This window comes from Plectropomus leopardus, chromosome 11 (assembly GCF_026936395.1).
Source record: "Plectropomus leopardus strain MGB_pleo_1.0 chromosome 11, ASM2693639v1, whole genome shotgun sequence".
NCBI lineage: Eukaryota > Metazoa > Chordata > Actinopteri > Perciformes > Serranidae > Plectropomus > Plectropomus leopardus.
The window spans coordinates 10,147,303-10,291,481 of NC_142186.1; the positions used below are offsets into that span (position 1 = coordinate 10,147,303).

At 41.3% G+C, this 144,179-nt stretch overlaps 2 protein-coding genes and 2 long non-coding RNA genes across 6 annotated transcripts; 1 reads left to right on the forward strand and 3 right to left on the reverse strand.

The window, feature by feature from the left end:
• Positions 1 to 9,507: 9,507 nt before the first annotated feature.
• LOC148188203 (uncharacterized) lies at positions 9,508 to 47,771 on the reverse strand. Its single transcript, XR_015778052.1, has 4 exons — positions 47,536 to 47,771; positions 46,961 to 47,146; positions 15,391 to 15,464; positions 9,508 to 11,074 (listed from the first exon to the last, which is right to left on the reverse strand). It is a non-coding gene; the product is annotated as an uncharacterized LOC148188203 (long non-coding RNA).
• Positions 47,772 to 50,470: 2,699 nt separating this feature from the next.
• On the reverse strand, positions 50,471 to 53,619 carry LOC148188204 (uncharacterized). Of its 2 annotated transcripts, none has more exons than XR_015778054.1 (3): positions 53,248 to 53,619; positions 52,051 to 52,175; positions 50,471 to 51,263 (listed from the first exon to the last, which is right to left on the reverse strand). It is a non-coding gene; the product is annotated as an uncharacterized LOC148188204 (long non-coding RNA). The 2 variants fall into 2 exon arrangements; XR_015778055.1 differs by having other exon boundaries at positions 52,051 to 52,178.
• A 4,065-nt stretch (positions 53,620 to 57,684) lies between these two features.
• On the reverse strand, positions 57,685 to 98,776 carry LOC121946175 (teashirt homolog 1-like). Of its 2 annotated transcripts, none has more exons than XM_042490644.2 (3): positions 98,620 to 98,776; positions 96,066 to 96,610; positions 57,685 to 62,530 (listed from the first exon to the last, which is right to left on the reverse strand). In XM_042490644.2, the coding sequence occupies exons 2-3, from the start codon at positions 96,103 to 96,105 to the stop codon at positions 58,989 to 58,991; spliced, it is 3,582 nt and encodes a 1,193-aa protein (XP_042346578.2). In that variant the 5' UTR covers positions 96,106 to 96,610; positions 98,620 to 98,776; the 3' UTR covers positions 57,685 to 58,988. The 2 variants fall into 2 exon arrangements, with proteins under 2 accessions (XP_042346578.2, XP_042346577.2); XM_042490643.2 differs by lacking the exon at positions 98,620 to 98,776 and adding an exon at positions 96,811 to 97,148.
• Positions 97,206 to 102,034, forward strand: LOC121946176 (prostaglandin reductase-3-like). The gene is made up of 2 exons (XM_042490646.2): positions 97,206 to 98,435; positions 100,864 to 102,034. Exons 1-2 carry the CDS (start codon positions 98,149 to 98,151, stop codon positions 101,792 to 101,794), a joined length of 1,218 nt encoding a protein of 405 aa, XP_042346580.2. The 5' UTR covers positions 97,206 to 98,148; the 3' UTR covers positions 101,795 to 102,034.
• Positions 102,035 to 144,179: the final 42,145 nt, after the last annotated feature.

Genomic DNA, 144,179 nt, shown 5'->3' on the forward strand with positions numbered 1-144,179 from the left:
TTATTTTAACCAAACCCACAATCTTTTCCCTAAACCTAACCGATTTATTTTGGCACTTAAACATAACAAAAGTTAAACTGACACCTAACGGCCATATAATGGGCTGATAACAGCTTCTGAACCTACTAGTCGGTGTAGTGGGCCTCTTTTAACCAATATGTATGAAGCTGATAACCAGTGATAATGGCCATTTACTGCACTGATATCATTCAAAATGGTTGAGCCAAATATATATTGCCCTCCACAGAGCCATGCTGCTACGGCTAAAACATACACAGCTAATGTAGCTACATGTGATTTAGTTAGTTAGGTCAGATCTGGTTTCACACAGGCATGAATGTGGCACTGCCAGCAGACTAAATAATATAATCATATATTGTCACAAGAATTTGTAGATATGGAATGTTGACTCATTTAACAAATTTACTTCTTTTCTGGTTTAATTACTATGATTAATTTAGCTTAACAGTTTAATTGAACTGTAAAACTGTTAAGATTTGTTGCTATATAATGACTTGGCATTTTGTAGTGAACAATAGTGAGCTAAAACCTTGTCAATTGCTACACACAAAATCCTTGTCTACATATATAATCTTTATATGTATGTGTCAAAATAATTAATTGTATCAAACTGATGTCAGCTAGATTTGTAGGTCTATAAGGCAAAAACAGTAAAATGCTTTTGAAAATATGATGTTGTATGCTGTAAAGCCCTCAGAGACGAATTCAGATTTGTGATAATGGGCTTTAAGAATAAAACTGACTTGACTTGATCATTGTTTGCATAAAATACTATTAAGGAGATACGTTTCTTGCTAAAGGATTAACAGAAAGATGGACCTGATGAGGCACTGCACACACCACATCTAAAAGCCTTGTATTCCTCAAAATGAAACCAAAGACCTATTTATGAACTGAACTTTCTCTTTTCAAGATTTGAACTACTGAGCCCACCCAGGAATCATGCAAAAGCCCATATACACTAGAAAGGTCGGATGATGCAGAGTTGGTTTCAAATGAAGCAAACTGATTTTCAAAGTGGATTTATAAATATATAAAAATGCACATCACATGTTCATTTTGTAACGCTAACTGCTACATCCCTGATTTAGTGATCTGCTAATAGATTCAAATGCAAGAATCAGAAACATTATATAAAAAAAGCAACAGAAAGATCAAAGATAGCTGATAAAAAGCTATAACGTCTGATGCACGTACAGTATGCAGCCGGGAACTGGGAAAAACAAATTCAGACGTTTAACATCTCTCCGCTGATCCCAAATTTTCAAAACATCTCCGCTGTTTAACATGTTTAGCATTCCAACTTCAAAAAAATCCCGTAGCTCCTCTCATATTGGCCGCGAGGCTTCAAGCGAAAACCATATTGATCGCAAAGTGAGAGGACTTGCAGAAGATAAATAAAAGGGAAAAAGAAAGGAGATGAGAGAGGAGGATCAGGAGATATATATGGCAAGAGAACGAGAAAAAAAGAGAGGCATAGACAGGCCAAATAAACCAGGGGCAATATCTTCAGTATCTGGGGCTCTGTTCTGCAAGGAACACAAGGGGAGAGGGAGGGAGGAGAGGAGGAGGAGAAAAGAGGAGAAAAGAGGAGGAGAGCGAGAACATCTTAGAGAGTGTGTACAAAGAGAATGAAAACACACACACACCCGAAGGCTGGGGTCACAGTCAGAATGCTAGAGAGGTGCAGCGGAGCCGACGGCTACGCAGGAACACCTCGCTCTGCCTTTAATATACCCTGCCCACCCCACAGATTTCAAAACAGATAGTCAAAAACAAAAAAATCAACGCCCCCAAACACACATACACACCCGCCTGGCGCAAACACACACCCTCCACCATGTACATAAACTCTGCAGCCCCCATGCAGATGTGTAGTCTTGTTAGGTCGAGCTCAGAGGGTGGGAATGGGTGAATTCGACAATGGCAGCCTCTGGGGGATTGCAGAGTAGTCTCACACATACACTAAACACTCTCTCCACATCATGCCCTCCCTATCTTGATCTCTCTCTCACACACACACATACACACACAGGCAGAGGCAGAAGTGAAAGGTAAGCTTTTCTTATGGTTTCATGCATAATTCTGCCTCACAGCGCCAAACATTGTGATGAATTTTCACAAGGGATTTTATATTTTTTTGTTTTTGGTTGTGTGTGTTTTGAGGCCACGAGGTGCCGCGATGACAAGATAGTTAAGTTGGTTTGGGCAACAGCTTGTTTTCAATCAGGACATTTATGAGGGGTTGAATCATTTATGCGCCCGGCGTCCCGGGCGTATGACAGATCCCTTGGAAACACAAATTATCATGTTGACTTGCAACAAACACTGTGTAATTACATCATGGCCTGTCGAGAGGCATTAAGGAATCTTCTCCCTATCGCCAAAGTAATGAGACGCTAATGCAGCTACATATGACACAGTCATTGGCAGTTAAAAGATTCACCCAAACACGCTGCCACTGAATAATTATAAGATATCACAGTTTTATAGGTTATGATATTAGAGGGTCTCTAGCATGTCGGCTCAATTTCAATAAAGGGTTCAGTAATAGATTCACTATCAGGGACAAACGTCTCTGTGGCCTGCCGTTACATCTGGTGGATCCCCTGTGTATCAGACCTGCCTCTGATTTCATTTATACATTTCTATTCTTGGGAGAGGAATAAAAATGCCCCGACTTTAAGTCCCATTTGAAATCCAGCAGCTCCTGCCATGTAAAGGAGCCAGAAATGGGACAGTCCTCCTGCATGTGTTAGCACATCACTTGATCCATCAGGCATCTATCTATTCACAGAGGTCTCTTTAGGAGCAGACCGCTCAGGGCTGTTTGCCTTCCCAATGTACGTGCGAGAGAAATTGGGAGGGCCGTAGCCCTTAATGGTGCCCCCCCCCTCGCCCCCCCATCTCCCCCTTCTACCCAACCCCCGCCTCCTATCCTTAAATCTGCAGGGAATAAAGAGTGCTGTTAAACCAAACTGGAAGAGAAATGGTTTTGTTCAATGGGAAGCCGCCTCCATAAATTCCCACTTAATGCGGTGGAGGAAGGCTGAGGCAGAAACAGGTGATTTCGTCGCAGTGAGGGACGCCATTCATTACCTCTCAGCAGAGGAGAAGAGCAGGAGAAGAAAAGGCTGGGTACTGTAGATGGACAGATGGATGGACGAGCGGACGAACAGATTAAAGTTTTGGGTTAAAGAATATACTGTTTTTTTTTCATATTGCTCTTTATCAAAAAACAGATGATGGCAAGGGAGTGTGCTGCACCTCTGATTTGTTTGATATGATACTGCATGATTAAATTGTGACTGATTAATTAGATGCATCGTATACTATGATTAATATGATTTTGTCTATGAACTGCTTTTTTTCTGAATAAAAATAAATATTTCATTAGAATTCCCTATATAACTTAAATACCCCCCATACACCTTGACCACAATATATCTCTGTTGGAAACACACAAGTTTACACTTAAAAATTCTCTTCACAGTTGGTAAAACATATGACAAGTCATCAGTTACAATCTGACAACACTAGCAATGGTATCAGCATTCGAAAAATCTAAATAATGAGCCTTGACCGAAACACTAAGTATGTATGATAACAGCGGTCTAGAACCTATTTGGAGTCCCTGACTGTTGCCAAAGTGCTAAAAGTGATTTCTGTTCAATAATGTAATATCTGGGCAAATGGCCGGGGAAAGGAGATATTCTCCGAAGAGATGAGGCGAGGATAAGACGGGACGAGAGGCTCTGAAGGGTGAGATAAGTGAAGGGGGGGAGGAAAGGTGGGACAGGGATGTGGGGTGTTGGGGAAACAGTGGTACAGGGAAGAGAACTGGAGTTTGGAGTGAGCAGTAAGTGAGTTATATTTAAACCATTAGGCAGCTTATTCGCTCAGTACAAATGCAAATGAACCGGCATTATCATCACGGCCTCTTCCCTGGAAATCGACTCCCTCTGTAATACCTCGGCAGAAGTGGACCGGTCATGAACCCTCCTCCTCTGCAGCGCCAGCTAGCCCTCAAATGGCCTACATAGACAGCAAGACGCACACACACATGCACGCGCGCACATGCACACGGACACGCACACATGCAGCCAGTACCCCTCCTCTGCTAGGCACCCACCCAAATCAGAGATCAAAGGCTGGATTTGTAAAGCTAATGGCTGCTGCGCTGCAGCCAGGGACAGGGAATGAGGGAAGAGAGGAATAGAGGGAAAGAGGGCAAAACAGACAGCAACAGCGGAGGCAGAGTGACACAGACGCACGGAGGAAGAAAATGTCTTTGTATTTTTAACAAAATTACCAAACACAATGTGGAGTGCGAATGCCACGCTATTTAAAAATAAGGCGATATAGAATATAGTGGGAGGTATCTCCAAAACACCTAGACAAACGCCACACTGAGGCGTTCACACTTTAACTTTTGCTGGGTGCAGTTTTACTTTTAGGCAAAGCGATGAGAGACACGTCCACAGATGGTGACTATCTCTCGCTCATCACTGTGTGGGATTGTGGGATTGATGGTGTTGAAACAGACCTTTCTCTTTGTCTCACACATGGCGCAAGTGCTGCTGCTATTCCCACAGTGCAGTGAGAGGCCATTGAGATAAATGGCATGAATACAAGAAAAGGAGCGAAAAAAGAAGAAAGGGAAAGGAGGAAAAATGTGTCTTTGCCTCAAAAAAACAGCAATCTTAAGCATTCAGTCTGCCAGTTTGCATTGTCCCAACATTTATAATGCTTTAAGCCTGTCAGGAGTGCTCAGTCACTCCCACTCATTACAGTACGTTGAAATCCTCACTGTCACAAAGAAACAAAAAGCATTTTATCACGTGCAATGATTTGGTGATCACAGAAACATATTGAGGAGCATATTTCACATCTAAAAACTCCACAGCATGTATACCGGATCTCATATATTAACAGCTCAGCACTTGGCGTACTGTTTCCAGTTCGCTCAATTAGGAGCCATTTTGGTGGCGAGCGGCTCGCTGACAATGATGAGAGAGGAAAAGTAGCTCTTGCATACATTAGCAATGGAACCAGGCCAAAATGCTAGATTTCTCCTGATGACACTAACACTGTGACTTCATTATCACGACAATAAACAAGCGAAATGAGTAAAAATAAAAGTGTCAGAGCAGCAGAAACGTGCCGGGGGCTGGGTAGAGCCTGCTCTATGATGTCGATACCTTATTCGACGTGTTAATCGAGACAGCTGGTTATTCTCAATGGAGATCCTGTTTTTTGACAGTGAACAAACTGTATTTAAAGTATTTTCACACATTTTAACGTTACAAACAGCCTTGCATGTTTCCCTGCGATGAAGATAGCCTGTGAGTGTACTAACACCCCACCCTCTTCCTCCCCACCAGTCCCTGAGACTCCATCAGTCATCATGATGGGGCACTGAGGCCCCTCCATATCCCCGTGAGAGAGAGGATGAGGAAGAGGATGATGCAGAAGGATGAGGGCCAAAGCCAGAGCTCTTTGTCAGGTGACAAAAGCTTTCCAACACAACAATAGCTATCAGTCACTTCCCGAGCCTGTCGGATTATACGGATCACTATACGGCAGCGGTGGTATGTGTAGGTGTCTGGTTAAGTGGGTGCGGGGGGTGTTTTGGAGGTGTGCTGGGGGGTTGGGTATTGTAGGAAAAGACGGACATGGTTTCAACCTGCTCTGCTCCTCTTCTACACATTCAACATTCAGTCAGAGCAGCAGATCGTCACCTTTCTGCTTACATAACAGACATCTCCTAAAGCAGCAGGGAAAGTCGAGAGCTCAGATCTCAGGGTCAGACTGGTGCTGTTGTCTGGTTGTGTACAAGGATGGATTCTCGGTCGGTAGAAAAAGAAGGAAATACTCTAATAAAGTATTGGTGCACTTTTTTGTAAAACATTTTTTTGGCATTTAAGTCTTTATTGTGAAGTTGACATCATCAATATATCCTTACAGTCAAACTGTAATTGTTGCACTTTTACAGAACAGTGCAGTCTTGTCTCCTAGAAATTCTGTTTATATCGGCTTACAACTAATTTGAAACAGCATTTTGAGTGAAACACAATGCCGAACAAATTATTTGTCCTATTGATAGAAAGAGGAAGTAGTGCTCATTTACGCATCTGGCAAGTCACAAAAATTTTGACACTGAATGTATCAGCAAAATGTTCATTGACAATGTAGCTGTTTTCCACCTGTAGCCCATCTACTCAATTCCAGTTTTTTCACTGAATTATCATGTATACATTACCACTGTGGATCTGATAGTGTCTTCGCATGGGAGGGAAATTGGTGAAGGTCAATTGAAATGTATAATTAGCACCCAGGCCACACTGCACGTGAAGCAGCGTGTGACGGCAACCTTGCCAAACTGCTGCAACTTGAACGTTTGCAGTGTTCACACTGACAGCATCATTGCTGCGGCGCTGCTGCAGAGCTGCCTGCTGCTGAAACTACTGTATTTGCACAATCAAAAGCCAATACTCCACTAATTTTTAAAGCCATGCAAGCTACTGCATCATCAAACACAGTCCTGCAAACACTTCACACGTAAACACCTCGTGTTAACGACTGAGGGGATTCTGTCGATAGAAACGTTGTCAGAGGGCTTTTATTTTGAGATGGAAACATGAAAGGTTAATTAAAACAGATATATTTTTATTTCTCCATGTCTGTGACAGATGAAGAGATTGTCAAAGCTGTAGTAAAAGGTGGCATATTACCAATATAATTATCAAAACACCATTTTCACTATCTATTTTTACTGACAACTGCACACATCACGCGGAAATATAAACAGCAAGACTCTGTATCTCCAGATGTGCTGCAGCTGAGAAGCAGCTCAGCTGACCCTGAGCAGCGCTCACCTCAGCAGCGTGGCTGCTCTAACTTGTTAACATGGTCGCTGAAATAATGAACAACAGGTTCTGCCATGCAGACACATGCATCTGACAAGTTCGAGCATATGAGCATATAGGTGCAGAGAGGCCTGGTAAGCTTATTGCATAGCTACACTTTTATTGTGAGCTTTAAAACTCCCATGAATCTTTACTTAAGCAACAGTAACCCTTAGTTTGCCACTAAAACACACATATGTTTTACAAATCAATTAATCTTAAAACACAAGTATGGACAAGTATTACATGCCCATGAAAATATTTGCTCCATGACAGTTTAAACACACCATTAAACCTGCCCGGTGACCCAAAAAAATAAACATAAAAACATCTGATATTGTATGATTCAGCTAGTAAGACCACAACTCGGGCACACTTGTTGGAGCTCATTGAAAAATGCAAAGGAAATATTATGTGTACTCACTGTTCCTTTGACTCAGAAAGCTGTTGATAGTCTTTGCAAACCTCCTGTCCAGCGGTGATCTGTGGTGGAGAGACCCTTGCTCTGATCGGGTGAAAACAGCATGGCCTCCTCTGGCATGCAGCACCTCCTCTGCAGCAGCGTCCGACACACACTACCCGGAAATTCATAAAAAATAATTAAGCTCCCAGCCTTTAACCATGAATGTACTTATCCTCACACTTCTTAATGTCCATACTCACTCTGAAACTCAGTGACAAAAAGGGATTTCCCACATGCAGTCTCTCTCCTCCAAGCTAATCAGGGCGATGACCTATTAGCAACAACACACCTGGTTACACCTGATAGTCAAAATAATTACTCACTGCAAACAGCTCCACAACAACCTCCTCCTCCTCTTTAAAAGGTTACACGCTGATATAAACACTCCGGGTTTTTACTTGATAACAAACAGTATCATAACAATCTGTACTGAATTAAGAGCTAGCGCATAGCATCTTTCTTTACTTTGCATGTTTCTCGCATGGATGTATTATAAGGAAGTCTGGATACAGCCGTGGGGGCGGGGCCTCAGTGGTGCATGAAGCATAGAAAACTCTTTTTCCGGGTTTAGAAAAGTGTAAAATACCCGGATCTACTGGCCCATAGAGCATGCGTGGAAGTGATTAACGACAGCCGAACGCGGCCGAGTGTACCCGAGCGGCTCGCTCACTCAGATGACCCGAGTGCTCGAAGCGAACAGCGCCGGTGCACGAGCATTCTTCTCGTAGTAGCTTAGCTTATTAGCAACAGCAGCTAATCGGCGGTATAACGACAGCGCTGTCGGTTTTAATATTTACGTGATTATCAGATAATGGTATATTTATCTCTCTCTCTCTCTCTCTACACACACATATACATACAACTCATCGGGAAATCATAGCGTAATCACGATCGGATTAACAGAATTAACAGAATCGGAATGTGTTGTGCCCATAAAAAGGTAATAAAAGGTGGTGCTTGTAATATTGCCCCGTTTTATCACACAGCTCAACTTTAAGTAAATATTACGTTCAGTGCCTTTCAGTAACTGTCTCTAGTGCTCCGCGCTGCTCACTGATAACCGGTAGTTTGAATGCAGAGCGTAGACTGTATATACGGTCTCTGATACAGACACGGTAAGACGTCCATATTAACAGCTTTACAGCCAACAGCGTATGGATGTGTTGTAAAATGGTAAAAATGATAAATTGTGATTAAAAACTGATGATTTACAGCAAAAATATCCATTACTACGGCCGATACGAAGCCTGTGCTGTCAGAAACGCTTTGAGTTACATGCGCGTTCACGTGGTAGAGTCCCGCGGGTCTGATGCGTGTTCATTTTATGTCTGGAGAAATGTCCGAATTCCAAATTTGATTCGGAAAATAGCGCATTTTACGTCTCTAGGACTTAATTTTTTTTTAAATAACGGCTATAAAAAATGCGTTCTGAAAAGTCAACATGTCTCAAAAAAAATTATCCAGTGATTTAAGGAGGTCTCTTTCCCAATGTTAACAAACGGGGAAGTCTTTCTGGGCCAGTGTGCATCACGTGACGCTGTAGTTCCACTTTCGGCCACTATGTAAATAACTTATTATAACTTCCTTATAATACTTTCATGAAATTTTGCTTCAGAGGGTGGCGCACTTCCTGGGGGCTTGGTTTCTCGACTTCCTTATAGTCCCGCCTTCTCAAAGAACCCGTTAGGTTGATGTTCACCTCTGATTGGCACTGATTGGCTGACAACATATTGAAACCTTGCCAGTCAACCAATGAGACGTTCAAGGGCTCCACAAAACATAGGACATTTTAACATCTTACCAGCAGTTTTCCTGACCCACGTCGTCCAAAAATATGCCAAAAGAAGGCATTCCTGCATGGCAAAAAGATGTAAAGCAGAAGAGCAAATGTTTTATTCAAAATATTAACTTTTTACTGCAAATAGTTTTTTTCATGTTGACCCTTTGTAATCACCAACATTTTGATTAAAAAAACTGTAATTAATCACATATTTATTCTCAGTAACTGTAACTTATCACAACTACATTTTGTTGTAATCCAATTACTGTAACTAGTCACTCCCCAACATTGCTTGTTGTGACTACAGCATTATTTTTGTATCAGTGCCTTTTTTTTTTTTAAATTAACATTTAACCCCAAATCAAGATTTTTCCCTAAACTTCACCAAAATGTCTTTGTTGCCTAAATCTAAGAGAGGAGAATGGACATGAAACTGAGGTTTTGTTGTCAAGGTCCTGCACTTTGTACACCCTCCATCCCTCCAAACCACCTCCTTGTGAAGCCTAAACATGCAGTATATAAATTTAGTGTTTAGTTACCTTAAATAAATTTTGTCTGAATATTATCCAGGCCGTTGCTACAACAACGTTATGAATAAAGCAGTCTTGTTAAATTCAAACTTAATTTCTAGGACATAGAGTTGCACAGTATACTGTATGTCTGAAACAAGATGCTTATAATCTATTACAATTAAGAGTTCTGCATTTAAAACTGTACCAAAGTATACATACTGCAGTATTATTGGCAAATTATGCTTGTTTTTAAAAGTAAAAGTTCTCACTAAGTAGAAAAATGACACCCATGACTGTCATATTATTATATATTATCAAACTGGACCTTTACTAATGCATAAATGTTACTATAGTTCTATCATACTGTTGTATGTTGTCAAAGTGGAGCTAAATTTAACTTCATATACTAATTTTTAATCTATAACTATGCAACAAATTTTTATGTTTAAATTCATATTGTATCCAATTTTTTAAGTACAATATTTCCCTCTGAAATGTAGCGCAGTAGTTGAGTAAAAGTACTCTCTACTTTCCCCAGTGAACACAGCACACTATTTCTGTTCATATTGGTGCTTCTTCATCAGCAACACAAACCAATATTTGTTAACTCTTTGAAACCTGTGAAACCTAAGGTTTTATTTCTTTCAAAGACATGGGGAAAGGTAACAAGCAATTTAACAAGACATGGCCCAAAAATTAGCAAACAATATAGCAAAAAACATTATATGATGGGGTTTTTTTCAAGTAATTTTTAGGTTTTTTCCCCCCTTTTAACAATTTCTCGCAATTTCTTCCTTTTTCCCAATGTTTTTGAAAGAGATCAAACCAATTTCCTCAGGTTTCAAAGGGTCAAATAGCTTGTGAAAGGTGTCTGAATGCGGCACAAGAAAAATGGTTTCGATCCAGGTTTCAAAGGATTAACTAACCTGTTTTCATTGATAAAGATGGAGATTAAATGTTACAGTTAGCAGCTCATTTCCACTAACAAGTCGTGTAGTCCATGAAATCTATCTTCAGATATGTGTATTCAAATCAAATGCAAGTGGGTGTCTGAGTGAGTGTGTGTTTGTCTCAGAAATATTCAATCCGTGCTGGTGGTGGGTGAGGGAAGCATTGACAGTGACCTCCAGCTCCACTCTCTCTCAGGTCAGAGTTCAGGTTGAGGACGATGCTAAAGGATCCGACTGGAGGGAGCCTGAGAAAGGGGGTGGGCTCCCGGTAAAAAAAATCAATGCATGGCCGGTGGTGGGTCTCCTTCTCAATCAGCCACCATGACAGCTGCTCCAGATGGCCACTGGGTAAGTTGGCTGTCAGGCCATCAGTATCATCATTACCCATAAGGCCCAGCACGGTCAAAAGGTCAAGGGGTGGCCTCTGTAGATTTGTCAACCTGAAAACACCAGGGAAGCACCAAATATTTGTATCACTGTCAGCATGCGTGACATTTATCTATTTTATGTAAATGGCATATTATAATGCTCGCTGAACGCAAAACACACAAACTCCAAAGCAGTGGTGCAGAAAGGGATAATTCATCATGAGAAGTCAACACTTCACATTTCATTTCTTTGCAGAGTGGTTTAAAAGCTGGCATGGAGACAATTGCTGTGACATGTGTTTTCCTTCGTTTTTATACCATAGTTTATATCACGCTTGCAGGTCGGCCCTTCGAGGAATAATAATCTGAGGGCGTGTGGCTGATGGAGTGTCTGTGTGTCTTTGAACAGTAGATGACCCGCCTGAACTCAAAGCTAACACTGCCCTGATGAATCTGAGGCCACTGGGTCATGGTGGGGTCATGGGTCACAGAGAGGACTCTTGTCTGACCTTTAGCACCGTGTCTCTCTGATAACCTTGCTGTGGAATGAGAAAGCACAGTGTTAAGAGAAAGTTAAAGGGAGGCATTAGCTCATTTAGTCCTGAGTATTTTTAGTCATACTGCTTCAGTCCCTACCTACCTCCTCCTTAGCTCGGTTAGCCAGAGCTATATAATGTTAAAGTTATGTCAATAAAGTCCAAGGTGACTTTTGTAAGATAGGCTTATATACTTTAATTCCATGAGTCAGTGAAGAAGACTACTACCACTATCATATCTGTCTATTCAAATATGTGGCTGAAGTCATCAGCTGGTTAGCTTAGGTTAGCATACAGACTGGAAATATGATGTGGAAAAAAGTTCTCATCCCAACTTGCTATTTGTCATATGACTTACATGTCAAAATATGAAGCGCTACGTATCCTCCTGCATCACTTTTGAAAGTTCATGGACGGCATGTAAATTTACGCTTGCTACAATGCATTGCATCTTTCAAAAAGATCCATTTTCACAGAAAATGTATGGTTTCTGCCTATACAGTCTTTTTTAAAACAAACTTAAAATGCAGGTATGACACTTTGTTTTTAGGTTTACTTCTTTAGGTTTAGACAACAAAACTCAGTGGTAGGCTTGAGAAAAAAATAACATGGTTTGGCTTAGGTACAGTAGCTACTATCATAATATTGTAAAGTTACTCTATGTGACATAAGTCATGTAAAATACATCACCAGCTGCACATACAAGTTGTTATTAAAGTAACTCAAGCAGCTTTTGGTATCACATGGGATGCGAACAATGGGCTTCCAGGTGAAAGTCCAGTGTTTGTTTGACCCACTCACCTCCATATTCAACCACCCTATACAAACGTTGTCTCTCTTAATACTATGGTAGTTGCTGGTGGTGTCAAGTTCATATCATACTACCATGAAAGGCTCCTCTATGCGTTGGTTTTTAATGCCAGCAACACTGACAAAGCCGCAGTATTTGACAAGTTGGGAGTGAGAACAGGCTCAAAAAAGATGCTGTGGATTTACAAGGGACAAGCTGTTTCTCCCTTTCTCCAGTCTTCATACTAAGCTAACCTAATCAGCTGCTGAACCTATAGCTTTATGTTTTTGACTCTTAACTTTAACAAATATATACTATACTTACTGAAAAGAGCCACCTCTGTTTATTTGGACATACTGTTTCTCTTTATCTGGCTTAACTAGCAATCACCACCCACTAGCGTTGTAGTTTTACAGTAATCAACTGTATTACCAACAAAACCGTGATTGTTAGTGCAGTTCAGACACAGGTTCAGATATATCTGACACTAAGAACATAGAAATGTATGTCAAGGAATTAAAGTTCCAAGTTGAAGGATCTCTATGTCCTAGTGTATTAACATATCTATATTCTTCTGAAGCTGTAAAGTGATGCTTTTAATCAGTCAACATTCAGTTAAACTACAAGTTGCAATATTAAAAGGTAGAGTGAATGAAGGTAATGTAAGGCCACCTTTGACAGACAGCTATAATGATATATGTTTAGTTTGCTTTGCTGGCTTCCACTGATTAAACACAATGTGGGATCAACAGCATGTTTTTATGATTGCTGTCTGTTTACTGCCCTGCCTGGTCAAAGACTCAGAGTGTGTGCATGTAAACATTATGTGGTGTCTTTCACACACACACACACACACACACACACACACACGCACACACACACACACACACACACACACACACACACACACACAGGCTTGTATGGGAAAACAGCAGTCGTGTAGGAGGGAATGCAGTTGCAGTACGTCTGGTGAATCCACAGTCTGACACGACCCTCTAAACAACAGATGCAGTCACACACACTATGACAACAACACACACACACATACCCACTCTGACTAACAGAAGCATAAACACTCCCATACATCCACACATGCACAACATACATGCACTGTATGTGACCTCGCCCTGACAATGGCAACCACCTACGCTACAATCTGTGTGACAGAGGAAAAGAAAAAAAAAAGAAGAGATGCCCATTCTTCTTGAAATGATATTTCGTGGTGTTGCTGTGGTCTGTCGTTAAGTGATTGCAGTTAAAACTGTCAGAACTCTATCTCTTTTGAGCGAACAACGCAGACGCTGAAAAGCAAGTAAAAGTAAGTACTCAAAAGATGCGTTTAAAGTATGGATAGGTGAATTTTGAAATTCCAGGTGAAAAGAGGTGTCAAAGTACTTTATTTTACATGGTATTTTTGTTGACTTTATGCTACATTCCCTGTCTATTAGGAGCTCTATTTAATGGATTAAACATCAAAAATGAATTATATTCATAATACATTTTTAAGTTTATTTAGGAAGAGCAAATGTTGACAGCGGTCAAGTTAGGAAATAAAGGTGCAATGTTGATTTTTTTTTTTTGTTTTTGTTTTTGCAGATTTAGCCATCTGTAAGCTCTTATTTTAAAGGTCTGTAATTATGATTTACCATTATCTTTAATGCGTTACAATGAACAATTTGAACATCAAGGGATCATCTAAGTCAGTGGTTCCCAACTGCTGGGTCACGGTCCAAAAGTGGGTCGCAGGTCCATTCTGAGTGGACTGCAAGTGACTTGTGAACATGTCAAGTTTGTAACAAACACATTTTACTTTGAAGTACAATGAATTGCTGGCAAAAAGCTTTTATTTTGAAGTGCCATTTCTGTTTTAATCTTGCAGTGCAGTTTATTTCTTTGTGTTCTAATCTAACATGATATTTACATTTAATGAAATAAAACTGAATATGTGGTAATTTGTCTAATGTGTGGACCTTGAACAAACGACTAAGGAGAGATATGGACCCTGTGACTGGATTTCTTGGGAACCACTGGTTTATATGATACCTTCACTCCGCTGAAAAGCAAAATTCTGGGGGTAGCAATGAATACTTGCGTAAATACGATTAACAATGAAATTTGTCAAACTTTATGCTCCTAAAAATAGTACTTAAAAAATCTCAAATATCGCCAAATAACTGTATCTGTGTTGCAAAACTCATATTGTTCAAGTCCTGATCTTTTGAAGCCTTTTTCTTTTTAAAGGGGGTAGAAAACAACAAGAAAACCTAAAGGCTGTTGAACTACATTTGTCTCTCAGACAGCACCTACAGTCTGCTCTGCCAGCAAGGAAAACAAGGAAGGAGCAACCAGACGGAGGGGGGGCTGTTGTATTATCCTCCTCACAGGGGGGTGGGGGGATGCTCTGCCATGTTATTGAAATCTCCAAGTCCTGAAGCACTCTGCTGTACTTCTCATTAACCGGCGCAATGTTTGCCGGGGTGTCTCTTTCCTCTTTAATAATAAAACAACGCTCCCCTCTTTTCTGCCGACTTAAAGGATTTCCTAATTTAATCAACACGGGCAGGAACAATAACAACAAAAGCATCAACAATGGTAACATGGCCTCCGGTGTCTTGTCTGTACTTTTGCAGAGCTGAGAACCTGCCTGGATGTGGGGAAAAGTCATGTGTGTGTATGCTCGTGTTTGGGGCTTCTGCGTGTGGATGAAGCGGAGAAAAACTACAGAGAAGATGACATTTACTTCGGTCTGGATGTGCTAATAATGTGGCTGTCAGTCCATCAGTTGCTAACTGATTACCACAGGTGAAGAGTGTGTTTTCTGTGTTTGTCTGAGCACATGTTTACACTAAAGGGTGACACACAAACAGTCCGGCAAAGATACTCCTCAAAGTGAGCCTTGGTGACCATTGCTTGACCCCGATAGCACACCCCAGTCTCAGTGTACATAGGCAACCTGACCTGACTCTCACCCCGGATATCACTCCAGCACCCCTACACCCCTACACTCCCACACACACTCACACACACACACACACACACCAGTGTTTGTGGGCTCTACTGACCTCATGATCACCCTCTCATAGTCCAGCTGGCCTCTCTTTCACCCCATGACCTCTGGATCACCCCAGACAGCACCCTGAGAGAGACAGAAGGGCCGGGGTTTTAGGTGAAAGGCTACGGTCATCTTCCTCTCAGTGGGTGTCAATGATCCATTTCCCAACTCAGGACAGCTTAGAAACCAGAGATTACATATGTTATGTTATGTTGTTTACTACTACTATTTTCAGTGTAGTTGTATTGTTGTATTATTATTACCATTATTATACTGTTTTTTATTTTCTTTCTTTCTTTATCTTGTTTTATTGTTTTATTATAATGGTGATAATATTGATAATAATGATATCGTTGTTGTTGTTGTTGTTATTATATTTAATAATTATTATTGTTTTTCTTTCACTTATTTACTTTATTGTTTACTATTAATTTTAAATTTGTTTCTGTTGTGATGTAATGTTATGTTCTCTTGGACCTCAGGAAGACTAGCTTGTCACCTAGATGTCAGCTAATGGAGATTCAACCTCAACATTAGAACATGTGTATTTGTCTCCCCTAATAAAAACATTAGCAGAGGACTTTTATTTTGACAAAATTAAGAATTTGGTAAATGAAAAATTCACCATGTGGGAAATTAAGTATTTAATGCTCAAAATGTTCAAAATTTCCAATGTTGAAAAAAAAGGCTGGGCATTATGGAGGAAATCAAATGATATATTTGACCATGTACTGAAATATTGATATTTCAGCGTACTGTAGGGTAGGGGTGCTCTCACAAAATATTTACACAATGACACTTTTTGATTAATTATCAGCAATGCCCATAAAAGTGGTTGAAGGCAAATAATAGAGCAGCAAGAGCAGTCTTGTAAGTTCAGAAAATGACATCACATAATAATAAATCGCATAATAATAAAAATATCATATCAATGTATTGCCCAGCCCTACACCCTTGGTAGAATGCACCTTTTAAGTCTCCTGAATCTCATGCCTATTACAGCTCCAAACTTTGTATAGAATTGGTTAAAATGAGTAAAATAGTGTAGTGAAGTAGTTGTATCTAACCCTTTGAAACCTGGAGTGACATCACTTTTCTTGTGCCGCTTTTTCAAGCCTTTCACAAGTAATAAACTTCAATAATCTCAGCAAATTGGTGTGATTCTTTAAAAACATGGGGGAAAATGCAGTAAGCAACTTGATAAGAAATGTTCCATAAATTGCAAAAAAAAGCACATTTTGAAAATTATTAAAATGAAAATAATGTAAAGCTAAAGAAAGATTTCTAGAGATCATAATTATATATTTAAAATTATGTTACAGAATTAATATCATTTTTAACACTTCTTCCCAGTCCTGTTTGCCTTATCCGTGTGTTTTTTAACTTTTTTCTTTTTAGGTAATTTCCTTGTAATTTTCTTTAAAAATGTGCTCAGATTTCAAAGGGTTAATGGCTTTGGCTTATTTGCAGACATGCATCAGGAATAAAATTTCATGCTGAAGTCATCAGAGCCTTTTAGGAATTACTTTCAAAGTGCACTGTAATGCACAACAGGCTACTCGAACAGATACACTTTTCGTATAATGTTAAAACATATATTAATCATGTCCAGTTTGACTTCAAAGTTGCTCCCCATGAAATATTTAACCTCTACACTTTCACACATTGTGCTTGTTATGTTATCACACATTAGCTTATGATGCACCTTTATAGTCTTGTAGTGCCTTATTAGAGCCTTTTCTAGGCATGTTTCTTCTTGGAAATGAACCTTTCCTGACATGTTAGTGTTATTCCTGCCCAACCACTTAACTGGTCCAGACGACGTTCCTATGGGATTCCATTAGCAGTCTTGTACTATGGCTAACAGCAGATCTTCATGTTAAGAAAAATTGAACATGATTCTATGTTGTATTAGAGAAAATCTAATTTTGTCTGCCAGTCCAGTGTAACATGTTACATACAGTACAGGCATCCAGAGAAACATTGGGGGAAAGGTAGAATTTTGTGCACAATATGCAATAGCTCCATCATATTTGAAATGCAAACCGGCTCCTTTGGTGAGAGACTAGTGGGAGTTGGAGGTGCACTGCAATGGCTTCTGGGAGTAGAAAACAAACAGCGCTGTCAAAACAAATGCTTTAATGCCTGCGGAGGCTGTCCTGCACTCTGCAGTTAGCAAGACTGGTCCATACCAGCCGGCTTAATGGGCTAATATGGATGAGAGAATTTTTTCCTGGTGCTTTTGTAAGCTGAACTTTACATCAAAGACCCATGATTAATTACTGATAAGGGGTTAATAAAACATTAATGCTTTTTGTAATTAACTACGACTCTGAAATACAGTACAGCCCCCCCCCGTTGCCACCACTTCTCTCCTCACTCACCCCCAGCTATGTCTTGTCTTCATCTTTTTATGTCACATTCTGCTGCATCGTGCCATCTTGCATTTTTTTTCTTTTTTTTTCCGAGGTTGAAGTGAAATCATTAAAATAGAGTATAGGATGGGCCAGAAGGGAACAAACACAGCCCCAGATTTGTTTATCCTGCTCCAGAGGAGGACGGGGTGGCGGGTTTTTAATTAAGGGCTTTTGAATATTAATTTGGAAGGGTGATGGAGGCTCCAACAAGGTCAAGATAAAAAAACAAGAGCTTCATCACACTGACTTTTACAAGAACTGAGCCTCCAGAAAACAAAACACTCTCATTAATTGTCTTGCGCAGGCCAGTGAGAGGGTTCAGACAAAAAGTAACGTTGCATCATCAAAATGGGAATTCTCGCTGTTTTCTTCTACCTGAGTCAAGCACACAAATCCAAACAGTAAGTATTGAAATATAAACACTTGGGAGGTGAAGTAGTGTGCGCGTGGCCTCGGATTCTATCATCATGATTTTGCTGAATGAATGGCATCCAGTCTGAAATATGCACCGCAACATATAATCACACAAACAAGACATTTAATAATGTTGTTTTGATATGTGGTGCGGGAGTCATCTACCGTACTGCTTTCGCTGGCACCAAGAATGTTCTTGTATTATCAGCCCTCCCGCTGAAGTCCTAGTTTAAACTTTCATGTTTTCTTTCCTTAGCAAATATAAAGTCCTTACATGACTTTAAATATTGTTATTAAAGGGACAATCCACTGATTTTACAAATGGAAATTTAATTTACTCGTCATGAGAGGTACCACTCAGCCTGATAAAACAGTTGTATAATCTTTTCTGTGACTGAGACACTTTCCAAAATTTGAAAAAAAAAGAAAAATTAAATACAATATCAAGGCTTGAAGTTATAGATGCAGCAAGTACATTTAGATATACTGGCAGCAATGGAATTGAATATAGTAAGTATATATTTTTAATCACCGGGTAATAAGAACTGTAGTGTTTTTGATACCTTACAAAGCGACATTTCTATCTATATAAGGAACAGGCCCTCGTCTGTGGAGATTGCCATGTTGCACCACCATGTTTCTACAGGAGCCAACAACAACAAACCACTTGCTCTTAATAGAGCGTTCCAGTTTGGTTTTCTTGTTTTGTGTTTGTCTGGTGGCCACCGTAGTCAGAAGCCCCTGCATGACAAGCGGAACAGCATTGGAAATTTTTTTGAAAAAACTGGCTCAAGTCACTGGCTCAAATTGTTTGGGAGAGTAAGAAACCTCTGCAGTTAATTTTCTCATGGTTAAAACCTCTGGATCTTAATTTATCAGAGAAAAAATAATGAGCACACCGTAGGTTATTAGAGAAAAATTGTGAGAACAAATTAGCAGGCGCTGTCTGCAATATGCCGAACAATGTCAGGAAAAACATGTTGTAATGTGAAACTACCTCATTCTGTGTTTTTACTGATTTTTACTTCCAGTTAAAAGTTCCTGAACATCTGGATCAGAAATAAGGCCTGCACATATTTACTGGGGCTTGGCCAGTAGCCTGTCTCTGGCATGCCAAATAACATTGCTGAAACACTGAATTGTAACAAGTAACTGCTTTATTCATTTTTTTTACTGGTTTTAATCACCTAGTCTGTTTGTCTAGGAGAGGAAGAGACCTCTGCGAATAATTCGACTCCTGGTATAAACCTCCTGAACAATGAACACTGAAAAGAATTCTAACCGGGAGAAGTTTATCTCAGATAACAATCTGTTTTCCTTACCTCTAAATCTCCCTAAATCTTACACAGATTTAGGGAGTTAAAGATTACAGATTACTCAGTTAAAAATTCTTACGATGACATCCACTCCCTTTTTCCCCTTTAAAAATACAGAATCAGTGCCAAACTGTTTTTTGATATGAGTAGGGCGATGAGATTTTAGGCATGAAATAGTCAAATATAAATTGGTGGGTGGGGGGTGAGGGGGATCACATGCAGTAAGGGGCTACAGGTTGGAATTGAATCTGCGACCGCTGTGGCAAGGACATGGCCTACCAGGTGAACTGAACTGGGCGGCCCTTTCACATGTATATTCGAGGATTTCTGGGCAGGGCGAATTGCATTAGAAATAAGTAGAATTTACTGACTGCAGTACTCTATAGACATTTTCACAGTGTGGTTTTTGTTTCAAAAACGTGAGGAGGACCAATCGTTCCCAAGATACGATTGGTCTGAATAAGTTTCTAACCAATATGCTGCCCAATATAAAAAAAAAAACAAAAAAAACACTTGATGCGCACCAACATGCACACACACACACACACACGCACACACACACTAGACACAAATAGAAAGGTCACACACGTAGCACTCTCCATCTCCCAAACACACACATTCACCTATACACAGTGGATGAGACAGCGGGAATGTGTGGTTAATATTTAACAAACAGGAACAGAAATAGATGGGCTTGTGTGTTCAGAGCTGAATAGGTTTCAGCAGAGTGGCCTCTGTGGCGCATGAAACATTTAACACACTCCAAACAGTAAATCATAGGAAATAGAAAAGTAAAGTTTACATCGAGATAGACTTGTAAAAGAGCTGCCTCTGCACTGGATGAGGCATGTAGGTGGCCCTCCATTTTTTTCCCCCCTATCACTTGATTAAAAGCTGTTGGTACCCAAATGGATGTTGCTGTAATCAAAAACTGTATGTATATGTCACAAACAGGTTATGAATAGCATATTATCCAAAATTCCAGACTGTTGGGGTTATGGGTTAGGGTTATGAAAACATGTTTTGATGATAAATAATCTACACTTTTACATTAATGCAGAAAAAATACTAATATTTACTGCATATTATAGATTAAGGCAATCACCCACACTAATTCAAAGTGATCATATTACCAGGTTTACTGTATGTACAGATCACATTTCCTTAAAATGAACAACCATCTGGTGTATGAGTTTGTGAGCCTGTGTTGTTTTTGCTTTTCTCTGCTTTTTGGAGCCTGCACATGTGCTACCTGTGTGTATGATAAATCTGTTCTCCCTCATAATCTATGTGATTCAAAATGTGATATATGTGAGCGTGAACTTTGAATTATGACCCGCACGGTGGATCGTAAATCTCTCCTCCCAAACTCTCTCTGAGTATACACTCTTACACTCTTTGGTTTGGTCCACTCATAAATCTCTCCAAACTGGAGCGGAGGTACACTCTTTCTTTCTTTCCTTCTTTCCAACACTCTTTCTCACAGAAGTTGGAGACTTCGGATTAGACAAAACAACAGTGGAGAGGCCAGCTGACTTTTGTGAGTATGCATGTGAAAGCAACAGAAAGAAATGGTAGACTTTGAGAAGAGATAAATTTGATAGTTTGCTTTGAATTTTGAGGACCTTTTGCAATAGATATATCAAAAGAAACGTTCGGATTTATTAAGCTTTTGATTATAGATGACAGATAATAAAAATGTATATTTACAATTTCTGCAAATTTAGAAGGTTTTTGTTAAAATGAATAAATCACAAAAATTTATAAGCAACTAAAACTAAGGGGGGCTACAGTACTCCAGTTTGCGCACATAAAAGTAGGCATGGAATCCTAACTTGCTTTTGATCACACTTTCAACAATAACAGTTGTTTTGGCCAAAATCTCCCACAGCTCCCAGGCTGACCACTGGTTCAAGGACTGGAGCCTTGAGGGTGTTTTCCAGACGGTGTTTTCTCTCTCTGTCTCATTTGTGTCGCAGCCAAAGTAGATTTCAGGAGAATCACAGCATCAGCAGCCGCAGCCGGAGTGGTGAGAGGACAAAAGAGTCGTCTGCTATTGTTACCCTGGCTCTCAATAATTTGCAAGTTAGCATGAGGTGCGATATCACAAACAAACGCCCTCAAACAAAGAAAAAAAAATATTGCCATCTCGGCATCCTTCTGTCACCTGTGAAAAGAAGCACCTGTGATGCGCAGAAGCCGGTGCATGTTGGTAGTGCAATTGGACAGTGAGCATTCATCTGCTGCTTCTACAATATAGTCAGTGGATGTCAATCAAGATGAGTAATGGGTTGGATCGTTTTGTGACATCAAGGTGTAAATATGTTTATGAAATATGTTCAAAACAGCTTCTAAGATGCTTTTCGTTGAATTGTTAATGAAAGCTTTGCTTTGTTGGATAAGCTGTGGAATTGCACCAGACATATAATTTATCTTTCAGTTCTTGTCCTTAACATTAAACCAAAAAAATGTCACATATAAATTTTGATTTCACACACAGTACAACAAATAAATTAGTGGTACCTATTTGATCTTTTATGTAGGGTCCTGTACTTCACATTTAGAGCATTAATATAACAGCAAACCACTATTTGCTATGTACAGATATAGTGGAGAAATGATGTCATGAGCTGAGAAGGAAGTGAAGCTACCTCAGTGTGTGCTGTAATCCAAGCTTTTCTGATTTTTGCAGACCACTGTTAGCACTGTTTGTATTGTTAGCACCATTAGCTGCTAGCCAGTAGCTCAGCCACCTCCATGTTGAGAGCCATGTGCAGACAATCCCAGCTCAGACTCTGAATCATAACTACACTCTAAATGTCACATACAAGGTACAAGGTAACTTTATTGTCATTTTTCCCTCTTAAACTCCTTTGAAGTACAAGAGTGTGTAAATAGTGCATCACAAATAAAATTATTGCATTCAAAATCTTACTTACATATGTGCATTAAATATCAAAATGAAAGTATTTGATGCACAGATGAACAGCCCTAGCAACTGTTAAATATGATTTTACTGATTCCTACAGCATTCTACAATTGTGGCTAGTTGTCCAATTTAAACTACATTTTGTACTGTTGGGTAGTTTATTCTAAAGCATATGTCTTATTTTGATCCTGATGTTGCGTATGTAAACTATTAACCACCAACTTATTTCTATAGTGGCCAGATCAATGTAGTGGGGTATCAAGTACAAAGAATTCCTCGGAAATTAATTCTAGTAGAAGTAGAAAGTCACGTTAAAAATAAGCACTCAGGTAAAGTACCTCAAAAATGTACAGCAGTTGATCAAATGTATTTGATGCCATGTCACCATTACAAAAAAGGACTATATATAATAAGTGATCCCTCTACATATATGGTTAGGTGACGTTCAATTATCACAATAATCAAATAATAATATCTTGTTAGTCATCAGCAGTAGCAGTTCTCCACTTTGTCTCTAGAAATTCAGCCCTGGTGATTTTTTAAACCAGACGCAGCTTGCATTTAGTGAACTGATGCACCTGATATGCTTCATTATGATTGTCATTTCCACTTCTGCTCCTACTGGTGCCGCTGCAGCCGTTTTGCCGCCACTAACGGCGCTATATGGAGTAATTAGCATGAGTGTGTCGCGGTGGGTTTTACGGGACGCAGCATCGTCGCCTCCATTACGGCTGACATTCATCGCTCATCAGTCCACTCACAGATGATGATGATCAACATACGGCGCATCATCGCTGCTAATGAGATGCGCTTTGCTGATGAAAGCCATTCGTCGAAATTCAAGCGTAAAAAATAGAGAAAGAGAGACAGGGGGAAAAAAACACATACACAGGAAGGCGCATTCGGACAGCGCTCATCTTTCAATCTAATGGTGTTAACTAAGATTCATTAACCACCAGCCATCTTTGTCCTGCAGGAATCTTGGAAGAGTGTTTGTGTGTTTGTCTGCTCTCTGTTTCTCTACCACATACTCTCTGTCTTGTGTGGCATGTGGTCATATTGCATGTGAAATGTACTGTATTTGTATGAGTGGCCATGGGAATGAGTACCAAATTAATCTGTTTCAAAGGGAAGGTTCACTTCATGCCATTATCCATAGTAGAAACAAATTCACAAATGACTTGCTCCTGGAAATGTGGCCATGTGTATGTGTGTGTGTCATTGTGGGTGTGTGTGGGTGTTGTCTGTGCAGACGGGGTGCTCATCATCTCCTGGAAGGATTGATATGAACATTCTGTCACTCACGGGCAGCACAGATGGCTAATTTCCGGAAAAGAGCAGATTTGAGCCAGGTTTTAAAGGGAAAAAAAAATAGAAATGGCACTTTTTCAAAGTGTGTGTGTGTGTGTTTGGGGGAGAGAGCATCAGTGTGTGTGTGTGTGTGTGTGTTTGTGTGACTGCCTATAATGTAGCGGGGGTTCAGTCAGGCTTGACCACTGACAGATAAAAGCTTTGTGTTGTTGAGCTGCCAGCCCAACATGGCTGCCTGTCAGAGTGTGAGTGAGCAGTGTGTGTGTGTGTGTGTGTGTGTGTGTGTGTGTGTGTGTGTGTGTGTGTGTTTGTGTGTGTGTGTGTGCGCGCGCAGTGAAACCTCCAATGTGATCTAGGCGCCCACAGCTGTGGAGCTCTTCCAAAGTGCTAACATTTAGACAAACAAACCCTGCTCCACATCCATCGGAGGAAAAAAAAAAAGAGAGAAAGAAATCCAGATAACGTCACTTCAATACCCATTTAACACTCGCTCCTCTCGCCACCAAACATTGGCGAAGGCTTTGTGGAAGGACGAGGGAGAGGTTGTGACAGGATTATAGCGCTGTTTACTGTAAATAACCAATTTAATGACCGCTGGCAAGCTTCAGGCTACAGGCCAGAGGCTCAGAGAGAGAGAAACAGAAATACAAATACGAGTCATCTGGTTGACTCCCCATAAGGCGAATTTAGCGGAGGTACTTTGGAGGCGTGCTCATGTGATGCCACGAAACTTGGCCATGAAAAAAAATACTCCAACAAAAGTAGCACATTTACATAAGAGGAACCCTCCTCTTTAGTCAAATGTGTTTGAGCTGGAATCTGGGCGATCTGGTGCCGCCATAATCTCAAGAGAGACAAGCGGGACCAGAGGACTTCAGACAATATACTGTAGTTAAGGAGTAAGTGTGGGGTACACATTTATACTTTGATATGCACAGACTTGTGAAAAAGTGCTTATTTAAAAAGATAAACACACCATACATGTTACTGCATCAACACGTGTATAACTTCTTGTAGGCTCAATGTGGATGTGCATGTGCCAGCATGTATGCAAGTGTTTAAATTTGTGTACTCATCCTCCTTGTCTTAAATGGATAGACATGCTTATGTTTTGTGTGTGTGTGTGTGTGTGTGTGTGTGTGTGTGTGTGTGTGTGTGTGTGGCATGCGTTAGGCACATATCTCTGTATTCATCTGTGCTAAGCGGATGAGGGACCCGGTGAGCAACGCTAAAACATCCAGCTTCTTGTCCTTGCCCTTGTCAACATGGCGCCGTCCGTTATCCCTCACCTAGCAGACAAAGACACTTCTTACAGGAGGGATCATCAGTCGCCTTTGCAACTCTGCAGATTCACTCCATAAATCCTAATTATACCCCTCCCAAGTCCCCCCCATTTCCCTCCCTCTCCCGCTCCACAAATAAATGGTCAGAAAGTGTAAAACATCTGCTGCGTGGATCATCTCAGTGGCTGTGAAGGTAAATCATCCTCGTCTGTTTCTATTATAAAGGCAGGAGAGTCAAGGGACTTCAATCCGGCTGAATGTGAAGCATCACTTCACCGACTTGTTCCACCACGTCACTTGACTTTTCAGCCATTGAGGTTGTGAATTGTTGTCTGTTGCTGTATTTTTTTGTTTTTGACCACTTAAAGTGTTGCACTTTAGGTATTAGAAACACATTACAAGAGCAATGTGAAAACTCAGGGTATGATATAATGAGCGCAATATTGTTTTATGGGGCTTAGAAATGTAATGGGTTTTTCTGATGGATAGTAATTATGCCTGAAAACTTTTCAGTGCTTCTGTTTTCTATTACGCTGGATTACATTACATTTGATTTTACTACAGTATTAACGTTATGATTTATTTATGAAATTTTGGCACGTCATTCACTTGATTAACTATGCATTCCAAACAAAGAAATGCATTGAAATGATTTTAAATAACAATTAAAAAATTACAATATTATCAGTCTTGTTCATGTGTCTGGTACATTCGTGTTTACAAAATGTGACATATGTGAGCGTTTACACGTTACTGTCACCAATTGTCAATCAATACAACTATGTGAGCCAATTCAAAATTTCAACGTCTGTCTGAGCAAAGAAAAAAATGTGATATCCAAACTGTAAAAACCCTTTCAAATGTAAAATCTACAGTCTATATGTTTAACGGACAATCTGAAGTAGTTTTCCTTGGGGGTGTTCTTCAAATCCACTCGCAGCTTGACCTATTCCTTGCTGTATTGACCAGTAAACTAAGCTCATAAATAGGAATGGAGACCACTAGTGAGTAAAGCCATGCTACAATGTCAAAGCACCTGAGAGGTAGTCTGGGAAGATACTCTGGATCCTACACCGTAGATGGCAAAATCATCAACAAAGATAAGGCTGTTTGCTGACCTTGTAAAAAGCAGACTTATATACAACAATTCTGAGCTATGAATACTGCAGTGTGTTGATTGGTCAATAGACACTCTTGCTTGACAGTGCACAAACCCCAAACCTGCAATTTTTAAATATGTAATGGATTGCTACAGAGACTCTAAACAATCCAGCCTGTTCTTTTCTGAAAATGTTGTGCAACCTTGGTCCGTAGACAATCAGTGAGGTGCAGATGTTCCTCTTTATTATTGGTGAAGAGGAAATACAGCGTGAGCTGGATAAAGCAATGACGCTGCTCACCTACATAAAAGCACTGTTTCCAGTGGAAACTCAAATACAGACCTATGGTTTAGAAACATGTCTGTGCAGGTTACGTATAGTTCTAAGGTTACTATAGAAAGTGATGGTGGAAATTTGGCTATAGTACTGTTTTACAACACCACATAGAAAAATACTGAAGGGTAAGACACTCTTTGACCGCCGGACATGGTGAGGGGGTACATTATACTTTATCGAGACTGTCCATATATCATGTTGTTTGTACAAGCAGCAATTACGACTCATGTTAATTTGTTGTTCGGCAGTCACCTCTAATGGCTGCAATAACTGCAAAGGAGGAAGTCAGGTGACCAAGGAATGAAGAGTGACAAAGTCTGTTTAGGGCCAGAGAGAGGGGCGGTGGATGGGTTAAACAAATACAGGACTTTCTTTTGGGAGACCAAAGTTTGTGTCCTGTGTGAAACCAAAAGTCAACATGGAGCTATTTTAACAACCCAATGTAGTATGCAGTCATGGTTATTACATATTAGGTTGAATTCATTTGAACTTGAGCTCCGTCACTTTACAGAACAGAGAGTGGTTGCTTTACAGCACAAACCGGAAGAGGGAGCTGTTTTACCAGTACAAAGAGAGATTAGGTTAGATTTCTGACTTTCTGATGACACCAGATGGTGGGGGAAGTGAAAGGCTGATGGGAAAATATTTCCACAACATGTTTGTCCCCCTCATCATCTCCAAAAATACATTTGAGGGAACAAGAGAGAATGGATTTCAGCAAAACTGTGGATTTCAATTGAAAAACGCTGGCACCAGCAATACCACTGGCATGAGAAAGAGGCTATACCATTCACCCCTTTCAAAAATATGAAATGTGAGACCTTTAACTTCTACAACTACAGTAATTTATTTTTGTTAAATATTAAACAAGTGAACTCACCCGGCCCTGTTGCTATTGACAGTGCATTGTTGTTTACTTGTGTAAAAAAACAGATGGCCTTAACATATTTGATGTTGGGGGGAAAGGAGGGTGGCAGCGGGTTCATGCTAGTTTAGTTTTGTGTGTGTTTCTTGTGCAGGCGTCTGGTATTTTATTTGCCCTCGTCCTTTTCTGCCTGTCTCTTCTCCCCTTCTCCCTCTCTCTCTCGGCTCTCCTCAGCCTCCAGCCAGCCTCGCTGTAGACAGGAGGTCAGGCCATGCCACTCCGCTCTGCCTGCTATGAGCGCTGGGTCACCGAGCCAGATAACACCACCAACTGTTCAATATTTGAAGAAATCAAGCATTCTGTTTGTTTGAAATTTCACTATTTGTTCGCATTCTCTCCACCTCCCCTGATAAATCTTGCACTTTATGCAAAACAGTAGAGCAGTTCAAGGGTGGAAAGTAACAAATTAAGGCTTTGTGAAAGCTGTGAAGCTGTAGCTCTTTTGTATTCTTGTACTTTAAGATAAATGTATGTTTTGACTCCTGTACTTTACTACATTTCAAAACAAATCCATTGTGGAATATATATTTCACCGGATTAGAGACAGATCATGGTTGTGATAAATCAAGTGAGTTATTTCTAAACCAAGCTTCAAACTTTCTGTCCTCTTTTTCCTTCACATAGACCTGCAGTCATATTCAGACAAAAAAATTTTGAATCAAACCTAACTTTTTACTTTGACTACATTTTAAATTTGCCCCTGGACTTTACAGCAGTATGAGAATTTCAGTTTAGCAACGGTGCTTCCACTCAAGTGGGACATTTTGGCTCCTCTCTGTTGCTGCTTATCATGAATATTCAAAACTGTGTTGCATTCCAAGACTGAGACACCAAACATGCAGATCAGTGAGAAAATACACTCCACCACTGACAGGCTGCTAAAGCTCGTTTGAAACTCTGGCTAATGTGACTATACATTTCCCTTTTGGTCACCTATAGTGAATGAAAGCAACCAGTGGCAAAATAGAGGGTCACTGTTGTGTGTTGTGTAAAAACGTGCTGTTTAAAATGGGAGTGCTCTCATGTGCAGCTGAGCCACGCAGTTTCCTCCACAGTAAAAAGGTGATTTATTTAGTGTTTGGGGGGTGCTGTCAGGCCAAGCACGAGATTTCACAGGGTGTAATTTGATCTTAAATTGCTTGGCTACATACACTTTTCACAGCCAAGAAAGGGACACCCACATAGGTTTCTCAATAAAAGGATGGCAGACATGTCACTCCAACATAACGCAGACGTTGTACATATGCAAGTACAGCCTATACAAATATGCATGTTAACACATTGCTATATATGCCAACATGCCAGCATGAGGCGACACATACAGAGAAGTGATGTGGCTTCTACAGGGCCTGGTTTTTATCATGTGCAGAGAGTTATCAACTTTTCTGTCTCTTCTATTCATTTGATGAACCAGATTCTGTATGAAATGTAACAAATGTAAAGATAAAAAGTAAAATGTAATGCATTGAAAATAACATCAATTGATAGTTTAGCCTCTTGGGAGCCAAGATGACAACCTGTAAACATAGTACCGATCTCCTTTTACGTTAATGTGGTGCACTCTTCAGCACAGTTGCCTACAGTTTCTTTTGAAGTCGTTTTTCTGTTTCTTCACCTTCCTTTTAGCTCTGTTTTGTTCTCAATTACTCCATTAGATGCTATAAAAGCAGTGAGAATTAACCAAACTGTGAACCTGTTGGCAACCATGAGCTGAAAGATGCTATTATGTGCTAGTGGCTCTGCCAGACCATACTCATGCACAATGGTGCCTTAAGCAAAATCCTAACGCAGCATGCTAAAGTCCACACAAGGACAATGCTAACATGCTGATGTTTAGCAACTAATCTTTACCTTGTATTAGCGGGTTGCTTACGTTTGCTTATTAACACTAAACACAAACTACATTGGGATTTAACTCAACAACTGACAAATTCTGTTTTTGAAATAACAACCAATACTCAATCTCTCTATAGTGCCTTTCCAGTGAAGAAAACCTTTTGCAGTGCTCTCTAGGATGCCCTCCCAGAAGAGAAAAGTGCTCCAGTGCTCTCTAAGGTGGCCTTAACATTGAGAAACACAATGCACTACCATAAAGGCTTCCCTCTGTATTACAAAACTATCTGCGAGCTGGTGCCCTTTTTATTTTTCTGGCCCCTGTCCCTCAGACAGCCTGAATCTGCCACTAATTTTTTGTAGCCTATGTGAGCAGGGTTTACTCCTCACTGTCAGATGATCTCACACCATCTTCTATTTTGTCTTTCTGCACGGGTTCTCTCTGCCTGTCTTACTAACTCTCTCTTTCCATAATGTCCTCTCCAGACGCCAGTACACTTGAGGGGTTTAAGGTAATTGCACTCAGGGCTTCATCTTAGCGCTGCTCTCTCACATGTGGAATCATTATCCAGGCTAACAATTACAGCCTGCTCTAGTAATTGATCAGAAAACTGTCTCGAGGAGGTTAAAAGGTATTAAATATCACCACTTTCTTAATTTACTGCGCCTGTCAAATAAAAAAGAAGGCGAAAGAGGAGTGAAAATGAGAGTCCTCAGCCTTTTCCTTCTCTCAGCTTAAATAATGACCCCCAATTAGAGGTTTTCTCTGTTACTATGCACTGCTCTAATGCAGGTCTGTTGGCCCTGTGGCTAATTTTGTGTACACAGGGTCATGAAGATTTTAATTTATCGTCTTGGCATTGTAGACGTGCGTGTGTGTGGGCTTCCTTTTGTGCCTTTGCATATGCATCTGCGTGCACAGCATGTGTATGTGCAGGCATTTTTTTGTGTGTTTTCTCTTATTTTTCCACTTTACTTTCACCAAATCACCAATTCTAATGAGTTGCCACTGGCAATTATTGCCCACTTTAGCGCTGACCCTACAAGATGGGGGGGTCAGAGTGTGCTACTTTGTGCCTTTGTATGCATCAAAATGGGGAGGGAAAATTATCAAAATGTGCAAAAATAAACACAAGATGTTCATTGTGGCCTAAGTGGTCCATTATGTGCACAAATTTCCCTTTGTAGGCTATTATAGCACCCTTTGTACCTTTATTACAAAAAATTACTTGTTGGATGTTAAAGTTGGAATATAAAACATATCAGATTCTGCATAGAGATTAGTAATTTCTATTTTTATTTTTTCCACTTTCTTCATATAAGCTCATAGCCAATCAATGAATGATGTGCTTTTTACTTAGACGCGGTATCTGATCCCACAAATGTTCCTTTGTTGACATTAGGATGCCAAAAATGTCCAAATTCTGCAAGATTTTGTAATCTCTGAATCCTTTTATGGATATTTGGTTTTTCAAAATTGAAGTAAAAGACCACAAAGACACCTGAAAACAACTCCTTGCAAGTCTACTAATTCCTCTTTACCTCTATGAAACAAGCAGCCCCAACCAGTCCCTTACATCTCTCCCTGTTTCTCTCTCTCTCACAGTAAGGATAGCTGACAATGATAGGCAGCCAGGGTGAGGTGGAGGGGGTGATAGGAGGAAGACGAGGGAGGGATGGAGGGATAGAGGGTAACAGCAGGGGACAGCAGGGCTAGCAGGGTGAGCGACGCTTGGTGCCTCTCAAATCAGGTCCATTTTTTCATTAGCTCATATCCTTGCCAGGCTTTACAGCTGGCTGATCAGCAATCAGTGGCCGTTTGTTTCAATCAGGCAGCACCTCCACTGTTACAGACAGGGCCAGATTACCGAGAGAGGGAACAAGGGAGGGATGAAGAGGGGAGAGGAGGAAGAGGAAGGCGAGGGGAGGGGAAGGGAGGCAGTGGGGGGAGGATGTCTATACCTTGCCATCACAGAGATGAAAGGGGTGAAACAGGGGACATGCAAATACAAAATGTACAAAATGGAGAGCAAGGCAAATGTAAGGGTTTGAACAATGGAGTGAACTGTACTGGAAATGAGAAAATGCTCCCTGTTGCTGCAGAAACAATGGAGTGAGGCTAATTTTATTTCAGCGTTGCCACTTGTATGCTGGAAAAGTTAAGGGAGAAAAAAAAGGGAGAGATGAGTGATTGCTATACTGCAAAAGGTATCTCTCTCAACAACTTTTCAGTGAAGTCTTTATTTTTCGTACACCAAGTAAAAAGAATCTGTCACCGCAAGATAGAGACGAGAATACCTCTTGTTTTACCAGACTCCAGTGGAGAAATCTGCATATTACGCCCTGCTTCAAGATATTGTGGCACGTTTATAACACAAATCTTGTGACAGATGAAACTGCATGAGTAACAAAAGGTATTATCTTATCCAGTCTGTCCAAATTACCTTCTCATTTCGAGAAAAATAAGACTTTAAGATCAGATATGTGATTAAAAGACTTATTGAGAGTGAGGAGGGGTTTTTTTCCACAGTGAGGGGAAGTGTGAGGAAATAAAGAGAAATGAGAATGATATCTCTCTCATCCCTCTTCCAGTCACCCAGCCGGCCTCTCAGCCTCTCAGTGTTGAAAGGAGGGAGTGAAAAAAGATGAGAATGAGGGATGATTTAAGGGGGAAAGCCAGCACCGTGCCCAGGGAGGCCTTGTGCCTACTGAGCGTGCCCAATGAGTGGCGGAGACTGAGGCGTGTTGGATCTATAAGCAAAGTATTTATCCTGCCAGAGACCCTGAGAGATTAGCCTCCGCAATGGTGATTTATACCGACACACAGCCATCCTTTACCTTATACTACAGACTCTCTCTCTCTCTCTCTCTCTCTCTCTCTCTCTCTCTCTCTCTCTCTCGCTCTCTCTCTCTCTACCCCTTCATTCCCTGTGGATTGTGTCTGTCAGTGGGCCCTGATGCCCAGTTAGCCTCCAGCTATGATATTTGATCATAGTAACTACTGACTCTGTCACCTCCATTTCTTTTCTGTTCAGATACATTATATATAAGGCTGCTGAGACTTGGATGTATGGCGGATAGGGCAGGAATCATATGGAGATGGATTAAAACAAGTCTGATGAATAGAGCAGCTTCAGCGTCTGACACGTAGGATGCAGGTTTATTTAGCTGCTTGACAAGCTGGTTGTCTCTCTGTATAAACATGACAGTCTAGAATACATCACACTAATCAAATTCGTGAGATGTTATTAAATTGCAGTTATATAAAACTGAGACTAGTGTCAGTTACAGAGTAAAATGTGTGTGTGTGGGGATACAGGCGAACTTTGCTTTATTTGTGTTTCTAAGACAGATTCTGACCACTCCAACCTATCAGCTTTGATATAAATGTCCTCTACTTGATCAGGAAATGCTAAATAGGAATAGTTTGACATTTAGGACAGTTATGATGGTATGAATACATATTTTGAATAAACTGTGTGCCCTGTTAGTGTCAAGCTAACTGGCTTGCTAACTGACAGCGGACAAATTTGCCACTATGTGGAGTGACTGGGCCTTGGAAAAAAAAAAACTGGCATTGCTATATTTTTTCTTTTGGGATGAATACTGTAATATGAAATAATTCATGAGTTTTCACCAGATGACTGAATAGCGTTATTAGGAAAAAGGTGATCATTCTAGAATTAATGGTGTGATTTTGAGTGAGCGAAGTAAGTGCATCTGCATGTAAAAAATAAAAATAACAGCTGCAAAAACAACTTTATACTGTAAATATTTGTTACTGCGTGGGGTGATTAGGTATTTTAATACAATGGCCGACTCATCATGACACCATTTTATTTATATAATACTCCTCTATTAATCCAGGCTGATGTCAATGACCTAACATGTCATATTAAGCATGTTGCTTAGTTTAAAATACAGGGGCTCCCTTTTGTTGCTACACTCTTGTTGCTCGCTCTTGTTCAGGTTGTGGTTCACTGATAGCATGACATGCTTTGGCTTTTTATCAAACAGACTCCTATTGTAGTTAGCGTTAACGTTAGCGTTAATGTAACCTTTCTAGCCTTGCAGTTCAGAACCGTAGTAAAAGATCTCTGGTTTCTTGATGCTAACTCTCTTTAGCTTTAAACAGCTTCAAGCTGGTAACTAACTAAGTAGCTTTTAAAGCTGGGCAACTTGGAGTGAAGAGAGATGTTGTGATGTTGCACTAAAGAGGTTTACTTCTTCTGTGCTGCGACCACGAAACATGGCCCTTTTAACAGTCATCATACTGGAACCTGAGCTCATTAAGACACTTTCTGCTGACTACTGTAGTTTCGGAAAAGCGCTTCACTATGTTCACTTGTCGACCCAGTTCAGATACTTTACTACATACACTAGACCATGGATGTAAAAGAGAGCTGGATACCACATTGGAGGTGGGACCCCAAATTATGCAATTCAATGGCTCTTCTTGACTTTCCAGTTGTTATTGGACCACATGCACTAAATTCCGAGAGTGAAACAAGTTATTTTGCAGGGGTTGTGATACTCAAATAATGTATCCATGGATTTACAGACATCTCTTTCACCATGTATGTCTATGGGAAAAAGTCTTTTAGGCCATAAGGCATGATGTGACGATGTAGGCTTATCACACTGTTTGGCCACTGCAAAAACTAGCGAATGAAAAGTCTCACTTCCTATTGTAAACGCCACCAGACAAAGGGAAGAGTTGGCTGGTAAAATCAGTAATGGAAAGCAAGCACTATGTGAGTTTTCCCTTTTTCCTTTTGTATCAAGCAGCAAAAAAGTTGTAGCATTACGTGTTTGGGTCAGTTTGCCTAACTTGACATCGCACATATTCACATAGCAGTGTCAATGCTGACACAATATATCATGCAGCCCAAAAAACGAGAGTAAATGCATCACAACTATCAAATCAGTGCTGAGTGATTTGATATCCTTTAAAAAAAACAACAAAGTCAATGTCAACACTCTTATATTTAAACAATTGCATATCTGAGCATGGTCACACAGCATTAGACTTCTGTTGCGTGTAATAGCCACTGGGATGTGGTCAATCATATGAGCCTGTATTTGCCCCCAATGTAACCCCCCCCCCCATTCCCCCTGCGTTGCATCGCTTCTGTAATTGGCTGGGGCTCAGACAAATACACTGTGACAGCTAAAAGCAGCAGACAAGTTGGGACATTATGCTAATTATGAGATGTCATTACATCTTTAAAGGAATGGCTGGTGGGCTCAGAATGGAAGGAGGATGTCGGCAGAAGCCATATCAACACAAGCTCAATCCATTAGATGCACTGCTCCATAGCACTGCACTGTCCCCCCCCCCCCTTCATCTTTAACATCTCACCCTTGACACCAGCACCCTACAGCCCTATAATTGTCTAGTCTGACCCAGTTACGCAAACACACCAGTGCTTTGACATATCGTCTCAAGGCCTCACCTCAACAGGTAATGATGACGACTGTTACTAATGGAGGCAAGCATGTAATTGGCAGCTTCTTGGTTTGATGCCATTATGTTATTATACAAATATAGCACCTAAAACTGTGCACAATTAAATATACTACATATTACATTACCCATGATCTGCTGAACAAACTTGTACCCTAATGAAAAGAGGGACTAGGTACAGTGCTGGACCTAGTGCATTACTATGATTTCTATTTATTGTATTCATTACTAACAACAACAAGAGCTAATGAGAAATCAATACAAATGAAAAGCTAAGCTAACAAAAAAAGAGTATACGAGATGTGCAAATTTGCAATTTCTTTTTCATTGTCTCTTACTCTAATGCTCTCCACATACACTCCACTCCACCATTTCCCGGGTGTTTGTTTTTTCGGAATGTCAAAAAAAAACCAAGAAAAAAAAACGCACTGATTTGTTTGTTTTGGGTGGCATGTGTGATGGTTGTGGTGGTGGCACAATCACAGAATGGGTAGACAAGATGATTTCACCTTTTTACCGGCACGGTAGGAAGTAACAGCGCCAAAACAGTGTCTGTGTAAATGTGACAGTTGGCAGGATGGGACCATGGGCCAGGTGGGTGTGTTGTTTTGATGGTGTGTTATGTGTGAGGTCAACACCAGGAAATAGCAGTTAGCTGCTGACTCAAAGAAGAACAACAGTGGCGCAAAATGTCCGCACATTGGGAAAACTATCCGGTTTGGGAGCTCCTTACCCTCCAAGCACAGTGCATGATCAGCTGCCATAACAGGGACTGTAAATGAGTCTTTCTGACTCGTTATGCACTTGGTATTGTTTAGAAGGTGTTGCCAACATGCATGTTACATGTCACGAGGCGGACGCTGTTGTGTTAAACATCATGCCCCTCACGTCTCTTGTGCTTCCGTGATGCTGGCACGCCGTCTAAAATCACACACTGGTGCGGCATGATGCCTCCATTTGGGTCTATCTAAAAATGCAAAGGCAGCCCAATGAGGGCACTTAGTAGTGGCCCGATAAAGCAATCTCTGTGTAAAAAGGGAAAATGTAACCTATAGGAAGAACCACCTCCTGATTAAGTCGAATGAAGAAAACATGTCCATCTTAAATGTTGTGGCCTATTCTACGGGCAAACATATAGCCCAGATATAGGCTACTGTATGCATATATGAAGTGTAAGTGTGTGCTCACCGGCCACTTAATGGCTTTGTGAAAAGAGGGTTGGTGGTCCTCTGTGAGGTCACTGAGAATGACCCGTCACAGCAGAGTGTCACTTTAACACAAGGCAGGCCTGGATGCAAACATGTGCACAATTGATGAAGTCACAGTAATGAAATATCTATCAAGTATGACTTAGAGCTGCAAACTAAAGATGTCACACTGTGAATCTGAGTGTATTTGAATGGCCATATTAGAGTATAAACTACCACGGGTGTTGATAGTGTCACTGGTGTGTTGCTGAGGCAAATGAGACAATATCTAATATTTTCTCCCACAGTGACAACAGGTAGAGTGGGTAATCAGTAAAAGCATTCACACAAACACGCACACACACACGGACTCACACATTCACACTCAGGCATAAAGCATTCATCTCTCACTAATTTAACCACAGGGATCACTCACAGTTTTGGCCCCTAATAGCAGGAGCTGTCAATATGGACAAGGTTAGTGAACCCAGGGCCATAACAAGCCAGACACCCGCCACCACACACACCCCACATCCACACTTAAACACACTGCCGGGCTTTGATCACACACATGAACATCGTGAGAATAATTTCAGAATATAGTGATGAATGTGTGCACTGCACATGCCTTAATACACCTCAGTCTGGTGCTAATTGAATTTTATCCATTATACTCCAGGCTCCACGGTGGTATAAGGCACAACATGGCATATAATTAACCATTCATTTTCAATGGCATAATATTATATGGATGTTATCGCCAGGCCTCTATCAGGGGACTTGTATTGATGAGCTCAATACGCTCATCTGGAGTAAAAATCTCAATGTATAGAAGGAGTGCATGTGTCTCTCTCTGCCCATAACTGAGATTAAATTAGAGTTTAAAAAAAAGTCAAAAGAAGAAGAATCATCATGCCGATAATAGGATTATTGTTTGTTGTTTGTTTGTTATGGATGGCGGATTAAAAAGAAAACCAGGGTTAAACGCAGGGAAGATTAGCACAGGCTGCGTGGTTATCGCCCTGCCGTTTCATAAAATTAGCAAACGCAACAGACTGAGAGCTCATTTGCATGAGGAGATAACGCTGGCATTGTTGTACGAGTGTTGCCGCTAATTAGAGGTTGTGCGAATACTGTTATGATGAATTAAACCCTTCATCATTAACACTGAGAAAACTCACAAATGATTGGACAGAGGGGGGAATAGCTGAAACAGGAGCTTGAGAGAGTATTTACAGGGTGTCAAGTTGACTGACATCCCCCCCAAAAAAGCGTCTAGGGAGGGGCGGCTTTCCCTTCTGAATATTATCAAAGTCAGTAAAGCCCCAGATTGAAATATTATGGGGTTTAATAAGACTTGGGGGGTGTGACCTGCTTCTGTGTGATGGTTTGTGTGTGTGTGTGTATGTGTGTGTGCCTTCTGGATGTGAGTGCGCGTAGTTGTGAGTGTGTGTGTGTGTGTGATACGTGTTTCTGTACCATACTGTATGTGTGTTTGCTTTATCTAAAGTGGTTAATTAAATAGGAGAGTGGAATTGTCATTTAGTTTTAATTATGTGCCATAAATGAGGAGAGCAGCCGACTCGCTCTCCCTCTCTCTATGAACTGGTCCTTCAAAAACATCAGTGAATAAAACCTAATATACGGTTCAGTTCGTAGTTATGCAATCTGACGTGACGAGGGTAGGGTGGGCGGGTGGGGTGGGGTTGGGGGAGTGGGGTGGTGAAAAGGGGGGTAAAAAAGGAGACGGTGCTAATTAAAGTCAGCTCTCTGTCAGTTCTGGTGGATAAACACTTCAAGAAGCTTTGCAGATAGACGAGAGATGCCTTTGTGTCAGGGAAATCTCTCTTACGTGGAAACGTACTCCGCAAAGGGTGACAATCCCCAGGGAGAAAACGTCTGATAAGGACCTTGTCTCAGTTTTTAAAAAGCCAGAACAGGCCTCATTAAGGACCAAAGTCATATAGATATGCCCTTCGTCTAGACTTTACAGCCAGCAACCGAAAAACAAGGGAAACACTTGGACTGCCAGTTGCGTTGACAACACATGCAACTTAGATTTTGCAAAGAGAAAAATCTAAATGAAAGCTTTTTTTTTGTGACCACCAAATGATGATCACTAACTTTTTTGATTAACTGCAACATAACATGAAAAAGTCTTTGTTTCTGGCTTCTATTAATAACTACCATCTACTTAAGAGAGAGCTAGCAAAATGTTTCCTATTAGTTTAAGACGCTTCTAGAAGCCTTTGCATTTGCTTCTAACATTTTGCAATTGTACAAGAGGTGCTTTCACAACAACAGTTTTTAAGCTCTAAGCTCATTTTAACTTTAAAGTGTCATCTTTAGGTTTTATGAGGGTTCACCCCTCTGTGGACCAGATGGATTATTATGTAGAAACAAGGTACCTGTTGGCTTGTAATTCTCTGAAATGAACACTTTAGATTCTATTTTGAGAAATTTGTTTCCCCTGGTTGGAGAAATAGTTGACCAGTCAGCACTGGTGAGATTCAAATTGCCATTTTACTACATTGCTAACAAGCTAACTAGCTTTACGCATGGTAAAAATAGCACAGGCCGGTTGAATAAATTAAGCAAAACAAAATGGCTATGTGTCTTACTTAGCACTTAACTACAAAATGTTGTTTGTAAAGGGCCAAAATATTACATTGAATCAAATCCTAAATATTTGTTAATTGTTTTTAGAAATGCAACAGTACAAGATACTGGAGGATGTGTTATACTGTGTTGGGGTCACTGGCAGCAGTGTGCAGCGCTGGATCATGCAGTGTTAACTCTCTGTTCTAATAATGCTTAAATAAGCAGCTCTTCAAGTGTTACCAAAATTTTTAAATATGTCATAAATGTCTCTTCCACATACTATCTGAGGTTAATGGCAGAGTAACCTCTTTCATGTTGCCAGCCGTTGATCCTGGGCTCATTTGTCTGCTTTGCTTTGCTGATGTTATTGTGTTACTTCCTGGTCAGCAGATACAGCCAGGGCCTCTGTTCTTATAGATGTTGGTTGAGGGATGAAATGAGCGGCTGCTGGAGCTCCGAGGGGCCCCGTGCCTGCAGGCAAAGCTGACCCCGCTGTCCTCCTCCGACTGTCTGTGATGAGGCGGCAATACTCGCTTCAGGCTACAAACGTACAAGGGGGGGATGGAGGGAGGGAGGGAGTGGGAGGGCAAGACTGCATGGGGCAAAGGCTTAATTTGTCTGTTTTGTCACTAAATTTAAAAAGGGGGCTGCTCAGAAGTGTAACATTTTACACAGTGTTTAATCCCACTCTGTCATGGCAAACAAGGGGCTAATGGGGAAAAATGGGGTGAGGGAGTCGGGGGTGGGGTGGTTGAGAGGTTTTCCCTGATGTGTGGGGAGCCAGTTGACTGGTGGTTTGCATGGAGATTTGCATTCTCTGCACAGTTAAATCTGCACCCATACACCAAACACCAGTAATTATATTAATTTGTAATTGAAATAATGCATTGTGCAGCCTACTTAAGATAATAACCTGCCAATTTCATGAAAGATGTTGATAATTTTTTTAATTTATACTTTGAAAAATAGTAATTTCATATTATTTTCTGAGACTGTCCTCACTAAAAAAGGACAACTTTAGTTGCTTGTCCAAAAAATCTGAATGATCTATATATTTACTTATTTCTTGCAGTTGTATGGATAAAAAGTAAAAGACCAAAGATGTTTGATGTTTCACAGCCACGTAACCTCCTACAGCCCTGACACACCAAGCCAACAGTCAGTTGTTGGTCACTGGCAGGCCTTCGGTGAGTGTCTGTTGCACCAGTTTTTGTGGTGTCTTGCACAGCTGGCACTATAGTAAGCCCTTGTTGGCTTTTTTTCAGTCGATTCAGCAAGCTGAATTGGCTTCAGAGTCAGGGGAATCCACCACTCTATGAAATAACTTTGATTGGTTCAGCTCAGTGCACAACAAATGGGAGGAAAGAATATGAAAGAAGATCGAAACTAGCTTGTTACATAAGGTAAGATTATATTTTTATCCATCTAGCTCGTATGCAGAAATGGTTCATGACTCTTTGTGTTCTTGTTTGGTAGGGCACTGTAGGTATTTTTGGTTCTTTCAACATTGGCTGATGTGCCAGCTGGCTAATAACTGTCTTGAATCCCTCAGCTCTGCCTTACAGTTTCCATTTTTGAATGACCAATACTACGACTACTGCCACCTGTTGGCATGGAGAGTTATTTCCACTCATGCAAGCATAAGTGCTAGTTGGCTGTTAACTGTAGTCTTCACATTGTGTTCCAGTTCAACTTTTTGGCCAAGACGCAGGTGACACGAGGCGACGCAACACCTTTGACCCCAATAGTTCTTTATGCTGGTTTAATGCATCTGGGCCTTTAAGGAGGACTGTGGCTCGCATCCTGTGTCCTTCCCTCAGTTAAAACTGATTTCTTAAAACTACAAGGGCAATACTTACCCAACCAAGTACTTTTAGTTACTTGTACTTAGTTTTCTCCACCTAAAACCAAATTTTAACCAAAGGGGTGAAGTATCATGGCATGCTTATATGTGTTGTTTTTGGAAACGTCACATGGATCGATTTTAAAGGCACTGGCAACCGACCACTTTTTGTTTTGGAGCTCTGTGACAGCTTAAGACAGTTACTTGTAAAGCAGAACAGAAAGGCTGACCGACATTTACTGCATTTAGCCCCTTTTAAGGCTTACTTGAATCACATTTAGGTTGTATCAGTGAGCTCTATCCTAAGTTAGATGAGGATTTCACTGAATCAGTGATCGTTATGATCGTTCTGATTATCGCCTCCATTCGAGTTTACTCACCTTTTTATTTACTACACTAACACTGAGCATCACGTCCTAGTGGCTGTGAAAAGGAGAGATAGCAAACAAAAAGGTATTTGGTGAAGGGTTTTTTTGGAACTACACCACATTTCTCTTTGACTGACAGCCAGCAGTATTTTCAAGGCTTTCCTTCCTAGTGTAGCCCGGGCGACAAACTGCACATCACAAGCCGGCCAAGATGGCATCCATCGCACAGCCCTGCCACTGATCTCACCGCCATCGGCCGCCAATCAGACTCATCACATAGCTGCCTTCTGCTTGCTGACAGCAGCCAGGGCCAAGAAAGTTAACTCTTCCTCCACCAGTCTGGACAAAAAAATAGTAGAATAACTGTCTCTTTCTGTGTCTCGCTTTCTCTTTGTTTCTGGTCAGATTGTATCTGCAGAAAACAGGACTGAACCACAGCGAGCGATCACTCTCTCCAGGATCCACCTCAGCCTTCTCACTGTCACCAGGACAGCAATGCAGCTGTGTTTTTTCTTCTTTTTTTTTTTTTTTTTCAGCTAGGCCAGCCTTATCATCTCAGTTTGCATTCACAATACTGTGCTGAATTATTGTGTGAATGTGCATAGTGAACATCTCTAACTTAATTGGGAATATTGAATAGCAGATAATTAGATATTTGATGTGACACGTGGCGTCTAATGGGCTTGATGCAGTGGTCTCATGTTGTTCCCATAGCGAGAGGGATTTTTGATGTGTTGTCAGGCCCCAGTGTAAAAATAACTGAAGTGACAGCAGTGACTTGGTTGTCAGTGTTGTCGAGGCTGGTGCGGATTTTCACAGCCGTGGGTCCTGTGTATGTGTGTGTGTGTACGCCTGTGTATATGTGTGTTTGTGTGCATGCCTGCACTTGTATACGTGTGTGTGTTTGTGCACGGCAATGTTGTGGGTGACAGTGCTGATCGCTGTGTGATGACAGCCTATCATTGTCGCTGTGCAAGAGTGAGAGTGGCAGGGGGGCCTTTTTGGCATGTGTTTTCTCCACGCCTTCATCTGTGTCTATGGCACTCCGAGCTTGGCTTAACAAAGGAGAAGCAGGGTGGCGAGGTGGGGGGGGTACTGGGTGGCGGATGTCGGAGGCTGGGTGGGGCTAGCTGTGGAGAAAATGTGTTGGTAGCGCAGTCACATGGTGTCACTTCCATCCACGGTTCAGGAACAGGAAGCAGAATTCACAAACTCTGTGGGGCAAAAAGTCACCATGGCAACGAGTTTCTTTTTTAAACTCTTCTTTGTGTATGTTTGCTGCAGAAAAAACACACTGATTTTTAACTATCAGTCATATTTAAGGTGCTCACAGGTATTGCTTCCATAGCTGCCGGCTTGACAGGTTCCAGCTTTCTCATTCCCCAAAATCAAATACCATAGCTTGCTCAGCTATTTGTCGGACACCAATGCCAAAAGCCACCTTTTGTGGCAGTGGCAAAACATTGCCGGTGGTGACGTAATATAAGGAGCTTAAAAGTCACTGTCGGCTGGACGGGAACAAAGGTAGATATTGGTCCAAAAAAACTTGGACTTTTCACCTTTCAATGGAAGTATATTTTGAAAAGACAGAATGCATTAACATGCATAAATTGACACGCTGTCCCGATACCCCATCTACAGACGCAGCAGAATAAACGGCAATGACCAAGCTGCAATGCTTAATTAGAATGTAAATGTCTCAGAATGTATTGCAGGTTTATGTGGCACACGAGAATCCCAAAACCACATCAGACCCTCCACTTCATTTATGCATTGGTTTAGCTGTGATTCACATGACAAAAAATACCAAACAAAGCCGACTTTATCAACAAGTGCCATGTGGGAGCAGCCATTTCTTTCTCTGGTCCGAAATTTGGTACGGGGAAGGACTTTTGTAAAAACTTGCCTTAAGCCACTATTCACAGTGTGTTTCAAACAGACGGATTACATGGTTCTCCATCAAAACAAAGCTCTGCAATGCTAGCCTGGAAACACTGCAAGAAGCCTTTCTTTGTGCTCTTAATACTGTGCTCACATATGGAAACCTAAACAGCAATCATGTTGGAAACGGCTGCACATACAGCACACACTTACACACAATGGGTGAAGTAAAATTATCTTGGTGCAGTGACAAGGAAGTGACAGGCTGTCCATTAAATCAACACTCAGGAACTGCAGCTTTCTACCTTCCTACCGATACGATGATGCATGGCCATTAACTGGACTGTCTGCCCGTCTGTACTCTCCACATTCACCAAAGCTTTCACTCATCTGCAGACTCCTCCATGGGGAAAGCAATATGAAATAGATCACATACTGTAATTGTTCCCTCTGATTGTCTGACCTGTCAGTCCTTTTTTATATTAATAATTTTAAAATAAAGATAATAAATGTGAACGTCTTTATATTTGCCACTTTCTAACTTCTCATTTCTCCACTTTAATTTCTCCTCAAGTTCAGGTTGAGTTTATATTTTCCCTCTCAGTTATTTATACCAGACGTACTGTGACTAAACCTGTCATTTACTCTCTTATCAACAGGGAGGACAAACTTTTCAGATGACAATCCACTACATGTTGTAAACTCTGAGGACTGTGAGAAACGTACGCTTCGTAAGTGTGGAGGCAGTTAACCTTTGATAAACAGATGGACAACTCCAACTGGTGCTGTGAAATTAACAGGCTCGAAATAACAACGGGACAATTACATGCAAGCTGCCTACAGTGACAGTCTGCTTCATTCTCCCTTGATTTTACTTTTGTTTCTTAAAACTGATGCCACAGCGGTCAGGGGTTCCCAAAGTTAGGACTAAGGGCTCTCAGCAAACGGAAGAAAATGACATTTCAAGAATGTACAAATTCCTATTGCAATCAGAGTTTTCACTTTACTACTGAACACCTTTAAAAATGAAATTAAAGCTGCAAACAGCGACGAATGGGCCCTTCCTGCTTCGCAGGTAATGACGGGATGAAGGTTGACGCAGCAGTGCATTTCTGCGACCATCTACACAGCACATAACTTGGATATTATTTCCTGCGTGGCAATGAAAATGATGCATCGCAAATTGTGTAAGACTTCATGTATCAATTATGAGGCACAACAGAACACACAATTATTATATGTATGCCGCTATATATCTATTGCAGACCACACTATGTAAATATTGTGTAAATTGGATGATCTTTGTCACATCAGGTTGACTCTCCATTGTAAGTAGGTGGCGCTATGAGTATAACAAAATATGGGCATGTACATATCTTCATACCTGGACTCCTGTGAAATTTGTGGCAGACAGGACAATGTAAAGTCAAGTTATGACAGCTTCCTGTGTCATGTCTAAAGGTTGAAATTCGCTGTGCTGCCATAGCAACGCTGTTACATAAAACCTCACAATCTTCACAACAAAGCATCATCATCATCTAGTAACTCAAAATGAAACTGAGTTGGATTAAGTCAATTTGCTAAGAGAAGTACATCAAAGTATTAAACCTGTCATCTCCTGTTGCCAGTAGGTGGCATTTTGACTTTAACCCAATTTTGGCATGTAGACTCTTATCAGTCCTGTGAAGTTCAGGGAAGATTTGACCATGCACAGACACAAAACAACATCCTTTTTGGTGGTTCAACATGGAAATCCAATGCCTCGCCGCTGCCAAAGCAGTCAATAAAAAACTCAAAAGCTTTGCAATTTAGCACTGCGAACATCAGTAAATTATGTTACCCAAATTTGAAGTCGATCCAACAAAATCTCTAGGAGGTGTTTGTTAAAGTACAACACCTGAAAAAAGGCAAAAAAAGCCCTGACAATGAGAAGTTAATTCATATTGTCGGAGTTGCTAGTGGTTCCAAGAGACTCTTTTTAATTATTGGGATGTTACATGTGCCTCTCAATTTTTGTACCTCTAGGTGAAGGCTTCATGAATTTTCGAACACTTCAAGCCCCTCAAAAACACAATTCTTTTTGTGTGAGTGATTACAATAGGGTCAGTGCCAGGGCACTAACTACTTGTGCTGAGTCATATTCAGTGTGAAATTTGAAATTTTGCCCACAGATTAAATCGTTAACACATGACATCAGAAATAAAGACCACAGCATTCATGCCACACAAAGCCCATATGTCAGTTATTTATCTCGGCAACAAAAGGCCTCTTTTGATGGTCTTCTGTCTCCATTGCAGTCCAAGAAACCCCGTCAGCAACCTCTGACTACAAAAACCAATAATGTTAATGGAGGGTCACAAGGGAGCAGTGATTGAGCTGGTTGGGGGTAATGCAGGGATACTGCTTCCAAACAAACACATTGAAGTTTTTTACAGCAAGGGAATGAATGTACAATGCCTGCCCCTGAGGTCCAAATCCTCTGGGAAATAATCATTTTATATAAGTCTTAGAAACAGCATTTAGAGCTTTACGGGACATTAAAAGTCTCCATAAAAAAAGCTTTCATTGCAGGTTTTCCCAGATTGTTGAAGTAATACCCCACACCACATTGGAGCCACATTTCTGTGGCCACATGTCTGATCTTAAAATATTATTAACAGAAGAGATATTGACTAGATGTGATCAGAGAACCACTTTTAAGGCCTTGGAGGTCAGATTATCTGTATTTTGTTGTTTCTGTGAGTTAGTTTCCTGTCCAGTGTATTAAGATTTGACAGTAAAAGGGTATTGTATTGTCTTGCCTTGTTTTTATATTCACTACAAGCAAACTTTTATTCTGTTGGAACCAGTCTGAAAAACATAGCCCAGTTTGTAGCTTGAAAAGCCTGGAGCAAATTTTCAAAATTCCACATAATCTGTTTTCAACTGATGGGAATGTCATGGCCTTTGAATCACCATTAGTAATTTAGTATAGACAATTTTAAGAATTTATTTTTGATAAAAACTATTACAATAAACAATTTATAACCCAATTTTCAGCCAGGATGTTTGTATGGGACAATTCTGTAAAACTCTGACCAATGGCAATCTTTATTTTATTTTATTTTTTAGTTTGTTTTTTTCCAGAAAACTGACAAAAGTCTGCGCTATAGGTAGGGTTGGGGAAAGACTGTGGTTATGACAAATGAACAGGGATGAAGGTATGGTTGGGATTAGGCAACTAAAACTGGTTAGGATGGGGAAAGATTGTGGCTATGTTAACAGAAAAAGTGGTAAACCTGTAGAGTTGCGATGGTCTCCCACAAGTTAGATGTGCTATGCCAACCCACCACCCTGACCTCCTCACCCTTCATTTCTGCTTCACTACATCAAGGGAGCACTACTTACAGCATTGGCACTAAATGTTGGTGCTGGATATAAATTGTGTGCTGCAGATGTGTAGACATATTTAATGAACAAAATTCCTAGGATGCAGGGCTGTTGTGCTTGACATAATAATAGCTAATTGATGGTGGTATGCACAGAGAAAACCACATGCAAAACCCTTTTTTCCCCATGATGTAAGCCTGATCTTATATTTCCTGTAATTATTACATTAACTTGCATTGTAGAGTGTGGTGAAACACTGAAAAGGGCGGTTGGACATGCTCTCCATACTCTATGTCCCTGATAAATGTTGATCATGTAACCTGAGTGTAACCTTTTCCTTGTAGAAGGGAATACATGTTGCTGATCCTGGGTTTAGTATCTGAAGTATCTAACTCTGGGGCTCTCATAAATGGAATACACCTGAGATCTACGAGTCATCCTTACATCAGGTTAACTCAGTTATCTATGTACACTAAATTTCTAAGTTGGAAAGGAGATTGGACAGCAGCAGACTACAAGAGAGATGAAAATACCTACAGCCTACACAAAATAAACACAACCACTGACTTACAAAAAATAGAAAAAAATATCTTAAGGTGAAAGGATAATTTTGTCCTGTTCATTTCCCTTCAAAACACAATAATAAAAAATATAATCATAATATTCACTCAAGGCAAAACTTAAACTCAGTAACACAGAAATAAGATTAATCACAAATAAACATCAACCACACTTTGCTGTAAATTAGAAATTAGTGTTCAACACCTGAATTTTTCTCACAAATCAAATGTGCCTCTATTGGACCAAAATGCTCTAATTTACAGTTATTAGTTCTTTATAGTCTAATTTCCTTTAACAGCCACTTAAATTCCCTTAAGGTCAATAATCTCCTTTAATCTCTAGTTTCTTTGTTTAAATGTTCCTTTTATGTTATTTATCAACTTTGAGTTTCCTTACGAAATCAGTTATAGTCATTCTTGGGCCCAAAACAAAAAATTACCTGAGATCTCCATGAAAAAATGCAAATGGGGTGCAATCCTCCTTGATTGGATCCCCTTTAATTCAGTTCCTACGGCCTTCAGGTCACGATGAGGCATCCATGAGCAACAGTGACAGTCTGGATGGAAGACCAAGCAGCTCCGCCATGTTGCAGACCACAGATTGAATCATCCATCAAAAAAAGAGCCTGCACACAAGTGTGCACAACAGTTATTGTATTGTCTGAATGTCCTTGTTTAACTGTCAATTTCTGAAAGTTTCTTTTTTCTTTATTCGTTACCTTCTCCTCATAATTTTTTAAAGAAATCAAGCAAATTCGCTCAGGTGTAAAAGTTACATTACGTGAAAAGTACATAAACACATTTAGGCTGACTTTGAACAACACAATGCTGACCGTGTTAAGCAGCTAAAAACTCATCACCATCAGCTATGTCTTCTTTACATCACACAGACATTATATAGTGAATGGTTTTAGCTTTCACCAAACATTTTCAGGTAAAGTAACAGACAGTTAAATTCTCTCTGAACAGCTAGGCTACTTGATGCTAACTCGCTAGCCGCAGGCAGCTAACTCACCTGGATATTTAGGAAGGAAACGGCAGCCGGAGTTTCTCCCGAAGTTGTCTTACATAGCCACCCAGCAGCTTGCAGTTTCCGCTCTCTCTCACTCTCTGGCAACACGCCAGCTCCACTCAGTTTATACCTCTGTAAAAAACAGTTTCTGACCATAAACATGTTGCGTCTGTTGCATTAACTGAGAGGAAACTAGACCAAACGCGTCTCTGCCGTCATCTCTACCTGTGAGGCGTTTAGGGAACATCTACATACTGGAGCGTTACACAAAACCTAGGTTACACTGTGAGGCATTTAAGGAACACCTGTAAATTATCGAGTCTGAAAAATAACCAGGGTAACAATCAGTTTTGTTGTCATAGTTATTTGTTAGACACATAGGTGTTTTGCAGGTGGAGAGAGCACAGAGTTGCAGATTGCATTTTTAATAGAGAGTCAAAGATAATTGGGTCTTACATTTAAATGTATAATAACATACCTGTTTTATCAGGCTTGTTTGTAACCTTTAAGACTTTGTTTTAATTTGATGCTTGTGACTGGTTTATCGCAGCAGTCTCAAGACAAGGCCATAGTGATTACAACATAAAGAAAGGAGATGGAAGAAGTATTCAGATCATTTACTTAAGTAAAAGTACCAATACCACCCCGTGATAATACTCTATTATAATTACAAGTCCTGCATTGAAAAGCACAAACATCTTTAAGAAACAGACATGCATCCAAAAAAACACCCCTAAAACTCAAAATAATTTAAATTAATAAGAAAAAATCCCCCAAACTCAAAATTTTAATTAATACAAAACACCAAAAAAATCTAATTAAAAAATAAAAGAAAAAAACAACAACCAAAAACCTCAAAATTATTTGAAATAAAATAGGAAAAACAACCCAAAACTCAAAAATATTTTTAATAAAGTAGAAAAACAAATTCATAAATTTTTATCGAAATATTTGGCGATTGATTCATTCATTGGCGAGTAATTCATTAATCAACTAACTGTTGCAGCTGTACTTGTATAATCTTTTTGGTAATTTAATTTGCGACAAAACATCATATCAACATATTTTATTAACTCCTCTGTTTTTTATGCAAAAATCTTTATTTGTGAAGAAAGTAAACTGTCACATAAATGTAATGAAGTACAATATTTGCCTCTAAAATGTAGTAGAGTAAAAGTTAGTAGCATGAAAAGAACAGACCCAAGTAAAGCACAAGTACCTCAAATTCTTACTTAGGTACACTACTTGAGTAAATGAACATCATAACGTTCCACCACTGAGTATAAAGGCATGAAGGAAATTGGACCATGAAACTGTTCAAACTGCAAGACAAATTTTTTACCACCACCTAACTGTCCAAGAGTCAATAGTTGATTGTGTAGGTGCGTAATGAAGCTCAGTGATCTCTCCCAAACTGCAAGTCAAATAGCAAGCGATTGGGATGAATTCACACACTGTTTGACCAGCTTTAGGGTTCATGGCAACAAGATGAGATGAAATTAATATTTCTCATCAAGCACAAGCATTAAAACAGTAATATCAATGGACAGGTGACCTACAGGCATATAAGACCTCCAGATCCACATCCATGTCCGCTCGGGGTGAGGCCTGTCCAGAAAAAGGCCCAGAGGGCCCATACTGAACCTCACAGTCATGTCTAATTTTGGTTACTGAGGCAACGGCAGGGATTAGGAGCGTGATGAGGGAGGGGCTCCTCTAACAAGACTGGTCATATGCATAATTCATGTAAACGAGCCAGGAGGGGGGGGGGCAGGAGTAGTTGATGCGTGATGAGCACTTTCCAAAGACACTCACAGTAATTCACAAATAACAGTAAATCCTAACCATGAGCTAATTGATATTACATTCATATTTACTAATTTGTAAAACATCAACACACACATGCACATTTATCAAGAACACTGGCCATAATCTGTCCATATGTGCCTTTATAGCCACACCTATTTACTGATTCACTAAAATGCACCATCTCACACACAAACACATCAACATATAACACATCTAATTAACGCTTTACTCACTGAAGCAAAAATCATGTGAAGCTGATGAGAAGCGGTGTCAGCGGTGCTTTAACACCACGCTGCAGCTAGTGCTCGGAAAACAATCCCATCCAATGGAATGACAGAGGGTCATGTCAACGATATTAGTCATTTTCACTCACGAACAGATGTCTTAAGGGACAAGATTATGGCTGTGATTTCACTGTGACTCAACATGCATATCACCAAAGTGTGAATGTGCGTGTGTGTGTGTTGGTGCGTGTTAGAGCCCGGGTGTCTGTATTAGTGAATTTGAATGCACTTGTTTATGTATATGTTGCTTCTCAGTGGACATGACAAATGTGTCGCCCCTTCAGTGTGTGCAACACCAAGATGCTGCCATCCACCGCCCCTCGAAACACACACACACACACACACACACACACACACACACTCTGCCACCTCTGCGCCCTCGCTCTCCTCTCCCAACCCCCAACCCCCCCCCACCTGCATAATAACCCCCCTCTGTCTTCACTGCCAGAGCGCCCATGTCCAAACCAAACACAACAGATCAACAACTCGGCATGCAGATCGTGTCACAGGATAAATTATGCGCAGCGTGTCAGCTTCATACGTGGGCTCTCGGCTGGCTGTCCGTGACATGTGTCAGGGTGCCCCTGCATCTCCGCTGTGCAACGCTAATGACGTGATGCTGGGTTAGCCTCCCGTGCACCCCACCCCGCCCCCCCTCTCCGCCTGCCCTCAACCACCCCAACCCTTCTACCCCTTCACCCACTCGCCTACCACCCCCCACCCATCATGCGACGATGAGACAGTGTGTCACCTCCAGAAGGGCGGAAGGAGAAAAAACTCAGGTTTTAAGCGGATAAAGATGGACAGCAGTGTCTGGTCCAGTGTGAGAGTGTGGGGGTTGATGACTGAGGGCCTTTAAATAGAAGAGTTTGACCAACACTGCCAACAAGATTATTAAATACCCGTCTTTAATGCATCAAATATACTGAAATTTACGCTTAAAATATTTCAAACAATGTTTTTCCCCTTCTAAACTGCTATATATAAAATTTAAAAAAAAGAAAAATGAAACCAAGGAATCATTACATAATATATTTAACTGTCAATAATGATAATAATTTTCTTTTTCATTCAGAGGCATACGTCACCAAACCAAATGCCAAAGGCCAGTATCAACTCTGTATATCGGTCCAACCCTTTTACATACGCAACACGACATGCAAGACCTTTTTAAAACAATTTACCGGTCTCCCCTTCCACCCTCCCTCCCCTCAATTCTCCAACTTCTCTTCCTGCTCAAGATGGTGCATTTTTTATTTATGCCCTCCTTTTTTTTGTTTTTAGTCTTTGTATGCAAATCCTGTCTGACTTGTCTGAATTATGTGTGTCTGTCCGGGAGCCTCTGTGATTCGGAGTGACTGAGGATTGCACACACGGTGATTGCATCCACTGGGCCTACTCTGAGCCTTGCATAAGTAATTGAGATGTCAGTATGTGTTCTCATATTCCCACAACAAAACTGTAGGAAAACATGCACTGTTGAAGGTCATTTGAATAATTCCTTAATGGAAGGGAGGCCTTGTTTTTCGGGATGCATGAAAAAGCAAATGTCAATGATCAAAATCAAGCAGCATCATATCTCACGGAGGCAGCACTGATTCCTGGAGCACTTCACCCTCTATCTCCTTCTCTTTCTCTCTGAAAAGATAGATAAGGGATAAGTGTCTTTGTGCATATCAAACACAACACAAGCCACTTTTTCTCAAGGGTCTTTTTGAAACACAAATTGGTTTTGAGACATTTTCCGTGTTGACCTCTTTGATTTGAAATAGGAAATGACAGGGACATGGTAGTTCTCATATTCAGAAAACCACTGGGAGGTCAATGACTGAATCATACATATACACACTGGATAATAGGGAATATGTCATTAATCTTTCATATATGGATGGTTATTGTAGCTATAGACATGTCCCCAGGTGATCACGCAAATAGAGATAGATTAGGTGATATGCAGACAGAGAGGTGTACATAAAAAAATATGTAGCAGATATGTTTAAAGAATTTATATCAACATGCACGGTTTATTATATGTATAAATGAAAGAAATGAAGAAATAAAAGATACACAATAAATAAACCACCCCAAAAAAGAAAAAAAAAGGATAAAAGGAAAAAAAAATTACAGTGCAGTGTCAGGAGAGAATGGATGGGTATCGCGTCTTGTTTTGTAAAACCACATCCCTCATCCACTGAGATGGAGGAAACATTTCATCCCCCCTGTATTCTTTGTGTTTTGTCCGGGCTTGTGATGGATGAAGGGCCTGGCGACACACACCTGCAGTTCTCATCCACCACCACATCATAACTAAAGGCTTGGCAGACTCAGATGATCTCCTACATCCGTTAGCCTGCTGCTGTCAAACACCATCATTCTCCAAAGACAACTCTGTCACATCAACCCTCCCACCACAAAATGAACCCACCTTGATGAAAGAGTGCTGCGTGTCCATCAAAGAAACACAAATACACTGCTACTGACACCAGCTGGAGTGCTGCTCTCTCGGTTCCAGAGGCATGAGTATCACACTGGTGCCTGAAATGACGTAGTCTTCTTCAGTGTGTATGAATCAGAGACAGGCAAATGAATACATGAGTGTTAATAAATATGAATCTTTTTTGTAAACATGTGAGCAGACTGCAATGGACCTCATCAAGTTACCTGTGTAGTTAATTCAAGACACCACAATAGGAGGGTTAGTTAACCCTCTGACACCTGGAGCGATATCACCTTTCTTGTGCTGTTTTCAGATGCCTATCCCAAGTATTTAGACCTTTGAAATTGGTTTGATTTCAATACAAACATGAGCAACTTGGCAAGAAATGCCCTGCAAATTCCAAGAAATTAGCAGATTTAGAATTTTTTTTTTTTTTTATAAAAGCTAGGGGAAATTTCTATGAGGAACTAATTATAGTAATTACAAATTTAAAATTATTTTACAGAATATTAACTTTTTTAAGCAGTTTTTTTCAGGCCATTTTTCTGTTGTTGTTTTTAATTTTCCTGTTTGATTTTTTCTTGTACTTTTCACAAATTTCTTTTTTATTTCTGGGTTATTTCTGCTTAAGCTGATCATTGCCTTCTTTTTGTGTGCTTTTTTTTTTTTTTAAGAAATCAAGCCAATTGGCTCAGGTTTCAAAGGACTAAAGGTAAACTCTCAGATTTGTTGTTGAAAAAATGGGTTAACTTCAGAATGACATGTATTTTAACATCCTTTTTAAAGTACCATATGTGTTGTGTAAATGTAAAATATACAGAGTTAAATATATCAACCCTTGGGAGACAGTTCTTGGAAGAACCCTTTGCAGAGCCTACATGCAAAATTATATACAATCTAGGAAACCTTTGATAGAGCAAGGAAGTCCTGCACACTGTCATCTACGCTTGCAATAATCATAAATTAACTGAGAATATAGCCTCTCTGCAGAGAGTTTCATCAGGTCATTTAAAATATTTAAAAATACAAAATATTTTTTCTGAAAACTCATGTAATATCATTTGATAAGGGGAGTAACAACAAATAAATAACTGGGGGAAAAAAGGGAAAAGACAAGTAAAGTAAGTTATATAAATGAAAGCTGTGATTTATTTACAAAAGAAATAGGGGGGCCCAGTAGCTCACCTGGTGTGTGTGCCTCACAAAGGCTGTGTTCTTGTTGCAGTGGCTGCAGGTTAGATTCCAACCTTGGTCCTTTGCTACATGTAATTGCACCTCTCACTCCCTTTCATGCTGTACTATCTAATGAAGGCTAAAAAACCCAATTTATAGCCATAAAACATGTACAAAAGTCTTCAAAAATGTTACAAAAATCTTCTTTCTTTAAAAGAAAGTGGCACTTCATTTAACTATAAACAATTCCACCAAAACATTTAACACACTCCCTCCAAAAGACAGCAAAGGTCACTGAGTTCTGTGCATTACAGCATTAGTTCCTTCAGTCTTTAATCCGACACACAGCAACAATGCTGCCAAACTGAGCCACTGGCACCGACATTTAGCTTCTTTAGACCTTGTTTGCTCCATGCTCCTGATGAGCAGATAAAGCACAGGTGTGCTCAATCACTCTCTGCAAGGTGAGGAGGAGGGTGGCACCTGGAGAAGCACACACACACACACACACACGCACGCACATAAAGAAACAGGAAACAAGCACAGAAAAAAGCACACCCACCTCTTCACCCTTAACAAATATCCTAATGAAGGTCTGCACCGAAACGTTGTTCCCAATAAATTTCTGATTGTTGCAAGTGTAAAAAATGGTGTGCAGGAGTTCTTTGCTCTCATCTGGTTGGCCCATGATCTTCTCCTACACACCCGTCGACTTACAGGTGTGCCAAGGTTTTGCTTTTTGAGGTAATCTTTGTTAAAGTTAGAGGAGAACACCTCCAAAATTGATGATTACAAGTTGTTTTTTTCTATTCAAATCAAATTAAATTAAATTACATTTAGACAACTTAAAAAATGAAGGCTGTCTGGATACTAACTCTGTTTTTTTAAAGTTAAAACAAATAGTTTATTTTTACAGTCGGAAAGTTCAATCAGGATCTCTGAACATGAGCTACCCTCTCAAATGTAGAAACCAGAGAAGAAAGTCTCAAACTTGTGATGTCATAAAGTCTGGAGCTGCTACATAGATAATGAATCAGAGCCTGATTTTGTGGACCCACAGTTTGTTTATTTTCTTTTTTCATGCCCAAATGACCTTTATTATGTTGTAGTGTTCTGAAACAGAAAATGTACGCATGTACTCAGAAAATTCCCCTTGCTGCTCTCTGTGTCAGAACATCTTTTCCAATTCATTGTCTATGGAGCAGCTCCAGACTATATACTGTACCCTATGACATCACAAATTTGAGTTTTAGCACTCAAGTTTTTGGATTGGGGAGGGAGTTGTTCATTTTTATCAATATTTTTGGGCTGTCTTAGACCACTGGAATAGCATGTATGAATTTTGAAATGGGTGAAGTTTCCCTTTAATTTATCTGGAGATGAGCCATTAAGGACCCAGATTTTGTGAGCACCCTAACATTAAGTGTGAGTTGCCAAACTTATGTCTGCTGTTATGAGAAAAGAGATGAATAAATATGAATTGTGGTATTGTATATACCCATTTCCAGTGCCTGTGAACTGTACACTGTCTCAAAAATTTAAAGCACCTCCTAAACAGAACCTGTTTTGGTTACTGTGTATATGGAAAGCAGAATTGTAACAGATCATGTGCATTTTAAAATACAAAACTGAGTAACATAATTGAATTAAGCCTACAAACTGACTTAAATCAACATAAAAATAGACTGAGGCAGGTATCTTGTGCAAAAATGTGAATACTGATAACTTCTTCCTGAATGGAATCTCCACAATGAGGAGTTTTATCAGGATCCAAACAGATTTCTCCGACTTTAGTTTCTGATCCAGTGCAAAGGCTCTCAGTCGTCGTTGTCGTTGTCGCTTTGTTTGCTGATTTTCTGTCAGACATTGTTTGTTTGGTTTGAGGTATTTTGGAAGGGTATTAAACTATACGTCGGAGTTCTGTGCAAAGTTGGAGGTTTTATAGACATGCGTGCCAGGATCCTCAGTAGGAGCTTTGTCTTTGTTTTCGACAATGATCGTCATGCCGCTATCATATACAAACAGGGAACAAGTACCATGAACATATAAAGCCTAACAAAAGACTTGTCTGAAACCACAGGTGTGAGCATGTGTTTGCACTGAGCATACACACATTGAGAGTAATAACACACCTTGAAGCTTTAGAGGTGAACATCAGAAGCATTGGGATCAACATGCCCTCTCTCTCTCTGTGACTCCAAAGTGACACCTCCATTATTGTCTCACAGGTGACACAAATATACTCAGTATACTTGATGTAATGTATAGAATCAGAGTGTGAAGTAGAGTACACACTCTCATGCAAACACCAATACACCCTCTTTCTATCTCGGCAGAGGCAGATGCGAGTTATGCAGGTTAATACCTCCTCCCCGTTTTCCCACCAGCCCAGGTAATTTTGTTATTCCGTTTGTGCCCTCTGTCTACACCCACCCCTGTCTGCTGTACATAATGGTCCCAGCCCTGAGAGGAAGCAGGCATTTACTTATACAAAACCTTGAGGAAATCCCTACCAATCCTCAGGGCTCACGTTCAGCAGCGCCCAAAACACAAAGGCTATGCAAATCTGCCCAGCCTGCGTTTATCTACCCTCGGTTTCCGTTTGCACCACGGGAACCAGCATTGTGCCGTGCGTGGCGATTATCGCATGTAATTTACATAGAATACGCACAGGAAACAGTGCACTGATCTCTAACAAAGCAGGAAAGAGTCTCTATCGGCTCAGCAGCTATCTGACGGCACAGCAAAATTACAGGTTTAGCTGTGGGGTATTAAACCTACAAGGTGTTTTTTTATTTCTGGTGTGCAGGGAACACTATCTCCTCCAAATGTTGCTTGTTTATCTGCCTTGTTTGTTTTATAACCCAACTCTAGCAGCCCCCTTTTTCCGAGGAAGCTGCATCTTCAGCCGGGGCTAATCTGCCCTCTGCCTGTGTTTCCTTTGTCACTGAATCCATGTATCAACACAGCGAGGTGCAGCCAGATCGAGGAGGTGTGTAATTGCACAAAGACACTCACGCTAATATAGCCGGGAGAGCGAGTGTGTGTGACTGACTCAGCCGACACGAGACACGTTGTGAGTGTGAGGAATGGAAGTCATAACACTGCAGCATGGCGTCATCCATACAAAGGCTGGCACTGTAAGTACTCTATCAGAAACTTGAGACATGAGGGCGAGATGAGAGATCAAATTCCTGATGCAGACGCTTCACCTGCAGGGCTGCCTGAGGAAGAAAACCCCACAACTTGCTGGGCGGTCATCCAGAGGTCACTGAACACAATGACTTACTTTCAGCTCTCACCAAAGCTAAGTGTTCAAGCTATGGTGAACACTGAAAGAAGTCATAACATAGAACACAACAAAGCAAAGAGAGCTTGAAAAAGTGGCTAAAAAAGCTGCGGCCGAAGTGAAACAGAGGATATTGACGTACTTAGGTGATGTAGAAGCTGCTTGATTACCCGAAAAGGTGAGGACATCTTCTGTCATGCTCTGCAAGCAACTATGCAAACAAACATTTCAGAGATGGAAACAAATTAAATGAAGTGGAAAGGGAAATGGCAGTGGTTTTCTGCATAGTTTGTGACTAACCTTAGACCATAACGAGCTAGCTGCGGGAACCCTAACCCCCTAACCCTAACCTCTTTATCTGTAGAATACTGATAAAATACAGATACTGAAAATTTGGTATTTACTGTACACATGTCCTTAAGACTCTGGCTCTGATCGATGATACAAAAAGCTTTAAAAAGCAAATTTAAATGATACATTTTACAGTTACACTCCTCCACTGCCCCATCCCCAAAAAATATCAATGTCACTTTTTCAAGGCATAGTGTTAAGATATGCAGTATTTTCTTGTTATCAGTGATGCAGTTGATCACAGAAGACGACAGCTTCCTCGTGTATCAAATGAACAGCTGTGTTCATCATTGGTTGGTACAGTGTGGCTAGTCAGGAGGCTATATCAAGAAGAACAGACACCCATCTGATTTTGTTCCAAGAAGACAGGCAAAAGTACACTGCCGTCATTAATATAACACTGATTCTTTGAGAACGGGCCCTCCAAAGGCCAGTCACAAGCCTAGCATGAGTTCCGTACAGTACAATAGACACCCTTACAGGCTTATCATCCCCGTCATCTTCGTCATTATAATAATCATCGGCAGTATGATGCGGCCCAGTCATCAGTTATGAGTATGACACAAGTGACTTTTCTTTTCTCTTAAAATTTTCGAACACAAAAGCAGGTCTGTTGCAGAATAACATTTGAAATCTCACCTCTCAATTCAAACGCTTAACCAAATAAAAAAATCCTGTTACACTGTTAGGATTTACTTGGGTGTGATTGCTTTAATCTGCCGCAAAGCAAATTATGCTACAGAGCGAGACTTTGTACATGCTGAGTTTGGTACACCACCATGACAAATGAACACGCAACCACAAATGTATGACTGTTAACAACTGCTTTGGGGTTTATTTTACAATTGAGAAAGAAATGAAACAAACTAATCGGTGCTAAAAAGTTTTTTTTTCTTTTTTTTTTTACAATATTGTCGATAAAACATTGAAATGTATAGTCATTGTGCATCGCTTATTTATTTTCCACACCATTTCATGCATCAAATTGGATGCAAGTATAATTAAAATCATTTCTGTAAACCAAGCCAGAGAAGCTAAATTTGTATTTTCTTTAAAAAAAGGACATTTTGTAGCTCTACAGCATATATCTATATACACCATCTGTTTTTATTTTTTATCATTTTTGTATATAAAATGACAATATAAAAGTTAGAGAATGCACACACCTTAAGATACAAAGAATGTTGAGCCGTTTCAAATGGTAAGATATGTCTGATGGAGTACTGACATTTTCACTGGTAATCATTTACATGTAACGGACTGTTCTCTTTACAGTTGAATAAAGCGACACAATTTAGAAAGAGAATGTTGTAACAAACCATACAACTGGAAAATTGCTATAAGGTGATACTTCACAACAAGGAAAAAGTTTTTTGAGCAAACTTGCATACTGACGGCCATTCATTTTTCACTGATTGACTCGTAACCAGAAGCAGCATTTCAGTTTTTCCAAATGTTCACGTGATCTTTTTTCTAATACACTGACAGATTTATGAGCAGGCCATTCGTCATCAGAAACATTGCAGTGACAGGAACCCAAAAAGGAGAAAGGGGGGAAATGATAATCCTCAATATTTTAAAAATCAATCTGATTTTGACAAATGCAAGATATTTCAAAACATGTTCTCTTTACAATTCAAAATTCAACTGTCTAAGGTGCTACTTCAGTCTTTCAGGGTATTCTTTCATTCTTTTGGTGTATACATTTAATTTTCACCTTCTTCATATCAAGTATTATACAGTTTTCTCTTCCACCAATTCTTTTTCCACTCACCACTTTTACCATTGAAGCAGTAGTTGTATTTTTGCCATGAAAAGATTAAAATCTTGTGTTTAACCTTGATTCACTAAAATACATGCACAGATCAGACAAATAGCATATAAATATATTACAAAATAAGTGTAAAAAAGCTTGGCAAAACAAAAACAAATCAACATGAAAAGACATGGTCCAGTCAGGCAGTTATCACAACAAAAAATAATAAGACCGTTTTTTTTTTTCTGGCGGCTCAGTTCGGCCCAGTGCAGTAACTGTGAACAATGTCATTTTAGTGCAATGAAATTCTAGTCAGTTCCACAGCTGTCAGTCTCTACGCTCAGCTCTAGACCCCGTTTAAACCTTCTCCATTTTGTCTAGCTTCTCCAGTTTCTCCAAAGCAGTGACAAACACCAGGTGGTCCTCTGGAGACTTGCCGTGGGTCTTGCTGAGGTGCAGTTTGACTGCGTGTTTGCTGACGAATGTCCGATTGCAAAGTCTGCACTGGTACACAGAGCCTGTGTCATCCTCTGCCGTGGTCAAGGCTGACAGGGGGCTGCCGAATGTCATTTTGTCTGTGATCACCTTTGAGGCAGCCTGCTGCTCCCGAAGGTGCTCAGCTGACAGTTTGGACAGGTCCTTCAAGCTGAAGCCCAGGTGAGACTCCAGGTGGCTGATGTAGGAGGAGGGAGTCCTGAACTGGGAGGCACAGTCACCACAGAGGAACACAGGCTGGCACGAGTCCATGTTCTTGAGAAACTTGGTGCCCCCAGTCCGTCTCAGCTGGTACTTGACATTAGCCAGCCAGTGGGATATGGTGGTCATGGAGAGGCCTGTGAACTTACAGATGTGGACCCTTTCCTGGGGGCCCAGGTCAGTCATGGCGTAGCGACCTTCTGAGGTCTCCCTCAGACTGGAGGCAAACTGGGCCTGAAGGATGAGGAGGTGCTGGGGATTCCAGTTGGATTGCCTCCCTTTCCTCTTCTGCACTGGGGAGAGGTCCTCGAGGGCGTCCTCAAATGCACTGCCGTCTGCGTCCGACTTCTCTGAAATGGAGGAGGGAGTTGAAGATTTGGGCGTCAGTCTTCCAGTGAGGTTCTTGACCATATCGGAAATGTCCATGAGAGCATTTTCTCTCAGAGGAGAGGAGACTGAGTCAGGGAGGGAGATGAGGGGTTTGTTACCATTTACACTACTATTGGTCAATAGTACACTGCTGCTGTTGTTGTTGTTGTTATTGTTGCTGTTAATGGTGGACTTATTTTTACTCAGGTCTATTGGCTGGTCACTGTTTTCATATATAGGATAGTGGTTGACAGGCTCAGCTGGCTTGCCCTGAGGAGTTGGGTTAAAAGCTGGCTTATCCATCATGCTGTTGCTGATTTTATAAAGCATAGATAGTGGGTCTGCAGCTGGGCTTACGGGTTTGGAGGCCTTACCCAGGTGCGTGTTCATGATTGACTGGAGTGCGCTGAGAGGATTGATGAATGGACTTTCCGGTGAGTGATCGGTGATGATGCCAAGACTGTTGCCATTAGTTACTGGAGATTGGCACGCCTCAGAGCTGTTCTTTGAATGGTTGGTGTGGCCATCAACGAGGCTCTCTTTAGGCTCCTTCTTGCAGATGAGCTCTGAATCTACACTGCCTGGACTGCTACTTCTCATACCCGATGGTTTACCTACAGACAGGTCATTCGGAGATGCCAATTGTTCTCTCTGCTCTCTCAGTGCAGGAGAGGGGGATTTTACTAATGACGGGGGCCGGCATCGTTCCAGGCTCACCATCTTCTCCTCCTTTTCTTTCTTCACAGTGGCAGCTTTCCCAGTCACTTTCTCCACTAGCTCCTCCATGGCAGTGACGTTGCTCCTGAGGGGGGTAGGGGAGGAAGGGCTCCGAGGTGAGTGGATGACTGAGTTGGGATCATTTACCAGGCCTCGTAGCCCACTGTTAAACATTGGCTGCATCTGGACACTTTGGACCATTGGGGGTAAGACAGTAGCAGAGCTCTTCATGGCGCCCTGCAGCTGATAGGCCGCATGAATGCTAGAGTAGCCACCCCATGTGGGTGTGCCTGTCTGGGCTTTGCTGATGGCACTGGATACTGTGTTCTCAAGGGATTTTAGAATATCTAACCCTCCTTTAGGTGCCTCCTCCAGATCTTCTTCTCTAAGGTATTTATATGATGTGGCGTCAGACTCAGATTTCTCACCTGAATCATCTCTTTCCTCCTTGATTTTTCTCTCCACTGGCTCACCACTTTCAACCTTTTCATCCTCAACTCCTTCCCTCTTTTCCTCTGAGCCAGAGGAGAGGGCGGGGGATACCGGCTGGGACTTAACACCACTGGGAACAGGAAGTCTGGTGGTGGTCGGTGGCAGTGGGATAGACTGAATCTTCTCTTCCACCACTGGATCAAACACCAGCTGTTTGCCCTTCTTGGACGCAGAATTTGTAACCTTCAAAAAGTGACCAGTAACCATCATATGGGCAGTTAGCTGTTGCAGTGTATCATGGGAGCTCCCGCACTCCATGCATTTGAGGATCTGGGCTTTACGAGCTTCAAACTGCCATGTGTAGCTGGCGCCATTCTGGTAGCCATAGCGGTTGTTAGGTGTTACATAGGGGTTAGCTGCAGATTTTGCATCTTTGCCAACATCCCCAAGGGATACACTCCCACCACCACCACTACCAGCATGGAGAGAGTCCGGGGAGCATGGCGATACTATAGCATCTTGAATAGCTCGTTTTTTAGCTGAAGTGGGCACCAGTTTAGTGGCCAAGGCTGGCACTGGTTCTTTGAGAGGCACTTTCTGGTAATGCTTGGTCTTGATCATATGAACACTAAGATCTTGCAGAGACTCAAATGAGTGGCCACAGTACATGCACTTCAGCACCTTCTGGGCATCCTCTTTCCCCTCCATCTCCATCAGAGAGCGCTTACGTGGTTTGGACCAGCGCTTTCCCTGATCCTCCTCTTTGTCCTTGTTGTCATCTCTATAGTGGCCCGTCTCATTCATGTGGACTGTTAAACCCACCAGCGTGTCGTAGGCAGCGCTGCAGTCTTTGCAGCGAAACTTGCTTGCACCAGTGAAAACAGAACCATACAGCTTGTTGTTCTGCCGGTAGAGCTGCACTGTGCTGAAGAGACTGGGCTCTGGTAAAAGGTGGTAGGGGGTCTGCTGAAGAGTTTTGGCAAGTGCTGCCTGGTGCCAGTCATAGGCTACACCACTACCATTACTAGCCCCACCACTGCTGCTCCCACTGCAGCTGGTTGCACTGTGGCTGCTAACAGAACTAGCAGCTGTGCCATTGGTATTGCCACTCGTGCTGCCTGTGTGGTTGACAGTGGTGCTGGAGCTCCTGCCGTTATGGTGACTGCTAGTCAAGTTGACGGCACTGCTCTTGTTTGTGGTTGTAGTCGTGGAGACAGAAGCGGTAGGGGTGGGCTCTGGAGTGGTGAGGGCACTGTTGACACTGCCAGCTGCAGCAGGCTTGGATTTCATGATGTCCATTGTGATGCTGGACCAAGAGGCATCTGAGATGAGGTTTGCATAGACGGCTTTCATCTGTGCCAGGCTATCCTGGAAAGAGAGGCCGTTGTTGGGGCGGAAGGGCAAAGCCGTGCCTTCCCTCTCCTGACCGTCCCTGGAAGAGGTGCTCTTGAAGTCTGTCAGTCGGTCACTGGCATCACTGAGCGGGGACCCGTATCCAGCATCAGGGTTGGTGCCGTTGCTGAGCGGAGAGTCTCTGTAACTAGGCGGCTGGCCTCCGTCCACATCTTCCTCTTCCTCGTTGCACAGAAACTCAGTGTCCTGGCCATCTAATGAGAGGCCGTCATCCTGCAGGTGCTCTTCCTCATCATGAACGTCTGCCTTAAGCTCGTCCTCGGGCATGTACGCTGGAGAGAATGAGAGCAAGAGAGTAGACAAAAAAGAGGAGAAAATAGGAGAATAAAAAAGAGGTCAGCTCAGTGAAATTAAAGATTTAGAGCCCACCAACAGGACCACTGTCAAAATAACATGGAATGAATACTCAATGATGGGAAATGTAGGCTTTTACTCTCATCCGTTGTTGGTGTGTGTATGTGTCCGTATGCATGCATGCATGGATTTGTGTGTATTTCGCACACATGTGGCTCTGAAAGCCAGTGGTGAAAAAAGCCTCCAAGGGAAAAATAAATCACTGAGCTTCTGACAGTTGTCCTTTTCCTTCCCAACTCCCTATTCCTCCACACATGCCTCATGTTCCCCAGGAAATGACTGGCTGTTTGGCCTTGTTAGCCAGCTGCATGCTTGCATGTTTAACTCCCCCTGTTTCTCTTTTCTTTCTCTCTTTCCAGAGCTTTATTGCCTTTCACTCATCCAGTCAGTGAAGTTCAGCTCCTCACATGCTCAGGTTATGCAACTGATTAGGGGGGGGGGAAACAAAACACTAATTTGGAGATACTGCAGCTTTTCCTAAACCCTCTCTGAAGAGCTGAAGGTCACTGTCATTTGAGCTATTAGGCAGGAACTGGCAAAACAATGGTACTTGGAGTGACAATGCCACAATGACTGCTGAAGGAAGGAGTCTGGGGCATTTTGAAAAATACTACTGCTGTCCTGTGATCCAAAATGGCATGGACACAGCTTAGCAAAAAGACAGATTAAAAGAGGAGAGGGAACTAAAGAAGGCTGAGATCTATCAGGTAAAATGCACAAAGGCAGATGAGACAGAAGGATAGACCATGTGTACGTAATGTAAGTATAAGTGTGTTCGCGTGCTAGGGAAGACACAGCAAGCATCAGTAAGTAGGAGAGACAGGAGGTGGTTAGAGGGAGAACAAGTGAATGAAAAGACGATGGTGCGGCGGAGAAAGAAAAGTGAGCAGGAGGTGGTGGGTTTGGTGGGCGGGGAGACGGGGTGTAAGAGAAAAGGGAGACAGAAGAGGGAGAGAGAGAGAGGGTGAGGGAGGCAGGGAGACAGGAAAGACGGCCCCCTAGCTTCTTCCTTTATCTCCTTCCTGCACGGTGAGATGTGTGTCCTAGATGCCAGTATCAGTCTCTCCTGATGAAACAGATGTGCTGTCAGCTTCAAACGGCACGCTAACCTGTCATATCATAATCTAAGTGGACATAATACCTGATATATATACACTGGCAACATTTACTGCTGCCTGAGAGGAGATGGGTGGAGGAGGTGGGGGAGGTGAGCAGCTGCACCGTCGACTGTGACTGCGCGATGATGTGCATGTGTGTGCGTGTGAGTGCCTCGGTAAGTGCCTGTTTGCCCGCATGCTCACCTCCCCATGCCTATGTGTGTACTTTACGCACTCTGCAGCTCATGCATGTTTGCTCTTACAGTGCAAACCCGAAGCCACCGACCATAATATTGCCTATAAGTCTGAGTTCGCTGTGTGCTACTGATACACCCTTCTCCAAATGAGCAACATACTCCCCTAACGCCTGACAGGATTTCAGTGAAATGAGAGCACTACAGGAGAACCTGGCTGCGCTTCAATCCCACTGACAGACTGAGACCGAGACAGTTTCTAAAACTCCTGAAAATCCCTAACACAGCAGATTAGCATTATGTGCTGTACTCTCTACAACACATCTGCAGAGTGTCTTCTGTTACAGTGCCTTCCCCCTCGCTAACCCGCTTCAAGAACAGGAGGCTATCAATATATATCAGCCATTTAATATACAAAGCATCCTGCAGAAACGGCTATCCGTTCTTCATGAGCCCACACTAACAGTGCAAACATACAGTAGGAATTACCTATGTGAGTCACTCGCAATGGCTGCAGCCAAAAAATAGCTAAACCCCGATAGCTGGCAGTGCTTAATACACACACATACACACACACACACACACACACACACACACACACACACACACACAGACAGCAGGAATGAGAAGCAGCAGATCAGAAATATCACTGTGTGAGTGACAAAACAGACTGCAGCAGGGAGGGGCTTCGAACAATGAGCAGGTCGCCAGGGAACCCTTTGACGATCCCTGTCAATCAATGCCTGTCCTGCCATGTTGTCATGGAAACAACAAAGAGGGAGATATCAAAAGCACACAGACAAAAGACTGGCAGAGACAGACATCTGTAAAAATCACAGGCAGCAAGTGGACGGTTTCGCAAACCATAAATGTACAATATTAGTGATGAAACGTTCGTCTGAAATAAATGATCCCCCTCGTCTCTTTTGAGTTGCTGCATCCATTCTGACAGGATGCTAAAAATCTGAAGCACAAGGAAAAATATTAAGAGCCACACATCAACTCTATCTCTTTCAACTTGAAGATGTGTGATTCTGACGGGCGACCAGATTAAGCTCCTTCTCTCATCCTGGACGCACATATGCAGAGCAACACCAGCAGCAAAGGGGCGGGCTCGGGAAGGGGCAGGGCTGGCGTGCCGTCCCTGGCGGTTTGGTTTGCCGAGCGGGTGATGGCTGTGAGCAGGGCCATCTGCACGGGCGCCAAAGCGCCTGTCACTTTTGCTCGGGGACGTGCCGCCATCAAGGAGACAGGCGGCAGCGTGGCCAGGATAGCACTGCAGACTCACTGTCAGAAACAGCAGCGATCAAGCCCGCCACCAGCCATGCCAGATCACCAACAATACACACCGTGGAAGCAAGAATTAGCATTCAAGTGCACTGATCTCACAATACCTACACATATGGTTAATACACTGTAACAAAAAGGGGATCTAAAATATGTAAAGTACCAAAAAGGGTTGTAGGAGCCCCTTTGGATGTTATAAAGAGCCTTTTTTAAAAATGCAGAATGCACAAATGGATTGGCACTTTATAGTTCTATAAAAAAAGGTGTTATCAAAGGTTTTCATGTCTCAGGCTACCAAATATATTTTGAGAGAGAGACCTTTATTTTATTAGGGATAAGAGCTCAAGTGTGTTTTGTTCTCTCCTGCCTCATTTATTATTATTCTTATTTAAATAAGAGAGTTCCTGAAGGACTACCACAACTAAAGCACCCATGAAGCACCTATTCTGATTTGTACCTAGTATATAAAGACTGCAGATTTTGCATTTGCAATCTGTGCTCAGGTTTAACACTAGTTCTCACAGATTTTAAGCAGAAAGGGAGACACTTTGACATGATGTTTTTCTGATGGAAAGACTGCGGTGAACGCCCTCGACACAAAACTGGGCCTCACAACGGGACAACATTATCGACCTAAGTACAGATCATCTCCAAAGCATTCCTCCCTCACACACGGCTTAACTTTGTGTATGACTTGATTTTTGTAAACGATACCAAATGAAATACAACCAGCGGACACGTCAGCGTTTTGGCAAGGAGCTGAGTAGAAACATATCACTCCTTTTTCAAAACTTCTGCTATCTTCTCCGCCCCCTTTTCCGCCTTCTCCCTTTGCTTTGCTGTGAGTCTGCCGGTTGTTAAATCAATAAAACTCTCTGTCAGGCTCGTGGAGCTTCACCATTTGGCCGATGTCAAAGCCAAACAAACCAGATAAGAAAAGGCAGAGAGGCGATGAAACGAGAGAGAGGAAAAAGAAGGGGATGAAACCAGTCAGGCTCCCCACCCTCACCACCACCAGCCCCATTTCTCCAACACCCCTCCTTCTATTTATTTACACACATTTCTTTATTTATTTGATGTGAGTTTGGGAAGAGGGGGCAATCACGGCAGTCATTTGCGGCACTAATGTCCAATCACAGGCCCCTTCACTCATGTGATTTAGGCAGTGTAGGAGTGGGTTCGCAGCAGAGAATGGTCGGGAGGGGGTAGGCGGTGGGTGTGGGGGGGCCGAGGCCGTTTAGGCCGGCCCCTAATAGGAAACTGGCAGTCTTATTCCTTCCCCAGATTCTGTTTGTCACCCCGCTCTCCATTACGTGCCTCTCAACCCTGATGGCTTTGGACAGGAGCTGATCAAAAAGCCATCGCTTGACCTACACGCCGTGGCAGAACGAGACTCGCACCCTGCACAGGGAGAGTGGGAGAGAGGGAGATGAGATAGACGAGGCGAGGGGGGGTGAGTAGGAGGGGTGTATGTCAGTGTATGTGTGGAAAGGAGGAAGAGTGCGGCGGCGGTGAGGAGGGAGGGAGAAATGAGGAGGGAGGAGGGGGGGGTGATAGCTCTCGGACCGGGACAAGAGGGCTGTAAATAAAATGACATTATTATTTCCTCTGTCCCGTCATGTAGAAAAGCCAATTATGGTAATGCTGCTGCCGGCGTGTCAGAGGGAATGCTGGGATGTGCTTCCCGTGAAGCGGCTAACATGAGAGCAATGCCCTGATCAGGAACACAGGCCTCAGTTTGACAAGAGACTGTACAGATAGGGAGAAGAAGAAAGAGAGAGAGAGAGAAAACAAGAGAGAGGAGGAGATACGAAGCTAACAGCAAAGCTGCATCTAGGCCTTGTTTGAGATAAATATGAAGCTATCTGCAGAAGATTATTTTGAAATATTAAGTTTTGGGGATCCACATTCTGAAAAGGGGCAAAGTTTATTTGCACTATTTACTTGATTTTATCCTGATCACATTTCATTATCATTGCTACTGTTGCATATTTAAAGCATTTCAGTTGTAAAAAATAAAAAAAAAACCTAAAAAAAAAAAAACCATGAGGAGGCATTCCATACAGAATCACATTAAGTGCAGCTCCACGATATGAAAATGATTGAGAAGGCCTAACCTAAGAAAAAGCTATCAACCTGAAAAGTTCAGGAGTTCATGAATTATACTCTGTCACACCTCAAAATTTGACGAGATGAATTATGCAAAGACGACGGCGAGAGAGCCGGATATTGAGGGTGAAGGCGATCATTTACGTTAGAAGCTAATTCGTTCTCATCTCATCTCAGGCTTCTCCAGGTATCCCGTTCTCAAAAAAATTCCTCCTACGCTTGATAGGGGGACTCTCCTTAAAATAATTCCTCGGCTACCTTTTTCTCCTTTCACTCCCCTCCATCACCCCCTCTTTCTCTCTTTTGCTCCCACCCTCCTCCTCCACCTCCTCCTCTCTCCAGCCTTGCTCACATGCCCACATGGGCCCCTCCCAAGCGGAATAATGGGAGCATATGGCCTAGGCAGCACCTACAGGGCCTTAAATAACTGCTGCAGCATTCCAGCTCGCTGTACCAATTTATCTCTCACCCCCACACACACACACACACACACACACCCTCCTCTCTACCCCATTTCAAAACACTTCTAGCCTGAGTTGAGCTCAGCAGACAGCGGGCGGATGGGACATGTTGTTCTTGAGACACACAGCTACATTATGGACTGACGTAGAAAGTGGTGTGAATGTGAATAAGTGCTGTGCAAACAGGATTAGTGGTAAAATTCTGTATTATTGATATTCATTGAGTCAACCGGCAGTCTTTCCGGTGATGGTTTGCGCCGGTGGCTCCGTGCAAACACTTCAAGTCATGTTGAGTTACAGTTGGCCTGTAGCATTATGTAAAGTTACAGCGCTGATGTTTTAGAGAGCAGTTTGTTAGTGTGTTTTGCCTTGCAAGCAGGACAGCAATGTTGGATTGCCTGCCATTCTGAGGCCCATATATGGACAACTAGGGCTGCAACTAAGGATTACTTTCATTAGTAATTAATCTATTGATTATTTTATCAATTGATCGATTAGTTGTTTGGTTTATAAAATGTCAGAAAATGATGAAAAATGTCAACTGTTTCCCAAAGCCCAAGATGAGGTCAACAGAGGTCGTGTTTTGTCACCAAACTTTTTCACTGTCAAAGAAGAGAAGAAAAAGAAAGAGAGTTACCAAAAAAAAACCCAAACAGAGAGTATTTACATTTAAGAAGCTTGAATCAGAGAACCTTTTTTTGTAAAAAAAAAAGACTTATCAATTATCAAATAAGTTAATAATTATTTAAATGGTTTACAACTAATTAATTAACCGACTAACTATTGCAGATCTATTGACAACTGCTGGCCAAACAGAGATTGGGAAGTAATCCTCCTGGACTTTGAAAGGCTGGTTTGGTAAAAATGCAAGTTCAGGTTCAATGTCTTCATCAGCTAATGCGATTGTATCACCATTATGGGGAAAAGTCACAGCACTGATGTTTTAGAGAGCAGTTAGTTAGTCTGTTTTGCCTTGAAAGCAAGATGGCAATGTTGGATTGCCTGCCAGTCTGTGGCCCAAATCTGTACAACTAACCCTGCAACAAAGGATTATTTTATTGATTAATCACATAGTTGTTAGGTCCATAAAAAGTCTGAATGTGATGATAAGTCCAAAGCCCAAGATGAGGTTCTCAAATGTCTTGTTTTGTCCAAAAACCAAAGATACTCATTGTACTGTCCTGGAGGAGCAAAGAAACCAATAAATATTCATATATAAGAAGCTGGAATCAGATAAATTTGAACTATTTAAACTGATTTATAGATTATCAAATAAGTAATAACATTTACTCCTTCTCCACCAAATAAGCTCTAAAAGCTTGGTGCTACCAATAAAATCAAGGATATGTAATCAATGGAGGGCATTGCACAATGCGCAATTTGAAGTAAACAGTAGAAGCAAAATCACAGATAACATTGTTTACTGATGACCTTTAGTTCTGTTATTGTAGATATTTGTTTTAAAAAAAGCATGAGCCAACTATTAATGAGACCACTGTATACTCTTTTTTCCATTGTCATGGTTCGCGCTTTAGGTAAAGGAAAACCTGCTCTTTTTTGGTTCTAGCTGGGAACCAACTTTTTGGGGGCTAAACCATTTTATTTTTGGTCAAAATGCTACAGTTCAGGTTCAATGTCTTTATCAGCTAACACCTTTTTTAATCACCATTTTGGGGAAGACATTGATTATCTACGTGAACATTGAATAAAATCGTCAGCTAAATAACCAACTGTGCACACTTCTGAAAAGTAAGGTGGGTCAGAGGTCAGGCAGGTAGCCCGTGCTAAGCTGGTTCAGGTCTCACTCCCATGTAAATAAGTCAATATGACGCACAGACATGCTTCTCTCTGACCTCCACAGATATGGATTGATGGGAGGTCTATGTGTGAGAGTATTTTTGCATACTATGATAATGAACGGGCAGGTGTAAAATCCAGGAGGCAAGTGGGCAGGTTTAGGTGTGTAAGTATGTGTGTGTATGTGTGTGTGTGGTAAGTGAGAGAGAGTGAGTGTGAAAGGTGCTGCTGTTTTATTTATAGAGCAAGCGCTATTTATACCCAACTCAAAGATCAGTTCAGAGAAGCAGCTTGTGGGCCACAGCCAAGATCACTCTCCATTACTGTGCATGCACAAAACCAAGTCACACTAACACACAAACACACACAAACACACACAAACACACACACACACACACACACACACACACACACACACACACTCACGCATACTAAAGCTGAGGCTGCAAGCACAATCCGCTTTTTACACATGCATGCAGTAACAACACAGGGAGACATTTACAGTATATGCAGCCGCGTGTTAGTTGGTGAAGGGGTGGAGGAGGATGGGGAGGCGCTGGGGGGGGGGGTCTGAGCCCACACTGACTGACTGAGTGTTCTTCATGGAGTACAGCAGGCTTTAACATGCTGGGGGATCAATACAGTGAACCAGCGCCAATCGATTGCAATTCATCTGGCCCTTTTTTTTTTTTTAAATTTCATTCTCACCCACTCACACTGCGCACTGAGCTGCTGCTGCTGTCCTGCGAGGCAGCAATACATAAATAAACATTCGCGCACATATGCATACACATGAACATATAAACACAATAACACGCGCACACACCTGAATGGCTGGAACGATTGCACCCTCCGTGCAAACGCGGGTTCAATAAACCCCCGTATGGAATTTATTTATTTTTATTGAGCATATCAGCCCATCCTGGTCTTCTCTGCATAACAAGGCCTGTATAATTAAACCATAAATTTCAGTGTGCTCCTTTAATTACCACAGACAATGTCAGGAGGCAGCAGAGTAAACAAATGGCTTTGAAGTGAGCAAGAAAAAAAAAACGCTTCGACACAGCAATGGAGAAGCTGTTCATTTTGGTTGGGATGTTGTTGCACTTGAAAAGGATGAAATGTTCAAAAGAGTGTACGTGCATGGGGAGTACAGTATGTATTTTTTTTTCTCTTCCCCCTCCTGCCTTTTCTAAGAATGCTTTTGAGGGATGCAGGTTTGCGGTAGAAGGTGGGGAGGAATAATCAGTAGAAATGTAACGCTGCGAGCATGACGATGTGCAAATATGTATATTTGGATGAGCAAGGCACGCTTGCACTAACTAATAAAGTATGTTAGGAAGTGTGTGTGTGTGTTTAAGCATTTGTTTTTCCTGAACACACTGGCACAGGTTTGTTTTTGTATGTAATTTATTGGGTGCCAGGGGTTTGTGTCCCTCTTGACCATGACTGGAGACATCTGTGTGTCTTATACACTATATATGTGCCAGTGTGTGTCTGTGTGTGTATTGTGTGCGTGTGTGTACGCTTTAGGTCAATGTCAACACACAGACCTGCTTCCCAGCAGCTTAGCTAATTACACAAGAGCCCTGAAGGCCACTTAGAACAGGTTAGCTAATTAACAAACAGGCTGATTGCAGATTAATTGAGAGGTGTTCCTAATCTTCACCCCTAAACGCAATGACAAATGCTAACTGGCGCTAATTAGGCTGGTATGGAGAGCCGAGAGTGGAGGTTGTATTTACAGTTACCGTCGCTCATATGGACGTGTGGCTTATATCCAGCTGGCTTTTAAAGAACTGCCAAGCAAATAAAACTTCAGCGGAAGTGCTCGGATGCAAAAGTGTGAACGAGACAGTTTCATCAGCAGACTTTTTCAGCTCCTAACAATCCAGACAATCTAGTTTAAAATTAGTTTGTGAATTAGCTCTTTGATATTGTTAGAACTTCTATTCTTATCATTATTAAATTTGGTGGTTAAAGCAGAGATTTTGTTTATCGCTGCTTGCAATTTTATCTGTTAGAAGTTGTCAAAATATTGATTTATTGATACATATCAATTTTTAATATTTTATTAGCGTTTCAATACTAAGTTTTCACAGTATTGACACTATTGATACTACTTTCTTGCTCTGTCTTCACAGACACACACACACACACACACACACACACACACACACACAAACCGCTGCGGTATCTTCATAGCCTCCGCTCTTCTTACTCACTCACAGTGCTCTTTTTGTCACTGTTCTCATTATCGAGTTTGCATACAGGCTTTTGTGGCACACTTTTGTTTGGGTTTTACTTTCTTTTCTTTGCATTTCAAATGTGTGACAATCTAAGAGGCTTTTGAATATGTGCGCCACAAGAAAGATTATTGTTTTCATTGATTTAAAAAAGAGTTTTAATCATTGTTAATATTACCAGGGTTATGATGCTGCTCTCTGCTACTAACCAAGAAAAAAAGTAACAATGACATATTATAGCCTTGTTATATTTGTCATTTAATAAAAATGTGAAATTATAAGCACTCAATGCCATTTTTTTTTCAAAAAATCCTAGTATTTACGCTTCTTCATATTAGACATGGGATCATATGAAAATTTCATGTCATGATTTTTCTTGCCAACAACATTTTATCCTGATAATCATTTAACAATGCTGAAGTTAAAAATCAAACAATATTAAAAAGCCAGGATTTTCAAATATTTTAAATGTCATCACAACTTTCAATATGAAACATTCAAATGCTTGACTATAATCTCCTTTCGTTGTTGGCTGCCCAGCAATCTTTTTGGACAAGGGTGCAGGTTTCATTTCAACATTGGGGGTGACACATATGAGACAGGGGGTTTGGGGGTCCTCCAGAAAATTTTGAGCATGAAAGACTTAATGACCTACATTCTAGTGAGTTATTATACACCAATTTATACCTTTCCTGCATCAATTTATGGTGCTAAAATCCTTAACTTTGTCAAAATAAAAGTCCTCTGCTACTTTCAAGTTTTCATCGGGAGGTGGATGCAAATATGACCTCTTCCTCCCAAATTCTACACCTATGTTTTTGTATTCTGCTGGACACAATTATCCCTCAAAAGGAAATACGACAAGATCATCTTATTGTCAGTGTTTTTTTTTTTTTTTAGGATATGCTACAAAATTGTACATCCTCCCATCTGTGCATCTTGTAATTATTATTACAACTTGTATACAGAGCTAGTTTTATCATGTCCTCTCAGTTTTGGCTCTTTATCATATCATCAGAAGTAAACATTTCAGCAATCTCTCTCTCTCTAAGCTCTACATTCCAAGCTACCCGTGATGATAATCTCCTGCACTTTCTTTGAAACTCCCCCTCATATGTTCACTGAATGTGGTGTTAAGACTATAATGTTTGACCTTTCACTGTGTGTGCCTGTGTGTGTGTGTGTAGGATTTGGGTACATTCATGTCTGCGCCGACATGAATGGCGTGCGTAGATCATGAAACCTGAAACGGCTGCGACACAAAGGGCTGCGGTAGATTACAATGGCAAAACGAAGAGAAATAGGCCCCTCAGCAGGGATCTGAACCAGCACCCATCTGTGTGACGATCACCTGCCAATAGAAAACAATCTCCCCCACCCTCCCCTCCACACATACACACACTCAATCTTGCAATTTTCACAGCCACTAAAACTACTCCCCAAGGCCCGACTTCTTCCAACTTCCATCTGCCTGGATACATTTATCACACAGCTCCCCTGTCTATCACACACACACACACCTGTGCCTTTTAAGCTGCCCACTCCCCCCCAACACACACACACACACTCTCAAATTCCACCTGGCCTTTTTCAACCTCTGACCCCACCCTCATCCAAGTCTCCCTCCCTCCTATAATCCTTCCCTCCATTCGATGACGCCTTCTCTTCCTGCTGTCTTCTACACCACCTGCGCTTTTTAAATCCCCACATCAGGATGGACCACTTTACCTGAACACACACACACACACACACACAACAGACACACGCACACGATTACCGCTAAATACACATGCGTAAGCACATGCACCCTCACCCAAATCCCCCGGAAGCACACACACAAACATACACAAGTATGTACAAACACACACACACATGCACTGTCCCTGACAAGACAACAGCCAGCAGCAGCTGCTTCCATCTCCTAGCAACGGCCGGCCTGATAGATGACCCAACGATGGATAATTACCGTAAATCACCACAGCTCACACACTAAAGGAGAGAGAGAGGCGAGAGAGCTTGAGAAAGAGTGAGAAAGAAACAGGGAGAGAGAGAGAGAGAGAGAGCGAGTGAGAGAGAAGGGACTGAAAGGGATCAGAAATAGAGGGCTGGGACTGGTCATGTGTGCACTAATGCACCTTGATGAGCTCAAATTCAGTCTCCTTTTAAAGCACACACACAATGTAGAAATGAAGATACTCGTACTCACAATTCATACAACTCGGCACCAGAATAAACCCGTACATATCCACATGAAAACTCATAAAAAATGCACATCTGCGTATATATAAATGTGAGTGTACCATTTGTTTACAACACACACTCAGACACACACGACACACACATTGGCAGCATTGTGTAATCTGAAACTGCAGGCCCTGCCTACCTACAGAGGGATGTGCCTGTCACAGATTCACCTCCTTTACACAGAGACGCCAATCACAGGCCAAGTGGTGCTGTAGGGTGGGTATAAACGCTACTGTGCAGAGCAGGTGGTATAATATAGTGGAAAAAATAATCACAAAACTGATGTCTGACAGAGTGGATTTTGCACACTGTAGTATGTGAATATGTTAAATGGGCTGCACCTGAATGTCTCTCTGAATGTGACTTTACATGACTTTAAAATGAATTTCCTCTGTAAAATTGGACAAGTTGATTTTACTTAAAAGCACCTAGGAAACCGTTTACCTTGAAAAATGTAAGTAAATATAACAAAAAAAATGTATGTTAACTTTATATCTAATTGTTGTGTTTACTTATATTTACTTGATTTTGTGAATTTATTGCAAATTAAAATTGAAAAATTTACGAGAATCAATCTTTATAAGTTTTAGCAACTTATGTAAACCAAGTTTACATATGCTATATGTGTATATTCTGCTGGTTGGATACTAGTCAATCATGTTTGCATTTTCTTAAACATGTTAAGAAAACAGAAAATGCAGATCTCCTATCTTCATCATTGGTAAATTCCTTTTTGTCATGATCAAGTTAGGTCTGAATAACTTAATTTATGAAGTCACTAACACTTGGAAAGAACAAGGTAACTTCATAAAATAAATAAATACTACATGTAAAGTACATTTTACAATTAGATAAAAAGTAAACATAAATCATGATTTTTAATTATATCTACTTTCCTTTTTTGGTTTCCAAGATTATTTTAGGTGTGATCAACTTTTTAGATTTTACAGTGTGATAACTTGTCTATGACCCTTTTACCCTTTGTTAATACACATTTGCATGCCATGCCCGATGACATGCAGTCTTTTTCATGTATCAAAAATATAGCAACACCATAAACTACCACAAGTTTTAAAAAATTGCACTCAGGACAAAGTTTACTCCAATTTATCAACAGATCTTCGATATGCCCACGCAGCTGCTCCATTTACTTCCCCTTCATTTTCTGCTCTCCCAGACACGCAATCTGTCCTTCTCTTTCCTGTCTTTCTTTCCTTTTCCTTGCCCCCCTCCTCCCTTCCTCCCTCCCTGTGCGAGTCCTGGCTGCTGCAGACATTTGATCTGGCTGCCTTGTGATAGATTGACAGGTAATGAGGAGGTTGAAGGGGCGTTGGAGACAGGAGCAGGTGTTCAGCACAGTCTTTTTGGCCAGCGCTAAGCTGCCATGTCCTTCACTGCTGCACCGCACCACTCCGCTTCCTCCCTCTCTCACTCATTCTTTCCCTCCTTCTTTCCTTTCTTTCTTTCCAACCATCCCCCTCTTTTCTCTTCCTGAGAGAAGAGGACTATGCAATCCATCATGCGGTGACACGGTCGGACATAGAGTGTCTTTATATGGGGAAAAACGCATGGGCTGTGGAAATAAATAGAGAAACGAACATTGAGTCCCATGCTGGCAACAGCAAACTGGGCCTTGGACTGATCAGTCAAACTGTGTCGAGGAGAGGATGAGACTGATATGGGCTTTTAAGACGCTAATACTGGTACCGACATGACTTTCATCGTGCTGAAAAGATTTCATTATTGTGTGTATTCCGTCAAAATGTATCTGTCCTGTTGTACGCATCTCAAGAAGCATTTCAACCAGCAAACAATGCCAAAAAGTCTCTTAAAAAGCCCAACTAATGTCATTCCCTTAGATTTAGCAGCTCTACATGTCGATGAACGCAGGTTTCATTTCAGGATTTACACACTTCAGTAGGTGAGTAAATCCTCCCACACCACACTGAGGTGCATTTTTCCGGTCAGCCACCTGAAATAAAAACATTACCAACACAGTCATATTCACCTGCTGTAGTCAGACTTCACCACATCACATCAGAGGTGGGCAGTCATGTCTGGACAGATTCCAACAAGAAGCCAATATCAGCAAACATACAGTGCACTGTATATCGGTCTGACACTACACCGCTCTGAGTCACTCTACACTTTGACCCGTTTGAATCCTGCTGACATAGCGAAGCACCGCTGTGCATCATTCCTCACAAACTAAGGGAGGAAAGAGCAGAGAGGAGGAGGATGAGTGGGAAGAAAAAGTAGAAATCTAAGGATGTGGAGAAGTAAGAGATGAGCTGAATCAAGATTGCGAGTTGATATGAGTGTTTTTAAATGTGCAGTAAAGATCTCTGTTTTGGTTCTAAGTGAAGGAGGTTTTTTTTTTCCATGCAGCGTTCAGGTATTGTTTTGGTTGCAATCCAGTGATAAAAATGCCAAGCAAAGTTAAATGTATTGACAACAGCTAAAATGATTATTTTAGTGTATTTTTAAACAAAAATCTTAAATCAAAGGTTCTTAAAGTTTGATGACTGAGTGCCATTTTAGGGAGCCAGCGTATGAATAGGGGCTGCACAGGAAAAGTGCACACACTGTGGCTTTGTTATTGCCATTTTTTTTTACGACATACTAACATTTAACCAAAATTAGAACAGCCAACAGTGATTTAGCTTGCATAACATAAACATTGCATTCTCTCACCTTTTGAATACACTCAAAAGTAATGAAATAGAGAAGCAGTACAGTGTTTGACACTGATTGTACTTACGCACAGCGATTGAGCAACAGCTTCTGCTTCTCAGTAGTAATAACAATGGCAATGTGTAAAGGTTATTTATGATTATGATAAATACATTTGCTGCTGATTATTTTAGATGGTAATGCACTGCCTGTCGTACCATTTTTTTTAAAAATATTTTTTCGGGAGGGGAGCATTTTGATCATCTTTGAATTATGACTGGAGGATCTGGCATAAAAATAATATTTCAATATTTTAAGTATTAAGTAAGAAGTCTCTTCTGAAGTACTGTAGACTATTTAGATAGAAAACTATTAAATGAACAGTTACAATAAAGTTAAATAAAGTAGCTACGGTCATATCATTAAGTTAAATAAAGTACTATAATAATTCGATAAGTCAGAGCACTAGTGCTTTTATTTTGAAGCACCCGTCTCATCTTGGGCTAGAAGTATTTATGTTTTTGCTGTGAACTTGAAGCTTCAACAGTTAGCTGTTAGCAGAAAGTTAAGCTGTTGCCTCTATGCCTTTAAACATTATGATTCTTTCACTGTGAGCAGGAAACAAACTAAAAGCTCTACACTTCTAACATAAATATTATTCACAAGTTGCACTGGTGATCCATGGTACAAAATGCGACTAAATAGTCACGGCCTTGAGCTCTGCAGATACAAAAACACACGCCTCACCTGTTCACACAGTATCACTCAGGATAAAGAGGTCTGATTGGGTGGAGGAGTGTGTGTGTGACATATCATGTTTGCAAGTTTGTGGGTGTGTCTGAGAGAGAGAGAGAGAGAGTTGTAGCAGAGAGTGAGGGAATTAAAACTCCGAAGTGAGTCTCATGACGGTGGCTTAAAAAAATAACATGCAAATTTTGTACTCAATGTTCATAACATAGTCATTTTTTACATTCCATGTGGAACCAGCCGTGATAGGTCGGTTTTAATCGATATATCGCCTACCACTAATATGAATTTAGGAGTCCCCCAAAACATATATTTAAATTGCTGCCTAGATTCCCAGTGTGCTGAGAAACTTTCTCTTTGTTGAATTTCTGTGTGATATATAGCAGCTAAGGTGGACGCCAATCGCTCAGCTTTAAAAACACCTTAAATGAAGTGAGGGGTGGAGCTTGTATTGTCGTCATAGGAGCCAGAGGACAGAGACAGAGGGGGGAAAACGAGGCTTGAGCCTGTAAATCCACTCCTCCAGTTTATTACCCAACATTAAAGGACATGTCACCCTCCTAAATCAGCAGGCCGAGAGGAGACAGCGGGGCTAAAACAGGGAGCATTTGCATGTTCCCTCAAACATTCCTGAGAGGTGAACAAACCGCTCGACCACCTACCTCCACTTACACCAACAGCACAGTCCAAACACTCTGAGATTACGCACTGCATGATGGATGCCATCAGCTTGCAGTCATGATGGACCTTTCTGAAGCCAAGTGAGGGTTTGGATATGTGGAGAATCTTCTGTGTCCTGTTATCAAGGTTTTATTTTTATCAGCATTTTCCTACAAATGGATTTAAAAATGCAGCACCTGGTCAGACGTGTGACCGGCTTTCCTACTTATTCATAGCTACAAAAACAGCTTCACCTGGACAGTCTTACAGACAGTTTAATTATTTCAAATAACGCCAGATAAGAGTGTGTAGAATTAAAGAGGAAGCCACCAAGCTTAAAATTAGCCTTTCCCAATTGTCACCCTACTCAAAGAGAACCTGTTTTCTGAAAAAAGAAAAAAACGTCATTGACGCGCAATCACATTCAAACACACTCGCCTGTCAGTTTATAACTCTCCTACTCTCACACACTCACACACACACACAATGACACACTCGTACCCGCACACACAGACCAAACGTTGTCCAACACACAAATAGACACCCACACATACACACTTTTTAAGCCCTCGCCTGGCATCAGCTGTCACACAACCTGTCTCGGAGAACTAAGCAGAGACAGACGCTGTCAACTTAGAGTGCCTCAAATGCCCACATCCAGCCAGGCAGAGGAGAAATCAAGCCTGTCTCCCAGTATAATTTGCGCTAATCCTTCATGGGAGATAGTAAAGTCTATGGCATATCTGCCTAATAGCATCAGTCACCGGCAGGTTCTAATCTCATATTTAGACCCATTTCCATCACGGACTGACGACAAAAGCACCAGCACAAAGTGTGATTACCTTCTTATTTTTTACATTTCTGCATGACTTGACTCCTGATAATGGCGGGGTGGGGTGGGGATTTTAAAAACATGAGAAGCAAAAACTTTGAGGTTCTTTTCTTAGTGGAGGGAGAAGAAAGTCATTTCAGGCAACTACAGAAGACAGGTAGACAGAGAAGAAAAGAGGAGTAAAGTAAGTGGCGAACTGTATCGGGAGAGAGAAAAAGTGGAGGTAAAGAGAGTGAAAACCTTTCAGTCAAGAGCCTGCAGACACTCACATTTACACACCCGTGCACACACACTCATACACACTCCTTTTCAAAGCATTTACAACCTGTGGTGTTTGTCCTGCTCTGCTGGCTGCTTTACCACGTGCATTTGAATGCCGACTGGAGTGCATCCCTCTCTTTCAGACAGCGCCATAAAAGACGACACACACAATGAGAGCTCTTTTCAGCCGAGTGGGGCTGCCTGGGGGTAGGGAAGCACCTCCAAAAAACCGCCACGGCACTTCACAACTCTCAGGGCACAATGAGGTGCTGAGCCTTGATGAATAATAAGAGATTATTCATAAAGATGACAAACACAACAGAAACAAACTATACAACGTGTTGGGATGAAAAGTCCTTTAGTTGCAGCTTGCAGAGTGTGTGTTGTGTCTGAGTGTGTGTGTGTATGTGTGTGTGTCTCCAGGAGTGACCTGGCCAAAGCAGGGAGACAAAAAGAAGGAGGAGGTAGCGCAAGAGATCCTAATGAAGCCGTAAATCAGAGTCCGATGAGAACGGGCTCTGAAGGAGGATCACATCAGAGGAGATCAATGCAGACAGCTACACATACACACAGACACACACACACACACACATCCACACACAGTTGAGAATAAAGACGAGAAACAGTCTAGCACATGCCAGAATTCCCAAGCGAGGCAGACTTATGCAGGTACAAGTGAGTACATGAGCACACACAAACACACACACACACACACACACACACACACACACTCATCTACAATCCATTAAAGTTCCTCCACGCTGTCCCCCGCAGAACCCACCCATGGGCTCAGGAGTCCCACCTCCTTGTTCAATCCCGCTCGTCTGAATAATATCGGCTGTGATGAATGGCGCCATAACTCTGATATCCACAATCAATCTCTGCTTTAAAGACACATCCATCTTCTGTAATGCTAAAGGTGGAGGGGTAGGAGGGTTGTGGGGTGCTCGCCTGACCTCCTAGTGGGCGGGTGGAGTACAGAGAGCGGGGGCTCAAGGGTGCCGATGGGAGGAAGGAGGGGAGTTGGCGGGGGTGGCCACTGAGTGATGTCTGTCAGCTCACATCTGGCTGCAAAAATAAATGAGGCTTATGAAGACAAATGAAAAGGGGGCTGTCTTCCCGGTCCCCCCACCTTCCGCACACATACTCTCTCTCACACACACACCCACACACAAGATAGGACAAAGAGAGAGGAAGAATAGGAGATGAGTTTTTTTCTGCATCTCAAAGCTACTCGTCTCATCCTTGATCTCCTTATAAACACTGAAGTTGCTGAATACACATTTAGCATCAACATGAGCCGAGTAGCCCCGTCGTTGCCAAAATGTGCTTCAGAAGTGTAGCAGAAGTGTGTGAATAAGATTGTTTTGTTGTGCTTTCGCTAAACTTGGCCGCACGTTACAATCAATGAAAAGCTTTTACTGCTCAAGACGATTTTCTCAACAAGAAAAAAAAGAAAAACAAAGATATCAAAATGGCCACTGTGTGAGTGAGTCTCTGCACCCTGAGCTCATACCTATGGCTGTGTGTATGTCGGAGGGGGCGGGGTAAGTATTTAGTGGGCTGGGGGTGGGCGGGGGTTAAAAACTGAACTATCCATGACCTGTTAGGAGGGTCACCCCTCAGTGACACCACCACTGCATATTCTTCTTAATGATGTACCATGTCTTTTAACCCCTGCAGACAAAGCAAGGAAACATTACACTGTCAGGAGAGCTCCCCCACAACTTCTTTTCCCCTCACTCACTCTCTCTCTGTCTGCTCGCCATCTCGTGCTGCCCCGAGTTGGATTTTTAATAATTAAACAGAGAGTTTCACCCAAAGTTTTTCAGCTGCGCTGACTGTTAGAAGTAGAAATAGACTCTGTTTAGTGTGGTGTTAGAAAGCAAAAATGTGCAAGCGGGCACAGTTTTCAAAGAATGCCTGTCAGACGATCAAAATTGTATGTATTTGAAATCCCTAGAATGCCTCAAGAAAAATGTTCTTCTATGTACATTTCTATATGCCCTTACCTATGGAAACGCAGTTGCCTGTTTATGTTCACTCCATTTTAAAGGATATAAAACTTTTATTTTTTCACTGTGATAAAATATGTCGTTCTGGCTACTAAATGGTAACATTGATCCTGCATTATATGATTTATTTAGATGTATTTCCACATAGATTTAAGCTGATTTTACTTCAAATTTTGTCAAACTCACTCATCAGAAAAATTCGAGACTGCATAAATAATGGACATCGTAAGGTCACCAATTGGTTTGTGGATACTCACAAGCCTTAAGTTGAGCATTTCAGCCATCCCCATGTTGGCTCTTTGGAGCCAGAAGTGACAATATTTGGACGAGAGGCTGGTGCTGTTGAGGAGTGAAGGAAGGTGACTGGAAGCCGAGGACACTATTGACAGAAAGCCTGTCACTCAAGCAGATGGCCCTGAAATATGCGTAACTTTGGACCTTAATAAAATGTAAACAGGTGAGTTATATAAAAAAGGTTTCACCCTCTGCTTTAAAGTTGGGCATTTTAACATGGGCGTCTATGGGAATTTACTTTATTTATTTTAGGGCCATCCTCCAGCGGTCATTCGATGAATTGCAGTTTTGGGCACTACCACATTGACTTTTTTTTTTCTCGTCTCAGAGGTTGATGCTTGAGTTCGAGCGAAAAAGACATCGCTTGGTGGTGAACAAAAACAAGACCTTCTTTACTGCAACTAAACACAGGTCAAGAGGCAGATTACAGTGTTCCTAAAATCTAATCTGGCCATGGTGGAGGACAGGAAGGGCACCCAGGTGAGATATCTTATTGATTCTGCAAGTAGCCGTGATGGAGTTAACCCCAGCAGGGGCTGATGATGGGGGTGGATGAGGGGTTGGGATGAAAGGTGAGCTGATGATGGATGAGAGGAAGCTGGAAATGGAGTGCGTGCGCTGAGGTAAGACATTAACACAAAAAAGTTGTAGATAGGCATGCCATGACTGGACTGACATAGCCTGCTATTGTAACTGACACGTTGGTTACAACAGGCGTTCCTATGTACAAGCTGTTCTGCAATGTAATGCGTTCTTAAACGGGCCCCGAGCGTTCAGTGCCGTGACCCCGCAGACCTCCGACTGGGGCCCGACCGGCCGGGAAAGCTGTAATCTCTCTGTCAAACAACTCTTCAGTAGCAGGTATGGAGTGTGGTGAGTGTGGTGTGTGTGTGTGTGTGTGTGTGTGTGTGCATATAAATGTTTCCAGACCATGAGAAGATAAAATGAATAAAACTGACAGCAAAGGAAGAAAAGAATGATACAGGGAGAGTGATAACAGCTATGTTCTTATAAGGTTATAATAATAACCAGAAAGACAAAGACTGTCCTTAGCCAGATCAGCAATGGTAGGACTGACAAGCTCTTTCTCGGATGTATCCGAGCATGTATCACACGCTAACAAAAAATGACAGTTTATTAATCTAAGGATTTATTAATCTAGGGATTAAATGGTTTTCGATGTCTATCCCTAACCCGTCACAATTTAAGTGATTTTAACCCTTTGAAATCTGAGCAAATCGGCTTGATTTCTTTCAAAAACTAATTAGCAACAAAAGAGGAAATGACACGAACATTAGCAAGAAACAAGTAAAAAGTAAATTAGTGGAAAAAAAACAAAACTTTTTTTTGTAAGTAGAAAACAAACAAGGAAATGACTATTCTGTTACCAAATTTTAAATATGTATTATAAATGTAATTTCCCTAGATATTTTTTTATTTTTCCCTAGATATTTCGCTTAGCTTTTTAAAAAGTACTTTTCTAAATGTGCTAATTTCTTGCAATTTGTGGGACGTGTCACAAAATTGTTCATTGCCTTTTTTCTGGTGTTTTTAAAGAAATTGGACCAATTTGATCAGGTTTCAAAGATCTAAGTACTTGTGAAAGGCGCCTGAAAGTAGCACAAGTAAAAGTGATGTCACTCCAAGGTTTCAAGGGGTTATTATCATCATAGGGTGATAATTTTATGAATGATGATAAAAAAAAATCTGTCTGGGTTGTTAGCTTGAAGCATTTTGAATGCTTTCTTAACATAATTTATTCTTTCAGATTTTCTTCAAAGTTGGACTGACTTTGGCTTTAAGGTATAGCAAGTACCCAGATTCAGAGGAGCAGCCCTGCAAACACACTCATGTTCATACACACGCGGCGGCTGTGTGCGAGTACAGGGAAGACATAAAACATTACAGAGCCCTTTTTTTTGGCACCAGGCAAAGTGAGCAGGGAGGGTGGAGGTGGTCGGAGCGGGTGGGGGCAGAGAGGAGAGAAAACGAGGAGGAGAGTGAACGGCCGGGGCGGGCTGAGGGAGTAGCGATGAGGGAGGGAGGGAAGGGAAGGGAAGGGAAGGGAAGGGAAGAGAAGGAGGGAGGGTTGAGCGTTGGAATGAACTCTCTCAGGCTTTGTGGTGCACGTTTCCCAAGGCCCCCGCCTGGCCCCTTTGATAAATGACACATGTCATTCTGTCAGCTTGTGACACTGCAGCTGGGAGGCCCTGTGATGTATGGCTCTGCTGAAAAAGGAAATCAACTTTTTTCCCTTCTCTCTCTCTCTCTCCCCCCTGTTTCTGTCTCCCTCTCTCTTCCCTTCTTTCTCCCTCCCCTCGTCCCTCGGCCTGGGCTGAGTGCATGGCCTTTTTATATGAGGATTTAGGTTTCCTCTGGTCCAGTAAGCTCCCACCTCCTCCTCCCCCCCTGCAGCGATAGACAGGCATGCATGCAGCCAGGTTGCGGCTGGTTTGTTCTCCCGTACACACACACACACGCGGTGACGCAGCTATTATGATCGTGTACAAAGCCGTAACCCGAGGAAAAGGGGGCAACGCCACCTTGGGGGTGGATCCAGGATTTATGGCGAAAAGCCGAGGAAGTAAACAAAGTATGCACTCTTTAGTAGCAAAGGGGGGGCAGGTGGAGAAACAGGAGGGCAGGGGTGGGGTGATGGGGGGTAAGATTCCGGTTGGGCAGGATGGCTGGTGTCTCCCACTGGGTCATCTGTCATCCATGTGTCTGACTGGAGGACGAGCACACACAGCACTGGAAACATCGAGCATACACACACACTCCCACAGGAACTGGGATGAACTAAGAAAAGTATGCCACACACACACAAACACTTACGCGGGCACATACTGTACAGATGCAGGCAGATAAATATTCACACTCCAAAAGAGATTTCAGAGCAAATACCCGCACTATCAATCTTCAAACAGTAGGGGAAAAAAAAAAGAAAAACAAAGACGCGATGAGATTTTATTTCACAGGGCAAATGAGTCTAGCCAATGAGCTGCTCCCGTGAAGCCTGCCCTAACCCTCCCTTCCTGGCAGATTAGCCTATCACGGCATCACATTGACCCCTCCACTCCATGCGCCGCCCACGCAATGGGTGAGCCAGCATAAAGAAGACCAATCTCTCTTTCCCATTTTTTTTCTCGTCTGCATACACACTTTCTTACTCTCTCTCTAATCATATCCTGGTTCTTTCACTTCCTCACTCTACCCCCTCCGTCTCTCTCTCTCCCCCCTCCTCCCTCTCTTTTCTCTCTCAACGGCTGACCTGTTATCAGCGCTCTGGAGATTTAACGGCCAAAAAAAAAAAAAAAAAGCCAAGCGTGAGTCAGGCGTGACGGAGGGACGTTTCCCAGTGTCGCCTCTCAATCTTCATGTGATCTCACACACACACACACACACACACACACACACACACACACAATTCACTCGCCACCACAAGACAAACACATTGATTTGGAATCAAGCAAATGTCCAAATATCATCACCGGGTGGTTGCTCAGTTCTGGTCGGGGTGAAAAAATCATGGTGAGGTGATGGATATGTTGGTATGAAATCACAGGAACGAGGAATGGGATTTCAGGCCATTCAGCAGGGCTGCATACACACTAATGAGTAAGAGTTCACTATGTGTTGCTATGGGGACCAGGGCTACTTTGACTAAAGGAGAGCAAAAGAGCGAGAGACACAGAAAGACACAGGGAGCAGGGAAAAAAGGAAAACAGCATGAAAAGGAAGGAGAAGTTGGTGAGGATCCAAGAGACAAAGGAGCTGAAGAAAGAGTAGGGTCAGACATATTAATACATCTATTTACCAATATTTAGCATTTATTAAATATGACCTATAGTTCTATTGTAATGGATATATTTAATCATGTTTATTATTAAAATTTAACACTACTCTGTTGTCTTAGTCAAGCTCTTTTGACTATATGTAATAGCGATGCAGCATTCTGATTGGATTAAACAAATATTTTTAGCGCTGTTATTATTATCATTGCTATTATTATTGGCTTATTGGCTTAGAGCATTTTAGCATCACATATTTCTGGTTAAAACAGAGAATATTTGGGATTTTTGGTGGCATGGAAATCAAATTAATACCATGCAGCATTATAAATATCAGCTATCTTCACCTTCCAGCACCAAAAAATTGATACCCGCTGTAAAGGGCTTGTTTGAACCTAAATGGAATATAATGTCAGCTGAAGAGGAGAGAAACCGAGCCAGAAAGAGAAAGAGATCAAACCAAAATGCGTAAAGAGGTGTATACTGCAAAAATAAACAGTTTTAACTTGAAAAAGTTAGTGCCTGAGCTGACAAGTTCATTGAATTTAAGAAAACAAGTTCAGGTAATTTTGTAATGATTTGACTTGTCTTCTCAAATTCAGTCAACTTAAAAATTTAAAGGCAGCCCAGAAACTAACTTTTCAAATTAAAATAAATGTTGTTTTTTTTTATAGCGCGGTTGTCCGGTCTGCGGCCACCGTGCAGTGTCTCGGCTGACTTAAAACTTTTAGTTGAGGATTTCAAAATGAGGCAATGTGTCCATTATATTGAAACATGTATTAATACTGTATGGATTCTTCACAATAAAGACATTTGAAACAACAGCAACATTTTTAGTTGACTGAATTAAAGAAAAAATGTTGAGGTCATTTGTTATGATTCAACTTGTCCTTTCAAATTCAGTCAACTCAAAAAATTAAGGCAGCCCAGACACTTACTTTTTTTTAAGTTAAATCAAATAGTTTATTTTTATAGTGCAATCGTCCAGACTGCAGCCACCTGGGGGTCATGACCTGCCTTCGACCCCTTCAGATGTGTGTGTGTGGGGGTGTGAGTGGGGGTTGGGGGAGAACAACTCGTCATTAGGGCTGAGTGATGAGCGGTGGCCATGTCTGACGACTGCAGGGTAGAGCTCCACTGCAGGAGCGACACTGCATTTATAAATGCCAGAAGGCCTTCACAATGCTGTCAACAGCACCAGTGCAACAACTGTGTGTATGTGTGTGTGGTTAGAGGAGGTGGGTGAGGGGGGGGAGACCACTGCTGGTATGAACCCCCCTGTTAACAAGCTGCCTCTGTGACCCACAGGATATTGCTATACACATGTAGACAACAAACACATTGAAAACACACAGCGCCGCCGCCACTGCAAGAGCATTCCTGCCGCTAATGTCCATCTGCATGAATAGTGTAGCCACTGTGGCCATTTTGTTTTTGTTTAGTCTCCTTCTTGGCCAAAGTTTGGTTTGAGCAGTTTAATTTTCTCTTTTAATCACAGCGGGAGGAGAGGAAGAAAGAGGCATGAGGAAATGAAGGAAGTGATATGACAAGAGGGGCAGTGTATGTGTGGAGGAGGGATCCTGGGAGTGTGTTGTTGTTGTATGTGTGTGTGAGAGCACAGCAGTGTTGGGACTCCAAGGTCAGCCGATAAACACCACATTCACGAGTCAAGAGCGCAATGAAGGTGGAGAAAACCCGCAACCTCCCATTTACCCCAATCCCTCCGATCCTAGCAGAGCATTCGACGCAATTAATCACTGGAATTGTTACACCATGGTAATACCAAAAACAATCTCCATGATCACACGCACAAACAAAATTTCAAATTGCTATCATCCATCTCACCTGCCCCTGTTAAAGGCACGGGGAGGGGAGGGGTGGTGGTGGATGGGTGAACCATTCATTGGCCTCCCTCTCACTCTCTGTTCTACAGGCCTGGCCAGTGAAATGATGGTGAAAAATTAACGGCAGGCAGCCAAACAAGTAAAGGCGCCAGGGCGAGGGGATCAATGCACGGCATCCGCGGCGGGAGCAGCTATGTAAAACACTTGCCTTAAGTCAGCCGCATCCGGTTAATATTTAATCCCTCCATCCATCTCCACAAAGAGCGTTTCCCTTTTAGCTTTAGCTGCCGTTTACTTTGATTACACACAACCGTTTGGGGTGGCTGGGGTGGAGGTTGGGGGGGCAAAGCAGGAACGATAAGAGAGCATGGTGGGTGATTTGCATGGGGCTGGAAAATATTCTCAGGTTTGATAATCGCTCGGAGCAGTCTAGTGCCAGTGTGAGACAGAGGAGAGGAGCTAGGCCTGAAGAAAGAATTAAATAGAGAAAGAGGGAGAGAGGTTGAGAAGTAAAAAGAAAAAGAAAAAAGAAAAAGGTGATGCAGAATGCCGCAAAAAAACAAACCAAATTTCACTCCGAGGGGGTTGCCTTATTTAAAACAAGAGATATGCAAATAAAGCAGGAGTAGCGAAATAACACTGATATTATCTTCCCCGTTTATTTTCTGTGGCAAATGATTTCTAGGGAGGAAATCCAAAACTGTAACTCCCAAGTGAACATGCAAATCCATCTGTGTATTCCTGGGGAGCCTTCTGCGCTCACTCTCATGTTGCTTTTTCGCGTTGCTGTTTTTGCTTCCTCCTTCCGATTGAAGCTTCTCATGTTTATTCTGCGCCGGCACTGAAAAACTGCATTTATTACAGAAACCAAGTAATAACTACACAGTGTCAACAGCGTGGCACACAAGCGAATAATATCTTGAAAATTCATTGTACATATGTGCATGTGAGGGTAAATTATGTGGTGTATAATTAGAAATAAAGGTATGTAACGCTAAACTTTATGTCTCTCTCGTTATTGCTCACACACACACACACACACACACACACACACACACACACACACACACACACACACACACTGGCCAACTGAATCTCACACACATGATGCTTTCTATTACACTTTAATAATTAAAGGGAAATTAAACTGCATGCCACCGCACTGATTTAAACCCCTCAAAATTGAGAAAATATGGCAAATGGAGAACACACACGCTTGAATTTCCTTCTTTTTTTTTCTCGCTGTAAAGCCAGAAGCCTGTCGACCCCAAAATGTGTTTGTCAGCCAGCGGGTTTACTGGAAGGCAGCCTTCGAGATGGGCAATGGCAACTGTTCATTTTCTCACTCATTGACCTCAACTCCCCACTTTACAATGTGGAATAAAAGCCGCCCTGTATTAGCCAACAGGGTGAGTAACAAGGGAACCAGAATCTGGGTTAGTCTGCAGCCGCTGCTTTGCAAAAGGTGAACACGCCTCACACTATAGTAACAAACGCAGAGCAGGAGCGTAATGAAGGGGCTTCTTAACCTGTAGAATGGAGCTGAACACAATTCTGATCTAAATCTTTATAAATCACCATTATTTAAGACATGCATCATTGCATCTTTCTGGTCATGTTTAGTTACGCGATCACAGAGTGAGATTCAAACAGCAGGTCACAGTTAGCACAGCTACAAATGGACCAAATTGGACACCAGTCCATCTACAGACACATCACCACAATCGCTAATACGCCGAGCTATTGATCAGCCTCTGCCGCTGGACGCCGTTTCAAAAGGGGGTTGAAATCGGGGCTGCAGGGCCTGTGACAACCCTGACAAGGGTAAAGTGTTATTTCGCTCGCACGCCGACAGCTGGACAAGGGGGTGGGAGGGTTGGACGGTGGGGGAGTGTTGTAGGGACGGAGGGAAAGGGGGTGGGGGTGGGGGGTTCGGCCGGCCGGGCAGTAATTCTTAATTGACACCTGTCAGGATAATGGCGGTAGTCACAGCTGTTGCGGGAGAATTTGTCCATCGTCCCGTTCATCTGTCAGCTCTAATACCCATCCTAAAAGCTGCCCCCCTCCTCCTTCCCTCCAACATCATCCCACCACCTTGCCATCCATCCGCCCACATAGACCTCCACCCACTAACACCATCTTCTTCGATGCTGCAGTTGGACTAAACACTAGTGCCTGCTGCCATCATCGAACCATCTCCCTCGATTGCCAGACCTGTTTCATGACACTGCTCTGTGCACTCAAACCATGTTGAGATGATTATGGCCAAAAGCAGCTCCAAAAAAATCAAGAATGCACAGTTAAAGTCTTTCACTCCTCTCCCTCAATGGTTTTAGCTTTTCATTTCTCCGACGATCTCCTACTAACTATGTCTGATGAGGTGCAACTGACAAGGGGTGGGGGGGGCACGATTTTTTTTTTTTAAAAGAGAGAAAAACAAACATTTTTTCATCCACCGTTTTTCATTCCCCCCATCCTCTCCCCCTCCTCTAGCACTTCTCTCTCTTTTCTCTTTGCTTTTGAGTGGCAAAGAACGAGTATTTATCCAGAAGAGAGGGGGATGTGAGATGAGAAACATGCTGGAGAGGGGAAAAGAGCAAGAAATAAAGGGAGAGGGAGTGCCGAGAAATGAGAAGAGAGATGAGAGGTGCCTGAAAGAGACGAAGAGAGAGAGAGAGAGGTAGAGAGGCATGGAGGAAGAAGAGACGGAGGAGAGGGAGGAGTGCGCAGGGGTTGGGTGTCCCTGGATAGGGCTTTTGCTCTTCTGTAGTGGGCCCATCTCGTTTGTCTTGTTTGTTTGTTGGCATCAAAGAGCTGCCTCTCACTCCCCCTGCTAACTGATGTAATGAGTGGGTAAGCTACATGTTTTTTTTTTTCCTGCGCCGAGGAATTCAAATACTTATTAGACAAAATATTCTGTAATTGCTCATCTTTTATTGATAGAAGTAACATGTTAAATTTGGCTCTAGCAGACTTTCCCATAGCCTCTCGAGGAGGCACGGCACTGATCAAGAGAGCAAATTTACCCTCGGCAAATGTAATACTTTACTTAAGAAAATTTGAGATGTCAATTTCTGTGCCTTAAATGTTGCATGACTACTTCTCTTGAATGCTTCCCCTCTTATCTTCTTCATGTCTAAAATTATGTGCGGGAGAAAAATAAAAAATAAAAACACAACATATGAACAAATTTTCATTAATGAGCTCTTAAGCCTTACATCCCCACCGTGGAGCCTTAACAAAATGTAATTACTCAGCACAACACAAATATTACATAGTAATTAAGCACACTTAACAAAGAGCTGATAAGCAACAGCATGCCATTTATCACAGCTTTGAGTCCAATCTGAATTTCACGAAAGTTTTAAAAAAAATAAAAAAGCAAGTTTGTTATGCTGCCGCAACGTTGAAAAATGAGAACAAAAATTCTTTATTTGGGGGAAATTGTTTTTCTATGGCAGTCAGGAGTAAGACTGCTTGTCAGCCCAGTCCCAGAGGGCTGCTTTCTATCTGTTTCAGACTTGATTTTCTCAGACTTGGGATTTTTTTTTTCTTCTTTTTTGGATCCCATGACTTGCTGCTGTTTTTATGTGCTGCAAGGCAGGCAACAAAGCACATCTGGCTGCTTTAATGATATGATTTCCCATCATACTAAGCCACCTCCATTATGACCTCCCACAGAGACATGCTGGCTGCACTTAAGCATTAGGTGTAGGTGTGTGTGTGTGTATCTGTCTGTCTGTCAGTCTGACTGTCTGTGTTTATGGTTGATGGTGTGTGTGTGTGTGTGTGTGTGTGTGTGTGTGTGTGTGTGTGTGTGTGTGTGTGTGTCTAAAGTGCAGCGGGGGCAACACACTGCTAGTGATGGTAGCAGCGTGCCCTGAGGGCAGCTTTTGTTGAGAATGCCCCGGAAAGAATCAGAAAGAGAAAGAGACAAGGAGGGGTGTTATTGCTATGGTGTGAAATATATCCTTATCTTTGTGGGCAGAAAAAGCTTAACACATGCTGCTTAAATCTTGTTAATACCTTCATTTTGATTATATTAGCTATTCACTGATAATTAAAATATTTTAAAAAAAAAACAACTTTCATGGTTGATCTTGAAGCTGCTGGAAATTGGAATTGAAGAATTTTCAATCTGCAAAAAGACTGCATTTTCAAGGATAATAAACACACTGAATGAACTAATAAACTAACACACATATAAACACACACACACACACACACACACACACACACAGGGGCATTTGTGGTGACTCGATGCATTAGAAGAGCGAGCTGAGCATGTTTGACCTTTGACTGCCTCAAATCCCTGATGTAAATTTAACTAATAGTTTCGGAGGGTGGCGCAGGAGCAAAAGTGGCTATCGACGAGGTCGATCGATGCCACCTGCTAACGACACCACCGCTCCAATTAGCGTAACCTCTAGCCAAGTCCGACCGCTAAACACACACACACGCTAAAGGGAATGCCCAGGAAACATACAGCACAACTCAAGCGGTGGAGGGAATAAAACTGGTCCACTCTGGATCAATACGTGTTCTTGCTCTGTGTGGTATTTCTGATTGGGAATAGTGAACAGATATGACAGTCAGGAGTGAGAAATATGTGGAGCTGCTGTTAGGGGTTGTTTTCGTGCTCCGGTGGGGGAACAGAGACAGGATCTGAAGGCAGGGCCCTGCTAAAGAGGATGACTAACACGGCGTGGTTACCGTTACACTCGTTCAAGTTATTCATTCCAGGAAAACTAACACCGGTCAGTGCTAAGCTACAAACACACACACGCTCTTTACGCCTCTGTCTCTCTCTCTCTAACTCTCAAACACACACACTTTTTTTCATTTCTAACATAAACTTCTCATTTCTCAGAAGCTGTGGAGCCTTTAAGCCATAGCATGTAATAAGCCGCTCCAACTTTCAGGCCAGAGACACTAGATTCTTTGCTAAAAATCAACTTTTTTTTAATCAAAACAAGACTGTTCTAATTCTCTGGAAGGAGGGTAGTACACAAATCGGCAACATTAAAAGTTAAAAAAAAAAACACACCTAGAGGCTACACACTGCTGCACTCCTCAGGACGCTGGTGTAGACAGAAGGGGTGGGGGGCCACATAAATCTCAGCATGCTGATTATTTCGAGGGGAGAATATCACATAACAGAATCGTCAAGTAAGAGCACAAAGGTCGCTGTGTAATCTTAGCTACCCCGGGCATGCAAAATCATTAATCCCTGGGCACTGTGATTCTCCAGCTCGGAAATAAACTGGAGGCCTTCAGCAAGGCGGCTCCGGCTCCAGCGCCGAGCTGAGAGGACGCTCAGCCAAAGCAGACCGTGTTATGATGTGTTGGTGATTTACTGCAGGGGCTGCAACACATGCAAAAGTGTAAAAACTTCAACAGTTTAAAAAACGGTCCCTGGGATTACTTTGGAGTGCTGATACATCAAGTGGTTAGAACAGGCCTGAGCCGTGACATTAATATAAAAATAAATAAATCTCTCGAAACAGTTTGAAAAATTTCCAGCCTCGCATTCCAGCTGGAACAAGGGGAAACTTAAGGAAAACGCGACTTCGACGCGAAAATTAAGCTTGGTAATTGAAGAGGTTGGAATGAAAACAAGGGAAAGAAAATGGTCAAAAATAAAGAAAAGAGGTTGCGATGTAATGCTGGCCTGGTTTGCTTATTACAAGGTTATAAGAGCGGTGAGGGTGGGGTGGGGGCTTGCCGAGGTCATTAACTGGCATTGTCTCCTGACGTGATTAGTCAGGTAGCAAAGTCCATTTGTCACCTGCACAGGCAAATTGAGTTGGTGCTGCACTAGGGGCTATGGGGACTGTATAATATCAACTTGATTACATCAAGGCAGCTGCGGACTTGACACCTTACTGAATTTGTCAGCATTAATCGTTAGGGCCTGTCACAAATCCATCAGCTCCACAGATAATTAGGGCTCTCTCTAATGAAGCCAACGGGAAGCAACCTTACCCCCACCACCACTGCCCCCCCATACCCACACACACACACACACACACACGCACACACACACACACACACACACACACACACACACAGTCTTTCTTATAATTAACCATCGCGCTCCACAGAAATAAGAGTGACTATCTTATGTGCTCTTCCTCCAGTAAGAATATCTAAGCCTGCCTTGGATAAAAGACGCTGTCACTCCATTTTATTGTTCCTGCATTCCCCCCTAACCCTTAAATCGAGTCGTTTAATGACAAGGTGAGGCTACAAGTGTAAAAACACACACAGGAGCGTGCACTATAAAATGCACACTGGAAAGGATGAAATGCACATTTACTTTTTTTTTTACACACTCTCTAATGTAGGTTTCCAAGGTTTCTTTCCACCTCAGCTTTCATTCTCAGATTTTTTACTAAAACTTGAACTCTTAAATGAAAACTATGAAAAAGATAAAAGTGTAAAAAAGAGCTACTTATGGTCTGAAAAAAAATGGCCATTTTCTGTGGAGCTTATCAAAACAAACACACACACACACACACACACACACACACACACACACACACACACACACACACACTCTTACTTGAGAAAATCATGTGGGAAAATGGCTGTCTGATAAAATAAATGATGTGTCCAAATCAGAATTGTCTTTGTGTAACTGTAGGATGTGTCCTACAAAAAAAATCCTCAAAATTTTTGAGAAATTTTAAAATTAAAGGAGCCAAAAAATCAATTGTTGCTACAATACCATTGAAGACATTTAATTAGAAGCTATCTACATTATATTGAAATAAAATTAGCACAGCTGATTGTAAAACTCAAACAAATCCACAATTTTGAATTTCGCTATTTCTCCTGTTGAGAAATATTCTGTGCTGGATTCATGGCCTCGAAACACTAAAATAAACATTTTGTAACAAGTAATATTTAAAAAAAAAAAAAAGGTACGAGGTGAGAAAAAAAGAAACCTGTCAAGACAAGTCTGCTGTTGTTGTTTTAATTGTCTGAGCTGTGATTTCCATGCTCCACATCCCACCATGAGCAATTTCCTCTCTGAGCAGCAGCACAGAGAGGAAGCCACAGGTCAGTACCAGCTCCCAGTGGAGCATCAGGCTAGCCTAGCGTGTGTGTGTTTGAGTGTGTTAGTTATTTGTTGCTGCTAGGAGCGTGGAGTGAGGGCGTTATCTCTGACCGACTGTCATGTTCATGGAAGAATGGAAAACATCCCATCTGCCAAACTGTGATTGACCATTACAACCCATGATGCGCATGGTACTCAGTGGACAGTGTAATGGATCAATGGTGTGTGTGTGTGTGTGTGTGTGTGTGTGTGTGTGTGTGTGTGTGTAAGAGAGAGAGAAAGAGTGTGTGCTGAGAGAAGGGGAGGGGAGTGAGGGGTCACAGCGATGTCATGTTTTCATGCCTCCATCTACATGCAGAAACCTAACAGGAGTCACTCTGCTCCCACCATGGACGACCTTTTGCAGTTTCGCCAAAACATGAACCAAAACACACACACACACACACACACACACGGAAAAGTAAAAGCTAAGCTCAATTTCTAAATCTGAATGCTGTCTTCGCACTGTAGGCCAGAAATCATGTGAGAAGCGCTTTGCTGGAAAAGCCAGGAGAGAATGAAAGAATTCAACATTGAGCACCGGTTGAATGTTCTCCATCCTACACTCCGTCTCATCCTCCTCCTCATCCTCATCACCACCATCATCACCAGCTCCCCTGCTTAAAATGATAAAACCTGCTGAGTTCAAAGTCTTCGGCGGCTGGCCCTCCTGTTCGACCCGCTTTGCACCTCATATTTCAAAATCTCTTTAAAATTCTGTAACTGTCTTTTGTTCACTCCAGTTGTTAATGCCTAACTTCAAAGGCTCGGCCTCATTAGCACAGAGGTAGAAACCCCTGTCACTCATTTACATTTGTTTAAAGGCTGCAGGGAGACGAGAGAAAAAAGGGGGGAGTCCAAATCCAAACCACTAGAAGTCAACCTTGTCGGTCCTCTGCCAAGACCTGGTTTTATCAGTTGGTCACATTGCAAACGTTACACTCCCCCTCCAGCAGTGGATATTGATTTCATTACTGGACTGATTCTTACAGTGAATGTGGGGTGAATTTGAAAAACCTCAACATTTATTTCTGAAGAAAAAAAGCATTCAAACATAGTTAAAAAAAGGAATGTTTGGGGTTGATTTTTCCTGTGATCTACTCAACATACACACCATGCTTTCATCTGCTTCTCCTGGAAATAAAAACGAGTTGGATTTCCAATCTTATTTTGCAACTTTTTTTTATGCTTCCCCACTTTGAGACAACAGGAGGGGTTGTGTGTTCCGACTGGCTAAAGCTACCAGAGGCATGCCTGTCTTCATGGAAGGATTTATTGATGTTTATCAGGGATGAATAGATCAAAGACTGCCACATGACAGGCGATCAATCACGCATCAAATCAAGGATGGCAATCCTCTAATAAAACTGAAAGAAAGGGAAAAACCGGCTCTCACCAGTTTTCTCCCCCCTTCTTTCCCAGTCAATTATTCATCATTACTCACTCTTGAACCTCAAAAGCTCCCTTTTATCCCCATAACATGCCATTTAGTTTATCTCACTATTCTTAAGAGAACTTTCCTGGCAAAGCAGGGATAAAAAAAAGAAAAAATCTCAAAGTGGCATTGCGCAGATATGTGCGTCATTTGCGCAATTAAGACACATTTTAAACACAAGTGAGGGTCAGGGGTTGAGCTGCGCGCTGTGTTAATAACACAACAAATTAAATTTAAGCTAAATAAATCCAATCATGCAGGACAACTAAACAATGTGATGTGTGTGGAGATATTTTCATTTGGTCAATAAAAACTAGTTGGCTACTTGGATGGGAAATGGTGGTTATGGAGGGGCGGGTTATACCTGCTGATCGCCGCGGCTCTTGCTGCTTTCTCCTCGGCATAGTGACCGTCACTTTCCACGGTGCTTCTCATGCAGGAATTACAAACAAATCAAGTCTATCAATTTTGGAAAATCATCCCGTTTTTCGGGGGAAGGGCTTTTTTGATCTCGGAGCTGTCTTCTTTTCAAACTGGCTGCTCTTTTTGGGACTTAAAAGCTGGGTCGGCTTCGACAATAAGCAGGAAAATTACGAAGGGATTCGGCCAGCTCCTGACACCTTCATGTCCATCAAAGATCATCTTCCTTCATGTTTCTCGTGGCAGGGTAACAAAAAAAGAAGAAGCAGCAGCGATTAAGCACCCAAGTTTTCAATTCATTCCCCCTGGAAAAAAAACTCCAGTGCTGTTTGGAGGGGGACGATACTTTGCTGCGCCTTTTACGCACACCAAAACTAAAAAATAAATAAACTCTGGCGGTAACAAAACAAATAAGTCCCGTGTGAGCGCAGCGCGCAGCTCTGATAAGTAATGTATCCTCGTGTTTCCTTCTCTTCTCGTGCCAGAGACCTGAAAGAGAGAAAGCGAAGAGGAGAAAATAGATAGACAGGCATTAGATGGGTTAATGTCAGTCCCGTCACCACCACGCCACCTCAGCCCGGATCCAGCCTCACCAGTCCGGCGGAGACTTTTTCCTCCCTCCCCTCCTTCCCTCTTTCTCTCCCATTGAAAAACAAAATGGATAAATTGTTCTTTTCTCTCTTACTTACGTTTTTCAAGACTCGTGGAAATAATTTCCACCGCTCATCTCATCGCATCTTGGACATAGTCGGGTTTTTTTTTTTTTTTTTGGAGGGGTGGCTGATGCGGTGGAGAGGATATCACTTGAGAGAGAGGGGAAACAAACAAGACGCAGGCGCATCCAAAGCTTCGCCAACAACAGATCAGATCGACATGGACTAAAATATTTGTCTCTTAAAAAAGCGAAAAAGACGGGGCAAAAACTCCAGGGGACTGATCCGAGGTCTTCCCAAAAAAGAAAAAATGGAAACGCGGTGGATCCAGAAGCTGTTTCAGACAGTCTCAACTGATAGACAGACGCATCGAGTGGCTTTTCCTGCTACATTTTTACTCCTCCCCTCTCCACAAGCGTCACCCCTGACAGAGGAGCCTACCTGTCAATCTTTTTAATTGTCTTGTTTTCCCCCCTCTCGCTCTCTCTCTCTCCTTCTCTCTTTGCTTTAAAAAAATCCCATACCTTCGACAAAGGAAAGGATCCTTCCGGAACTTATCGAGAGATCAACTAAAACAAACTTATAAACATTGATCGCAAACCACAACAAGTACAAATTTAAGATCGCTGCAACTTAAATGTCATCTTTAGCTTAGAAGAGCAGCTGACATAGTTCGAGGTCTCCCACGAGGGGAGGGACGAGGGTTCAGTGAGCCAGTATGTTGTAATAATAGTGCTGCGAGATTTTGAATAGCAAGAAAATGACAGACACGAATGAAACGTGCAAGCAGAGTGGAATGCAAACAACACACTCTTTAAAAAATCGCTGATCCACGCTTTGGTTACAGGTGTACATGTGGTTACAAACATTTTTCGGCAGCAGCCCCCCCTCCGAATCCAAATGAAACGAAATGGCACAACACGCTGTTTGATTTATATGTGCACATGTTTGACGAGATCCGGCGGGGTTGGTGTTGGTTTTCGTGGGAGTGAAACGGGTTTAGGATACGTTAGGAGACGAGGATTGATTTGTTTCACCTTACTAGGAAGTGAGTGTTGTGTCCGGGAAGGGGAGGGACTCCGACAACAAGTCTGGGGCGCTGCTGTGCTACTTACAGGGCTGCATCAGTGCTACGTTTTAATGCTAAATACGCGATTGTGGTGCTTGTTGATTTTTTGCGCAACAAACAGAGAGGCTTTTTACAAAGCATCGCGGTTCTGTTTTTGTTAAAAGGCGCGTTTTGCTCGGCTCTGCCCGGCCCGGCCTGCACGCTGCGCAGAAGGGGGGAGAAGCCTATAGCGCAGGCTAATGGCAATCGGGCTCATAGCTGCTTCAAACGTACGTCAAGTTTGAACTTTGTCACATTTCGGAGCCATGTCCAGCCTGCTGCTGCTGGGGAGAAACGGCACGAGAGCGATTTCGGTAATCGGCGGGGGGCGCAGAGGCACCGACGCACTTTCAGGAGTTCATCCGGTTGCGCGGCGCTCCATCATAGATATGTCCTACTCAGCGCACTTCATGGATTTTAAAGGATCCTCCATACCGAGCAGTATGAAAAAGCTGGTCGTAAACAAGCTCAGTCCGAATTTTAGAGAGGCCGCTTCTCTGCAAACCGTCGCGGTTCCGACACCCGGAGACGCGGACTTGCTCGTCAGAAATCGGTAAGTTGTTGTTTTTGAAAGGTTGAGGCGCAAACAGACAGCAGCCTGCTGTTGTCTCTCTCTGCGCGGTCGCAATAGCGAATAGGTGACCCCAAAGCGTGTTATGAGTCTATTAGTGGATGATTATTTGATGTCGATGTATCACAGTAATGTTGAGAAGTTGTAAAAAAGGGGCTGCGCTTACCTCGATCTACCCATGTCCGGCACCTGCGATCATCATCATCATCACAAGATGGCAAAATACGTGAGGAATAAGCGCTGTACTGTAATTCCAAGTTCCGCCCTCTCTGCATTTGTCTATCAATCCATCTCGGCATCTCTCTCTCTCTCTCTCTCTCTCTCTCTCTCTCTCTCTTTCTCTCTCTGTCCTCCTGTCTCTCTACGTCACCAAACTGCAAACAGAAAGTCATGGGGGGGAGGTGGGTGTGTGTGTGTGTGTGTTGGGGGGGGGGATCAGACTGGCATCAAGAGATGGAGATGATGGAGAAGGAGATGCAGTGTTACATGGCGCGGGAATTGCAGCATCATTTCTCTCATTCGCAGCAGCAGTGTGTTCAGGGGAGAGTAAACCCACCTGGAATCAGTATCCATGCCTCTTTTTGCCTCACACTGACTAGATTATTATTATTATGAGAACTGATCAATAGTATTAAACTGCAGGTAAGGTGGAAAAAGCATAAGTTAATGCTCTTTTGAAAAATAGTGGTTTTTCTGGTTCTATTTCTGATTCCAGCCGGAGGTGATATATTACCCCAATTTTGATTTACTACTACATTACCAACTGTATGTAAGCCTGATGTGATTTTAAATGTTGTATTAGCCTTACACATATGCACCTCAGGGTTTATTGTGCTATTTAATGCTGGTAAAATCTATATTTTCCCTCAGATTGGGTGTAAAACATAGAACATTATTTCCTTCACATAGATAAGTTGTGTGAGACCTTGTGACTCTTAGGTTGCCTGTGTTAGTGAGTCCTGGGATCAGTGAAGATGTTTTAATTAGCAGAAAATAAATATTTGTATGTGGAATAATGCAAATTGAGAACCACTTATCCCATATTAGACAGCATCAGCGCAATCCTAATGAAATATTGCACGTGAAAGTGTTAAAGTATGAATTTTAAAGTGAGAAACTGGTTATTGAAAAGATCACGACTGCGGTGAAAGAGGTGGATAATTCACATGGAGGAAATTAAAGTTTTTTCCTCATTAGATGCTGCTGATGCTATCAGTGGAGCAGGTCTTTGCAACATACAGTAAATCCTTAAGTTCATTCCCAAGTGCTCCACAAATTCACACCTCTATGTCATTTTGAGTGCATAGATGTTTATAAAATACATGACCTGCACATGAAAGCACAACTGGCAGAAAATGATATTTTTTGCTTTTTCTGCTATATATATATATATATTTTTTTTAACTGAACCATCATGAGTTCAAAATTCAGCATTCTCTTTAAATGATAAGAATATACTCCAAAACAAATAACTTGCATACATTTGATTGTCAGTAATGCTATAAATAAGTGATTTATTACTTTTTTTTTTTTTTACAAAGTCTTGCATAGTAGTATCTCTAATGTTATTATATTTTGATGTGTTTGGTGTTTTTAAGTTTGCTGCACATGATGTCATTTTATCATCTTGGCGAAGGTTGTGTCATCAGATTTTAAAGTTGTTCAAAGGTTGGATGTGTGTACACAGACTTTATCGCCACAAAAATCATCTTATTTAGTTTAAACTCAAACGGCTGTGTGCCTTTAGTACTGTCAACTGCAGTAGTTATACCTCTTATAATCACGTAATATTTCCCAGTGAGGATCTGATTCTGTGGATGTAAAGTAGTTAAATCAAGGTGTTTTGTTATATCACCATGACCCATCTATAAGCCACACAAGCATTATCTACAAGCTCAAAGTACACGTGTGACATGCACAGTAATGAGGCACAGCATGCGTGCCGCTCTAAAAGACAGTAAATGATTTATTTATACATTCCCCTCTCACATATTTGTTCCCAACATGTTACCAAAGTAAGATGAAAACGGCCGTCTTCGTGTTGAGGCAAGAAGCAACTATCTAAGGTTTTAAAAGTGCAGTTTGTTGTGGGTGTCTCTGAAGACAATGAATCATGACATCATGCAATGTGTTTTGTGATACAAGCCTTTCCCTGTCAACGCAGGACTGCTCTCTTCCAAAGGAAAGGGAATCATTGCCAAAACAAACCAGTGTTTGTGCCCCGTGCAGACATGTCTAGAGAGGGAAGTTGAAGTCTTGACCTTCAGAGAGAATTCAGGAAATGTGCGCTCGCACTAATGATCACATGAAAGCTTTTGTGCGCAATTGTGAATGAATGCATTTTGCTCATCATGTGACCGTTTTATTTTCTCACTTTTAATCAATTTTTTAAAATCTGTTTGTATTTCAGTTTTGTGGGAATCAATGCCTCTGATATTAATTACTCAGCAGGACGTTATGACCCCTCGGTGAAGCCCCCCTTCGACGCCGGTTTCGAGGGTATCGGTGAGGTTGTTGGCCTCGGCCTCAGTGCCAGCTCCCGTTTCACCGTCGGGGACACCGTGGCCTACTTCAACAGCGGTGCGTTTGCAGAATATACGGTGGTGCCAGCCAAGGAAAGTGTCCCCGTCCCCTTGGTGAAGCCAGAGTTCCTCACCCTCCTGGTCAGCGGTGCCACGGCCTACATCGCCTTGAAACGTCTGGGTGAGCTAACCAAAGGTGAGACGGTGCTAGTTACGGCGGCTGCGGGAGGAACAGGACAGTTTGCAGTGCAGTTTGCCAAACAAGCAGGTTGCCATGTGATCGGTACTTGTTCATCCAATGAGAAAGCCGGCTTCCTGAAATCCATCGGTTGTGACCGGGCGATCAACTACACCACAGAAGACCTGGCTAAGACGCTGAGGAAAGAGTACCCAAAAGGTGTAGATGTGGTGTACGAGTCAGTCGGAGGCAGCATTTTAGAACTTGCAGTGAACTCTTTGGCCAATAAAGGCCGCCTCATTGTGATTGGCTTCATCTCGGGGTACCAGAGCGCATCAGGGATCCCGCCATTCCGAGGGGGAACACTGCCGGTCAAGCTGCTGCAGAAGTCGGCCAGCATTCGCGGTTTCTTCCTGCCGCACTTTTTCAGTGACTACAGGGAGGCTCTGGGTAGCATGATGCAGATGTTTGCAAAGGGGAAGCTAGTGTGTGAGGTGGATCAGGGGGATTCTGCTCAGGAGGGGAGGTTCATCGGCTTGGAGTCAGTCTTCCGAGCTGTGGACTACATGTATGCTGGGAAAAACCTGGGCAAGGTGGTGGTAGAAGTGGCACCACCCCCTGTTAGTAACAGTAAGCTGTGATTTAACTTAATGCGTTAATGCACTAAAAAAATCATACTTGAACTTGAGTGATTGTTAAGTTAATAATGGAAAATTGTTGGGCTTTAGTCATTTTTATAGAGATTATATTCTTTATTTTTGTAAGATAAATGGTTTAACACTATAAATCTTTGCTTTCACAAATAAACATAATAAGCAAATTTATTTTCTCTTATTGTGGTTTTGGAAACTGTATACAATAAAAAAATGTTTTAATTATTATTAATGTGTGGGTTCAAAAGTCCCTTATTTGCAATAATAAATTTAGTATTAAAAAAAATCTGAACATGAACTAATACCCATGCATTTAAGATTATATTGCACAAATATTCCGATTAAAAATCACAAAAGGTACACTCTAATTTCACCCACAAAATATTTTTCCTTTATCTCACATGCCCACCTTCTGGTACAAGTCCACCTCCAAAATTAATTCAGACCAGCTGCCATAATGTGCTTGCTTTTCCACACTCTCAGGCACTTTATTCACCATAAATGTTTTATGATAGACTTCATTGTTTTTCTAATAGGGGCTTACGTTGGTATGTGCTTGTCAAAAGTGAGTGCTGCTCCAGGTGTGCTTGGTATTTCATCGGCTGTTTGTGGCTGACAGAAACGGCATTCACACAATCAATCTTTTCATTCACATGCCCCGAAGCTGCACATAATAAAAAAAAAATTAGCCCAGCTAACCAGGAGTTGGACTAGAAAATGCCATTTCTTTCCCACAGTGCAAGTGAAAAAAATCAGTCACAGTGAATGTATTGTGGAATGCCCTTTGACATTTTTCTTTTCATTTCCATTTTTTTTTTTGTATTTAATTAAGTTTTGGAAACAAGAGTAAAAGCAGCACAGCACGAGGGTAAATTAAGTCACATGGCAGATCATTTCCACATAAAACCAAAGATTATTATTGTCATACAAAAAGATAAGACTTATGAGAAAAGTATTTATGAAAACTTGAAAAGCCCCAAAGTTTATAAGATTTCTTGAAAAGCGAGAAGCAGAAAAGAGCTCCTGTATGTCGACACCGTCCATGTTGTATTAATGTACTGTATGTAGTCTAAAACAAACACCTGTTCCGACCTGGCAGGGAGGGCTGTAGTGTTCATGCACTGTGAACATGTTATTTCCTCATCCAGGTGGCCACTCAAAATATAACCCAGTGTGAAATACGTTACAGGTGTGACCCCAGCATGCAAAGCTGCTACCTTCACCAGACGGCGCAGGAAATCAGAAACACACCAGGCCAAGGCCATTTTACATCCATAATGTAGTAAGTCAGAACAGCACTGGTAGTCTTTGACATAGGCAGTGGTCAATTTTAGATTAAGCTGCAGTGATTATTGATGTTTGAAGTCCTATAATATCTTTCACATAGCCTACAAAATTAATAGAAACAGTTTTGATAGGCAATAACCACAAATTATGAAAAATTTCAAGTATCACTTTTTAAAGTATAACTTAAAATCCTCAACAAGAAAATAATGTTTCTGTTTATAATATATTTTGTCATTATTATATGTCATTAGATGGACACCGGGTATTAAATTCTCCCAGAGTTCATGTCTTTTCTTATCTTAGCTTTTTCTTTAACAGAAGCTACAGTATAAAATTTGGACTAATTTATGTAAAAATGTGGTATATTTATGACCTTTATCTTGACACTTTTTAAATAATACTTTAATTCATCAGAAAGAAAATAATGTGTCTGTTCATAATACAGCATGTTTTGTCATTATTGTGTGTCATTGGATGGAAACTGGGTACTGAGGAGGTCACATCTTTTCTAAAGTTATTTTTCTTTGCTTTTCTTTAACAGAAGCCACAATATTAAATTTGACTCATTTAGGTAAATGCTTGGTACATGTCACACATATCCATGACCTTTAGCTTGATGTATATGATGTAAAATCTTCCCAGCGGAAGATTTTACATCATGGTTTGAGTTAAATATTATTAAGAAGAAGAAATGAAACTATTATGAAATGTATCAGCCAGCCAAACAAACCGTAATTGTTAAAATGATTGCAATCACCTCTGTGACGCTACTGTTTGGTCAGGCATTATGAAACAAAGCAAGCTTGTACATGCCAGCCGCGTGAAAGGTGAGAGAGGTGATGATGCACATGGATGTCTAGATGAAGTTAGCATGCACAAGCACTGTGTGCATCCATGCTGCAAGGTGAGGAGGAGGCTAGTTTTAGCATCTCTTCAATTAACAGGAGAGGCCTCGTCTCAGCGTCCTCCAGGGCCTACCTGTACCTCCGCTGATTAGTGAGCAGTCACAGCCCCAATTAGAGAACACAGGAACCTGGAGAGACAACACTCTTTATTTAATTGGATTGTGTTGCAGTCGGAGGCTGCTAACTGGCAATGTATTGAAGCAACCTGGAACTGCGGAGCATAAACAAGACATTAAAGATAGAGAGGGGTCTTTTAGAGAAGAGTTTTGTGTGATGGCGAAACTTTGGAAACATTTCTTCATTTGAGGAATTATGCTAAGTGTCGCTCTCATTTTAGTCGAGGGTTACTGTAGTGCTTCTCCCCAGAAAGGGTCATTAACACATCAGTTAAATTTAAATAGTTATGCACAAAAAAGTAATGGAGGGTAAACTAAGTGTAGCCTTTTAAACATGATGTAAATGTGAGAGATGTAAATTCAGAATATAGATTATAACAAGTATTGTCAAATTGACCGTGCAGAATAGGAAAAATGGTGAACGTGCTGGTTTTCATTTGTGGATGTGGGTTTTATTGCTTTGAAAATAGCCATTTTACAGTTAATGCAACTTTATAATTACCAGGGAATCAGTGTTCTTTAGAAAAAGCACAAAGGTGATGGTTATTTGAGATTTCCTGATATTTGTGGTGTACCTTGAAGGAGCTGTATGTGACATTTAAAACATAAATATAGCAGAAAACCACTATTGACTGTTTGAAGATATAGTGGAGTGATGGTGTCCTGAGCAAATAATGAAGTCGCACTACCTCTGTGTGTGTTGTAACAAAAGCTTTTCTATTATGTGTTTTGGTAGTTGGGCCTTTGTGCATATGTGAGTCCCTGTGTTTGTCACTGGCTAGCTCATCGCTGCTGCTCTGTACTGCACTATTTTGGCAGTTACTGCAAATATTGGAGTGCGGTTCTTGCAGAACTGTAGTAGGCATAGTGGCGGCTAGAGCAGCTAAATGATCTGCCCACCCTACCTACACATCAGACCACGATCGCCCCCTTATCCCCTTTGTAGGACCTTGTCGTGTGCGCTACAAACACTATGTGTCTGCAGCTATACATGTCTCATGGTAGCGCCCATCCTCAGCTTTCCCCAGGTAACAATGTTAGCTCTGTCAGCACTTTAAGTTAGCACCATTAGCTGCTAACCGTCAGCTCCGTCGCCTCCACATTGAGAACCGTGTGCAGACAATCTCGCCCCAGAATCTGAATCATAGATATATATCAGATTCAGCCTTTTTAAAGTGAGACTTTGTAACTTTTGAAAGAATTGAAAGAAAACTCTTCCTCATACAAATGAAAATAAAAATCTTTGAATTGTGACACACTCAGGGGTTTTACTGCTTTGGCCTGACTTGATTTGGTATGACACATAGCTTATTATCAGGTTCAGGTTCCCTTATTTGTACACCTAGGTAAATTTAGTTTGCAGTATAGGGTGAAAGGCATCCATTTAACACAGCTTTCAGTGACCAAAGACAACATACAAGATAAAACAAGTGCCCCAGTGCTAAATCAAAATGTTAAATATGTCATAAATACCAATAAAGACATGAAACTATAAAAACTATGACAAATGTATGTTAATTTTAGCAAATGTGTATTTTTGTATAGCTTACATTGCTTGGTCAATTTGCTGACTTTATGACTCTTCTGTAGGCCTATTTGTGCTTCTCTTTCACTTTATTTTAGCATTTACCATTATGTCAGAATTGTCGCTTGTGGCATAGGGGTGGCTGCTCAGTGAAGGTTACACCCATTTTAAAATGAAAATGTTTTTCCTTTATATCACAGCTTTTTTAAGCGAAGGAACCTTTTGAAATCAAACTTCTTTAATTCACAGCTTTTTTGTAGCTTCCAATCCATTTCATTTCCAAGAATGAAGTTCGGAGCTGGTTTTCATTGTTGCACTTTGACATTCAGGGTAGGGAAATTCTCAAAGGTCTTCCTCTCCCTTCCTTTTTTCACTAAACTCTCTTTTTCCACAGTTTCCCATTGCTGGAACATGTGGCATGTAACAAAGACATCACCCTCATATTGTGGGATGGTAGTCTACCTCCAGGCGCCTAAGGGACACACTGGCTGGCTGCTTAGTGCTGCCAGGATCCAGACAGTCCAGTTTCTTTCTGTGCAAGTCAGTCAGACCCCCTCAACTCCCTGAGCCCCCGTCACTCCTACCTCCGCCTAATTACCAAACCTAAAACCCCACTCGACTAATTAGCCACAGCAGACCCAGGAACTGTGAGTAAAGGTAAAGAGATGGCTTCATTCAGGAGGGTGTGTAGGTGTGTGTGTGTGTGTGTGTGTGTGTGTGTGTGTGTGTGTGTTAAAGAGAGGGAGAGTGAAAGAAAGAGACAAGAAGAAAGGGAAATGGAATATTCAAACCTCCTTTAGCGAGCACATCTCTACAGCCAATTAAAGTCATTTATTAAACTCTTTGCGAAACCTGAGTTGTGCATGACAGAATGATAGGGGAATGTGTTTGTTTGTGGCTGTGCATGTGTTTCTGGATATGGCGATGTGCGTGGGGGTTACACACACACACACACACACACACACACACACACACACACACACACACCCACACACATCCACATGTGTCTCAGTATGGCTGGCAATCTGTCAGCTTTTCTGTCTATCAGCGGCGCGAGCGCTCAGTGGGACATAAATTACAATATGCAGCAGAGCCACTTGTGTAAGTCTCAATGAAGGGGAGGAATAACTTTCTTAATCAAGTTCCCCTGATTAATTGTAATAAAGGTGTCATCCGTAAATGTGTCCTCCTGATTGAGTAATTCGGGGCCGGAGACAGTAAGCACATCCCTGGTGATTGGGGGGTTGGACAGAGAGTGGGGGGAAGGAGGAGGAGGAGGGAGGAAGGTGTGTGGAGGACATACTGAGACACAAATAGCTCCTGGGCACACTGGCAGCCTTCGCACAACTGACAGTTATGAAATACAATTATCAGTGTGATCTGCTTAAGAATTCATCAGCGGCTTCACCGGCCAGTAAAGACGTTCATAGAGAGACGGAGAGAGAAGAGGGGAGGGAGGGAGCGGAGGGGAGGGAGGGAGGTTGACACAAGAGGAGAGAAGGCCTCACTGATTAAATGAGATTTTTATTTTGTCCAGCAGATTGTTCACATTATGTTACACTATTGTGAGGGGATTATCTTCTCTGTTGTTTTCCCGTGTTAGAGCTGCCTGCATTGTTCAATGTTATCCATCTAACCTCAGTCCAAACCAACAGAATTTTGAAAAAGGGGCTGATTATTTTGATGCATTAAAGTGACTCACAATTTTTATTTCAACACTGGAGAGAACACATATGGAGCAGAGGATCTGGTGGTCCTCCGACAGAAACTTTTGAGCATAAAACATTAATTTCCTGCATTCTTATGAACTTGTATGTTCCAGTGTGCACCTTTTCTGCATCAAATTAATTCACGGTGTCAATTTCCGGTCAAAGTAAAAGTCCTCTGCTGCTTTCATGTCTCTAGTATTTAACAATAAATGGCAAAAAACTAAGAATAGAAATAAAGGGAAAAAAATAAATAATTTGGGACTAGAATCAAACAAGGGAAAGGTGCATGACCCCCTGATGTTTAAGCTTGGTATGAAAAAAAATTCATTTTGGATGTGTGTGTGTGTGTGTGTGTTCATTTTGCCATTGGAGAAATTATCATATATGTTAAAAGGTACACTTAAAAAGTTCCCAAATAGTAGTATACCTGAAAGAGGAAGGGTTGAGCAAATATAGAATATATAGAATAATATAAATATAGAATAATAGAAACCACATCTGGTTGTCATTTTCATTATATCTCGTCGTATTTATTGTTTGTTTATTTATTGTTTTTTGTTTGTTTCTGAGAGGTTATATGGTAAGCAGATGTTGTGTTTGTTTTTTTACCCTAAATTCTGTAAATAATCTCATGAAATTTTCTAGCAACCCCTCCATGGGGTCTGTGTTAGTAACCATTGGTCTTGGTTGCATATTATAGTTTATTTAACAGCATTTGTATCAGTATATTTCAATTTAAAAACATTTTTTAAAAGTTATTTATTTGCTACCAAAACAGTGTTTAAATAAAAACTAGAAACCAATTACTTATCAACCAAATTTGGCCTGGCTTTAACTGTGACATCGAGATGCCTTTTGACCTGCAGAACACAGAATCAGTGGTAGAAAACACTGAGGCATATAGATCAAACCATTGTAACTAACAATTTATTTGCAGGTATGTGTGGTAAAGTTCAAGAGCGATCCAAATACAATTTTAAACCATGCTTTACCTGAAAGTCATATTAGCACAGCTTATATTTACCGCTATCAACAATATAATAAAACTTTATTCTAGCTTGCTTCCTGCAAACATATTGAATAAAGGATCAAAACAAGCGGCAACATTCCTATTCGACAGATAAAATCACACTCAGCAACATTCATCATCTCCTTCTACCTACATTAACCCTTTAGGGCACCTTCTGTAGCCTCTGGAGGGGAGCGAGGGTCCCTCTCTGTGTCTGTTCAGATGTAGATATATATTCAGGTGAAAGGCAAGGGCGCTATTCACAACCTCAGGATTAATGACAACATCATCGCCATTGCCATGCTGACCAGCCCCATATTTCCATTGGCTGGATAAAGAGGAGAGGGAAGACAGTGGGGGAATATGAGTATCCTGTCGGCAGGATGACGGACAGGTCCTCAGTCCAGCTCCCCCAGGTCCCCCCTGTCCTCATTCTTTACTGGCCCGGGTTGGCTGGCGAGGCAGCGTCTCTGCGGCCAAGGACACAGGGGTGTCAGCAATGCGTCTGGGTAACATCGTTCATCAGGCCGCATCGGTAATGGGTAGCTCTCTGTGACAGTGGTCATCAGGACACAAAAGCAAAAGGGCCCATAAACATCACATGACAGATGGCTGGGAGGACAGCTTCGGACAGGGAGGGTGGGATGGAGAGCGAGAGATAAAGTGAGATAGAGAGAGAGGGAGAAGGACAGAGGTGGAAGAGAGATCTCAGGCTGGATTGTTAAGTCTCATGAAAAGTCTCGAGCGCCGGATGGTTTATGAATGTCCATGTTCAATGTCAGCAGTGAAGGGAAAAACTCGAAATCACCGGGGAATTACTTTGCAACTGATGTCCAACAAAAAAGCCAAAAATGAAAGAAGTCAGTGCAAAATTGTTTGAGTAAATCATCTGATAAGCTGAAACTGATACCAAACATTTTGTCCTGTTTTTGCACTAAAAATATACTGACTCTGGCCTTTTTGCTGTATAAAATAAATAATTTTCTACAATACATCAGGGTTCATACAAGGTGCTTGAGATGCTTGAAGTACTTGAATTCAACACTCAGAAGTTTAAGTCCTGAAATACCTTGAAAATCAGACATTTATCAACCTTTTTAAATCTGAAATGACATTACTTTTCTTGTGTTGTTTTCAAACACCTATCAGAAGAATTTAAACCTTTGAATCCTGCGCAAATTAGTTTGATTTCTTTCAACAACATTTTTACTAATTTTTAGATAATTTTCTTGTACTTTTTATTAACTTCTTTTGGGGTCAATTCATTTTTTGTTGCTCATTTCCTTCTTCAAATGTTTTAGAAAGAAATCAAGCCAATTTGCTCAAGTTTTAAAAGGTTAACTCTGTCCTTGAAAAAGTGCTTGAATATAATTAAGAGAAGTACAGAATGCAGCGGGGGGATATGGGGGTCCTCGGCAAGAGAAATTTTGAGCATCAAACATTTAATTTCCTGCATTCTGATGAATTTCCATGCACCAATTGATGTTGAAAACTCCTTGTCAAAATAAAAGTCCTCCTCGACCATTATGTTTTATTGGGGCACTGAATGCACATATTCTAAATATTGAAGTGGGCGTATTCCCTGCATCCCCCCTAAAATCTACACCCATGCTCCAAATGGTTCGCTTCCATGTCATTGATGACTTCAGCCAATTAATGGGGTGAAACCATTTAACCCCTGGCATGACACACGGTTAAACGAAAAGCCCGTTATAGAAGAGGTGTTTGCTTTCAGAGAGAAAGTTTTGCTTGAAAAGAGAAGATAAGAGATTATTGAGGAGACAGATTTGAGCCTGCAGCGCCGATACGTCAGAAGATTCCATCAAAAGGATGTTTGGCACAACTCCGACTTTGAAGAGTTTGACAGATGAGCGCGCCGCTTCAGTAGAGTTGGCCTGAGGAGGAGGAGGAGGAGGAGGAGGAGGAGGATGTTTTTAAATAAATTACAGTCTAAGCAGTCTGAGGTGGGGTGAAAGTTACGGAATAATTATGGAGGTGATAGCAATGACAGAATGCGAGAAACAGGTTGTGCGAAAATGAGGTGAGGTGAGGGTGTCGAGCGCTGTCACAGAAGTGACTGTGGAACCTGTTGTTGGTCCCCGCAGAGGGAAGACGATTGTTGTGTTAGCAACACCTTTGTCACCTCAGGATGTATACTTTGTCTCCACGTGTTTACAGGGAAATCAAGTCCCAAATGTGAGGTATCATCTTCAGAAACACAAGGAAAATGTAGCTCCCTGCCCTCCAAAGTGACGCCGCAGGCCGCGCTGCATCTTTCTTTGTTTTGTGGGAACAGCCTTGCCTGTCCATTAATCGTCATCCATCCATCCTGTGCACCTGTATATAAAAGGGAAATTAGAATATCCATCACTCGAGCACGACGTCAGCGTGATTGATGGGTTAGTCACAGGATCCCCTTCGTTTCCTACCCCAAGTCTGTGTTTCAGGAGTGAGAAGTGTACATTATCTAGCGCCATGATCAGATTTAGTCGGCGCATTTCCATCCAGGAGAGCATTTTGAGTGGATGATACACAATCCCTACGAGGAGGCAGCCAGCAGAAGGTTTATGGAAATCTAATATCATAAGGCCTTTTGGTTTGTTAGACTTGTTATTCACAGAGTGGGCTGGTGACACTTTTGATGTAACAGTATGAGACAATGTAACGAGGCAGAATCTCATTTTGTTGAAGTGTTTCTGTCAAACTATGGTCTGAAGGATGATTGGGAAAATCTGTGCAAACAGGTTTTGAGTGGGGTGTGCTAAGACTAAAATACCAACTGTTCTCAGAGAAAAGCCTTTGGTAAATAACAGGAAACGTCTTCTCAGAAGGCAATATGAATGCCAGCGAGCGCCGGATGCACGTTTGCCTTTTAAGTTAAGCAGGCAGTATTTAAACAAAAGGCATAAATAGAGTCGGCGCAAACAGACGATGAGAATTAATTTGATGTATCACACCAATGTTGGTGTTTTATTAATAAAACTGCACGCTTTAGTGTGATGTGAGGGTGTAAATGCTCTATAGAGACTTCATTCTCAATCTTCGCATTTATTGTGGACTTAAAATCAGCAGCGTCAATCCAAAAATATTGGTTTTTAAAGATCTTTATCGGTCAACTTTACATCTCTCCTTCTCTGTCTGTCTTTCTCCCTCTGTGTGTGTGTGTGTGTGTGTGTGTGTGTGTGTATGTATGTGTGTGTGCTTTGACGAGGTGGAGACAGGAGCCCTAACGCTGCAGGATGGAGAAAGGTGAACAGGAAACAGAAGGTGCCCATGGAGGAGGTATATGACATCTGTCAGGATCCAGGGTGGGTGGAGGATTCAGCGCCCCCCCTCTGCCGGCTGAGGGTCACCCATCGCACCGCAGTCGCTGAAGTTGTCACGACACCATGACATTTCCTTGGCAATGGTGGCCGCGAGCCGGACAGCCTCGGACGTTCAAGACACACACATATTTTTGAGTAAATTTGTCTGAGGGGGGGTTGTGTGGGGGGGCATTTTGTATGTGCTGTTTGTTCTTTCTCTGTGCAGAAATGTCAGCGTCCTTCTCATTGTTGTTTTTTCTTTCCTTCCCCCCTCTCTTCAGGGTCCTGGATGGAGGAAGGTCAGCTGACACGGCAAGGTCGACAAACAAACAAACAAACAGAAGGAATTAAAATAGAGAAAAACAGGGCAGATGAAACGTGGCGGTGTGTTTTTATCGCTGTGAGGTTGATTGCATGTAGCAGCCATTACTCTCCGTTGTGTCCTCTGCCCCCCATTGGCTGCAACAACACCGCCTGGCAGGGCTGCCAGTGTCACGTCATCTCATACTTCTGCTTAACTACGCAGATGACAAAGGCCACTTTACACCAGCATCACTTTACTGTTTCTTACTTCTCAGGTAGCTGTGATTTTCCCGAGGAGGCAAAGGTCATTCACAGTTGATTTGATAAAAATCTGTTCTTTTCTAAGCCAGCGTGAGTTCAAATTAGATCTTTGTTTTTTATTATCTCCATGGAGGGAAAAAGTAAAAGAAAAAGCCTCACAGAATGCATTTATAATAGCCTCTGAGTCATTACCACATCTCTGATTTTTGTTTTTTACATGGCATCAGTTTAATTGGAGAATCCCCGGTGTTCTCTCCAAATTAACAATGTCTGGTGACCTTTTTCTTAATTCATCAAATTAAGACAAATAATAATTCATTGTCAGCTGCAGATCATTACCTCATTTTGTCCGCAGACGTTTTGATTTGATAGTATTCAAAAAGCAAAATATTTGCACCCCTGAGGGTCGACAGGTGTGGACACACAAACTTTGTGGTGTTTTTGTGTCTCTTTGCATCTTTTTGTGATGCTGTGTCTATTTTTAATCAGTTTATGTCTCCTTGAGGTAATTTTGTGTCTTATTGGGGTAATCTGTGTCTTTCTAAGGTATACTTCTGTGATTGTTTTGTTCCTTTTGTCTCTGTTTGTAGTCATTTGGTGTCTCTTGGGGATTTTTTTGTCTCCTATGGTAGTTCTGTGTCTGGTTTGTTGGTTTGTGTCTCTTTGTAGTCATTGTTTGTCTCTTTGAGGTAGATTTGTCTCTTAAGGTAATTTTGTGTCTCTTAAGGTACTTTTGTGTTTGTTTTGGTCAATTTGTGTCTCTTTCAGATCATTCTGTATCTCTGAGGTAATTTTGTGTCTTTTAAAGGCACTGTCTGTTTTCTTCATTGTGTGTCTCTTTGTGGTTGTTTTTGTCGTTATTTCGTGTCTCCTTGCAGTTTCTTAGTATCTCTTGGTATTTTTTGTGTGTCTTTTTTGTCTCTTTGTTGATGTTTGAGTTTCTTTGTGGCCTATACAAACAAATTTGAGTAATATTTTACAGGTGAAGGCCAGGGGGCCCTCTAACACTTTGGGCCCCTGGGCCTGTGCTTGGCAGGCCTGTTCAGTATCCATACCTTCATCAAGGGTAAAATACTGAATCCTTTATCATTTTTCTGTAAACGTTTGTATTGGACATTAGCCTTATTGTGAAATAGCTTTGCTTAGAATTGTTTTTTTTTTTTTTTTTGACCGTTTAATTTAAGTTATAATTTTCTGCCAATAATTACTGCGTTTAATCAGAAATATAACAAGTAGCAAATTAAACTCGTAATTTTTTGCAATCCAGATTTAAAAATCCAGAAAAAAAGGTTATTTTGGGAGGTTGCCTGAATTGAGAACCCCTGCTTATAACTGTGCAAGAATAATATAGTTGTTTTATTATTTTGACATCACCCTAAGTAGCCAGCAGAGCACCGTTTGTCATGACTTTGAATACGTTTGGCTCAGGCTGCTGCAGGTGAAGCCCAGGCCTCACCCTCACAGATCTGTATGCAGAGTGTGCCTTTAAAAAGAGCATGTTTCTTTTGTTTATTCTTTGCGTTGTCTTTTCCTTTCTGTGTGGAGTTTTGACATTGGAGATGACAGGTGTCTGTGGGGTGGAGGAGAAGGAGGGGGTGGGGGTGGGGGGGTGCTGGTAAGAAAACAATCTTTGACTGCCTGTGGGTGAAGGCAGACTCCTCTAGGCAAGGCGGCCTTCAGCGTTTAGCTGGGGGCGCAGTATCAAAATCACAGCCACTGCTGTACCCCTAAGGCGCTAATCTCAACCAGTTACCGTCAAGTGCTGCTTCTTCTTTATATAATCCTTCATTCCCCCCCTTCCCTCTGCTCCCTCTATCTCCGCCATTCCTCTACTGTTTCAGACCCAATCCACAGAGGTGAGAGGATAAATGACAGTTTGAGAAGGTGCAGTGGAAGCCAGGCATCTTGAATCTGGCATTGTTTCTTTGCTTACCAGGGTTAAAAAAAAAACAACAAAAACAAATCTAAACCATAGTGCTTTCATAAAACGGTTAACTGGAATTTGTAATATCATAATTAGCAGGGCTTCTGTGCTCATCTGCACCAAACTAGGCGTCTCACCAGATGCTGAGGAGACCTCTGCCGTCATTCAGTCGGCTAGATGGAAAAGGGTTGTTGTTTGATCACTGGATGACTGCTAATTTAATAAGTGTTAACTGTGGAGCAGCCGAGCGAGGGAAAGAGGGAAAAGTGAGGGAAAATGTAGGAGTAAAAAGCATTAAGATTAACTGATGACATGTTCAACTGTGCGCATAATATGAGGCTTAGTTAAGTACGCACATGCTGTTTGTCAATTATTTAAAACCCCAGGAAATTAAGTCCAGGTAATCTCATAAGGTGTAAATAACATTCTTTTTCGTGGCAGCTTAATTGAATTAATTTGACGCTATTTAGAAATAACAGAATTAGATTTGCTTTCACATGCAAACCAAAGACTGATGTTCTTTGGTGGAGGTGAAAAGAAGAGGAATTAAAGTTACAATTCAAACAGATCTGAAGGGATCAAGAATAATTGAAAATACATAAGATTCCTCATGCCCTCCTAAAGAACACTTATTCTGGCACTCAGGTCCATTATTCAGTCATGATGTAGAACCTAAACTTGATGAATAAATCATCTAAATAGGATTTAGGGGGACATATTTGCAGAAGTTGAATATAATATAGTTAGTATGTTTTCTTTAGTATATCATCACCTGAAATTAAGAATCCTCATGTTGTCGTTACCTTCAGAATAAGCCGTTTTTATCTACATCAGGAGCAGGTCCTCTTCCATAGAGGTCACAATGTTGTAGACACTGGGTCTAGAAAGGACCACTTGCATTTTCAGGTTTTTGCATCCATCAAAGTAGCTACCAGCACCAGGAAAACATTGACTTTTTTTTTGTGTGTGTGTGTGTGTGAAATGATTTTATTCACTGTTTTCACTGCAAGAAATCTGTATGTTTTGCAGAGGAAGAGACCTCTGTAGATAATTTGGCTGCTGGTAAAAACCCTCTGACCATCTGGATCAGAAATAAGGTGAGCACACATTAACAGGTGCTAGTTGTCCATTCAAATATGCCAACTGTGATGGAGAAAGGCTGATTGGTTATCCAGAAATGTATTATTTAGCATTTTTACCCGTTTAAATCATGGTGTCCCTTTGTTTTGGGGAGGAAGAGACCTCTGCAGATAATTTGTCTCTCAATGAACACCTCATGAATGCCTAGATCTTAACTTATCAGAGAGAAAAGGTGAGCGCACATTAGCAGATGCTGGGCTTGCTACCCACGTCCAACATGCCAAACACCATATGAGAAACACTGATTTGTAATGTGAAGCTGCTCTATTCTTTTATTCTATTGGTTTTAATCACCTGTTCATTTTTTATGGAGAGGAAGAGACCTCTGTGGGTAATTCAGCTTTGGGTAAAAACCTCCTGAGCAATTAAAAGTGAAGGAATTCTAAGAATGGAGGAGTTTCAGCAGGATGCAATCTGCAATCCTAACAGCTAGATGCCACTAAAGCTGCCTATATTGTACACACTGGACCTTTAAACATTTCATTTCAAAGTGGTTTTAAAAGCTGCTTGAATAAAGGTGTCTTGTACAACATTATATAATACATGCATGTTGGGATCTCCATGATTGCTAGCTATTCTACTATTGCATTCATTTAAGTTCCTCTGTATTATTGAAACGACCTAAGTATGAGCAAATGTGCAGCTATTGTAGACTGAAGCAAAGCTGTTTGACAGTGGGTTGTAAAGACCAGGCCAACCGTGCAGATACAAAGACAGTGGCCTCAGGCTTTTCTGAATTGGCCTTACTAGTGGGATGGCATGGGCTTGACGCTATTTACACGCACACACACACACACACACACACACACGTAGAGAGAGAAACACACACAGATAGTCTTGATGCAGACTCTAGGTGAAGGCCGGTATATGTCTGTCTTGTCTTGTCAGTGAGTGGACCGGAGACGGAGGTGGTGGAGACAGATTGGAGGGACGGAGGGGAAGAGGGGAAATGGAGGGATTAGATGAAACCTTTCAGTGCGTGTCATCATCCCTGACATTCTGTAGGGCTTGACCTTAACAGAGCAGCATTGTGTCAGAGACAGGGTCTCATCACCACCAGGGAACACACACACACACACACACACACACACACACACATAGACAGCCCATCAGCGATTCCAACAGCATTGACATCAACACCCAACATACATCCCCACATACAGTGTTAACACACACATGCAGTCACACACATACACTGGGAAAATTTTACTGACATGTGGGCCAGTATTAAAATTCAGATATGAACTTCCATCAACCTCTGCTGTTAGGTACGTGATGCAGTTTTAATGATTATACATTCACTGACTATTACATGATTAAAAAGTTATTCTGAGGAAGTTGAGAAAAAGTGGTGAAACAATTTTGCTGATGTGCAGCCATGTCAAAGTCTCACACAGAAATAATGTTCATGAATGTACTGTAGAGGACCTAATTTCTTTCACAAACTGCTGTTCAATTCATTTGACAATGACCTGATGAATGACATGACTCATGACCAAGAAGAAGAATACACTGTTGCCCTTTAGATCTGGTCTATATGATATTGGTGTTCACACAGACCTTTTACATATTACCCAAGAAGTGTAAACATTAAGTTATGTTTCATAGGTAATTCATTCTTCGGATATTCTGTGTGATCATCATGACACTGGACCTTTAGACAAAGATTTTATCAAAGAAGTGGATGGAGCTACTGTGACATCAGCCATTGTTACATTCCCTGATTAGGCTCAGAAGCTCAGGGGCTGAGGAGTAACAATGAATAAATAACCAGGGAAAAAAAGAAAGCAACATTACATTTAACAATTAAATGACTGAATCAAAAAATACAAATGTTCAACATGCTCCTTTCAAAACAGGAGTAAAGATCACTGATCCACAACAACTAGTTTCTTCAGTTTTAAATCCAACACACAACAATCATGCTGCCACACTGGCCCACAAGCTCCAACATTTGGCTTCTCCAGTCCTCATATACTGCATGCTCATAATCAGCAGATTGAGCACAGGTGTGCTCACCTGGCACCTGAAGAGGCACACACCAAAAAAAAAACAAGAGCACAGAAAAACGGCAGGCAAATGGGCACAGCCACCTCTTCACCCAAAACACCACTTTGAAGCCTCATATTTGGCATTTTAGCTATCACTATCTTTTTGTTGTTGTTGTTGTTTTATTTTTGAGTCAGAAGTGACCATACTTGGACAAGTGAACATCATGTTGTATTAAAGAAGACTTGAAACCAGTGATTGAGGACCATAACCTCATTAGGAAAATATTTTCTGATGCAATAAATCAAGTGAGAACTAGCATCAATTTTTTCTATACTTATATAATATCTGACTTTTTTTTCACACTGTAGTTGCCCCCGTTGGCCATTAAAAGAATGCAGGTTTAAAGCACTTGTGTATCAGCTTCATTTTTCAGATCTGGAGATCACTACATCCACTTCTTTCATAGATTTTTCAGAACTTGATAAAATAAACATCCTAAATGGGTCCTCCTGTATTTCCAATTTTAAATTTTGTGCAGTTTATTTGAAGACATCAGCTGACAGGAAGTAAACATTGACCATACCTGTTGCCTCAAAATGCAATTCCAATGAAACGCTCTATAGACCAAAACATTGTGATGTTGTGCTCACAACAGCAGGAAAACAGCCACCAAATATATATATATATGTGGCAGCTTAAGTGTATGCTATATTTGGAATACTTAACCACTTTACCTTACACACTAACAAATTGAGGTAGACCAGCAACTCCTGTGTTCTGCAAACTAAAATTGTGGTTTTTATCAATGAAGTTTGGTGGCTTTGAGAAACAGCTTTAGTTTTTTGTTGAAAAAAGCTGTCAGCAACAGCAAGGTAAAGTTGTGAAAATATTCTGAATATAGCATACACTCAAACTGACACTGATTGATTTAAATGTATGACATGGGCTTTTCTTCTCTGAAGTTATTGTAAACAAAAATAGTGGTTTGGTCTATACAGTCTATGCATGCCACTTTATTGCTTCTTGTTTGTTTATTTTTGTTCTCTGGTGAAACAAAGGATTTGACAAAAAGTGAAAATGGCTGACTACAACATTTTTGGTCGTTGAAGTGAAGCATTTAGCATGACTCCACATCTACCCCTTAGTTCCATGATCTCACTTTAATGCATAATAGCAGCCTGTAAAGATGTGCATTGGTGAAGTCCTCACATACATACACTTACCAAGACTGAGGCTAACAAATACTACTTCTTCCACATGTCCTCACTTGACAGAAATTTACTTAAAGCCACCCTATAAAACATAAAGCATACCACAAGTCCCATCTTTCTACCCTGCACACCAATAAAGACGCAGATACTAGACTTTATCTCCCATACCTTCTCATCCGTCGCGCTCCATATTCTAAGGACAGATTTAGATTTGGCCATAGGGCTGCTGCTATTATAAAAATATGGTTGACCTTTGAGGACCAGGGGTGGTTTAGAGCAGTATTGTTCCTCCCTGGCGCTGTTTGGACGGCCTGTTCCTCTCAGTCTTATTAACATATGCCAGTCTCCCTAAATGTTCTCAGTCACTTTATTAAAAAATTTAAGTACAACAGTATAATTTTTATTATGCCCATAAAGGAAGCGCTAGCTCGCATTAATTTTTTCATGAACAGTGAACTTTCGGAGCGAACAGCAATGGATTACATAATTAATTTTCTTCTTTCTGTTAACCTGTCGCTATATATTCCAAAGTCGTGCACCTTTGGTTTCTTCTGGCTTTGTTTTAACCTTGTCATCTATCTATCTATCTATCTATCTATCTATCTATCTATCTATCTATCTATCTATCTATCTGTCTATCTACTTTCGGAGCAGTAAAACTGCTGTCAGGGTATTTGAAGGCCAACAGCTGCACATTTTTCTTTATTTCCGCCTAAAGCAAGTTCGAAAAATATTTTTGTGATGTTTTTCCTATTTCAATACATCACAAGTCACAGAAAAAGCTGGATGGAAACATATTTTGGTGTCTGTGTTTGTCAGTGAAAGTGCTGCTAGGAGTTTGCAGAAGCAGTACAGTGGTAGCAGTGTGTTTCTGACCCCATCATGCTATCTGTTCTAATGATGCTCAGGCCTCCATCAAAGTAGGGACCCCCCGTGGCTCCTGGGGGCCCCTGGGCTCAGGCGCAGTTGCTCTGGTTCGTTTTTTTTCCCCTCACTGCTTGAGGCTCGGCACAGTAATGAGAAACAGAATTTAAAGAAAAGCAAAACAAAACAACAAAAACCCCTCCATCTTAGACTGACATCCAGTCTGTGTTCAGTCAGCTTGCTCTTTTTCTCCTTCTCTGTATCAAAAACAAAGATTGTTTTAATGGAGCAGTTCAAACACACTGGGCAGCTTTTGTTCACATTTTTCTCTTCCCTCACACACACACAGACACACACACACAAACACACACACAAGGAGGATTAGTGTAGACTGCGCGCACATATGGATTGATATGTTACAGCTTACTGGACCGATGCAAGACAGAGGGAAAAAGTATTGATTTTTTGCCAATATGGCTGCGTGTTGATCCTGGGGCCACATTCATTTTCATCACTCAGATACGGGGGGCAGAGAAGTGTCACACTTGTTTTGCCAGTCTCCATGACAACAATGATCATCCAAGTCAGAGGAGGTCAGGCCGCTGGTGAGAGGCGAATGTGGGTTCACTGAAATCATTCATGAAATGCCCTCCATCCTTCACTCTCTGTCCGTCTCTCCATGCGTCTGTCCATCACCTCTGCTCACGCTGCTCTTTCTCCTCCTCCACAGGCATCATCACTTCTTTTAGCTTTACAACGATTTTCTGTTGCGGCCCGCTTCAAATTCCCACATCAGCTAGGAAAAACCTTTGATAGTACTTTTGAAAAAGGCATTGAACCCCGGTTGCTCCCATGGAGCCACCTAGCAGCCACCGGTAAAACACTGTTGACTTTCCCAAGATGAATGAAGTTTAAACACATCACTCAGTTCTCTCATGTCCCTCCACTCTCTTCTCCGTGTGCTGCAGCTCTGCGACCGGGCTGCATCCTTCACCCCTCATTCTTCTTGATAGATTAGAGTTTATTACCACCATCCCAGATTTGTTGTCACTGTGTATTTGGGTGGTAATATGTTTCCTGGCTCCTCATCCAATTTGCTGGCGGCTGATGGGCAGATTTCGGGGGAAGGCGTGAGAAGGAGGAAGGGTGGCTGTGAACCGACTGAGGCCAACCGACTCTACTCAGGTGATAATTGGCTGCTGATGCAACATCCAACCCCTCGTAATTAATCTCTGTGGTTTTGTGTGTGTGAGTGTGTGCATTAAAAACAACACATGTTCAACTCTTTATGTAATTTTTACAGTACAAAATAAAGGAAGGCTCTGTTTGTATTGATGTGTGAGACCTAAAATAGATAATGTATGTCACCTGACCCTCACACTCAACATCTTCCACCTTTTTTTTTAAACATATTTTTTGGGTAACAAAATTTGTTTGCTTACATCTCTGACAGTGCCACTATCATTCTACTATTACTGTAAACATTTAAGGTCACTAGTCAAAAAAGGTAAAAGAAAGTTCACCAGGTGGCCATGGCACAAGACAGTGTAATAATGCATACAATGACCTGGATCTCTGCCTCATTATCGGAGACTGTCATTCCCCAAAAAACAACACCATTATTACAAGCAGCATTACAACCCATACTTATGTTTATTGCTAGGCTGCAACTTCTAGCGGTCGAAGTAATTCTAATGGGAGCAAAGGAAGGAAGATTGAGATAGATGGAAACAAACACAGGCTTTTGACCCAAGGAGATCACTGTTCATGTCTCGTGTAAAGCAAAAGGTTAACACAGAGTTGTTTTAAGTTAACTGATGTATCATTATATACGTGACATCAGTTTTGTAAAAAAAAAAAAAAAAAAAATTACTTATTTTAACCCAAACCATGATCTTTTCTTTAAGTTAACCAAATAGTTTTGTCACCTTAATCTAACCAAACTGGCACTATTTCACTACAATAACAACATGTTTAAAACTACAGCTGTTTAAGGTCTAGTGTGTAGGTTTTAGCAGATTATAGCCAAGCCAAATTTCACCCATGTGGAAAGCGTGTAGACGAATACAGTGTCCAACGTGATAATGCAAAAATGAGAAACGTCCAAAACCAAGCCAGTGTTTTGTTTGCCTGTTGTAGGCTACTGTAGAAACATGGTGGTGCAACACGGTGTACTCTAAGAAATAGGACCTGCTCCCGTTCTGAGGTAAAAAAAACAAAAAACAATAGATCTTGTTTTTAGCGGATCATCACTAAATAAACAAACTCGATAATATTATATTCAATTTCTGCCAATCTATCCCCCTAAATACAACAAATTGGATATTTAACTGTCACATATGTTGCTTTTGCGTTGATCTCCTGCCACCAGTAGGGGTGCTAATATCACAAACACACCTGTGGGTACAGGGTATGAACAAATGACCTATGTGGTCGTATGGGGTGGGGGACCTGTTGCATTATCCTCCTATAATGACACAACTCAAAATGCATAATTGCGTGATTATCAGTCAATTGATGGTTTCCACTCCTGATATAATGGAGATGCCGCTTGTTTGACTGATTATTACGTGTAAAATCTATTGGTACTTAATGTCATCATTGTAATGCAATACATTCAAAAGAATAGCCGTTACCCTACAAATTTCATCCATATTGGACAATTCTGCATCTCAGGATGCGTCAAAGTTTAACATTCAGTGTCAACAGGTAGTAGTATCACCTTTAGCAATGTACAAAGTAAGGGCAAGGTACTTGTCACTTAACGTAATCTGGAGTTTCGATGGACAGTTACACAAAATAACCCATAATTTGTTGTTTCTAAACAAAGTGATTAGATAATACTGTTTTCCATTTTTCTGAGTCATATAACAAAGTCTACCTGCCAAGTATCTCCATGTGTGCATGTTGATATTTGGATTATACATTATATTGTAAATTCTTTCTTCTCTGGCAGTAACTGGGACATCAGTGTATGGGATCCTGCTGAAAAACTAACAAAACAAATAATTAGATTATGTAAATACAGCAAAGAAAAGCCTACAAACTTAATTAGAATCCATTTTTGGAAAACAATATTACATTATAACGTTTCACACAATACACACCAGGTAGTCCATGTTATTGCATTGCAGTCGGTGATAAGCCGTGAAAATAACCTGACAGAGAACAAGGCAGAGATAAGAGGCAGATAGAATGAGCATCTATCTTACTGTGTTAATTAAAGATAATCAGTCCTTAAAGACATCCAGCCCTTTAAATTAACACAAGATGGTGAGTCCTGCACCTCAAAGAAAAAGACAGAGAACAGAGAGATACAAACACTGATAGAGAGCAAAGCTGTATCCATCCAACTGTCATGCAAATTTTGCGCAAACTTTTGAAATGTCACCAAAAATAAAATGTTAATTATATGTTTCACTGAGTTGGAGTACCTGTATATACCTTTTGAATATAGAACAGAGCTATGTTGGGCATATTTCACATTGTTTAATGAAGATCTACAAAGAAATTTGCATGACAATCTACTAATTAGGCATCCACCTATTTCAGGTTTTTAGACATTTTTGGATTGAAGTAAGGTTTCACTATTGTCTTGAGATTCTGATGCCATATATAAACATCTAACACTTCTTTCATGTAAAAAGAAAAATTCTGGAAGTGAAGTCATATTTTTAAGGTGGTAACCTTTTGACAGTTTTAGTGGAACCTCTGGGACACATTCCTTCAATTAAGTAAGTATACAACCGATAACCTAACCCTCACCAAGTTTACAGAAAACATGAGCAAACACTTTAGATGTATAACACATTGAAATGGCATTACAGGATCCCCAGACCACTGTTAATGGTATATTACTGTATAAAGACAGTAAATATCAACACAATACTGTTTATCTGCAAACTAACATATTTGCCAAATGTTAATAGCCTACAGAGGTAGTGCAGAAACTGGTTACATATTTTGTACCATTTACATGTATCATTTCTACTGGTATCAACAAAACCAACAAATGGATTTAATATTTTCTTTTAATACAATATATCATTTGTACACCAATAAGAAAGGACCTTTTTTTTTAAGAGAATGGTGTCAGTTCATCATCTATGTCTTTGGATGAACCACAACAGTTAACCAAAGGCCCGTCCGGGTGTCTTTGCTTTTTTTTCCCCAGTGATTCCGGTGGCGAGCAACAGTAGGAAGCTAAGCTTCCTCGCCAGGCTTTGTTCTCTGTGACTCCCCTACGGTAGCTTTCATTTGACTCCCAGTGTGAGTTCCGTGTTAATTAGGTAAATGAATACGTGTGTACAGACGGGGCCGCCCCGCACTAATAGCGACACCAGCACAATCGCAACAAAAGGGCCCCACCAGCTAAGGCTAAGTTTGTGATTAAAGGAAAGGCCTCTATGGCGAGGTGTAACAAAACGGCATACAGCGGGCTTTGAAGCTTATTTATGGCGCTTTATCTAATCCCTACCACCCGTGGCTATGGAGGAGATATGGATGTATTATTCATGATAATGTATGGTGGTGACTCTTATGCAGATTCACAACAAAGGCAAACTTTCTTTTTGTGCCTCTAAACGGCCAATTATTTTTTTTTCTTTTAGACTGATGCGGAACGGATCAAATGATGAAGGGGGGAAAAAAACGGTGTTTCTGACGTTCGGTGAACCAGTTTACTGTATGTTCTTGTCTGTCTTGTGAGTCTCTGAGCCCTCCAGCTATGGGCTTCCTTGGCAGAACTTCTGACTACAAATCACAGTTTTATTCTTCTCACCTAGGGGATGCCAGAGATCCTCCATAGTCCTAGTAGTAAAATTTGAACTCAGTCCAAATCCACATCATGAACACACAGGTCACAAAATAAAGAGAGATCCTTAAAGAAACAAATCTAGCTGAAAACATCTGAAAATAATTGGCAGTGTACCTTGCACTTCTAGGGGCTTTGTATTGTTTGGTGGTGTTTTTATTTTTCTCCCTTTGGCCTGTTATCATCTCGATTTACAATGTGACATTAAAAATATGATTTGGATAGTTGAATATTTGGTCTACACATGCAGTTGTTACAAGAAATCTCTCCTGGGTCACATGTCAGGGGGAGCAGGGGTCATTATCCTGTTGTTACCAACAGCTGACCCAATACATTTTGTTTTATCTTTCTTTATTATGCTGAAATAGAACTGCTGGGTCAAACACTCTAGAATTCCTATAAGAAAGGAGACATGTTGGGGGCATATTGAACGACCATTCAGCCAGTGTTTGACCTCTTCATATGAAGAGGAGAAGATTTCACTGGTTAATCTGTCATCTTGTCTTCAATTAATGTCTTTGTGTCAGAATCACAGTGGTTTGGACCAATCACCTTCCTGTGATTAGCTGCTGGCAGCTACAGGTGTGATGGCATGGAGAGGCGACTGTTCATTCGAAACACCAATGGCAGCCAGCGGAGGTTGGCGGAGATGTTGCAGTAGCATCAGTTATATCAGATCTGGAGTGTATTTCTCCATTTAAGTAGAGCAAGGAATGACATCAAAAGCTTCTCGCTCTTCTCCCAACTGGCTTTGTCTTTGATGATAGACGATGATATAGATGGTTGATCCAATAACCTGCCAAGTATTTTTTGAAAGTGCCTGCCCTTTTCCAAACAGTTTTCAATGACAGCTTCAGAGATAGTTCTGTGTAACAAACCAATCTATACTTATTTCCTCTGATCTGCAGCTATGGGTGCAAGCACATGGGTCCCATACCAGAGAACAATACAAAATTACATTAGTCCACTTCAGTACCAAATAATAACAACATCAATAGATTAAGTCTCAATCCCTGATATTGACACCTGTGCAGTCAACAAGGGTTACACTTAAAAATCTTGCTATCATCAAATGTTTTTCAGTCATTATAAAAGTGTAAAGTCAGATTGTTTTGACTTCAACCAAGAGCATGCTTCATTCATGTACTCATTAAATAAATAATTCTTGACAAGCAGCCTCTCTGGACTTCTTTATGGGCAATCGAGTGCCCCAAGGATGACCTTTTTCTGAATGCAAACCCAGAAGCTAATGTTGCCCTGATTTCGTTCTCTAAAAGCTTTTGGGATTTTTTCATGGAATTTTTGATTATTGCTGATAATAAGCTCTGTGTTAAACAAAAGCTTATTTTGTTCAGCAAGATAATCTTCACAAATAAGTAAAAGTAAAAACTGTAGGCTAAAATTAACAGCACACTGCAGTCTCATTTAGCCACTTTTTAGCAACTGTCTTTCTAAAGACACAATAAAACAGCACCAAATATTGTGAGTGGGGTGTTTATTGACATATTTTATGTGAATGTGAAAATCTCTTCAGCTTGTGTTAACCACAGACCTTCTTTAAGGCTTCTCACCAAAAACCCATAAAAAAATAAATTAAAAATACTCACTGACTTTGAGACAAGGGAATCAGAGGTTCTGTAATGCTTACGGATTTCTGAGTTTAAGGACTCATTACTAGTGTTCGCTATTACGAAAAACGTGACTTTACAAGATTGATGCCATCTTGGGAAAAAAGGGATGTTTTCTGTGGTCTGTACAATGCAAAATCTTGGGTCAGAATCTTGATGTGATTTCTGAGTTTTAGGACTAATCTTCTGGGATTCTCTATAAATTTCCATCAATTAATAATTCTGTTTCATTCAATTTTCTCACTGCCATGCTGATGCTACATTCACACATTCACTCAGTAAAGGTTGTGCAAACCTGGGTTGAATTAATCTCTGTAGTGAATGGCAGTTACAAGTAGAACATGTGGAAGTTTCCTCTGCATAATGTGACAATATGTGCTGTACTGTATCTCTATGTCACTGTACAACTGTCATGTTGATTTCCAAACCTTTTGGGGCCAGCAATGACTGTTGCCCGGTTGTTTTTACATTGCTAGTGATGAAGTGCTCGGAGACCACTTTTGTGGGTCTCCTGGCCTTTGCTTATCAGTCTATAAAAAGGTATACAATGCTACACTGGCCATGTAACATCTGGTCCATGCTAAGCTTGAGGGCCTTGGATTTTTCATGTTTTTATGATTCAGCTCAATGTCTTGAATCATCAGCAACACAACTAAGTACTTCTTAGCTTTATAATTTCACCTGCAGGACATTTGAGAAGTATAATAATTTAAGGTGAGTTCATTTTGTGAAGAATAAACATGGATACTAATATGGGTGACTGTCAGGGTTGTGTTTAGTTCAAGCTACTGTTTTTTATGTCATGAAATGCAGAGCAGGTGGACCCAGACAGCTCAAAGTTATACAGATGTGATTATTTGGTACTGATGAGGTAAAACCACAAGTAAAACCACACGTAACACTTGATGAGTGAATCCACAGCCCCCCCCCCCCAAAACAAGAAAGCATACATGAAACAAGGGGTGCGTTCCAGATCACATACTTTTTCTTTTTATGTTTATTAGGTACTGCAACTGTCCTTACAACTGTTGCAGGCAGTATGCACACAATACAATTGAGCCCTGAACTTTCACCTTCTCTCTCATAAAGCCATTACCATGGAAATAAAACAAATCCCTGTCAGAAAAAGCATGCTGCAAAATCCAAAGGAATGTAAAGATACTTTTTTCTATTTTATGTTTGATATTCTACAGAGCGGATTGTACTTTGTACATGTCACCTGGCACTTTTTATCTTTATACCTGTGTGGGCACTATTTCATTTTATATTGTTTTTAGGGTTGTATTGACTGACAGTGAGGGTGTTTTCAGTGTTGTTGATTTTTATATTTATTTTGCACCTGAAATCTGAAATGTATGGTAAAATGACAATAAAATGTGAAACAGAATTTAACTGAAGTCTAGACAAGATCTTACGTCTCTGCTTTGTTTGATATGGCATCAATAGGGTGAATGCAACAAGTTCACACCTTTTCTCTGAGCTTTTATGAAAGGCTTTCAGGCAAAGTAGGAACAATTTAGGTTAAAGTTACAAGAATTAAATTCCCAACAATGTGGAGTATTCTTGTATGAGATAATAAACCAATTTCCTTAAGCATTAATTTTCAAATCATCCTAACCAGAGGACAGGGTAGGATTGGCACTGGATGGATATGTCAGTTCCAAACAACCACACCAGAGTTACGTGTGCTAAATGAAAGACTGTCATTAATTCAAAAGCAGTTAATAATGGATGAGGGAAGACATCACTGAAAGCTATTTACGGTTTGAGGAGGCAGACATATGAATAGATGACCCTTCCCTCTCTTGCAGTGACAGTCGAGGGTTACTTTACAAAACTGTTGGCAGCAGAAGATCTTCCTGTAGCAGACAGACAGAGCTGCTGTCACTCAACACTGAGCTGTCACCCTCTGCTGAGACTATACAAGTGTGTGTGTGTTTGTGTGTGTGTGTGTGTGTGTGTGTGTGTGTGTGTGTGTGTGTGTGTGTGTGTGCGTGTGTCAGTGTGACAGGTCTGAATTAATGAGAGGTATGTGTCAAGGGGAGAGAGAGATGTCGAGGAGTAAGGGGGGCAAAGATGGCGGCTGAGCAGTGGCGATTACAGCATGTGTGTATGTAGGATTGGCTCTGAAAAGCAACAGTTCATTGTTTCCTGCCTGGTTATTTCAGGTAAAGCCAGAATCAGATAAATCTTTAAAGTTACAATCTTTGACAGTTTCATGTTAAAACACCTCCTGGTTTCTGGTCTAAAGATACCAGTAACCAGTATATAAAAGCTTTTATTTTGCTCTTGTAAAAACTCCTGGCCAGAGCCCGGGGTGCACAGGAAGTGATGTCATTTATATTTTAGGTTGTTTTGGAATAAAAAAGAAAAGCACTATAGGCAATGAGAAAACTACAGACTACTACTGCTACTATACCCTTTCCCCCAACAAAATTAGTGTGCATATGCTGGTTTTTGAAACATGGAATAACCTGCTAAAAATAGGCAACAGACTCCTTTGCCATTGCCAACAGACAAATATGCCTTTCTCTTTTATTTAGATTCTTTCTTCTGGTGTGTCCCATTCAATGTTTCAAACTCCATGCTCGTCAAATTTCAAACAATTTTTCGAGCCAACACATCCACACTCCCAACTCATCAAATACAGATGCTTGGTTAGTGGATCCACATGTTTAACTATGATGCTGAAGTCAGTACCCCTCTAGCATCACTTCTGGATGCAGTGACAGCATGTCAGTTTTTGTTAGTTACATGCATTGTGTATTTATAAAATAAACTTCTATGTTTACAAGAAATGTACAGTTTCTGCTTCAATGTAGACGTGCTTGTTTAAAAACAAAATTTCTACAATTGGTTTTGTTTCATTTTTAGTTTCCATTCTTAGGTTTAGGCATCAATAGTGTGTGGTTAAGTTTATCTAAAACATCATGGTTTGGGTTAAAATAACGTAACATAACAGCAGGTACGTCACATGACATATGTCACATGCATCATGCAACAGACATTGCGTGACATGGTACAATATATTTTTATAATGACTCACCCTTGATTTTTGGTATCACATCAAACACAAACATCAGACTTCTGGGTGAAAGTCCTACGTTTATTTGAGCATCAATGGACACTATGTCTCCAAGCGTACAAAGCTGATGCAGGAGTGGTACCCAACGTATCACATTTTGACCCTGAGGGCAAGTGAACAAGTTTTTGTATTTGACCAGTTCAGAGCTAGAATGCTGTTGATGAATGTACAGTACTTTCTTGGGGGGTTAGGCCTTAAAGCGTCAAATTCAGCATGCTAACATGCTTAAAATGACAATGTTTATTGAGCTGATTAAAGAATTTGTCCAACAGCAAAATCTATTTTTATGACGTTGAGGCTTTTTTTGTGAAGACCAACCAAAAAATATGCTGGATATTTTACAATTATTATCAAGTAAAAAACATGACATAATGAAAAAGATAACAAAATTTTCTATAAATTCTTACCTTTAAGTACATGGCTTACAGTAATACTTTCGGATCCACACTTCTTTCTTTCCTAAATAGCATGTTTGGTCAAATATGGCACCTTTGCGTTTGAAAGGATGTGTTGCTCCACATAAAGAAAACGATGCATGCGGGTGACTCAGATGGGTAAACCTCAGTTTGTGTGTGTGTGCATTAGTCTGTGTGTGTGCCAGTTTCCCCTCCTGACTGAAGGAGAAAAACAGCCAGGGAGAGTCTATCAGCGTGGCACCCTGCTCCAGAACATTCTTGATGAAGCAAAGGTTGTCTTCATTAGGTGCATTAATATTCATGACGAATGGTAATTTTGACACAGAAAAGGTCTCAGTAACCTTTTCTCGTGCATTTTTTCACTTCTCAAGGAAATTACAGTCCGGCAATGACTTAATTAATGCTTGGTTTCCTCGCCAAGTCGTTTGAGGGCCTGTCACTTTGAGGTTGGGGTATCTGTCTCACACCGACAGCGATTGAGAGAGAGAGAGATAGAAATAGAGAGAGAGAGAGAGGAAAGTAGGATTTCAGAGAGATAGTAAGGGACAGGATGAGTTGCTTCTACACAGGCTTATTTACCATTAAATCCTCCACTCTGTTTCCCTTCCTTACGCTCCACCCCTCTCCTCTCTTTCTCTCTCCCCTCTATACAAACCACCCCCTCCGTTTCTCCACCTCCTTCATTCACTGCGTCGTGGTGTGTTGGTATATGGAGGATGTCACCCTCAAGGCCCTGCAGGCCTCACATTTCAGCCGGGAGATCATGAGATGTGACAGGATGTGACTTTTCACTTTCCTCTCTTTATCATCTCAGGGATCGTTCTGCAACATGGCTTCAATGCCGCCGAGCAGCGAGACACTGCAGTCCTCGATGCATTTACAGTCCAGGGGCTATTGTAGAAACAAAGACAATCGCTGTCACAGCTACAGTCCATGAAGAGTGCATATACATGTAAGCTTTATTGTGTTTTCATTCAGAATAAATATATTTTCAATACAAATGTTTAACTTCCACATGACCACAATTGATTTATTTATTTTATTTTAATGTATATTGATAGTTCCCGGTGATAATTAATAGTCCATATATATAGGAGGGTTCTCTGAATTAGTTAAAAAAGTAAAAAATAAAATAATAATAATAATAATAATAATAATAATAAAGGGAAAAGGGAAGGAAAAGAGCTATCATTTTTTTTTACTGTTTTTGTTGTTGTATGAGGTGAATTGTTTCCAGTTATCATATCAATATGATGGAGTTATTACATGATCTGGCAGTGTATTACACTTCAAACCTTTATTGCATTTTAACCCTTTAGAGGCACGTTTTTATGAGACCGCTAACAGTCGATGCATTATCCATCAGCTGTAACAGCATTGTCTGCCACATGCACAACAACAACAACAGCCACAAAGATCAAAAGACCCACACATTGCAATCTAAAACACTCAATCCTTCCCATTTCCTCTAAGACAGTAAAATATTTGAACATACGGCAGCATTTCCTTTATCATGTCCCATAAAAATAGTAATTTGCCGGAGCCCCTTGTAGCACAATATGGTAGGCTGTGTGTTTTCCTGATAATGTAGAGATGACAGATAGGTCCATACTGGGAGGTTTCACTTCACTCTGGATACCAGTGTAATAAATTGCACAGGGAAGGAAGGAGGAGAGGGAAAGATAGAACAGGAAGAAAGGAAGATAGGGCAACAGATAGAGACTCCTCCGACATCTCTCTTCTCCGGCCAGTAGAAGGCTGCACTGTGGGCAGTGATTATACGCTATGAAAATGTAGGATTAATTAGGCCGGCAAGGGAAGGCAACCCTGTCTCATTACTGGCACACTATTCCCCCTCAAAGATATCACCGCTAACACGGCCATCGCACTAATGCCAGCAGACAAAGTCCTCTCTTTTCTGCCCATCGCCCTTATTATCTTATTTAAGGCCACTTAAGGAGGGCCCCAAAGGTGGGCGACTCCGTAGATTCTCTTCACCATACGTCGCCTTAATCAGAGCCTCGCCTTTGCTTTCACCTAAAGTTGTATAGAGAAAAAAAATGTATGTGTTTCACAGAGGAGAGTTTCCTTTTCAGTTTAGCGCTAACATGTGTGATTGGGTGGAGCGGGGACAATGGTGGCACAGTTTCCACTTTGTCACAAGAATAATTAGTCTATGGAGACTCTGCCCTCACTGTGTTGATCCTCTGTTCTTCTCGCTTTATCCATTTTCATAGATAACGTGTCACACGGCCGAAGCCTTCCCCCTCCCCATAACATCTGTGATTCTCCATCATACACTGTTCATCTTCCAGGTCTTTATCTTGCCTATTCGTCAAAAATTTCACATCAGGGAGGCGCAATTTCCAACACAGCCGTGCAGATGATGTGGAACTTTTCTGTATATTTTGGGGTTGATTTGAAATGATCATTTAGGTGATAATCTGTAACATATATACCTTTTTTCTTCTGTGGCAGCAAGAGGTCACAGTGGTGGTGCTTTTTGGTCTTTAGGTTTTTTTATTTTACTATTTGGATTTGTTTTTTAAAAGATGATCTGCAGCTATTTTTATATAAAGATGAATATTTTCAGTCATATTTCAAGCAAAATTGGGAAAATTTGTTGATTTCAGTAATTTGTTGTTTTTCTTTGTCATATAATACATTTAATATCTTTGGGTTTTGGACTGTTGATTCTATGAAAGAAGCAATCTTAATATTTGTATTTATTTTATAGGCAATTTCTCAACTAATCAAGATTTATTATTATTATTAAAATGATTATTAGCTTTTTATTTAACTGCTATGAAACAGCTAATGTTTTTATCTATATGATGTTCAATAGAAGAAATACCTTTTCGCTGGGAAGTAAAAAAAATAAAAACGCATTTTGGTATATAATTAAGCACTGTTTCTTTATTTATACTGCTTGTACATGAAATTTACTTAAAAAGTGATGAAGCAGCATCATCATCAAATGTGAGCCAATCTCAAGACCATCTCCTTCTCCAAATCTCCTTTACTGTTGTGTTTCATGAGGTTATTGAAAGGTTGCAAGACATTAAACAAGACACATGATGCTGATGCTGTGGACACTTTGCACATGATGCTTAGAGAATCTGACCTTGTTGCCCTGTCTACCATACGGGCCTGGCTGCCAATTGTTACAGGTTGTGGAGCCTACATAACAAAACCTAATTAGATTGTTGAGTCAATCAGCTTCCCACAGGTACATAACATAGCTGTAGAGAACAACAAACCTGTGTAATTGCCCCGAACATGATTACACCTCTCACTAGGACAGAGTGCTTCAAACACGCCTGTTTTTGTTTTTGATTGCAAAGTCGTAACACGTGCTAATTGTTGCGTGCAAACCTGTTTGAGCAGAGTGTCAGCCCTGAGATGGAAGTCTAAATTGACAAACATTCAGCACAACAAATGACATTCTTTCCACTGTACATGCGCCGAGATCTTTGCCTTGGAAATAAAAACAGCTTTTGTGCGTGTGTGTGTGTATTTCACCCTAACTCTGCTGTTTATAACCACTGCGAGAGTCTCACCTCCTCCGAGCCAGACTAAGCTGAAACATAATTACCCAGGGCGCTCTGCGATAACGCCTACTGTCACTCCTCATTTACAAGGCCTGCTGGAACTCCACTCAATTAAGTAATAAAACATGTTCTCTACTATTACCCTCTATCACATGAACATTTCAATAGTGCACATCCATAATTGACGCGAGCTGCTCTCCCTTTAAATTGGCAGGAGAGTTGTGTGAAGAGGAGAGGAACATCATTTAGTCAAAAATGTTGCTGTGTTGCTTTGGGATTATTCGCCTCTATAGGGTGACATCTTTTCCTCGGCTCATTGTAACTTCTAAATCAGTCATGCTACTGCAGGTTCACCTGTTAGTAATAAGCTGCAACATTTTTATGTAAATACATGTCCATTTTGCTACTTAATTCTAACAGATTGATACATGAAAGCGTATTTGTTATTCTAAACACCTGGCGTTCAGGGTTTTTTTTTCCTTCTCAGGAATAATCTTTTTTTTTTGTTGAACATAGGAAAGAGCATCACCTATAAAAAAGGCTTAATTAAGAGACAATTCTGAGGACTGATTTGAACTAAACATTTTTAAAAATGTAACAAAGATCCCAAAACAATCAAGTCCTGGATCCTGTATGCATCCATTGATTTCTTGAGGCACACTATAGATTTAAAAAAATACAAAGCATGAAAACTGAGAAACATGGGATTTCACAAAGAGTAATGAAAATGTCCTCTTAGTATTTATTTTCTCACCAACTTATTGTTGTAATGTTCCTCCTCTGGAGAGTCAGCAAACTGTGATGTTTGCTGTTGTTGCACCAGAGAAAGAAGAAAGTGTGTTGGAGCCGGGGATTTGTGGTCTGATGCAAATGTTGCTGGGTCCCCAAATGCCGGCCGGTACTCCTGGCCAGTTGTGACCTGACTGCGAGAGGAGAAATGTAGTCTGATGCAAACTATGAGCTGGCCCGCAGTCAGAGCCCTTAAGTCGACCCTGAGGCAGTTAGCTAACTCCCAGACTGCCACGTACACTACTGTGGAGGTACTGTAGTTGCACTATAGCTGTACTGTAGCTGCTGTGCCCAATGTTTTTCCACTAGGTGCTCTCCAGGGCCACCCCCTCCCTCCCCACTCGCCTGCAGTGATGTCTGAGGCCACCACTACAGGCAGCTGCCACACCTCTGCTGAGGCAAGAGGCTCCTCTATGAAGTGGGGTAACATTTCAGATGTGTTGCCATTCAACACCCAAGGGACCCCCTGTATGCACTGTTTGGAGGAGGGAAGTCAGCACGGGTCTCATGAAGAAACACATATTACAATTTACGGCTAATCATGAGGGGAAAATATATTTGGATAGTTAAAGTTTTTCAACCACATCAACTTTAACAAGCCAGATCATTATCGTAACACGTATGTACCTGTACACAATGTCATAATCCCAGTTTAATGTTTCTTAAGTCTGCAACCTGTAAAGCATTAGGTGTCATGTAGTTACTCTTTTGTCTGCTTACTTTTATAGGACAAACTTCTTTGATCAGACAATGCATGATGGTATTTAAGTGTCAGAAATGAGTCTTAGCCTCTTGTTTTCTATTCTAACTTGTGGCACAGATCCTCAAAATGCAATGACTGTTTTGTGCACGCTGAGTAGATGTTCTTGTTTTATTCAGTCTTCCAGGATAAAGTAGTACAGGTTAAGTGAGGTTACACTGATATCAGCTGTACAACAGCTTGACACTTGCCCGTATACAAGTGTTGCCTATAAAGTTTTTCATGGGCATGCTCATGTTTTGGTAATCTGTGAAATGTATCATTCTATTTATGTAAATGTATTTGCTACTATGTAGCACATATTATAAAAGAGTGTTTTATAAAAATGACATTTAAACACAAGAAAACAAAGATTTTGATATATTCTTTGACCAGATTAAAACGCAACATCTACCTGGAGAAAATAGTGTCAGTGCATGTCACAGCCTAATAGACAACCAACACAACAACACATAACAGCTGGAATTCATCTTCTCACAGCTCACACTGCCTTTTCATTTATTACTCTTACTTACTTTATTTTCTTTCTTACCGATTTTGAGTAAATTAATATATTGTTGTAAATTGTTTCTTTGTTGATATGTATGTGTGTGCATGTGTATATATATATATATATATATATATATATATATATATATATATTGTATTGTATAATTTAAGAGATCCTTGGTTGGTCGATCAGATGCAGAGTAAAGCAGGGAAGGGTGGGTCATTCCTTCACTATCCTAGGAAATGCAAATTCCCTTTGTGAGTAAAGCTCACAAGATTTTATTTTATGTTAAGAGATAGAAGAAATAAATTTAAACTAGTTCATTTTTTAAGATTGTGAAGTGAATTCAAAATCAAATTGTGTTCTCTGAAAGTGAACAAGTTCATTTTAATCTGTGTGAACTGAAATTTGCGCTAGCTCTTGTGAAGTATGCATATTTACAACACTGTTTATTTGGATTTTGCTCTTAAGTTTTGTCATCATTGATCTTCCATACAGCAGGTGAGTGTGTAGTGCAGTGAGGTGATTCACAGGCCCTCACATAAAAAATGGATGTTTAGTGAAGAGTGAGTTGTGCAACTGAAATATGGCTTTCTCCATTTTGAACTTTCTGGTTCTCTCAATTGCGTCAAAGGTCAGAATAGTTTGGTTTTCATTTGTCAGCACTGCAAATTTGCAAGTCAAACTTCACAAAAGTTCTATGTCATCTACTGATTGCAGCAATTCCATTGACATGAACTGATTACAGCCTAAAACTGTGTTGTCATAAATGCCAGTGTGACTAAATCCACACATGTATGTCTCCTGTCACTGACTGTCTCTGTCGAGCCAGTTTGTGTGTGTGCGTGTTTGTGTGTGCGTACATGTCTGTGTTACGGGATCTACCCGCTGATTACTGAGGGCAAGTTTCAGCCTTTGGGAGCACGGTGCAGGACTGGCTAAGCTCTCAGTGATGTCAGTGGCGTTTAACACAGAGGGAAAAGCCTCAGCAGTGTCGCCCACTGAACCGGACCCTGACTGTTGCGTGTTTGTGTTGGACGTCAGAGCGGCGGCACTTGACGCTGAGCAGACCCCAGAGCTCGGCCAACACACTGCAAGGGGAAGGGGCGGAAGAACCTGGGGCATGCTGGGTAACGAAATCCGGTGAGACCAGAGGCTGGATCATGGCAACATGCCACGTTTTATGGATGTCAGAGTTTAGGGGTCATGATTCCACTTTATGTACTATTTGTGTATTATTTATGACTGTAATGTCATTTTCTTTTGCCCAGTATAAAAAGTCATATGATGATGACATGCAACATATGGCTGAATTTGAATCTAGGTTATTGATACCAAAGACGAATGCAACAAAATAAATGTAGTATTACTTTGTAACTTGCAGTTTCAAATAATTTAACGTAACAACAGTTTGTTCTCTCACTTACTGCAAATTATTTTAGTTACCTTAACTACAGAGAGAGAAAGGCCTTCATTTGATACAAGTTTTTATGTTGTTCGAAAGGCATACTCAGCTTCCTCTGTTGTCTTCAGTGACTTCAGGATCGTGCACATTTCTATCATAATGTGGAAATGTACATGACCTAGTAATGGATGTATTAAGAGGCCTGGATACAGCATTTAACACCAGGCCCCTTTTATTCCTATGAAAGTTTTCTCAGTGCCACATAAAGCCAAAAACGCTCTATTTCTGCAGTATGAAATGACCCAGATCTTTCACTTTATGAGGCCCATAGAGCATGTGCACTCGAGCTCTACGATGGCTCTACAATGACTTCCGGTTTAGCACTCCACTTTCTTGAATGGGGATAAAGTGATTTAATCTCATGGCTTTCTAAATGTTATTGGACCAAATGGATGAAATCCCAATAGTAAAAAGATTCGTTTTGACAGTCAAAAATATGTATCCACTGATTTACAGATGCCTCTTTCGCCATGCAAGTCAATGGAAAAAAGTCTTTTGGAGGCCCATGGCATCACATAACGATGTAACTTTTGGCCACTACGAAAATTGACTTCAAAGCCCAGAGGTGTTCCTGGGGTCATGGACAAACTGCAGCTTAAATAACTTTTTTTGTGTTTTAGCTCCTGCTAAGCTACGGTCAGTGAAGCCAATCACTTCCTCTGCAAATGCTTCATATTAAAACCTTCTCGCAGCTCCAAGGGCATAATCATACCATTTCCTGGTTGGCTTTATTGTCGAACCTCTGCAGGAAATTATGAGCTTAATTAACAGGACTTAAATAAAATAACTGTAAAGTGAAGTAGGAGAGATTAGCTTTAATTAGAGTGAAAAAAATGTGTCAAAAAGATAAACCTTTGGGGATTGGCCTTTGTTTGTTTATACCATTTACAGTAATTCTAAGCCTGAATAGTAAGACACTTCATTTGACACCTTCTATGACTGAGATAGTGCTTTTGCAAAATAAAATTCAAAACATACCACTCATAATAGTGGTATGTATATGGCATGCTATAATCAAAAGAAAGTACCGCTTTTGCGCAAATTAGAAATCAACATTATTATTCAGAGCCACTAAAGAATATAAAGACAGTGAAATTGCTTGTGACTCCCGTGATAACAAGCCACTAATGACAGTAAGTATTAACAAAACCCCACAGCTTCTTGACATGTAAAAGCTGGGTTAAAGAATGACACACACACACACACACACACACACACACACACACACACACACACACACACATCAGCTCAGGCGAGGCGAGAGGAGACGCTAAGGTGGTGGCACAGGGGAACGAGGCGGGAGAGAAAGTGAAGATCTGGGGCCCTGGCAGGAATCAGCACGGCATGACAAGGCTCCCATTACATCTCATGTCAGCTCATAAACTAATGGAGGCATTAGCATAGCTTATTCTATGAGTATGAGTCATTGGAGATGATATATAATTTAGAGAATCTGCGAATCGGCCCTAAAAACAGCGATTCCAGTTTACAAAGCTCTTGTTGATGAGAGCCCTCAGCAGATGTGGGAATATACTGGTGTTCATTTGTGTGCTGTGCATTAACACATCAGCTCTCTCACACACAAACACACACACACACGCAAACACGTACACATACTTGCATCAGGAGGCTAATTACTGTAGCTCATGCGTTACTGATACCATCTCTTATTTTTCTCCCCTTCCATGTCTAATAGTTGTGACAGTAAATGAAGAATGCCTGGGGGGGCATTTTTATTGTGACACATTTAAGAACGCCAGTGAAACACGTGACTCGAGTGTGTGTGTGCAGCTTTTGCGTGCGTCCTTACAATTCTTCAAAGTGCTGTCACGAAACACAAACATACACGACTCAAGCTTGATAAGATCTGTTCAAAAATCTCCATCAAAGAATCACCATTAATTGTCATCTGTCACAGCTGAAGCAGTGCGAGGGCAGGGCGGTTGCATTTCGATCAAGACGAGTATAGAAAAGCGGCTGATAGGCTGTGACGGCTCCAGGGTGCGCCTGGCGCCTCGGGGGCATCTCTCTGCCCGGAATCAAGCCTTCATTGTGGGGGAAGGAGCTCTCAGGGCCCCCTTCTAATCTGACGCCCATTCTCCTCTCTGTCTCACCTGCAGGTGGGAGCTCGCACAGCTAAAGGCCTGCTCACAATCAACTCCCTCTTTTTCTTTCCCCTGCCCTCCCTTCTCCCTCCAGCCTCCTCTTTTTAATCCCCCATCTATCCATCTATTGCTCTCTCCTCACAGGTGCTCTCCTCCATTTCCTCCACACTTGTTCACAATTAGCAGCTTTCACTTTTGGGTGAAATTTTGCTCTATCATTCTTTCGGTAAACTCCCTTTTTTGCCTTTTATTTTGTCCTCTCTGCGTTTGTCTCACCCTCCTTCTCTATCCTTTCTTTTTACCTCGCCCTCCTTCCATTCCCTCCCCTCCCTCCCCCTTCTGCTATACCTATCTATCTATAGTCCGGCAGATGCTGTCCCATTTGTACTCTCCCCCATGACATTCCTACGGGGGATTGCTTAAGGATTCAAGAGCCTCGGTGCTCATGGATCACACTGACACTTGGTCAGCATCAGCAGATTATGAACTATAGGCGCCTGACACCCCGCCATTGTTCCTCCATCTAAATATGAACAATAAGGCCCATCCGACGCCCACGCTGACAGCTTATTCGCTCTTATCACTCCTGTGGAGTCGCCCGGCATGATCTGGACGCCTCCCCCTTTCCCCCCTCCCATGTACACGCCTCCCCTGATCCTCAGTCTCCCCCCTCATGCTCGAGCCTCCTCTTAGCCCAGCCATGGGGCAGGGGTGGAGAGACTGGAGAGAGAAAAGGAGGGGCAGAGGGCAGCGGAAAGCTTGCAGAATGATACAAGTGATGCTGAGAAGATCACAAGGGCCTTATTTTAAGGATCTACCTCGCAAAACTAGGGTATCCGGGATTTGTTCATGGACACTGGCACAAACTCAGTTGACCTCTCAAAACTTTCACACTACACTGTTATGGAACATTCATATTAAAGCAGCATGGAAAAGCTGGTGGGGCATCCTGGTGGCTCAGTTGACTAATGCGCTTATAACTGAAGTGCACTGGGTTTGATTCTGGCTCAAAACTTGTCGTCACATATCGTTACTGTCTCTTTTCTCTAACTGCTTGTCACTGCCAACTGTCAGTTAAAGTCAAGTACTGTTTAAACTGAGATTTTGATACAGATTACAGACAATGATGCAGGTATGGGTGCTATGGACAGGTACAAACATTAATTTAACTTTTATTTGGAGACATATTATATGCAACACCAGCATATGACTGACATGTAGGAGAAAAACTCAGATGTAATATTCATCGCAATGTGTTTGGTTGTTTGGGTTTTTTTTGTTGTTTTTTTTTGTTTTTTTTTTGTTTGTTTTTTGTTTTTTTTTTTTGTTTTTTTTTTTACATCCAATAACATCCACATCCATGTTTTTTTTACATCCATTTGCATCCATTTTTTTAAGTTCTCGCCTACTCGCCAACTACAATGTGGTTAAAGATCAAATGATCATTTTGTGGGTGAAGTATTCCTTAAAGATCAGAGAAAGATTGTGGTTAATGCACATGAAATACGATAACGTTCTAAGTATGTGACCAAAACACTTGGTTAAGGTTGAGGAAAGATTGTTGCCATGGACAATAAAAACATGGACTCCTGTATCACCCAGACCGTCACACCTTTCTTGTTACATGAGGGACACTACTTCCTGTGTTGGCACTGAACATTGGCATATAATGTAAATTGGAAAGTGCAGAATTGTCCAGTATGTACTGAATTCCTCTGGATGCTTGGCTGTTCCACATCATATACGAACCGAATATCCTCAGGGTTTGGTTAATAGACTGTTTTTCTAAGCACAACACTAACTCTGCCACTGATCTGCACATCTCTGTCACTATCACAACTTCACAACCTCCACCAGCTTTTTAATGAGACTGGCCGAGTTCCCTGTTGACAGCACACCTTCCCCATAAAGAACAGAAAGAGAGAGAGAGCCAGGGAGTGAGATGGGTGGATGAAGAAGAGGAGGAGAGCAGTATGAGGAGAAGGAGGAGAAGAGCAGTGGAGAATGGCGAGGCTTTCTGAGCGGAGCAGGAATTAACAGGGCCCCAGGGATGGCCAGATCAGAGCCGGGGTCCCCAGAGAGCACTTACCACAGGGGCCCCCCACGCTTGTTACAGCAAGGCAGGGGCCACTAGGGGACTCCCAGGGCTACACTTCACAAATGCGGGGCTCAATTCACCATGCAAGATGGTTAAAAGGCAGACGGTCAGGGTGGCTGCGAAGAAGCCACACCGCAATTATGTCCTGCTTTGAAATACCCTGCTATGAGAAAAGCAGAGAAATTATAACAAGCTCAGATATGTTTAAGATCAATTTGGGAATAAATCCTCGCAAATGACGTATTCCTCTTCTCCGAGGACATTATACTCAAAGGCTAACTCCCATGTAGGGGTTTTTAAAGGGCTGAAATGCCAACCAGATCACCAGGGATGAGGGAATTAGCCAATAATATGAGTCCTGTTGAATGACACAGACACCACCCATTGGCAGCACCATAAATTTGTGACTGCACTTCTCTGGTGGCACCGTCATGAGTACTATCACATCTAATCCAATATCAGTGACACTAAAACTCAATCCAGCAAATGAGATCACCCCGAGAGTTGAGGCCCGACTTCTTCGTTGTACATCAGGAGAAAGAAGCCGGAGACAGAAAAAGGAAAGTAATAGACACGAAGAGGTGACTAAGAGGAAAGCCTGCTGCAAAATAAAACTTTGCTCATGCACACAGATATTTGACATTTTAGTCACATAATTTTAATAGTAAAGATTCAAACACACATGGGCCCATTTATAAACATTTCACGCACTGATGATAGTCCAACTGGACTGGAATGTAAGTGTAATAAATGAAAACAGAGTTGTGTTGCAAGAGGCTGTGTGATTTTTTTTCTCCATCTGAAATGTGTCACATCTGCCCTAAGAAAAGCATTTTTCCTGTTTATTCTGTAGCTCAAAGTTTTCAGCAATGTCAATGTGAGGTAGTTGAAGCCACAGGATGGGGCCGCACTGTGTTAAATTAGTCAAGAATACCAACAGCTTTGTTTCCGTTCAACTGACAAACACATTTCCAACAGCCTTTTGAAATGGTGCAATATTAATAACATTTGAATTGGGTTTCCAGCAGCTGAGTTGTGGTCAATCAATCGGCTTTGTGAATGTCAAAAAGAAGTGCATCCGCAAGAATAATGGAACAAGCCTCTTAGGATTGGATTAATATTGGTCAGGCTTTTGTTGTTCTCTCATGTCAGAAAATGTTTTTGGTATCAGAATACAAAAAGTCTGATGGTACTTGGAAACTGTCAGTATGGTATTAATGTTCTCAAGATATGGGAAAGACAACAGGTATATTTGTTTTAGTGGTGGACGAGGGGGATTGTAAAGTACCTATGTTTTTTTCTCAGGTTGAAAACAATACCTTTTCCCCTCCATTTACCTTCACCAAACAGGAGTAGGTCTACAGATAAACTACTTGCCATATTTTCAAGAAACTTAGTGGAGCGGTGTAGCATAGGCCAACAAAGAACCCATTGAATTTTGGAGAGGACCTGAATCAAAGGCAGATAAATGAATGAGCCAATTTTTCACTTCTGTTACAATTGTAAAATTGGGCATTTGGCCTTGGACTGTGCTCTGCGAGTGCCCTTTCTATTGTTTTAAGCTTTGCTAGCAGAGTGGGATCCTTCGTCCCATCGCATTTTGAATGGATTACTATGAAATTTAATACAGTCATTCATGGTTCCCAGAAGATGAATCTCAGTATCTTTGGTGATCCTTTCACTTTTCACTATGAGGTTGAGGTTTCAAAATAAGGGTTGACATTTATGATCTCACCAACTGTTGAATGGATTGCCATGACAATTGGTACATTTATGTCCACCACAGAATAGATTGTAATAACTTTGGTGATCTCTAATTTATGACCATCAGCTAAAGTCATCAGCCGTTCAAAATGTCAGTTTTCCAAATTCTTTGACTTAGAACCAAAGACATGCTACAGGGTACCCATTTCATTTCACCACTGAATTTCCAAAACCTTGCCAGAAATATTCCATAATATTTCACCCCATTTCCATGGCTTTATATAGTAAGTCAGACCTTCATGCTGCCAACAAGCTGCATCCACCATGACCATATGTGCCAAACCAGCACATATTGGTACAAATAATAATAATAATAATGATAAAGGCCACGCATTTGGGAGGGTACAAAAAACAAAGATCCAATCAATAGTCATGCAGCGAAGCACTGGATTTTAAACGCAATTTTAACATATTTTGCATAATGGTAGTCAGATTCAAGCATTTAATGAACACAATTTAAACATCAGCCAACACAATGTATATTCAAAACATTCTATTAATTCTCAATAATTTTCAGGCCTGTATAAAAGTTTTTCTAATTTCATAATTTGTGGGGACTGTGGGGACCCTGTTGCTAACCTTTTGTTTCCCATCAGATATACTTTCTTTCTTTAGACCTACATTACAAATACAGCAAATGTTAGCATGCCAACACGCTAAGCTAAGATGAACATGGTTCTCATTGAACCAGCTTAACATGAACATGTTGTCATTGTGACTGTTTCAGCAAAGAAACTTAGATGACAGTTTTACTTAACTGCAGATCTCTTTGCATTTTTTGCATTGGCATGAATATTTTTAGTGCTGGCAGAGGTTGTTATTTTCCTTTTGCTGTAGCCTGTAAATATTTACTGCCCAAGTGACCCAACTTTAAAGTTTCACCTTACCATGAAATATGTTCAGAATCAGGGAAACCTATCATAGCATGCTTTTTTTTGTATCTTCATCTGTCACGCTGTTTGTTTTGATAAAATGAATATACCAACAGAATTAACCCTTACACGGCAGGACTGACATGAAGCAGATGGCTGCAGCAGCTATGTAGAAAGGTGTTATCGCAGGCTGACAGTGAAGATCTGCTATTTAAACAGAGTGGCATGTTGGCGCGGGGTAGCGTGCCGACTTCTCAGAGTCTACACACGTGAATCAGACTGTGTGAAGGCCGCTGATATAAAATTGAGGATGTCAAATTGTTTAATTCAAGAGAGGCATAACATTTGCTCACCCTCCAGAGGTCTATATAATTTTAAATATTGTAAATCTAAATGGAAAAGAAACCAAACTAGAGCGGTTTTGAGGGCATTTCAGCTCAATTCAATTTTCGAGTTTCTCTTCCACGATGTGCATGGTGGTGAAAAAGTGATGCTCTTGTAAGGGCAGAGGGAATAGGCCTCCCACTGATCCACTCTTTGCCTCATCATTTACTTTCCCTTCTGCCGGAGATGCTCTGTCTTTCACTCCCTCCTTTTTTATGTTTTGAAGTGCTATTCCTCAGTGTTGTGTGCCTAATTAAAAAGCACTTACAGTTGTTTCTGGTTCAAGGTTGAAACGTTGCTATCTCATCATAGAGAGCTAATCAGATCCCTTTTCAATCACTGCTTCGCCTTAATGAAGTGCTGCAGACGGTCAATGGGACAGCCTGCCTACCAGCCTGGTGTTTTATTTTGTTCTTTTTTGGGGTGGGGGTAAGCTGCTAGGAATGGAGAATGCTTGCCATTTTTGCAGGGGGGTGGGGGGGGGTAGTGTGGGATAGAGTGGGCTGTCAATTTCTGTCAGGCGCTGAGGTGTGTGTGGCAGTGAGTCTATGGCAGGGAGAGCGAGGGCGGGGGGTGGGCGCTAGGCAGGGATTAACATGATC

Coding starts and splice junctions, on each gene's coding strand:
- LOC121946175 (XM_042490644.2), bottom strand. CDS start 96,105: ATGCCGAGGAGAAAGCAGCAAGAGCCGCGGCGATCAGCAG. Junction 62,531..96,065: donor AGAGCCGCGGCGATCAGCAG/GTATAACCCGCC, acceptor CATTCTCTCCAG/CGTACATGCCCGAGGACGAG.
- LOC121946176 (XM_042490646.2), top strand. CDS start 98,149: ATGTCCAGCCTGCTGCTGCTGGGGAGAAACGGCACGAGAGCGATTTCG. Junction 98,436..100,863: donor GACTTGCTCGTCAGAAATCG/GTAAGTTGTTGT, acceptor TTTGTATTTCAG/TTTTGTGGGAATCAATGCCT.